This window comes from Jaculus jaculus, chromosome 11 (assembly GCF_020740685.1).
Source record: "Jaculus jaculus isolate mJacJac1 chromosome 11, mJacJac1.mat.Y.cur, whole genome shotgun sequence".
NCBI classification, from domain to species: Eukaryota; Metazoa; Chordata; class Mammalia; order Rodentia; family Dipodidae; genus Jaculus; species Jaculus jaculus.
In genome coordinates this window covers 91,295,704-91,439,882 of record NC_059112.1, presented here as the reverse complement: position 1 = coordinate 91,439,882, position 144,179 = coordinate 91,295,704, and the positions used below count along the sequence as shown (strand labels likewise).

Sequence of the window (144,179 nt, the reverse complement as noted above, 5' to 3'; positions counted from 1 at the left end):
ATTGACTTATGAGAACTATTTATATTTAAAAAATATAAACTATTGTTTTGTACTTATGGTTGGACTTCAGTATTATGAATCTTTAAAACTTACATTGTGTATTAGTTACTTTTCTAGTTGTTGTGACAAAAATGCCTGACTTTGCAACTGGAGGGAGAAAGAGTTTATTTTGGCTCAGAGGGGGTATAGTCCATCTGGATAGGGAAGGCTTTATGGTAGGAGCATGAGGCAGGTAGTTACATATTAACTGTAATCAAGAGGCATAGAATAGGGCTGGAGAGATGGCTTAGCGGTTAAGTGCTTGCCTGTGAAGCCTAAGGACCCCAGTTCGAGGCTCGACTCCCCAGGACCCACGTTAGCCAGATGCACAAGGGGGCGCACACATCTGGAGTTCGTTTGCAGAGGCTGAAGGCCCTGGCACGCCCATTCTCTCTCTGTCTATCTCTCTTCTCGATCTCTTTCTGTCTGTATGCTTGCAAATAAAGTAAAATATTAAAAAAAGCATAGAATAGATAGGAAGTGATGCAGGGCTATAAACCTTCAACCCACACCCCTAAGGGGTCCACCACCTTCCTAAACAGCACCATCAGCTGAGGCCAAGTGTTAAACACATGGGCCTGTGGGGAATATCACATTCAGGCCACAACAACTACTTTTAAATTTTTATAGTGAGAAATAATTACATTGTTTTTTAATACTTCTATAATGTTACCTTCAACTATTTCATTTCTACAGAATAGTAAATTTACTGTTTAAAATTAATTGTAACTTTTTGTAGTTTAATTTTCTTTCTTTTTTTTTTTTAACATTTTACACAAGTCATCTGAAATTTGTTTTTGAATTTAGGAGAGAGTTGGCTGTTTTTGTTTTAATGTTGATGGTTCTTTCTTTTCATCTGGCTTTATGTGGTGAAGTGGTTTGATTCAGGTGTTCCCTATAAACTTAGGTATTTGGAATGCTAATTTGCCCAGCTTATGGCAATTGGAAATTAAAGCCTCCTGGATGGGGTGTATTGTTGGGTGTGGGGTTATGGGTGCTATAGCCAGTTTCCCCATGCCAGTGTCTGGCACATTCACCTGTTGCTGTTGTCCACCTTATGTTGGTCAGGGGGTGATGTCCACCCTCTGCTCATGCCATTGTTTTCCCTGTCATCATGGAGCTTCCCCCTCAAGCTTGTAAGCCAAAATAAGCCCCTTTTCCTGAAAGCTGCTCTTGCTTGAGTGTTTTCAGCCAGAAATGTGAACCTGACTGTAACACGTGGGTGCTGGGGAATTGAACCAGGCCAGCAGGCGTTGCAAGCAGGTGCCTTTAACTACTGAACCATCTCCCTAGACCTGATGTTGACTTTTGTTTTCTACAGAGCAGTCCACTTGAGCTGCATAAACCTCATTGATTTAGGACACTTCCTTTTTTATATTTGAGAGAGAGAGAGAGAAAGACATAGAGGGAGAAAGAGCATGCTAGAATGCACCACATTATGCATCTGGCTTACGTGGGCCCTAGGGAATCAAACCAGGGTCTTTTGGCTTTACAAGCAAGCGCCTTACCTGCTAAGCCATCTCTCCCAGCCCTTAGGACACCTCTTATTTCCTGACCATCTGGTATTTTTTGTCCTAAGATTATTGATTATGTGCTTGTGTAATATAAATCTTAGTTAGCTTGTGACTATTTGGGCAATAACAATAATAGTTACCATTAAATTCAGAGCCTCCTTTGGTTTATCTTTTCTAGAAACATTCTCTTTTTTTTTTTTTTTTTTGGTTTTTCAAGGTAGGGTCTCTGGTCCAGGCTGACCTGGAATTAACTCTGTAGTCTCAGGGTGGCCTCGAACTCATGGTGATCCTCCTACCTCTGCCTCCTGAGTGCTGGGATTAAAGGCATGCGCCACCACGCCCGGCCTAGAAACATTCTCATGGGCATACTCAGATGTGTGCTTTGCTAACAATCTCTTAGACACTTCTCAGTCCAATCAAGTTCATTATCAAGGTTATCCATTACAGTGTGATAGTTAAATAAGAGAATGACTCCATAGTACTTTAGAGCATCAGGTTGCTTCAACAGGATATTATTAGACACAATATGTCAATGCCATTATGCAGGAGTTTATTGAACATACATCTGTGTTAGTAAAGACTGTTAGAGCATGTAGCATCAATATATGGATTAGAGACTGGGGAGATGGATTCGCAGTTAAGGTGCTTGCCTGCACAAAGGTGAGGCAAGCACAAGGTAGCAAATGCCCACTATGTGGAGCAAGTGTCTGGAGTTCAGTTGCAGTGGCTGAGGCTCCGGTGCCCCAATTCTCCCTTTCTCTCTCTGTCTAAAAGAAAAAAAAATGTATTTATTAGAGGAATTTCTGTTCATGTATATTATAAAGACATAAAATGTAAATTAGCTATAATATATTGTTGTGGTGTGATTCAGGTGTCCCCCATAAACTTAGCTGTCCTGAATGTTAGATCCCCAACTGGTGGTGATTTGGGAATTAAAGCCTCCTGGAGGCAGTGTATTATTGGGGACAGGCTTATGGGTGTTATAAATCAGCTTTCTCTTGCCAGTGTTTGGCACACTCTCCTGTTGCTGTTGTCCATCTGATGTTGGCCAGGAGATGATGCCCACCCTCTGCTCATGCCATCATTTTCCCCTGCCATCAAAGAGCTTCCCTTTGGGACTATAAGCCAAAATAAGCCTTTTTCCTCCCACAAGCTGCTCTTGGTGGGGTGTTTTCTGCCAGCAATGCGGCCCTGACTGCAACATACATGTAACATAATTATCATATGATGTAAAGATACAGGGCTGAAGAGATGGCTTAGTGGTTGAGGTGCTTGCCTGGAAAGCCAAAGTACCCAGGTTTCATGCTCCAAGACCCATATAAGTCAAATGCACAAGGTGGCACATGCATCTGGAGTTCAGTTGTAGTGGCTGGAGGCCCTGGTGCAAAACCCATTCTCTTTTTCTCTGCCTCTCTCTCTCTCAAATAAATAAATAAAAAGAAATATTAAAAAAGTTAGAAAATGTATATTAGATATATATTACATAATGTGTAATATATAGTATTACAATACACATTACAAATAATAATAAAAGAGAAAGTAGCCTCTTGAGATAGCATTGCAGGCATTGAGCACCATACCCAGCAATTATTAACCTTTTAAGAAAAATAAAATCATGCTGGGTGTGGTGGTGCACACCTTTAACCTCAGCACTTGGGAGGCAGAGGTAGAAGGATCACCAAGAGTTTGAGGCCACCCTGATGCTATATAGTAAGTTCCAGGTCAGCCTGAGCTAGTGTGAGACTCTACCTCAGAAAACCAAAAAAAAAAAAAAAAAAAAAAAAAGAATAGGATAACAATTCATCTTTAATTTTCAATCACTTTTCAGGACTTTGTGAAGAGACCATCTGCAAGCGTCTGTAATATACTAGCATGTTCCCCTTCACTCCTGGTCTAACTCCAGAAACTCTGAAGATGGCTCCTGACAGTACTATCTACGTACACACTTCGCTTTACACATGGATTGTAATGGCCAGTGCATTTGAGCCTCCCTGTCAAGCCTCTGCAATGGTGAACTCACACACTTCCCTCAGATAAACTGACACGCCTTTCATCATGGGCTGACCAATTTTTAATGCCAGCACATAATAAGTATTTCATTTATTTTACTGCTTTTACAATAGAAACACAAATGCATACCAGTTGTCTCACACCTGTTTAAGTGTGAGTGCCCATCCTGGAATATAGAAGCTAGATATCAAGTTCAAGCTGTTTTTTTTTTTAAATACTTATAAACAAATATAAGTTGTTTTTATAACAAATAACCATCATGAGGTAAAGCGTCAAAAGAATAGAGGCCAGGGCTAGAGAGATGGCTTAGAGGTTAAGTGCTTGCCTGTGAAGCCTAAGGACCCTAGTTCAAGGCTCGATTCCCCAGGACCCACGTTAGCCAGATGCACAAGGAGGTGCACACCTCTGGAGCTCGTTTGCAGTGGCTGGAGGTCCTGGCGCACCCATTCTCTCTCTCTCTTCCTCTTTCTCTCTCTGTCTGTCAAACAAGTAAAAACAAACAAAAAAAATTTTAAAAAAAGAATAGAGGCCAAACCTTACGTAATGAATGGTATTAGTAGATAAGCTGCCGCACATGTCGTGGGTCTTGGGATTCTAGGCACAGTGTTGGCTGCAAACTTTAAGTCACAGTCACAAGCGTGTAGTAAAAGTAGTTGGAGATAAAGTGCAAACTGAGGAACTAAGAAGTTAAAACCATGAGCACTTCTTGTTTGGGGGTGAAGCTAGGAATTTATGATGTAATCAAAGCATAGCAGATCTTATCTGAAGTCTTCTGAGTTGTCAACAGAGAAAAGAAAAGCTAGTTTTAGAATAAGGTCAACTATGGATTGGGGATGAAGTTCAGTTGGTACAGTGCTTGCCTAACATGCACAAGGCCCTGAGTTCCATTCCCAGCAGGGTATAAATCTAGCATAGAGGTGTGTGCCTGCAATTCTAGCACTTGGGAGGTAGAGACAGAGAGTGAAAAGTATAATAAGGTTATCCTTGACTATATTACAATTTTGAAGATTGAGATGGTGTTTCAAAAACTACAACCACAAATCCCAGCACTTGGGAAGCAGAGGTAGGAGGATCGCCATGAGTTCAAGGCTACCCTGAGACTGCATAGTGAATGTCTGGTCAACCTGGGCTAGAGTGAGACCCTACCTTAAAAAAAACTACAACCACAAAAAAAATTAAAATGAGGACAACTACAGTTTCATTTGGCTACCTTCAATAAGTTGTATTGTGTAGCCAAAATTTAACTTTATTTTTTTAAAATTTTTATTTATTTATTTATTTGAGAGCGACAGACACAGAGAGAAAGACAGACAGAGGGAGAGAGAGAATGGGCGTGCCAGGGCTTCCAGCCTCTGCAAACGAACTCCAGACGCGTGCGCCCCCTTGTGCATCTGGCTAACGTGGGACCTGGGGAACCGAGCCTCGAGCCGGGGTCCTTAGGCTTCACAGGCAAGCGCTTAACCGCTAAGCCATCTCTCCAGTCCCAAAATTTAACTTTCTAAATTCTAAACCCTCTACAACCCTTTATTTGTATTTTCCCTGGTTTATTTTTTATTGTTTTAAAATTATCATGCAAAGTAATGGGTTTAATTATGGCATAGTCATACATATGTGTCATTATACTTTAACTGTATTTTTAAATAACTGCAGTCAAACTTTAGCAAGAGTTTCTGTCATGTGTTAACTATGCAAACATTTCTGGAAGTCTTTAACAGAGGGCGCCCCTGAGGTGTAGAAAATGACTGCATGCAGACCCTCTCTGCGTTTTTGTTTTACATTCTATGCTGCTTTTATCTTGTCTTTCTCTTATGTACGGTGATTTCTTCTTAATATACCGCGGCCTGCTTTGAGGGCATACCTTGACAGTCCCGATTTACTGGTTTTGATCCTGGATTAAGATCTCCTTTTGCAGCAGAGCTTGTGGACCTGACTGCTGGATGTTATGACCTACATCTCAATCCCTTTGCATCCTCATTCTGGTTTTGGGATTAGTGACACGTGACCTACGGTGGAGGCCTGGCATCCAGTGTTCTCATCCTGATTTCATGCCAGTAGGTTCCTTTAAACTTGTCAGGTGTCCACGCTGACTTCTCCGTCTGAACTCCAGCAGGGTAACTATCTTCCTATTTTTTCCAGTTTCCCATATCCCCACCCCCTCAGAATATGAGACCTGAAAAACCTGTAATACATTCCAACCTGAAGGAAAGAATACCACACTGTGGTACAAATGATCTCTTACAAAGTTTTTGTAGTTCTTTCATTCTAAAGCTAAATGGCTCTCTATTACCTATTTTTAACTTCTAGCAATCCAGAGTGATCCCCTAAGTTTGTGACTGAAGTAAAGTAAGAGGTAAATGAATGAAATATTAAATGAATATAATGTGTTCATGTTTTATGTCACAATGACTTTGAGGTTATTTGTATATTTATAAAAATTAGAGTTGCCAGTGTTCACTTGATATTCAAAGCACATTTGTAATTGTTTTTGTTTGTAGTTTGGGAATTATTATTTATTTATTACTTTATTTTTTCGAGGTAGGGTTTCAATCTAGCCCAAGCTGACCTGGAATTCACTCTGTAGTCTCAGGGTGGCCTTGAACTCACAGCGATCCTCCCACCTCTGCCTCCCAAGTGCTGGGATTAAAGGCGTGCGCCACCACGCCCGGCTTTTTGTTATAGTTGTTGTTTTGGCAGTTTTGGAATTATTTTATGACGTTTTTCTTTGAGATGTTAACAGAAATGTCTTAATGACAGAATGAAGTCCAGTAATGCAACTCCTTTCTGTATAATCGGTAGTTTAGATTTTCCAAGGCATTCTGTCGGTAACTTCATTCAGCTTTCAGAACAATAGCAACAAGTAAATGCAGCAGGGATAGTTACTTTACAGATGAGAAGACTGAGCTACTTCAAGAAGAACTAAGGTTCCAGCCAGGTTACAGGGTCACCTAACGACTGGTGGAACTGAGCGAGGGTGAGCTAGCCAAGTGCTGGGTGCAGGTCAGCATGCCATCTTTGGATTCGAGAATATTTCCTTAAAACTACTGATCATGCTGGAGAAATGGCTATGATGTCAAAGATGCTTGCTTACAAAGCCTTCTGGCCCAGTTTCCATTTTCCAGTACACATATAAACCCAGAGGCACAAAATGATGCATGCATCTGGAATTCCTTTGCAGTAATAAGAGGCCCTGGCGTGCCCATATTCTTTCTCCTCTCTATCTCTTTGCTTGTGGATAAATCAAAATATAAGGTTTAGGAATTGCTATGGAAGAGAGGGCAGGAAGATCATAAGAGACATAGGGCGGGTAGAAATACTTTGAGGCAAGCCGCCCCCAGAAACTAGCAGAGGTTGTAATTACCACACAGAGAACACCAGGGACTCTACTGAGGAGGGCCCTCAGGGAAATGGGGGCTGGAAGTGAGGAGAAACAAGACGATCACCTGTATAAATACATATATAAATACATACATAATAAAAAAATTTTAAAGAAGAAGAAAGAAATGATCTTTGGGGGGGGGGACCATTGATTGACTTCACTAGTTGAAATGAGAGACTGCCCAGGATCAGGCAGATGTGTGTGTTGGCGGGGAGTTCTCATTCTAAGCCACTTTGTTTTTCCTCTCCTTAAAAAAAGCTTAGATAGATGCCAGGCATGGTGGTACATGCTTTTAATCCCAGCATTTGGGAGGCAGAGTAGGAGGATCCTTGTGAGTTCAAGGCCACCATGAGACTACGTAGTGAATTCCATCCAGGTCAGCCTTGGCTAGAGTGAGACCTTATCTTGAAACACCAAAAAATAAAATAAAAAAGATGTGTGTGTGTGTGTGTGTGTGTGTGTGTGTGTGTGTGTGAGAGAGAGAGAGAGAGAGAGAGAGAGAGAGAGAATGGGCATGCCAGGGCCTCTAGCCACTGTAAAAGAACTCCAGTCACATGTGCCACCTTGTACATCTGGCTTTACATGGGTACTGGGGAATCAAACCTAGGTTCTTTTGCTTTGTAGACAATCACCTTAACTACTAAGCTATCTCTCCAGCCCATTCTGTGTGTGTGTGTGTGTGTGTGTAATTTATTTGAAAGGGAAAGAGGGGAGGGGGAAAGAGAATGAGAATGGTCTCACCAAGATCTCTTAGCCACTGCAAGTGAGCTCCAGATGCATGCGCCACCTTGTGAATCTGGCTTGCATAGGTACTGGGGAATCAAACCTGGGTCCTTAGGCTTCACAGGCAAGCACATTAACCACGAAGCCATCTCTCCAGTCCTTTACTCTTCTTTTATTGTCCAGGAAATAGACCCTGGAGCACTCCTGCCCAAGTGGTGGTAATAGCAGTTTTTGTTTACATAGGATTAAGAAGGGACAGAGAGAGAGAGAGATAGAAAGAGAGAGCCATCTCCTCATTATACAGGTTGCAAGGCTGCCCAGGATTTAGTGTAGAATTTTGTTCCCTACTGGTGTGGACAAAGCCCATGGAACAGAAGAGGAATTCTACCTTGCCTCTTTGAATTTTGGTCTTTAGTATGATAGAGCACACACAAGCACATGCAACACTTCATGATAACCAGGCCTTTGTCTCCAAGAGCTAATTTCCTTTTTTTAAAAATTTTATTTAGCATAGGACATACCCTAGACACTTAGAAAAGGACATACTACAATATTAAGAATTCTATAATTAATGTTGGCCAGATTTAAATTTAAATCCTTTACTTTTCAGGGTCTAATTAAAGTCAGACATTATTGTGAGTGGAATGAGACATTTTCCTGACCAGCCGTATATTAATGGTTTAATGTGTAAGGATTTCATGTTAAAAGTTTAAAACATATTTGGAATAATGCATTTCTCTTTGAAGTCAGGAAGAGTGAAAAGTTATCTTGCCTTCACATGCAAGGAAATCACCTTTGATAAAAAGTGGCTTTATTAGGACGTATTATTTTTATCTTTTTACAATTCTCAGTAGCTCTAAAATAGACTTCAGGGTTGTAAATATAATTATCGACACTATGCTAAGATAATAGCTGTATGTTAGTGGATTTTGGTTCTAAATAATTAATTCACTTTAGATAACTTTTTGCTGTTGAACTATTTAGGCAATATCTGCAGAGGGGTTAGCTATGAAACTGTGGGAATGGCATAATTGTGTACATAAATATTCATTTCAGAATTTCCTTGAACTGTGAAAGGTAGTTTACTATGTGTCCTAGAAAGTAAGCTATCAGAAAACAATCACCTGTGATGTTCACAGTGTGTTCCAGGGAAAAAAAAATACTGTCCACTTTCAGATAGCCAGTTTTCCTCAGAAACATAAACTGTGTGTCAATACTAATACCTTAAATGTCTATAGCAATTCACTAAAGGGTGTTTATATCTGTTCTTTCATGTATCCTAATATCATGGCATTTATGTCATATTTCAAACGCACAAATCAATATGAATTGGAAATAGGATTATAAAACTTTAAACATATAATCTATGAAAATTATAAAAACAAAATCTCAAAGTCCTGGTTAATAAAGGAATATTCTTCCAATTTCACAAAGACCAAAAAAATTTAGCTGGATTCTTTAAAATCAAACTAATATTGAATGAAATCGCCAGGCATAAATAAAATAGTTCCAAATGATATAAGACAAACTTTAAATTTTTATATAGAAATAAGCATTTTCATGCTTATGCAGGGTTATATGATCTTCCCTAACCTTAGAAACAAAGAATCAATTTCCTTCAGCTTTCTGTCTGTTCTGAGCAAACAGAAATCAAAATCTCAGCAGAGGAGGCAAGGAAATAAAACAAGGCCCCACAGAGGGCCGGAGGACCAAAGGTAATGGCCTTTGAACCTGGTCATTATCACGTCACCCATGTCTGTCCCCTTCCTGAAACTGGAGAGATGGCCTGTTGATTGTCAAGAGAGAAATGGTCAAGAACGGAAGACATGCACCCTCAGAAACGTGTGCTTGGAAAACCCCTGGCCACCGTCCACCTTGCTGAGGTTGCCTCCCCTCAAGGCTGAGGCTGCATGGCCCTAAACTGGCTGTCTTGGGCAGCACAGGGGTTCAGTTTCCCTCCAACGTGAGCTGTACTAAAGCAGTTCTCCAAAATCCCACGTAAATTATTCAGGAGAGCCCAAGGGAAGGGAAATTCTGTTGAAAAACTTCTCCCAGCAGAGACCTCAAGGACATCTAAAGAGGGCCACCAAACTACCTGGCCGCTCCCTCCCTGCTCCAAAAGAGGAAAATGGAAGATTTACAAAGCAGGCAACATACATATGTACATATACTATTTTTTTTTTTTTACTCCACCACTTTGTCTTATTTGCATGAGCACAAACTGCTTTCAACTTAATGCCAGAGGAAAAGGCAGCATTCCCTGTGATGCCTCCGCTGCTGCAAGGCACGCTTATTTGTTTGATAATGGATTTTAGTTCATTGTCGTGTGCTCCATCTTCATCAGCGGGAGCACTTCAGGGTGAAGAAACAGGCTTTTACCACACTGGAACAAAAGCCGTGTAAGGGGGAAAAAAATCCTGAGCAGATGGAATATTATTTGCATTTGCACAAATAGTGCTTTTGAGCACGATTCATATTACTCTATTGTGAGCTAAAGTAAGCCAGATGTGGCGGCTGCGTGTGAGAGACGCCGACTAGGCTTTTTGTTAGTCAGACTCTGAGGTCCCAACCTTGTGATATCTTTGTACTTGTATATCCATTAGTTTTATTTCAGTTGCTTATTGGGAAGGAAAGGAGAAAAATAGCACTATGTATTTAAGAGGACCATGGATAGAGGGCCAAATTAACTATTTTTTATTTTCATGAATAAGGATCAAATAGGTTCCAGGAATCTAAACATCCCTCTACAGATATAAATGCTGATATAAAATTAAAACGCTGAATGTAAGTGTGAAGGGATTTGTTTCTTCACGATTCACACTAAATAATCTTTGACATACAACTTTTTCTTAAGTACGTTTTATGTAAAAAAAGATCAACATACGATTTGACACTTAGGCCTCTGACAGTTATTTTATCACGAGTCCAACTTGCTCATTCTACAAATCAGGAAATTGAGGTTCTGGATGTGAAGCAACTTGTGGATTTGTGTAAGCAGGGTTCGAGCCTTGTCTCATGACCTTGAACCCAACTATCTCTTCATAGGCCAGCATTTTCTAGAATGTCTTATGTAGGCTCCAAGTCAAGACAGGCTTGATAATTATGCATAATCTCTGTGGTTTCCCTTCCAAGGCCAGAAATGATAAACCACACTTCCCTAAATTACTTGAACCCAAACCTCCTCTTTCCACAATGTACAACAAGGGTACCCCACCCTCTATAAATAATAAGACAATGAAGTAAATGAAGGGAAAAAAATAAAAGTCATTTCAAATTATGGCAAAGATCAGTTAACAACAAGAAGTGATATTTTTCAAAGAATGCCTAAAACTCTCTTATTGGTTAATGTTGTTTTATGTCACTTCTGAAAGCCTTTTCTTTCCAGGTTCTAGAGCACGTTTATACAGTGCGCCTATCTTGCATGCTGACGAGGAGATAGTGCCATTCTTTCATCTATGATCGTGGTGGAATCATGACTGGTCTTCATTTGTGCTAACCCAGGGATACCGGGTAAAGCAAATCTCCCCTCCATCTTTCTTGTACTGGGTATAGAATCCAAGGCCTCACACAGGCTAGGCAAGTGCTCTTACCACTAACCTAGATTCACAGCCAAAGCCATGAGCCATCTTGATTAATACTCGAGACTTCTCATCCACTTGTCCATTCAAATCATTCCATACTATGGCTAAGCCCCTGTTATATATGAGACTCTGTGGTAAACATTGAATTTATAAATGTAAATAAGATATAGTAATCTTCTTAAGGAATTTGTAATATAGTTTGACAGACATGAAAAGTCAACCAATCAAAACATAAATGAACAAGTAAATGTAGCAAGAAAAAACAATGGCAATGGGAAAATATATTACACTACATTCTGCATCATGTCTTGTCTTAGCATACTTTGTGACATATTACAAATGACTGTCTATAGTAAGGTTCCATCAGGACAGATAGGATAGACCTGGAAAGTCTATTGCCAGGGACAAAGGGCAGAGGAGAAAAGGAAAACACTGAAGACACTGGGGCTCACCAAAAAGTTCTGGGGTTCTGGCATAACTGTTTCCACTTGCTGGGGGATTGTGTGAAAAAGAAAGCAGAAGCAAGCAAACTAGGAGAGAAAGCTCTTGAGGGTCATGTCAAGGAGTTTCCACTGAACTCTGAAGGCTGGTGTTGCATTGTTTGACTTTTCCCTTCCAAGGGGAGAGGCGGAACATGAGGAACACATACAAGGTAAAAAGCTGAGGATAGTCCAGGAGACAGGCTGTGATGAGCTGAGCTAGCATGGCAGCAGCAACCGTGTCAAGAAATGGACAGACATAGAGCTGGGAGACAACTGAGAAGGTAACGTGCTTTCCTTGCATACATGAAGACCTGTGTTTGATTCCCAGTATGCATGTAAAATCCTAGGCATGGTGGCACATGCTTGAAGTGCCAGGACTGAGGAAGTGGATACAGGAGGATCCCTGGAGCTTTCTGGCCATCCATTCTATGCTACTTGGCAAGCTCCAGACCCATGAGGGACCCTGCCTCACAAACTAAGGACGGTGTATGACACCCAATGTCATCCTCTGTTCTCTATATGTGTGTACTCACCTATACAAGAACACGCACACACACACACACACACACAGAGAGAGAGAGAGAGAGAGAGAGAGAGAGATTGAGAGAGAGAGACAGATTCAAGGACTATGGGTAAAGGTTTACAAGTTGTATGTGGACCAAGAAGAGAAAGACCGTGACACACATGACTGGGGAGTTGGGAAGTCACTAAACTACTTCCTGGCTTTAGTTCAGGGTATTTTTCCAACACTCAGCCATTAAAGGAGAAAAGGCACCTTTATTGAGATATGAAATGATAAAGGATGACAGGAATTCAGGTAAATGGTTATTTTTCAAAAAACATGAGCTTGAAAGAGAAAGTCTCTTTGTTTTATTGAAAAATAAGAATATTCATGGGGCTAGAAAGATGGCTCAGCTGTTAAGGCACTTGCCTATAAAGCCTAGTGACCTGGGTCCAAATCCCCAGTACCCATGTAAGTCAGATGCACAAAGTGACTCGTGTATCTAGAGTCCATTTACAGTAGCTAGAGGCCCTTGTGTGTCCACACACTCTTTCTCTCTGTCTCTCTCTCTCTCTGTGTCTCTCTCTCTGTATCTCTCTGCTTGCAAATAAATGAAAGTGTTTTAAAAAAGAATACTTTTTTAGAGAACTAAGTTGCAAGAATTTTTTTTTCAAGCCTTATATTTGACCAGCCAGGCCAAATGAACCAACGGGTGCAATGAGGGCATGTCTGTTATGGGGGAAACCAACTACCCTATAATTTGACTGGAGACCTGCCCCATGGACATACATTTCTGATACTGAAAACTTACAACAGGGGTAGTCATGAGCCCTAGGGGTGTAACATCTGCAGCTGTCAGGCTAAATGTATATACTATATTCACCAAACTGCCCAGTAAACACTTCTCTTAATGTTCATTCCCATATATTAATGCTACTTTCACTTTTGGTTAGAGAACTTTCTCTTTTCAGATAGCAGTGACCTTAGGATGACTCAGAAGGCACCACGATGCTGAGGAGAAGTGACAAAGGAATGTTCATCCCTGAAATATCTCTATTATACCTTCCAAGGCTCAGGGTCTATTGCAGAAGAGGTGATAGAAAGAATGTAAGAGCCAAAGGAAGGGTAGGACTTCTTACAATGTGCTCCTCCAGACACAAAATGGCCTGGATATCCATGACCTCACTGTTCCTGACACTACCTACACAAGACCATCATAATAGGAGGAAAAGATCATGACATCAAAATAAAAGAGAGACTGATTGAGAGGGGGAGCAGATATGATGGAGAGTGGAGTTTCAAAGGGGAAAGTGGGGGCAGGGAGAGAATTACCATGGGATATTGTTTACTATTATGGAAGTTGTCAATAAAAAAGAATATTTGGGGCTGGAGACATGGGTTAGTGGTCAAGCACTTGCCTATGAAGCCTAAGGACCCAGGTTCGAGGCTCGATTCCCCAGGACCCACGTTAGCCAGATGTACAAGGGGGCACATGTGTCTGGAGTTCCTTTGCAGTGGCTGGAGGCCCTAGCACGCCCATTCTCCCTCTTTCTCTATCTGCCTCTTTCTCTCTCTGTCGTCACTCTCAAATAAATAAATTAATTTAAAAAAAGAATAGTTGTATCTTACTAACTTTTGATTATAAAGCTTTATAATTTAGCATATGTGAATAATTTGAAAAAGAGGAAAAAATCTTTCATCTGTCTTAGAAGTAGGTACCCTCAATATTTTATTACACAGTTATTTCTAACTGTTCAAATTCTTATTACTTGAATTCAGGACATGAACTGTGTTTGGATAGCATGGGATATTTGTGTTAGTGTTCTAAAGTACATATCCACTTCATGGCATTGACTATAAATTGTGTACATAATTGTGCTTTGATTTTCAATTTCAATTTATGATTTATTTATGCATTCACTTATGAGAAAAGGCAGATGGAGAAAGAATGATTGTACCAGGGCCTTTAGCCACTGTAAATAAACTCCAGACGCATGTACCACCTTGTGTATCTGGTTTATGTGGGTCCTGGAGAATTGAACCTGGGCCCTTAGGCTTTGTAGGCAAGAGCCTTAACCACTAAGCAATCTCTCCAGCCCTGATTTTCAATTTAATACCAGGTTTCTTATGTCTTCGGACACTTTTCCTATGTCTTAATGTAAAATTTAAAGCCATGATTGTACTGACTGGACAACTACCCATGGAACTACAATGTGTTAAACTACTGTCCTACAGAAGAGCATCTAGGCTGTGTTTGCCTCTTCACATAATAATCACTCCACGGTGTACATGCACTACTGGATTCTGATTCTCATCCATGTGGGTCTGTGCTCCACCTTCTTGGAGACAGGGTCTCCTGCCAGTGCAAATGAACTGCCAGACTGTAAAAAGATGTCACACTAGCTGTCCCTTGATTCTCCTGGTCCACCTCCCATGGTCATGAGATTATTGGGATCACAGACGCATGCACCACTTTGCATCTGTCTGTATCTCTATGAGTGGCTTGGGAATTGAACCTGATGGACATGGCAATTGCTTGGTTACGAGTCCACTTCAACCTACGAGACTTCTTGAAAGCAGGTCTTTGTTGTTCCTCTTTGTCTCGCTATTCTCTAACAAAGGACCTGGTACCTGGCAGGATCCCAGCAAATGTGTCCTGACTTACTAACCCATGAATGGTTTTGAAGTCAAACATTCTGAGATGTTCCATGGGTGAAGTGCTTAGGTGAAAGCATGAGAGACCTGAGTTCAGATGCCCAGAACCTTCCTAAGAGCCAAGCAAAGTGGTGTGTACCCAGGGCTGGGGAGACAGATGGGGGCATCCCTGAAGTTTGCTTCCCAGGTAGTATAGCCAAATCGATGAGCTTCACATTCAGGGAGAGACTCTGTCTCAAAAAATAAGGTGGAGGAGCTGGGGAGATGGTTCAGCAGTAAAAGATGCTTGCTTGAAGAGCCTGCTGGCACACAGCTGATGCAGGTAATCAACTGCTCATGGATTGGACACGAGCCCCACTCAGTCAGGGAGAACTCATATCTGGCCCTGAGAGCCAAGCCACATCCCCTAGGATAGGAAACCAATAGGCTCCAGAGAGAACCTCCACTGCTCTGTAAGAAGAGTGTGCATGCACATCAATAACTCTCTCTAATGCCTATGCTAGGCTTATCTCCTTTAATTCAAATGACTCACACTTTTGGTTGGAGAATCTTTTCTATCCTACAGATGGTGGGGTACACTGGGAAGAACAGGAATACATCAAAAATAGCTATCTACTATGACACAGGGCACCTCCACCTCATCTGCCCAGACCCAGAAGTCATTGCAGAAGAAGCAGTGACACGAATACTCCTGTCAGGGCTAGCCTGAAAACCAGCCCCAGGGAGATGGTGGTTAATCAAAACTCATCAAAACAGAGATTCAGAGGCTACAGAGAATGCAACACTGAATCAGATCTCTTGCCCACCAAGGCTCAGGGAACATAACAGAAGAGGGGGCAGAAGGATTGTAAGAGCCTCAGGGTGGCTTAGTGTGAAATAGCCTGAGGCACCATGTCCCTATCCCCCAACTGCAGAGACTGACTGATGTCACTTGGTCCCTACAATCAATACCAACAACCCTACTGAAAAGACCTCAGCAGAAATTGGAGCAGGGAAGAAGAGATATGCGTAACCTTCTTATTAAAAATAAATAAGAGGAGAAAACAACTGGCAAGAGAAAGTAATGGGAAGGGATTAGGATCAAAATATCTTATATACATGTATAAAACTTGTTAATAAAAGTTTTTAAAAGAATCAAATAAGACAAAAGAAAATAACAGAGACGTTCCAACCAGATGTCTGGCAGAGACACTGTGATCCTGTGACATGGTGTTCCATAGATGCACAGGTGTGAGATAGTCAAAGAGAAAAGTTTCACCTGAACCGGGGGATTAGTGTAGGCAAAACTCTACTCTTCTATGCCAGTATTTCAGAGGTGATCCATCTTCTACTATCTTCTGCACGAGCTGACGGTGAGCACTCACAGTCACTCTAGAGGCTGTGAGCACTGGGGCAGACCCACAGCTCTCATGTCTGCATGTTCGCCGTGACCTTCCCATGGCTCTGTAGGAGTGCATTCTCAACACTCCACTGGCTGTTCCACTTGGAGATTCAACAAGCACTTCACAGGAAAGAGGAGCTGTTCTGTTCCAGCCAAGCTTTCCTCCCATACTTACGTAACCTGATTTCAGAATGTTTGTGTGTGTATGTGTTCTTACAGTTCTCTCCACTTTTAAAATAATGTGAGGGCTGCAGAGATAGCTTATTGGCTAAGGTGCTTGCCTGTGGAGCCTAAGAACTCATGTTTGAATCTCCATATCCCATGTAAGCCAGACACACAGTGACACAAGCCCAAGTCGCACAGGCAAACAAGGGGCTGTACTTGCCTGGAGTTTGTTTGCAGTGGCTGAAGGTCCTGTTGTACCCATTCTCTCTCTCTCTCTCTCTCTGCCTCTTTCTACTTTTCCATATATATAATGTGAAAACTGTCATGAAGTACTGCTTCTCCTAGTTACGTATTTCTAAGGTCCTAGTCCATCAAAGTCCACCTTGGTGAACCAATAGGTTTATTGGGCTTCCTTATACTGCATGGACGGTGGGTTAGTTATAGGAGCTCGGAGACCCCAAAGCAGCGTCAAAGGGTCTCATCCCAGCATGGGTAGAAGAAGTACCTCTAGAGCTGCTCAGATGGAGCGCCCAGTTCCTTCTTCATCTTCCACCCTTGAGATCCTTTGTTTCCTCTGAGGTCATGACACCTCCTACATCATTGTATACAGCCCGAACTAGGGTCAGCTGGGATTTCAGGCGAGTGGCTAATGACCTCGACCTCCTGTCTGAGGGAACGTGGGCAGGCAGACATACCTGCTTCTGATAAAGCTGGCAGCAGCTGTTTGTCTGGGGGACAGCCTCACACAACAGTTATCTTCCTTGGTTGCTAGGCCTCTTATTTCATTTGTTGTTATTATTTTTTTATGAGACAAGGTCTTTTACTGACTCTGGAACTCACCTATTCAGCTAGACAAGCTTGCCAGCTTGCTCTAGGGATCCTCCTGTCTCTTTTTGCCCTGTGCTGGGCGTATGGGCCCATACCACTGTGCCCAGAATTTATGTGTGTGCTGGAGATCCGAATTCAGGTCCTCATGCTCACATAGCAAGCCCTTGCCTAGTAAGCCATCTCCCCAAAGACTCTTTTTTGTTGTTGTTGTTGGAAACCCTTAGTCTACATTCTCGCAGTATTCCGTTTGACAGAATCCACTTCTGAGCATCAAGAAAGAGCTCAGATTGGTCCTTCTTGCTTCAGGTCTCTACCTATGAACCAATCACTGTGCCCCAGGAAATGCACCATTGACACTGACCAAGGCTTACGGTTGTAGAGGACTCTGGCTGACCTTAAAAACCTACACCTTGTGCAGAGAACATGGTAAAAAACAAAACAAAACAAAACAAAAAAAAACATGTTTATGAAGCTGGGGGTGGTGGCACATACCTTTAATCCCAGCACTTAGGAGGCAGAGGTAGGAGGATCACCATGAGTTCGAAGCCACCCTGAGGTTACAAAGTGAATTCCAGGTCAGCCTGAACTAGAGGGAGACCCTACCTCAGAAAACCAAAACAACAACAAGAACCATCTTTATAAGGTCAAAAATGCAAGTGTATCTGACCCCAGTCAACCCTCTGTCCTTGCCTTCTCCATGTAACCCAGACTTTCCTTTCCTCAATACGTACTGGTCTCCCTGCCCCTTCTTGCCTATAGTCAAATTCTTTCTTTCACTTAGAATACCCACTGGGCGATCTGTCTTTCTCCACTGCACTGGAGCTTGTTGGTTTGGCCTACCCAGAGCCCTTCTCCCTTTGAGAACCCACAGTTCTCACGCAGGTGCTCTGTTCTAGAAACCAGTCACAGAGCTGTTCCTACTCTAGCCTCATGACCCAGGCATGCTTCCTCTACATGCGCATCGCCACAACGATTTGTCCCAAGGTGAGCGAGTAACCCAAGCTGGACCAGCTGGATTCATTCCTTAGATAGAAAGTATACAGGACACTGTGTGTGTCAACTTGGAATGACTTTAGCCCCAAACGGTCAGTGTCCATGTTGTCCAGTATGCAGAGAAAGTCTGCATGCAGTAGTAGGCAATGAGGCATCAGGGAAACAGAGTCAGAGCTCTAATGCAGGAGAGCCAAGAGCTAACATTCTGGCCCATGTTCTAACCGCGCAAACTGACAGTCTCTTTGTTTTGCTGTGTTGTGCTTCTCTTAAATTACTCTGTATTGAACAGCTTCCAGCTCCAGCTTAAATAGTTCTTCCCTTAAGAAGCCTTTCACGACTGTGTCCTTGTAGATCTTGTTCACCGTGTTGCTTGCTGTCTGCTTTGTAAAAGGTATACATAGGGGCTGGAGAGGTGACTCAGTGATTAAGGTGCTTGCCTGAAAGGCCTAATGACCCAGGCCAAATTCCTCATATCCACGTAAAACCAGATGTACAAAGTGGCCCATGCATCTGGAGTTAAATTTGCATTGGCTGGATGCCCTGGCACACACATTCTCTTTCTCTCTCTGCTTGCAAATAAATAAATAAAACTAAAATAATTTAGCCAACCTGTGTATTTCTATATCTTTTGTAAAATTTATTTTTGTTTATTTTTATTTTTTTATTTGAGAGAGGTAGAGAGAGAATGGGTGTGCCAGGTCTTCCAGCCACTGCAAATGAACTCCAGATGCTTGCAGCCCCTTGTGCATCTGGCTGATGTAGGTCCTGGGGAATCAAGCTTTGAACCGGGGTCCTTAGGCTTCATAGGCAAGCGCTCAACTGCTAAGCCATCTCTCCACCCTCACCATATCTTTTTTAAAAAGATAGAGATTTACCCATTTGCTAGGTTCTGTCATGCAGTAGCTTTAGCTATTTGGACCATATTTCCAGTGGTGTCAGACTGGGCGCCTGACCCCTTCCCTTCTTTGCTCAGAGACTTGGAAATAGAAAAGTTCTGAAAATGTTTATTGAATTGAATTGCCAGAGGTCATTAAGAGCTCTCTTCCGCTTGTGCCATGCATTTCCCTCTCCATCCTAGAATCTGCATGATACCTGATTCATAAATGATTTAAAATGTTTTGCTTAAAATGTGATTTTTAGGAAAAAAATGTGAAAAAGCAGAGAAGACAATCTATATTTGAAGCAGAAAGAAAGCTTACATTTTCACATAATGAACTCAAGCCATTTCTGTATCTTACCTCTAAATAGCAGGTACAAATTGGTTTATTTGCATTTTCTTGGTTAATTACACATTTTGGAATGATCTTTCCATGTGGAAGTCATTGATAACAGGATCTAATTCCAGAGACCAAAGTGCCATTAGTTTCATTGAATTGAAGTATTTTCCGAGGTTGGAGTCAAAGCCTGGGAATTAGAAATTGCAGGTCCTAATTACATCTTGGTCACAGATTGGTTGTTTACTTTGGAAGCATACAACCTCCAAAAAAAAAAAACAAAAAAAAATATCCATGTGCCTGCAAAATGAAGATGAGAATATTACATTCCTCAACATCAGTCTTTCATGTAACTAATGAAATATTACCTAGAAATGCCTTTGGAATCTTAGGAAGCTGTTGGTTGAGGAACAATTTTAACCTGAACTTAAGGGTAACTGGGCTATATCTTTATGAGCCTCTTTCAGTATAGTAGTTACTGTCTGCTCTAGACTGGTGGTCCAGAGGTGTGCAAAGTCCAGTCATTTGTCAAAAAGTCACATGGGTGCAGAGAGAAGGAAGTCAATCTGAATGATCTACTTTGCTCCACCAGGATGCTAGCCAAGCTCATTATATACTTTAAAAAAATTTTATATATATATATATATATATATATATATATATATATATATATATGAGATATGTAATATATGTATAGCAGGTTCTATACTATTACCCCTCTCCCAACTGGGGGCCTCCTCAGTAGGGTCATGTTACGCACTGTAGGGCATGCCAGTCCCTATGGGGTAGCAGGAAACCGTGTCATGGGGTATTCCCACCTAATCTGTGGCTCTTACAATCTTTTGGTACCTTCTTCTGAAATGGTCCCTGAGCTGTGGTAGGCCTACTAGCAATCTGATTTAGTGTTGAGTTCTTTGCAGTCTCTGGATTTCTATAAATCCAGAGCTTACTTACTTTTAAAACTTTTAAATTTATTTGACTATGAGAGAGAAAGAGGCAGAGAGAGAGAGGGAAAGAATGGGCACGCCAGGGCCTCCAGCCACTACAAACAAACTCTAGACACATGTGCCACGTTGTGCATCTGGCTTACGTGGGTCCTGGGGAATTGAACTGAGGTCCTTTGGCTTTGCAGGGAAATGCCTTAACCGCTAAGCCATCTCTCCAGCCCCCAGAGTTTACTTCCTTTTAATCCTTAAATATGTGGGGCTGGGAAGACCCCTCAGAGGTTAAAGGCACTTGCTTGCAAAGCTTGCTGGCTGAGATTCTATTCCCCAGCCACCCATGTAAAGTTGAATGCAAAAAGAAGCTCAAGTGTCTGGTGCTCTGTTTGTAGTGGCAAGAGGCCCTGGAGCATCCATGTGTGGGTGCACGCGCACACACAATACCACACACACGCAAACAAAGAAAGAAAGAAAAAGTTAAAACCAAATCCTTACAAGTTGTATAAGCTTGAGAGCATATCTTACCCATGCTGAGACAGAGCTGCCTCGGGTACTGTAAGCACTGATTTTCAACTCCATTCCACTAGCAGCTGCATCTATAGGCCCCTGCACGTGTATATGCACTTACCGACTTCTCTCTGGAATGTGAGACAACCAAGCTTGATAGAGGTTCCCATGAGAAGACAAAGGCAGCCCCATGGAGGTAAGTGGGTATGAGTGTGGGAATCCTTGGTTCTCTTTGCCTGGAACACCTAAAGTCACTTTCCAGTGGCAGGTATTTCTAAATTGGATTAAAAACACATATGTTAGAGTCACTAACATGTTCTCCTGACTCCTTCTTGAGCAAGTTGGAGCCAAAACAGTTAACAGAGGCAAGAAGGCAGCCCTCTGGGTGGACACATGAACCTGCTGAAGTCAGAATCCTTTGACAACAAGCCAAAAGCCTCACCATGGAGGAGGCTGCACCCCATTCAAAACCAGATAAGGTAGGAGAATACCTCGATGTTTCACTTGGCCAGCTCATAATGGGCCACTCGAAGTCTGTCAAGCTCCTGTCTGTATTATCTGATTGTCCCCACATGCTCCTGTCATTCCCCCACCCCCATTGTGTCAGAAGGGCATTACTTGCTGGAGAGTGGCTCTGGGAGGATTATAGTGAAGAGCAGTGAGGCTTGACTAATGGGGGAGCGGGGAGAGCTCGGGCAACACGGGTCGACACAGGCTCTGCTACGCCTCACACGGTCAAACCCAGTGGCAAAGCCAGCTCAGATTTGCGCGTGATAACTTTATTGGCATAAGACAGCAAGAGTTTTCCAGAGCTGATTTCTTTTGAACTCAGAAGAAATAGTATTAGCAGGAGGTAAATATCATTCTCTTAACTTCATTTATCAAAAAGAGATGTGGGGTGTGTGTGTGTGTGTGTGTGTGTGTGTGTGTGTGTGTATGAATGTGGGAGCATGCACATGTATGTGTTTAAACATGATAGTACCTCCACTATCACAAACAGATTTGGGGAAGCTTTTTTTTTTTTTTTTTTTTTTTTGGAAGTAGCTGTAGGGGTATTTATTCCATTGATATTTCTCTTGCCCAGATGACACAAAATTTAATCTGATAATCTTTTCATGTGGAAATTGGAGATAGCCAAACAGTACAGCATGGGTGCCTGATGAGGGCAGGATCCGTGAGGGTCCACATCATGAGCTGAAGCTACTTCTAGATGCGATACGGTCTACTGAATAGTTTTTTTTTTAATTTTTAAATTTTAACTTACTCACTTGCGCATGTGCATGAGTGTGTGTGTGTGGGTGGGTATGCCAGGGTCTTCCCTGCTTTTCTCATCTTGCCCTTCTAAAGATTTGAGTTTCTCAGGTGAGAATACCTCTTGGTAACTTTTATAGAGAACATTGAATGCAGTTGGGTTTTTTGTTTTGTTTTGTTTTTACTTTTTTTTTTTAAATACAGTGTCTCACTATGTAGCTCAGGCTAGCCTTGAACTCAAAATCCGCCTGCTCAGCCCCTTCAGTTCTAAGACTACAGATGTGAGCCACCACGCTTAGCCTTGCGTGTGTTTTCAAAATGAACACTGGAAGGCCTGAGGATGAAGGGCGCTTGGTAGAGGGCTGGCCTAGCGTGCATGAAGCCCCGGGTTCAATCCCCAGCATCTCATAAACGGCATGCTGCTGCACACCTGCCATTCCAGTACTGGTGGGGAAGTGGAGGCAGGAGGATGAAGTGTTCAAAGTCATCCCTGGCTGCATACTTTCAAACAAGCTCTGTCTCAAAGAGAGACAGAGAGGGGGAGAGAGAGAGAGGGACCATGGAGGAATAACAAGCAGTAGTAATAAAATATCTACCAATTACTAAGTGCTAGATACTCAGATGTAGTATTTGACATATGTTATTTCTACTAACTATCTCAAAAACTCTACATACTAATGAAAAAATAAAGCCAACAAGGTAAAAACTCACATACTTAGGGTACGTGGTGGATTTGGACATATCATAATGAGAGATTGAGGGTGAGGCTTTCCAAATTCATGTTAAAAGTTGTTTACTAGATCACACACAATCTGCATTAAAGCAAACCAAGTAGCCCTCCTTGCTGGCTTGATATCAACAAAGGATGGACCAGGGAAGTTGTATTTCATAGAAATTTATTGCAAGCATTGGCTTGGTATAGTGGCACACACCTTTAATCCCAACATTGGTAGGCAGAGGTAGGAGGAAAGCCATGAGTTCGAGGCCACTCTGAGACTACATAGTGAATTTTGCTCCCACATCCTTCCAGTTATTTTCTATGCCTCCATATGAATCTCTATCAAGAAATTAAAGTTAGGTATATACCATAACATTACATATCTTACTATCTATCAATGTATGGTTTTAATGTGCATAGAATGTTGTTATTAACACTTCCCTTACAGGAAAATGTTGTTTAGTTAAAGAAAACCATATGGCTTTTCTAGCCCATCCTAATAGATGTTTTTATGTATTTTTGACTCTATGAATACAGGTATAATAATAAATTTTATGTGCCTACCCATGCTTGTTTCTCTCAAATTAATCCCTAAAATTAAGGCTATTAGATAGTTCGGCAACTAAGGAGACAAAATCTTCAGCCACAACCCAGCTTCTTATGTTGTGAGATTTGGGTAAGCTATTTAGCTTCTAAATGACTTCTATAAAATGAAAATATTAGTACCCACTTCAGTACTGTCAGAAATGGCTAAAAGAGATTTAGAACAGTGCCTGGCACTTAGTAAAAATGCCACAGATGGTTGTAAATGAAAAAAAAAAAAAGAAATACTAGAGCAATGGATGTTTATATTACCAAACTCTCTAATACATATCATTACGTTAGCTTCCAGAAAGAGTCTCACAGCTACATAACGCTTGCTGGGCCTGTGGCCGAGTGGCTAAGAGTATATGGGAAATCAGATCCATTGGTCCCAAACATGTGGCTATTTTGGTGGTGGGGGAGTGAATATAACTTAACCATGATAAACATTAGTTATTGTTTCGTTAAGTGGGGGGTTATAGTAAATATCTACTCTATAGAGTTGCTGTGAAGCCAAAAAAAGATGACAGAAATAGTGGTTAACATAGTGTTTTGCATGGATCCAGGGGTTGCTAGATTTGACTGGTTCTTGTAGTTCTTTCATTTTAAAGAAAATAAAGACGAGGCTTGGAAAATATTACATCCACCATTGAAGCATTAACACAACAGGTGAAAATGACACAAAAAACATGGAAAAAGAAATATCTTGGGCTGGAGAGATGGGTTAGCAGTTAAGCGCTTGCCTGTGAAGCCTAAGGACCCTGGTTTGAGGCTCCATTTCCCAGGACCCACGTTAGCCAGATGCAAGGGGGTGCACGCATCTGGTGTTCGTTTACAGTGGCTGGAGGCCCTAGTGCACCCATTCTCTCTCTCTCTCTCAATCTCTCTTCCTCTTTCTCTGTCTGTTGCTCTCAAATAAATAAATAAAAATAAAAACAAAAAAAATTAAAAAAAGAAATATCTGGTTCTATTATATATTAAAAAAAAATCCAACCAGCCAACATGGGCATCTTAAGGAGAAATGGCCAGCACACCTTCCTATGTCTAAGCTGAGCACACCTTGACACTCCTGGGGCCGGTGGAGTTGACAGTTAGGCTTGTCAAGCTTGCTATTTTAGCCTGGAAGAAAGGGCACTGTGTCTTGTGGGGAAGAAGCAAGAAAATACAATCTTACAAGTAAAAGGAAAATAGTTGTCTACTTGAGAAGAAAAATCAGCTAATCCAGTACCAGGTGCGGAGTAAATGACTCAGCTTAAATCAGGCAGCAAAAGGTGTATTAGCCATTTGAGAGTCAAACAACCCTAGAAGTGGACATAACTCTATAGGCAACACCCGGGATGCTTGAGAAGATAGATCGAAAATGGATAGTGGCCTGATCTTTGGGAACCACTTCATAGATGGAACCAGCCTTCTATGGAGGCCGGGCAAGATGTTCTAATCTGAGACGGTCTTAGGCAGTACTGAGCTCATCAGGACAGACCTACATCACTGACCAAATAACATATGAGCATCTGGCATTTCAGTCTTAAGAATTTTTTTTAAATCCCTATAATTATTTCCTCTGAGTATAGAACAGTAAGAAGTGAATTTCAAACTGAAGTATGAAATATTTAAGACAGAATCACTGAAAAAAAAAATATTTGCAGTGTGCATTGTAAAAGACTACAAATGGTTATCGAAGAAAGTGATGCAAGTTCTTCAGAAGTATTTAAAATAGGACTTTTTTGGAGGAGGATTTTGGTTTCAAATTATTTGAGGAGGTCATAACTTAAGATAGAATAGACTGGGTGAACTCTGAAGGTTCCTTTCTATGATTTGATGACTTTAAAAAAAAAATAAAAAAAGAAAACAACTTGATCCAATGAAGACTTGCCCTGGCTTCTTTTCTCTTGCTGCTACTCAAGGAAGAGCTGTTGCCTTGACAACAAGGGACATTCTTTGGTACCTCATATGCTAATAGGAAAATGGCCAATTTTCTTGTTCATAAAAGAAAACTGTTGGTTAATTTCTCTCCCTTTTTCTCCTGTCCTTCCTAGACACTCTGCAAAGAACCTTAGTGAGCTGCAGAAAATAACAGAGAGCAGTTTGTATCCTCAGAAATCCTCACTGAAACTCATTTACAAAGGAGCTGGGAGTAAGATAATGTGTGAATGAAGAAAAGCAACGCATAGCATAAAATTCTTAACCTGTGGCAGGATATGGCAGAAGCATGGAACAGATTCCAGGAGACAGGTACCAAGTCACTTGCACCCATACCTACTATGGGGTGAGAGCGGAAGACAGTTGCTTCGACCACTGCTTCCAGCCGGGTGTGCTGAATAAACCACTGCTGAATAAACCGTTGCCACGACATTCACGTGTAGCTTTGAGCGGCGCTGATGAGAATCCCACTGCAGACAGATCAGGAGAATAAGTACATCTCACCCAAGTCGGAGTCAACAGTTACCTTCCCTAGGGCAAAAGCAGTGGACCAACCCCCACTGCCTCTACTTGGCTACCTGAGATATAGCCAAACACAGGCTCAAGACAGACAGACAGCTGACAATGAGTGCTTTGAGTAAATATACCCATATGCTATGTGGAGAGCTATAGCTTACAGAATAAAAAAAGCCACCTCTCTGCAGTCTCTTAAAGCCCTAAGTATTGCCCCAGCCAAGGGCCAGATAGGCTTTTGCATGTGTACTTGCCAAGTTGCAACCTCACACCAACCTCTTTCTTTCTTTCATCATACAGATGGCATGTATGGTATCATGACAAGCCACATTCTCTTGTGTCTTGGACCTGTTTTCCCATATAGTACCTATAAGGTATGGTTTGTTTGCAGGTTCCATTCATCTTCATTATCTCCAAGAATTTAGTTTTGCTTATTATTGTTGTTAATAACATGCTTTCTTTTAAATATAAAAGATGAGGAGATTGCTCAGTGGTTAGAGGCACTTGCTTACCAAGTCTACTGGCGTGGGTTTGATTCCCCAGTGCCCATGTAATGCCAAACCTCAAAAGTGGTGCATGTATCTGGTGTTCATTTGCAGTAGCAAGTGACCCTGGGGCACACACCCCCGCCTCCACACCATCAAATAAATAAAATACGTAAAAATAAACAAGTATACAAATAATTTGTGCTCTTTGTAAAGAAAATGTAGAAAAGAGCAAAGAAAGAAATAAAGACTGTTTTTTTGATATTACTGTCATCACCATCATTTTTGCTGTGCACTGAACCCATGGCCTTGCCCATGTGAGGCAAGTGCTCTACCAATGACTTAAACATCTAGCAATCCTGTATTTTATTTTATTTTATTTTTTTTGAGGTAGGGTCTCAGTCTAGCCCAGGCTGACCTGGAATTCACTATGGAGTCTCAGGGTGGCCTCGAACTCACAGAGATCCTCCTACCTCTGCCTCCTGAGTGCTGGGATTAAAGGCGTGCGCCACCACACCCGGCTCTAAAAGCAGCTTTATGTCCATGGCTTTGTTTTTGTATTTATTTTTATTTTTAGAGAGACAGAGAGAGAATGGGCACGCCAGGGCGGTCAGTGGCTGCAGACTCCTGACACATGCACCCTCTTGTGCACATGTGTGACATTGCGTGCTTGCATCATTGTGTGTCTGACTTATGTGTGGGACCTGGAGATTTGAACATGGGTTCTTAGGCTTCACAGGCAAGTGCCTTAACCGGTAAGCCGTCTCTCTGGCCCAATCCTGTATTATTTTGAAGAGAAATACTGAAAGCAAATAAAGTCGTTGTTGGCATTTCTTTTGCTGTAATTATGAGGATAGCACAGGACACAGGGCACACTATCTGCTTCCTGCCCCTGTCTTTCTCTGTTTTCTGTGCGAAGTTCTATACCTCCTGCCCTGCAGAATAAGCACACCGATGAGAAATACAAATGTGCATGTCTCTGTTGGTGTTTGTATATACTCAGATGCCTGAAACAAAGTGGTTGTCAAGCTCATGACCATCTTCACAGTGAGTCACATCTTGGGAAAGGTATCTTCAAGTGGTTTTGAACACTTGGCTATTTGTGGCAAGGTATGGCTGAGAGAAATTTTGGGGCTTTCCCAAAGAATGGTAAAACCATCCTCTTGACTTCTCCCACTTCTTAATAGTCACAAAATCTTACCTTCTGCCTCTTTTATCTTCCTCCATTTCATATTCTTGTTATTGACGTCTTTTCCATTCTTCTTCCCCATTTGAAATTTGTGACCTCGTACTAACTTTTCTTGTCTTATCACATCTCATTCCAAGACAAATGCCACCCCTCAAAAGCCACCCCATGCCCAGCAACGTTGAGCTGTTTATAATTTCTCAGAACTGTCCTTCTTTGGCACTTTCACTGGGAACCCTGGTGCTCCTATGTTTCAGGTTTCAGGTAAGACTTTTTACTTCCTGGATGGCTCCTCAGCCCCTGCTCCCTTTCCACCTGTTGAAGTGGACCTGGTCTTCTTGGTGAGTCCGCATAGCCTTGCTGCACTGTGGGCACTTGCTATGCATTCACTTATTTAATTAGAGTTCTGGAAGGCAGAAGTTCCCTTTCAGTAACTGCTGGTCCTGGGGATCACTGAGCTCTCTCACTTCCCCTAGCATGGTGATTTTCAAATATGGGGCTGGGCCAGATGCATCACCATCAAAAGGAGAGTGTGTTAATGAGCAGATTCCTGGACTCCAGCTTCAGAGTCTCATGCAGTGAGAGTGAGGTGAGGCCCTAGGAGTAACATTCTCTTTTCACAGGCTCATTGCTGTAACCGCTGAAGTGTTTGGGCATGCTCTTCCTTTGAGATGCTCCTGAAGTCTCTATAACCATGGATGGGATGAAATGTTGAAACCAGGTCAGAGTTACAGGGTTGGGTGCAGCCATGGCCTCCTCCCACGGCACCAGTACCTGGAGGAAGTTCATAGATGCACTGACTACAGACAGCATGCCGTGCATTTGGTTACCAATGGCTGATGACTGTTAATGCAACAAAAGAATGAGTGTCTCGGGCTGGGGAGATGGCTTAGCGGTTAAGCGCTTGCCTGTGAAGCCTAAGGACCCCGGTTCGAGGCTTGGTTCCCCAGAACCCACGTCAGCCAGATGCACAAGGGGGCGCACGCGTCTGGAGTTCGTTTGCAGAGGCTGGGAGCCCTGGCGCGCCCATTCTCTCTCTCTCCCTCTATCTGTCTTTCTCTCTGTGTCTGTCACTCTCAAATAAATAAATTGAAAATTAAAAAAAAAAAAAAAAGAATGAGTGTCTCAGCATAGCTGTGCTGGTGAGACAGAGCAAAATAAGCTAGCCCCTCTCTTTGATGCCGCTTGCTGTGTAAGAGGGGATCTAGTGTCATGAGAGGAAACAATATATTAGCGAAGCATTTTTAGGGTGGAGAGGCTGATGTGGTGAGTACCCAGGCAGAGGGAGCAGATGTTTCAAGATTTAAAGTGAAAGAGATTTTGAGGAATAAGGAACAAATGAGGCTGAGCTCGAATATCCAGTACAAGCCGGGTGTGGTGGCGCACGCCTTTAATCCCAGCACTCGGGAGGCAGAGGTAGGAAGATCACCGTGAGTTTGAGGCCAGTCTGAGACTACATAGTGAATTCCAGGTCAGTCCGGGCTAGAGTGAGACCCTACCTTGAAAAAACAAAGCAAAAACAAACAAACAAGCAACAACAATGAAAAAGAATATGCAGTATAAGATGAAGGGGAATAAAAGAAAACGCAGGGAGTCGACAGGGCTCAGGTCATGAGGGCCTTGTAAACCAAGTGAGGGGTCATGGAGAGATGCGAAGGTTATTTGAGAGCTATAGAAATCACTTTGGGCGAGATGTGAGGATGGAAGCAGAAAGATCCACTCTGGAAGTTGGCAGACTGGTCAAGGAGCAGCTTCTGTGGTAAGCCCTTCAAAGGAAAGAATGGCCATGTTGTCATTGTCACTGAAGGAACTCTGCATATGCCGGAGAGCTCAATACATAAGAGTACCTAAGCATGGTGTTGTACATCTTTAATCCCAGCAGAGGTGACATGACCTTAGTGACATGGAGGCCAGCGTGGCATCACAGAATGAGTTCCAGGTCACCCTTAGAGTGAGACCCTGATTCAAGCAAGCAAGCAAACATACAAACACAAAGCAACACAAAAAAGTAAGAATAAAGAAGAACTTATTATAACAAGGCAAGGTAACATGCATGGTCTCTGTTTCTCTTTGTTGAGCTGTCATTCCCTGGACTGAGACCGTGTGGTTTTTCCCTAACATGTAACAGGAAAGTTAATGAAGCTATGGGAGCAGGAAGGTGCCAACGGCAAAAGTCACTTGACCAGTTACTTCTCATTTTCCTGTGTTGTAGCAGGATCTACTCCTTAAAGGATGTAGCTAGTGAATCAGACCATTTCATGAAGTTTTTGGTGAGAAGATTGTGAATATCTATCTTATGTGCAGCCCTCATCAGTAACCACAGGTCTCACGCCTCCTTAGGAACAACAAAACAAATGGAGTATTTCCAGAGGAAGTGAATGGACCTTATGAAAGCACATGACAGATAACTAAATTAACACAGTGGCGAACATTGTCTAATTTTTATATAAGTAGTTGATGATACCTTTTTTCTTGCTTTACAATACTTTCCAAACATTTTAAACACCGGGACAAACAGCATATAACAAATCTGCCAAAGGAGGCAAAAATAGGTAACTTTGGATTCAAGTTGTTTGTCCTGTAGCTGTGTTTAAAATCAATAAGTAACATAAGTTAATTATGGGTTGCTGGGTGATATGAACTAACTGTGATCTCTGAATATAGTTCCTACTTTCTTAAAGCTTTGGGACTTTGGTGCTCATAAGGAAACAATATATTTGCTTAGCTTAATAACCAACTCAATAACACCCTTCATGTTTATATATTTGATATATGTCTTAAAAATGCATATTATTTCCTCAAAACATTGCTTTACATGTTGATTTATCTGTGACAATCTTAAATTTAAACTTTCAGTGTTAATTATTGTCATTATTATGGCTTTATGACAACAGCAACGAGCCGTGTTTAGAGGAATAAGGATTATCATTTTGCATCTGGATGTTTTGAACAGACTGACAGAATTCTGTGTATCAGATTGTTAGGATGGCATTTGGTCTACAATTATTTCTGGGGTGGGGAGTTTTCTCAAGCACATCTCTAACGTTGCACCCAGAGATTTGGTTCAAATGTTGAGAATAATGGCCTTTATAAAAATACTAGATCTGGATCAGAGCTTTGGATCCCAATGAACAAAAGACAAAAATTTTTTTAAAAAAAAGATAAAAGAAATAAAAAAAAAAAAGTAAAAAGGCACTCTTGGTGCTTTACATACACAGACATGTAGCACCATCTACTGGATTAGAGTAAAGGAGTAAAATCAGTAAAATATGTGTTTCCACCAGCAAATGTGTGAACCTCTGAAAATCAGAGTTTCTTAAAGTATTGGCTTGCCTAATTACTTTGACTTTCTGGGTTGTTTTACTGACAGATGTGAAAACTTTAATATAAAAGGCCTTTGGTTTTAGGAAATAGAGAAGATTGCTAGCTGTTTAAAGCCACTCATCTATAGCAACTGAACACACACACATACACACACACACACACACACACACACACACTCTGTTAATTACACCATAACACATGAATATGCATCCTGTTGTTCTCCCTTCTATTATAGTGGTTTCCATTGATGAAATGAGTATCATGACTGTGTATTTTACAATAAAGGATACTAGACAGATTGCAGCTGGGGCTGGCGACACAGTTCAGTGGGAGAGCACTTGTCTTCCAGGTACAAAGCCCCAGAACTGAAGCCCAGCACCAGAAAAAAAAAAAAAAAAAAAAGTCTATAATTAAAGAGGTCATTCCACCAATGTTCTTCAGCATTAGAAAATATTTTCTTTACATATAGTTATAGTCTTTTCTTATTTAGGAGAAATACATTTGTTAGGACAATGCATTCCTTATTTGAGCAACTATTAACCAAGCGATTAACAGGAAGCCAGATTCAGTGATTAAAAAAAAAAAAAAAAAAAAAAACCACCAAAAATGGCCTCAGAAATGTTGCATATTCTTTGGCTGTGAAGTGTGTACGTCGGTGGAAGTACAACTAACAGCCAGGGGCAATCTTCTAATCCTGAAGTTATATAAATGCTCTGAGCCTAGTTACATACAAGCGTGTTAAGAATTGATTATATAGGGCTGGAGAGATGGCTTAGTTGGTTAAGTGCTTCCCTTGAGAGCCTACGGATCCAGGTTCAAGGCTCGATTCCCCTGGATCCACATTAGCCAGATGCACAAGGGGGCACATGCATCTGGAGTTCATTTGCAGTGGCTGGAGGCCCTGGTGCACTCATTCTCTCTTTCTATCTGCCTCTTTTTCTCTCTGTCTGTCGCTCTCAAATAAATAAAAACAAAACAAAAAAGAATTGATTATATAAAAAAGGTCTGAGTAGAGAATGTATCATATTTCTGTGTAGCAAAACAACACAGTAAAAGTCTCAGTTCTTAAATTCTTCTGAATATTTAATGAAATTCAGTGAAAATTTATATGGCCCCCTCATTTTGAAAACAAATCAAAACCATACAAAGGTTGACAACTTGTTTCTACAACTTTAAATTTCCTTTAGAGATATTTCTGAGCATAGACTGAAATGTAGGAATGCCAGTGACCAATGGTGCATTTGACTGTACCATGCTAAAAGCCTATGCTGCTCAAAACAGAATGGTACAAAGGCTATATGCCTGATTTCTATGCCTCAGATATAGCTGATGCTGCTACAGGGGAACCAAATTTAAATTTTTTTTTTTTGTTTATTTTTACTTATTTGAGAGCAACAGAGAGAGAGAGAGAGAAAGAAAGAGGCAGATAGAGAGAGAGAGAGAGAATGGGCATGCCAGGGCCTCCAGCCACTGCAAACCGAACTCCAGATGCGTGTGCCCCCTTGTGCATCTGGCTAACGTGGGTCCTGGAGAATGGAGCCTTGAACCAGGGTCCTCAGGCTTCACCGGCAAGCGCTTAACCACTAAGCCATCTCTCCAGCCCAGGAACCAAATTTTAAAAGCTTGGACAAAATGACTTTAAGTTCTTATGCCATTCTTTAACCAAATTTATTTCAGTAAGCAAATGTGCTCTGTATGTACATACATCCAGGTTGATATTAATAACCTATGCAGAAGCCAAAGCCAATTGGAATCACTGGAGCTAAAAAGGGCAATAAAAAGGGCCTGTGCTCCCAGATCATGAGGCCATACATATATGACTCGGATGAGAGGTAGCTTAATTCAAAAGATTTCTTTATACTGGGAACAATTGTGAATCTCTTCTAACTTGTGCCAGGACATCTTTAAATAAATCCAGATTTGTACAGCTTTTAATGGCACCCAATGGCTCTATGGTACCAAGCTTTGCCCCTGGCTACCCCCAGGACAAATTTAAAAAGGTACACTCCGGAAGGCTATTATACAAAATACGGCATCAAAATTGAATGTTGTGTATAGGTTTCTGGTAACTCTGCTAATATCTCCACTGTTTTACAAGCCAAATGGAAACAGATTCAGACTATGTCAGAGACTACTATGCCATTCAAAGAACAGTTCTGGAAGAAAATCTCAGCCGGCTCATGCTCAGATGGTCCTGACAAGTCAACTCCATCTACCTGGGTTCCTTCAAATGCTCCCCAAGGACTAGAAGTCCACAAGAAGGACAACCCTGAAGGCAACCAGATTTCTGTGTGCTCACTTCTCATTAACTCCTTACTTTCATTCTTTCTCCCCAACATTTTCTTCTAAGACTGTCTTCCTACACGCCATCAAAACACTTCCAGGGTCCTTTAGAGTAGCTCTCTCTGGGAGAGACTCTCTCACTGACACATTCACGTCCCATTCAGCAGGAAATAGTTCACGATCTGACACCATGACCCCTTGTCCTCTAACAGCTAGTGTCTTCTCATGTGAGGGGAGATGGGGGAGGTAGAGTTAGAGTGACTGGACCCCTGCAGATAAAAAGAGCAGGAAAGTTTTTCTTATCTCTTGCCTAGTTCCAAAACAGTGTTTTTCCACAAACAGTCAGGACCCCTCCTAGGAGGGAGGTCTTTTGTAAGATTTAAATATTATGGTTGGTCAAGTTTAGCCCCTGAACTCCTAATCTTTTCCTAAGACAGCCCACCACCCTAAGCTTATAAATACCTTTGCAAGGAGAAGGCAGGCTCTCACTCTCTCTGATCACTTGGGAACTTAACAGCTGTGGGTGAGTTTTTCCCTTTGCTGGGCCTAGGCTGGCTTGGCCCAGGCCCAGCCAGGAGGGGCTCCCCTAGCCCTTACTCTGTGCAAGGTTCTTTATCCCCTCCAGCTCTCCACATGGCAGTTGCACCTTGAACTTTATTTTCTTTTGTCTTTCCATGCTTTTTTTTTTTTCCAGATCCTTATTTGGCCACATGGACTCCTGAGCTGCACATGGCCCACATGGGCTTTTGGGCTCCACGTGGTGTACTTCTCTTCTCCCCACTTTGTTTCCCCTCACCCCTCAGCCTTCCCCTGTCTGCACTCCTTTGTAAAATCTGAATAAAATGTGGTATTCAAAAAATAATAAAAAAAAAACCAGTATGGTACATTTGCAGTGATAAGTAAATGGATGAATTATCAGACATTAAGAAACATATCTGTACATGTATAAGAATTTAATATGTAAATGGATGCATTTCAAACAAAGGAGATAGATTACTTACTAAAATAGTCTACTGCTATCTGTTTTGGAAATGAGTCATGAATCTACTTCCTCTCAGACATGAACATAAATTTCATATGAGTTAAGAATTTTAGTATAGAATGCATGATTGAAGCAAGATGTGGTGGTGCCAGTACAGGCTGAAGTACAAGGATGTTGTTAGTTCAAGGCCAGCCTGGGGCTACAGAGTGCATTTCAGGTCAACTGGGTCAAGAATAAGACCTTCCCTTGAACAAAACTAAACCAAACAACCAAACAAAAACAGAATACATGATTTTAAAGTATAAGAGCTGGCACGCCTTTAATCTCAGCACTCAGGAGGCAGAGGCAGGAGGATCCCCATGAATTCGAGGCCACCCTGAGAATACAGAGTGAATTTCAGGTCAGCCTGGGCTACAGTGAGACCCTACTTCAAAAATAAATAAGTAAATAACTAAATAAAGGTGCTAAAAGAAATCCTTGGAATCTATTTTTATAGTTGCCTGGGAAAGGCCTTCCTCTGTGTGACACAAAATATCAAAGTTATCCAAGAAAAGAATGACATATCTAACTACATATGAATTTAAAACTTTTCTTTCAATCCCACATATATTCTCAACAGATTATATTGAACATAATCATGTTCTAGTCATTATTCTAGTGTTTGAACCCAGGAAAACAACATATATGTGATTCCTATTACCATGCATCCTAAGTCTGGAAGCAAAGATAGAAAATGAATAAACAAATATAAACATAAAGATCAATTGTGTTGAGATGTTTGAATGTGATGACTAAATGTAAAAAGGTTTACATGAGAGAAAAATAACAAGAAAAATGACAATGGATTGAATGGGCAGGAAAGGCCGCTCAGGTTTATATATAAACTGAAGAATATTGGAGTTGTAACAAATAACACAGAAGCAGTCATTAGGAAAAGAAAATGTCCAGGCATAAAAGCAGCCCAACGTGTCTGAACACCCTCCTTTCCTCCCTTCCTTCCTTCTTTGGACTCCTTCTTTTTGGTCAAATAATGTTAAATAGTCAGGGTGATTGAAACCCAGTGACTAGGGAAGACAGAAAGAGATAGAGTGGAAAAACTTGGCACAAGTCATATCACAGTGGGCGGTGCAGGCAGTCAATGATATAACCCTGGAACTGGGAATCCAATGAAGCATTTTCACCTGGAAGATATCTTGTGCAAGTTTTCAAAAGGAAAACCCATACATGATATAACTACTTGGAAAAAATTCTGACATGTTTTTACAAACCTGAAATACACCTGCCTTAGAATCAGCAATTGCTTTTTTGATGTTCATCCAAGATAAATAAAAAGATTACATCTATCAAAATGCTTGTGTTGGGAGTACAAGTTAATTATTCTGAAACTATTTCAAGTATATACTGGGGCTGAACAAGTAAAAAATAAATGAACAAGTAAAAAATAAATGATGGGTGGGAGGAGCAAGTTTTTCATTATTAAGAGGAAAGTTTCAAGTTAGAAGGGAATGTAAGAAGGAGCTCTGTGGTACTGGGTCAAAGAATGATGTCATTATGTGTTAATGTTTATCTTATACAGATAGACACAAAACAAGATGTACAACATTTAGCTCTTTCTGGTGCAAATGCCCAGAATCTCTGAGACTCTCTAGTAGCAAACATACCCAGAGCTCAGATCTTCATTTGTAAATACCACTCACTAGGGTAAAGAATGAAGCTTCTAGGGCTGGAGAGATAGCACAATGATTAAAGGCACTTGCTTGCAAAGCCTAATGGCCATGGGTTCGATTCCCCAAGACCCATGTAAAAAGTCACATGCACAAAAGTGGCACACGCACCAAGAGTTCATTTCTAGTGGCATGAGGCCCTGGCATGCCCATACTCTCTCTTTTCTCTCAAATTAATACATGCTTTTTTTTTTGTTTTTTTTTTAAAGAATGGACGACTTGGGCTGGTGACATGGTTTAGTGGCTAAGGCACTTGACTGCAAAGCCAAATGACCCAGTTTTGATACCTCAGGGCCCATGTAAGCCAGATGCATAAGATGGTGCATGCGTCCTGGCATGCCATTCTCTCTCTGCCTCTTTCTCATAAATAAATAATAAATAAATACATAAAATTATTTAAATAAAGAATGGACGATTCTTGGGTTGTGCCAGGATGAACTCAGGATTAAGCTAGGAGTCTTACAATGCCAGAAAAATCAGATTTCCAAAAATATGAATGGTCAGAGGTCTATCAGAGACATGGCCAATGAATCAAGTGACAAAATAGATAGCATAGTTTGGAATAATAACCCAAAGTATAAAATATACATGGGTCCATAGTGAACGCAACCCAAGGAATAGATTATAGAAGTGAAAATTGTAACCTTACAGTGAAAAGACCTGGCTTACATAACCTTTAAAATGGAGGGTCAAGGGCTGGAGAGATGGCTTAGTGGTTAAGCTCTTGCCTGTTAAGCCTAAGGACCCTGGTTCAAGGCTCGATTCCCCAGGACCCACTTTAGCCAGATGCACAAGGGGGCGCACACATCTGGAGTTTGTTTGCAGTGACTGGAGGCCCTGGTGCGCCCATTCTCTCCCCCCCCCCCGCCCTCTCTCTCTCTCTCTCTCTCTCTATCTCTCAGAGCTGGGCATAGTGGTGCATACCTTTAACCATAGCACTTGGGAGGCAGAGGTAGGAGAATTGCTGTGAGTTCGAGACCACACTAAGACTACATAGTGAATTACAGGTCAGCCTGGTCTAGAGTGAAACCCTACCTTGAAAAACAAAAAACAAACAAACAAAAAATTGAGGGTAAAATCACTAGTGGTGTTGGGGAAAGTCCCTTTCATCATGTGAGAAGAAGGGTACATCACCTTGTGGTTTTCTTTCCAAAAACTTAACACTCTAGGCTAACGATAAGGCAAACACCAGACAAAACCAAGCTGGATATTTTACACAGTACCTGATCGGGACTCAGGACTGTCAAGGTAAATAAAAACTAAGAATTTAAAAACAAACAAACAAACAAACAAACAAAAACCTGAGGACTTGTGCTAGGTCAGGGATACTAAAGAGACATGACAACAAAAGGTTGGCTTGGTTCCAGGAACAGAAAAAAGAACATTTAGGAAAGCACTGCAAAATCTGGAGTTTTATTTATAGTACCAGTGTTCCTTTTCTGTTTGTTTTTTGAACAAATGTGCCATGGTCATGTGAAATGGGGACGGGAGGACTAAAGGTAGGCAAGGGATATATAAGGACTCTTCTTTGCAATTTCTATATAGATCCAAGATGACTTCCAACAAAAAGCATAGAATCACAATATGAATGTTCTGTGAAAAAGAGCACTCTACATAAAAATGTGCACACTTATGCCAGCGTGGGTCTGACCAGATGAGAGAAATCACATAGAATTTAATAGGGAAAGTTGATTAAAAATTAACTGCTAGGTGTATTGGTGCGTGCTTGTAAATCCCAGAATTTGAGAGGCTGAGGCAAAAGTAGTGTGAGTTTAAAGGCCAGACCACACCACATAGCGAGACCTTGTTTTTTTTTTTTTTTAATAATTTTAATTGTTGTCTAAGCAGGCACTGAGTGGTGTGCAAAGATGTCACAGGAGCGTCAGAGAGAGAGACCTGGAGCAGTTTTCCCGCCTTTGCTGTATAACCCACCTACCTGGGGTTCCCACCACCTTTATTCGGAAAATGTCTTATTTATGACTTCCACTGGGTTCTGTCTCTCTAAAAACCATCATCAAAGCGCTTCCACGTGAGATCATGATTATTTGGGGTAAACTGAATCCGTGTCTCTGGCCTTGGTCCTTTATTATCTGAGTCTGAATACACTCTTACTCCCTTTGGAGGTGAGGGCGGTGTTGTTCATGGACCCTGCGCTCCTCCATCCATCAGTTCACCTCGGCGGCCCTTCGCCGGGCACCCTGCGACCGGATCGTGCACCCCGCGACCGGATCGTGCACCCCGGTACCCTGCTCCTCCAGCCCGCCGGAGCCTGCAAATGTGCGCGCTCGGGAAGCGCTGCACGCGTTCTCGACCTCCCGCCAGCCTGCACGGCTAACCGGGACAGTTTAGATTTGCACCTCCCACAACTCCAAGGACTTTCCTCCGCCGAAAGCAGGGAATTCTCCAGGAAGTCCCGCCCCTTGCCCCAGGCGGGAGGGCTTCCTGTTTGGTAACTAAGGACGCCGGCTGTTGCTAGGGCCCGGAAGGGCTGGCGGCGCGGCTCTCCGCGTAGCCATGAGCAGCGAGTTTCTGGCTGAGCTGCGCTGGGAGGATGGGTTCGCCATCCCCGTGGCCAACCAGGAGAACAAGACGCTGGAGGAGCGGGTGAGGACGCGTCAGGGCCGGGGAGCAGCGGTGGGGAGGATCAGGGACGGAGGACCGAGTGACCACTTGAGGATTCTTGAGGACCGGCCCAGGACGCATCTGGACTGGGCTCGCCAACCTCACCCCTTCCGTCTGCTGCTGCCTGACCTGTCCAGTACTTACACTGGGCAGTTGGTTGCCCCCGTCACAGTCCTGCCCCCGTTGCACGGGCGAGCGCATCTTGCCTGGCTGGCCCGTTGGGACATTCTCGCGGGCTTGCTGCTGGCGAAGGAGACGGTTGCTGCATGGCACTTTCCAGCACGGTGGCAGCTATCCAGCTCGGAGGAGGCTTCCAATGCCAGCTTGGGTTCTCAGCGTCTAGCAACGGGTGTCACGAATCGCCCAGATTTTTTTTTTTATTTTGTTTATTTATTTGAGAGAGACAGACAGAGAGAGAAAGAAAGAGAGAGAGAATGGGCGCGCCAGGGCCTCCAGCCACTGCAAATGAACTCCAGATGCGTGCGCCCCCTTGTGCATCTGGCTAACGTGGGTCCTGGGGAATCGAGCCTCGAACCGGGGTCCTTAGGCTTCACAGACAAGCGCTTAACCGCTAAGCCATCCCTCCAGCCCTCGGCCAGATTTTTGTCAGTGGAAAGTTCTCAGGATTTGGTGATAGGTTGTGTGGAAGAGAGGTCCAACAAGGGCAGGCGATGCTTAATGCAAATTGACAAAACAGAAAAATTTCTTCCCCATGAAGAAAGGAAAATCCCATTGACCGTCTTTTGACAAGAATGGGAACACTTCAAAGTATTCTGACCTTTTTACTCACCGCTAATTTAGAATTTTTTTCTTTCTTAAGGTTAGGGAACATTAGGGAAGGTACAAGGAATACAAAATACAGTGCCGGTTCAGATCCTACCTGTCAACCCTGAGTCTGTCTCTTCTTCAAAACAGATGAGTTAAAAAAAGAAAAAGTCACTTTCGGCTGGAGAGATGGCTTAGCGGTTAAGGCGTTTTCTTGCAAAGCCAAAGGACCCGGGTTCGATTCTCCAGGACCCACAAGGGGGCGCATGCATCTGGAGTTCGTTTGCAGTGGCTGGAGGCTCTGCTGCACTCATTCTCTCGCTCTGTCAAAAATAAATACATAAATAATCACTTTCATTATTTTTATAGGCACTAAGGACATAATGTAGGCAAAATCTTCAGTTGTCTCACAGGCTGTATGTTACTTATCTTGGCTGTTTAAAAAAAAATTACAAAGAGAACCCAAATTGCTTCTCCTAAATAAACTCTGACCTTATAAACTCTTACAAACAATATATTTAAATAGAATAAAAATAATGGTGCTTATGATTTTATATTACCCAGGCTTATTTTATTGTATGTAGCCTCATGCCTTTGTCTTGTCATTAGTCTTAATTTCCCTTAATTTAACTTGTTTTAGTGGCTCTCACTTTTCTTGAGTTTTTCATTTTGATTCTTTTGTTTTTTTTTTCTATGATAGGCTGCTTGCTATCCTTCAGTGGTGATTTCAGGAGGGGTGGTTTGGTACGAGCTTTTAGTTATCTGCATCCTAGCTCACTACACACTCCTTACATTGTCTGCTTAACTTTATATACCTGAAGGCAGATGCTTGTGATATCCTCTCATATCCCCTATCTCCTTTGACCTCCTTTTAGAGTCCTGTGAGTTCCCATATAGATTGAATTCCCCACAGGTCTACTCCCAGATGTTAATTTGTTTATTCATCCACTGGGCTGAGACTCTGTTTCCTCCTTTTCTTGCATTATTTTCTTATTTTGATGGAATACTTACTTGTGCCTCGTTGCTATCATTTGAATATGAAGTGTCACAGTGACGGTGACGTGACTAACACACTGGAAAGAAGGAATGTAAACACCGGACCTTTGAATCACAGAAAATATCTGCTTACCTCCACATTTGCTAATAGTTTGGCTAGGTGGAGCATTCATTGTAGATTGAAAATAACATTTACCCTAGAAATTGGAAAACATTTCTGTATTATCATCTGGCAGTGGTGCTGGTGAGGTAGGCTCTCACTGTAGCCCAGGCTGACCTGGAATTCACTATGGAGTCTCAGGGTGGCCTTGGACTCATGTGATCCTCCTACCTCTGCCTCCCAAGTGCTGGGACTAAAGGTGTGTACCACCACGCCCAGCCAAACTATGTTCTTGACATGTCAAAGTAGCAATTAAAAAATTATAAATCCTGGGGTGGGAATATGGCTCAATGGTTAAGGGCATTTGCTTGAAAAGCCTTCTAGCCACGATTCAGTTCTCAGCATGCCATGTAAAGCCAGATGCTCAAAGTGGCACACACACCTCGAGTTCCTTTGCAGAGGTAAGAAGACCCTGGTGTGCCTATACTTGCTGTGATTCACTCTCTTTCCCTCACAAATACAATATTTAAAAAAATTATATGTCCTAATTCTAAATGTGATGGAATTTGGAGGGAACATCTTTGGGATGTGTTGCAGTCAGGTTCACATTGCTGGCAGAAATCACCTGACCAAGAACAGCTTGTGGGAAAAAAGGTTTATTTTTGCTTACAGATTTGAGGGGAAGCTCCATGATGGCAGGGAAAATGATGGCATGAGCAGAGGGTGCACATCACCTCCTGGCCAATATCAGGTGAACAACAGGAAAAGGAGAGTGTGCCAAAACTGGCTATAATACCTATAAGCCTGCCTCCAACAATACACTGCCTCCTGGAGGCATTAATTTCCATCAGCTAGGAACATAGCATTCAGAACACCTAAGTTTATGGAGGACACCTGAATCAAACCACCACAGGAGGTAATTAAGTTATGAAAGTAGAGACCTCATAAGTGAGATTAGCTCCCTTCAAAGAAGAGAAAAGGGCTGGAGAGATGGATTGGCAGTTAAGGCATTTGCCTGAAGCGTAAAGACCCAGGTTTGATTCCCCAGCGCCCACGTAAGCCAGATACACAAGGTGGTGCATGCGTCTGGAGTTTGTTTACATTGGCTAGAGGCCCTGGCATGCCCATTCTCTCTCTCTCTCTCTCTGCCTCTTTCTCTATCTAGCTCTCATTCAAATAAATAAAATAAAAATATAAACAGAAAAGCCAAATACTGTTTCTCTGTGCCATGCCAGGATACAGAAAGAAGGCATTTCTCTGCAAAACAGAAAGAGGGCCTTCATTGGGAGCCCAACTGACAGGTGCCTTGATCTTGACTTCCTGGCCTTTTGTAAGGGACAAATTTCTGTTGTTTAAAGCATCCAGTCTATGGTCACATCATTTCAAACTGACTGTGGCACAAAGTAAATGGATATTTGCTTTGCTTTTGGATTTAGGTCCTTAAATATGGCAAAACTTCCTAGGACATTAACGAATTGTGGCATTTATAATTTATAGTTATCAAAGCTGCAGAAGGAAAAAGCAAACCTGCAAGACCAGCTTCGTGACTATGAGGATCGCATCACTTCTATGACTTCTCACTTCAAAAATGTCAATCAGGAATTTTCGTTTATACAGGTATGGAAACATTGAAATAGGTGTTGATTATATTATGTGTAGGTGTGGAGCATTTGTACTTGTGATTTTTATTTAGAGATGGTAAAATATGAAACTTCATAACAGTATTGTGAACATAACCCTGACTCTGAAAATGGATAGAAAACCAGCTTTGAGAAACTAACTACTATATGGCTTATTCATAATATCTTTAATAATGATTAACCCTTCTCCCACTCCTTCCTCTCTTCCATCCCCTCCCCTGAATATTTTTTATTTTCAGATAAGGAACAAGTTACAACATTTTAAGTCTTACTGTGTATATAACCTTGTCTTTCTTTGGTTTTCCTTAATATAAATATCTGAAACCGTTGACGGTATTTCTGTAAGCAGTTCACTGGCCAACTTCCTTATGGGCAGAAAACAGCATGCACTATAGAATAACCACAGTTTAGGATTTGTAGATTTAGAACTGGTGAAATTAATAAGCATTTGGAGAATTTTTTTTTCTTTTTGCTTATTAGGTTATTGTAAATACTTTATAATATTAAAACTTACAAAAGCATTCTTATTTTGTGTACTTTCCCACAGTCTCTTTACAAAGCAAGGGAGAATGAGATTGAAAGTGAACAGCATTTTAAGGCCATTGCTGAAAGAGAACTGGGGCGAGTGAAGGATGAAATCCATCGGCTAGAAAATGAGATGTCATTAATACAGGAGAGGAAAAACGACAAAGAGGTGGGTGTGCCATCACTCACCAAACCAACATTGACTTTTAAAAACAAATCTGTATGTGAAAGTCTTTTATTAGTTTCCTGGCATTTACTTATATTGTCTCTTGGGCAATGAAAGGATATCACGCCATGGTTTGACGGAAACAATGATTAAATATTACATTTCCCTCCATTATTCACTTAGCAGCTACTTAATAAGATGCGCTATGGGAACGCCAGGCTGGTTGCAACAGCTCAAGCACCAGTAGCTCTGAAATAGCCGCATTGCTGGGTCTGAACTTCATTTAAAATCTTTGCCTGTCATAGTAATTTGTCAACTTTGGTACCCGGAGAGATATTAAACTAATTTAATGCCTACTTCCCCTTTTTCTCTTGAGTTTTCATTTAATTTGAGGGTTTTCTGAATTCTGATTCTTCTCTTTACCTATGTGTCAACATATGGAAATATGTATGTACTGTCACATACATTTTATTATTTTATAATGTAATGTCCATATATGTAATCTAATTACATTTTTTAGTTTCTATTTGTATATCTTCTGTTTCAGTCATTAAGTGGCTTCATTTGCAGAAATATCTCGATTGCTTATACTTTATGTACTTCAATTAGAAGTGCTTCCAGAATATCAGTGTAAGAGATCTTGTTAGGGACAGAAAATGTGATTGGCAATAGGGCTGGAGGGAGGGAACTTGTCATGAGTTTTAGTTTGCACAACAAGCACATTACTTTAACTAAGAGTATACACACTCACACACACACACACACACACACACACACACACACACATCTAGGATGATGGTGGCAGAGTTTCTAATGAGACTGCTGTGGGACCACTCCAAAGCCTTATTGCAAGAACTTTAGCTCAGTAACTATTTCTGTCTTTCTATGATCATCTCTTGTCTATTTTTGACTAAAGAATTAAATTACAAGTGTGATAATTACATAATTAAGTATAGTAAAACATGAACATCTGGAAGGCAAGGACACGAGTTCTCCATTTTTTTTTAAAGCAAATAATGTTACGTTTTATTTGTGTAATAAATAATGTTTTGTAATCTCCTGCTTTCTCATGCTCCTTGGAAATTAGAATGGCATATTTAAAGCGACTCAAAAGCTGGATGGTTTGAAATGCCAAATGAACTGGGACCAGCAGGCACTGGAGGCCTGGTTAGAAGAGTCAGCTCACAAAGACAGTGATAACCTCACTCTTCAAAAGTACGCCCAGCAGGATGATAACAAAATCAGGGTGAGCAATTGGACAACACTGGTCTTCCTCTGAGTCAGCATTTTAGACACGAAGCCCCAATGAATGACTCAGAAGCGCAGTTCTTCAAGTGTTTTGGGCTAAAGTCTCCTGTGAGAACCTACTGAAGTCAAGTAACCCTTTTGTGGAAAGTTGTCTATACCCAGGGACCCATGAAACTGTTGCTGCATCTGCTTACAGATCCTCTGAAGTCCTTTAACCAACTAAGGACCCAGGGCTGAGAATATCATGATTTAGAAAAAGTTGTATACTAGCACTAATAATTTAGCAATTTTGTTTAAAATACAGTTTGAATATCTCATATGTCTTGCTGATTTGGGTATTATTTTAAGTATTTTTAAATAGAAGATTATTATTTAATCTTTTTTTCTCATTTACTTTAGAAAATATCACAAGATGTCCTAGAAGTCTATTTCTTATTTATTTATTTATTCAAGGTAGGGTCTCATGCTAGTCCAAGCTGACCTGGAATTCACTTTGTACCCCCGGCTGGCCTCACACTCATTGTGATCGTCCTACTTCATCATCCTTGAGTGCTAGAATTAATGGCGTGCACTACCCTGTCCAACATAAATATGTATTTTATACCGTTTTATTTATTTATTTATTAGAGATGGATGGAGGGAGAGAGAGAATGGGCATACCAGGGACTGTAGCCACTGCAAATGAACTGGCTAACGTGGGACCTGGAGAATCAAACCTGGGTCCTTAGGCTTCGCAGGCAAGTGCTACGCCATCTCTCCAGCCCAAAAATGTATTGCAAAGAAGGTATATCCAAACATTAGATAATCCCGTGAGGTTAGAAGATAAAAGCAAAATACAGATATGTGATAGTTGTCTGGTGAGCAAATAAATGCTTACACATGGCAGACTTTCCTTAATGTTAGATATGCTATGCGCCAGCTTTTAAGTTGAGTTGAAATGGTAATTGCAAATATTTTTCATGTAACCCCATCCCAGGCCCTGTCTCTGCAATTAGAAAGGCTGACTTTGGAACGTAATGAGAAAAGGAAGGTTCTCGACAGTGAACTTACGGAGACTCTGAGTGCCCAGGTTGGTGTAAAGGAGGGCTGCATTTGTTCCTGTTGGAGGCGGTGCTTGCCTTCATCCACATGAACAGGAATGCTTTCTGATTGACAGCTAGAACTGGATAAGGCAGCACAGGATTTTCGTAAGATTCATCACGAAAGACAAGAGCTCATTACGCAGTGGGAGAGCACCATTGAACAGATGCAGAAAAGGGATCGTGACATTGACAGCTGTGCCTTGGTAAAGTGGCTTGGCCCTTGTGGTATTAGCTGTGTTTGTGTCTCATGTTACTTCATTTGTGTGTGTGTGGCTGGGTGTGTGTACACATGCATATAAAATCCAGAGGGCAACTGCAGGTGTTGTTTCTCAAGCATCATCTTACCTTTTGTGAGATAGGGCTTTTCACTGGCTGGGAGCTCATCAATTAGGCTTAGGCTAGACTGGCTGGTCAGTAAGGCCCAGGGATCTGCCTGTCTCCACCTGCCAGCAGTGGATCACAAATGTGTGCCACCACACCTGGCAGAACATGGGTTCTGGTAATTGAACTCAGGTCCTCATGCTGGCAAGACAGAACAATCTCGCCAGCCCTAAGTCCTTATTGCAAATGTACATCAACTGTTATTTGAAAGTCACATCAACACAGGGGAAACAGCAAGAGTAGGCTAGGTATGAACACCCACTTGGGCTGGACTAATAAGCACAAAGCCCTTCCCAAGTGATGCACCTCCTCCAGCGAGGCTCCACCTCTCAAAGGCTCCACCAGCTGGGATGTAAGTATGGGGGTTAGTCATGAACACTTGAGGATATAAGGTCATTTTACCTTCAAACTACCACAAATCCTGTTTTGGGAAATTTAAAAGAAATGGAAATTAGGATCATTTTTTTCTTCTACTTCATCAAAGCTACAAAAAATATCTGATTGGGTGTGGTAGTGAACACCTTTAATCCCAGCACGCAGGAGGCAGAGGTAGGAGGATTGTCATGAGGTCAAGATTAGCCTGAGACGACATAGTGAATTCAAGGTCGTGAGACCCTACCTCAAAGAAAACCAATCCTCCCCCCAAAAATCTATCTCTAGCTTTAAAATCTTCATTCTACATTCCATAAAAGTTGACTTTTTTTTTTTTTCCAAAGTAGGCTCTCACTCTAACCCAGGCTGACCTGGAATTCACTATGTCGTCTCAGGGTAGCCTTGAACTCATAGCGATTCTCCTACTTCTGCCTCCCAAGTGTTGGGATTAAAGGCATGCACTACCACGCCAGGCAAAAGTTGACTTTTTAAAACATGTTATTGAGTTTCTTCCAAATTTGGCTCTGAACCCTATTGTCCAGTCTTTCTCTTATCTGTACCTCATTTCTTAATATATCCCCTTCCCATACCTACCCTCCACACCATTTCAACTACATTAAAATATTTATGTATGCACCTCATTTCATTCTTATAGGCCCAACTGAAATTATACCTGCTAGATAATATATTCCAGTGACTCCTCTTGGGTAGAAGTAGAATTTATGCTCTTTATTCCTATAGTGCTGTGTCCATGTGCCTGTGATACCAGCAAGAAACCTGAGTGATGACCTCCTTATTGAAGCTAATAACTAGAACGTATAGCTTTGTTTGTTTCATCCAGGGTCTTTGACTGTATAAGCCCAGGCTGGGCTCAAACTTGTAGTGATCCTGATTCAGCCACCTGAATGCTGAGATTACAAACATGTGCTGCTCTGCCTAGATAAAATGTTATTTTTGAAAGATTTAAAATGCTGATCTATGAAATATTCAGAAAATGTCATTGAAACCCAAGTTACCATGGAGAGATGCCTCAGTGGTTAAAGGTGTTTTCTTGCAAAGCTTGGCAGCTGGGTTCAATTCCCCAGTACCCACATAAAGCCAGATGTACAAAATGATCCATATATCTGGAGTTTGTTTGCAGTGGCAAGAGGTAATGGTATGCCCATATTCTCTCTGTCACTCTCAAGTATATAGATAAAAATTTATTTATTTGGGAGACAGAGAAAGAGAGAGTGAGAGGCAGATAGAGAGAATGGGTGCCCCAGTGCCTCCAGCTACTATAGATGAATTCCAGATGTGTATGCCACCTGTGTATCTGGCTTATGTGGGTCCTACAGAATTGAACCTCAGTCCTTAGGTTGCAAGGCAAGTAAGCACCTTAACTGCTGAGCCATCTTTCCATCCCAATTAAAATAGTTTTGTTTTGTTTTGTTTTTTGGTTTTTCGAGGTAGGGTTTCACTCTAGCCCAGGCTGACCTGGAATTCACTATGTAGTCTTAGGGTGGCCTTGAACTCATGGCGATCCTCTTACCTCTGCCTCCCAAGTGCTGGGATTAAAGGTGTGCGCCACCACGCCCGGCTTCCAATTAAAATAGTTTTGAAAGTAAAAGAAATCTTAAGAAATAAGTATTGAACCTGAACAGAAAAACAAAAACTAAACCACTTTTAGTTTTAGTTTGCTCATAGTGAATACTTAGATGAACACATGTGGCATCTATTTCATCCTAGGCATTAGCAAGGATAAAGCAGGAAACAAGAGAAAAAGAGAATTTGGTTAAAGAAAAGATCAAGTTCCTGGAAAGTGAGATTGGGAACAACGTCGAGTTTGAGAAAAGAATAGCTGCTGCTGACCGTAACGTGCTGAAGTGTAGAATGGAGTATCAGCGTCAGGACGCTAACAGGAGTCAGATGAAGGATGAGGTAAGCCCACTGGAGGGACTGGTCAGTGTGCTTGTGACCTCTCCCTGGGACAAGAGCATGGTGCCTTCCCTTTGATGGGGGACGTGCCTTCCAGTTCTTTTATGGAACTTTTGACCTATTCCCACTGCATGGTACCAGGGAATGCCGTTCCTACTTAGGTCCTGTGCAGGGGCTTGGCTGGCATTGTGCACTGCGAGACTCCTGCCATATGCAAGCGGTCTGTCAGGAGCCTGAGGCCAGTGCTCTCGGGTGATCTAGATGACAATCAGTCACCACGACAGGTCGCGGCTGAGTGCTGTGTGGTGCTGAAATGTCTTTCTAGAGCCAAAGGTTCTGCTGCAGCGACCTGCTTGGGCTCAGCTTTCACGCTGCTGAGGTAGGACTTCAGCGCGGTGGTGGGAATGTGGCGCACAGCCTTGCAGCGCATCGGGAGGCAAAACTGTCCTTTCCTCGTTTGCAGCCACGCATACGTATCAACTAGGAGACTGCAGGCTGAGAACAAGCAGTCTTCTTCATTCACTGTGAATGGACCTTCGTATTTCTGTTATTTATTTATTTATTTATTTGAGAGCGACAGACACAGAGAGAAAGACAGATAGAGGGAGAGAGAGAGAGAACGGGCGCGCCAGGGCTTCCAGCCTCTGCAAACGAACTCCAGATGCGTGCGCCCCCTTGTGCATCTGGCTAACGTGGGACCTGGGGAACCGAGCCTCGAACCGGGGTCCTTAGGCTTCACAGGCAAGCGCTTAACCACTAAGCCATCACTCCAGCCCCATATTTCTGTTTTATAATTACCATCATTTAGGTAGAAAATCAAATATTGTGGTCCATTTTATTGTATACTATGGTGTGTACATGCATGTGGAGGCCAGAGGTCAATGTTGGGTGTCATTCCTTAATGCTCTGTACTTTATTTTTTAATTTTTATTTACTTATTTGAGAGGGGGAGAGAGAGAGGAAGAGAGAGGGAGGGAGGTTGAAAATGGGTGCATCAGGGCCTCTAGCCACTGCAGAGAAACTCCAGACACATGTGCCACCATGTGCATCTGGCTTACATGGGTTCTGGGGAATTGAACCTGGGTCCCTAGACTTTGCAAGTAAGTGCCTTAACCACTAAGTCATCTCTCTAGCCCTTCATTTCTTTTTTATAAAATATTTTTATTTATTTATTTATTTGACAGAGAAAGAGAGAATGGGCACACCAGGGCCTCTAGCCACTGCAAATGAACTCCAGAAATGTGTGCCCCCCTTGTGCATCTGGCTTACGTGGGTCCTGGGGAATCAAACCCAGGTCCTTTGGCTTTGCAGGCAAACTCCCTAACTGCTAAGCCATCCCTCCAGCCCCCTTCATTTCTTTTTATGCAGAGAAATACTTCATTGTATGGATATTCTTCATTATCCAACAGTTGAGGGATATTTGAGTTTCCATTTTTAAAAAGCTATTTTGAATAATATTTTGAGAACATTTACTTAAAAGTTTTTCTGTAGAAAAGAATTATTAATTTTATATACTAGGATATTGAGGCCAGTAGGAGTAATATATCTCTCTAGGGTATCTACCCAAAGGACTCCGTGTCAATATACCTCAGTCATCCATGCTTAGTTCCACACTATTCACAGCCAGAAAATAGAACCATGTACAAGCTGATATAATTTTCAGACAAATGGATGGAACTGGTGATCATTATGTTGAGTGAAGTAAGCCAGACTCATAAAAATTCTATGTTTTTTCTCATATTATAGAACCTAGATTTAAGTGTGTGTTTGTGTGTCTAGGTCATGAAAGTAGAAAGAGGAAAAGATCTTAAGGGAGGAATGGGGCGGGAGGAAAAGCGGGCAATAGAATTCATGCGACAGAAAAGCAGTAGGGGACATATTTGATGGGGAGGAAGATGACCAGCAAGAGGGGGGAGCAGGGGAAGGGGAGTGGGGGAGAGGATGGGGTATGGGATCAGTAAGAGCAGAGTGTTATGACATACGTACTAAAACGTAATGCTGAAACCCATCACTTTATATGCTAACTTCAATTAAGTTTAAAATCTTTTCAGATAGATGATTGTTAGCTCGTAGAACTTAACTGGTTTCTCTATTTTGATTTTATATAGTGAAAATTAACTGAGCCTTTGTGATGGAAAGCCAGGACATATTTTTTTTATTATTATTTATTTGAGAGAGAGAGAGAGAGAGAAAGACACAGAGAGAGAATGGGTGCTCCCGGACCTTCAGCTGCTGCAAGTGAACTCCAGACGCATGCGCCCCCTTATGCTTGCATTACTGTGCGTCTGGCCTGTGTGGGAACCTGGAGATTTGAACATGAGTTCCTAGGCTTCACAGGCAAGGACCTTAACTGCTAAGCTATCTCTCCAGCCCAAGCTAGAACAGTTTTTAAACTTAACATCTCCTAGCTTGGCATGGAGCTCAGTGGTACAGTGCTTGCCTGGCACACACAGCTTATGAGAGAAAGAGAGAGAGAGAGAGAGAGAGAGAGGGAGAGGGAGAGGGAGATATGGAAAGGGAGATATGGAGAGGGAGATATGGAGAGGGAGAGGGAGAGAGAGATGTAATCTTGTGTTTGTACAAAGATTCTTCATAGCCGGGCGTGGTGGCGCACGCCTTTAATCCCAGCACTCGGGAGGCAGAGGTAGGAGAATCGCCGTGAGTTCAAGGCCACCCTGAGACTACAGAGTGAATTTCAGGTCAGCCTGGACCAGAGTGAGACCCTACCTCGAAAAACCAAAAAAAAAAAAAAAAAAAAAAAAAAAAAAAAGATTCTTCATGAAGGAGAACAATTCATGTCTTAGACTTCCTGTGTTGCCAGTTTAGATTCTGAGTGGTAAAGTGTGTGTCATTAGGCGGGTGACATGTTTGAATCTCTTGAGGTTTTCCAAATGCAACTGAGCTTCGTATAATTTTCATGAGCACTTTACACATATGCATTGGTTTATCTTGATTCTTGTGATGTGTTTTGACTGGGCAATGTATAATGGACATTTATGCATTACCTTCAACATATGTAGATATTTATAATTTGCTCATTTTATAAAACAAAGTTATTTAAAATTTGTTATGAGAATCAATAAGAAAATCCGTAAGCATCTGTTAATTGCAAAGTTACCATTATTTTGGGTTTAATGTAGATTAGAACTTAAAGTAAACAGAACCGAACTTCTCAAAATGAAATTGTTAGGATATAAAGTAAATATATAATAATTTTGTCCATTAACTCACAAACAGCTGGATTTTTTAAAAGCCAACGTCAGTAGAACTTCTAGTGATTTAGAAGCCCTGAGGAAAAATATTTCAAAAATAAAGAAGACCATTCATGACGAATCAGCAAAGTAAGAAAAAAGCGATTTAAATATATTTTCATACATTCTTTAGTATCTTTAGAAAAATCTTCAATAGTTTAAGATTATTTTTGTTAAGCAAATACAAACTTATAGCTACTATAGTCTTCTTTTTGGTTGGTGCTGGGTATCAAACTCAGAGCTGGCCCACGCAGGCAAGCACTCTGCCTGAACACCTCGCCCAGTCTGGCTGCTACATCATGAAGCTGGACATTTCCCTGCTCATTCATCTGGCAATAAAAAGGGTGATAGAAAAAGAAGCCTTCAGTTTATGTCCAGAAATTTTAGTCTAAGATAGTATTTATTTGCATTCAGTACTTTTTTTGGTGTATTTATATTTTCTGTGCTTCCCTATAAACACTTTTCAGGTTACAAAAAGTTAAAACTCACAATCAGGTGGTAAGCAAAAACTTACAGCATCTGACGGAGAAAACCTTGTCTATTGAAGAGAAAGCTACAAGTTTGGAAGACATGCTGAAGGAGGAGGAGAAAAGTGTGAAGGTAAGGTTTGCTGATGTCATAGCAGATGTCTTCAGCATGATCTAGACTTGGGCTCAGGGGTTAGACACTCTTGTAAGAAAGTCTGTTCCACTTTGGGCACTGATCTTTGCTACCTTCATTAACATAAAGCCTTTCACGGTGTCCTGCAGCTCATTCCTGCCCCGTGACTGCTATGCCTGTGTCCCCACTGACCGTGTGTTTGTTGCTATATTGCCTACAGATCTTAAAAGGTGTCAGGGTTGGTTTCCAGATGATGATCATTCTGCTAGGCTTGTTTGTGTGCAGTCAGCCTCCCTGGTTGGTACTCTGCCATTCTCAGTGAGTCACCCATTATCTCCTCACCCACTTACAGTTGGCACCATTATTTTTGGCAAGTGCACTCTGACATATCTCATCACATTTGTTGTACTGGCATCTTCTACCCTTCTCTGGTGTGTTGGTAGCATTAGAGTCAACTCTTAATCGTCAGATCTTCAAAGGGACCTGTCACTTCTTGCTTTTTTACTCTATTTTGGGGCAGTGGAGGAGGGGGAAGGCATCACTACAAGCTTTCTGAACACTCGAGGCTTGTATAAAATATGGTTTTGCTCATATTTAGATGGGGTTTTTAACCTTAGAGTACTGTGAAATTCCTGAGCACACAGCTGCACTTTTTTTTAAAATTTATTTATTTATTTATTTAAGAGCAACAGACACAGAGAGAAAGACAGACAGAGGGAGAGAGAGAGAATGGGCGCGCCAGGGCTTCCAGCCACTGCAAACGAACTCCAGACGCGTGCGCCCCCTTGTGCATCTGGCTAACGTGGGACCTGGGGAACCGAGCCTCGAACAGGGGTCCATAGGCTTCATAGGCAAGCGCTTAACCGCTAAGCCATCTCTCCAGCCCACAGCTGCACTTTTATTTGAGTGCTATTTGCATTGAGTCTAAGTCACACATATTTATTTATTTATTTATTTATGGGAGAGAAAAAGAGAGAGAGAGAATGGGTACACCAGGGCCTCCAGCCACTGCAAATAAACTCCAGACACATGTGCCACCTTGTGCATGTGCCTTTATATGGATACTGGGGAATCAAACCTGGGTCCTTAGGCTTTGCAGACAAGCACTTAACTGCTATGCCGTCTCTTCAACCCAAACCATACATTTTTTATAAAGTTGTTTTCCTTTAAGAGCATTATTTTCTGTGGCATAAACATGGACAGTATCAAAACCGATTAAAAGCCCTTTAAGGCTGAAATATTTCATGTGAAATTAGACCTTTTGATCACAGAGAATAATATAACTCTTGACGAGTTTGAAGAAATTAATTGAATTATAAAGTAAAATTGTTCGCGGTAGGCATGTTGCTGATAGCTTGTCTGGGCTGAGCTTGCTGTACTGCTTTTTATCTGGACACAGTTCAACCCTGACTGTCCTGAAGATGCGCCGAGCTGCTCACCACCCAGCCCTGACTTGAAAACTCTGCCAAGCTTTCTTTGAGGTTTTGAGCCTAATGGAAATTATACAAAAATAATATTGAGGGGCCTGGGAGATGGCTCAGTGGTTAAAATCACTTGCTTGCAAAGCCTGCCATCCACTACTCATGTAAAAGCCAAATGCACAAGGTGGCACATGCATCTGGAGTTTGTTTGCAGTGGCCAGAGGCCCTGGTGTGCCCATTCACTCTCCCACTGTTTCTACTTACAAATAAATAAATAAACATACTTTAAAAAATAAGACATCAGCTGGTCGTGGTGGCACACGCCTTGAATCCCAGCACTCGGGAGGCAGACGTAGGAGGATCGCCATGAGTCCGAGGCCACCCTGAGACCACATAGTGAATTCCAGGTCAGCCTGGGCCAGAGTGAGACCCTACCTCAAAAAAACAAAGAACAAACAAACAAAAAGACATCAGTCATTTCTTGCTTTATGAAGATTTATGAATGTCACCATAGGTGTCTTGGGCTTTGCATTGAAGTTCATGGCTGTCAAAGGGGAGCATGTTTGCCTGGCTGCGAGAGCGCAGAGTGCTGAGAATAAGTAGAAGTGGAGTGTGGGTGCTGACTGAGACATCTGTAGCACCCTCCGAGGCTCAGGAAGCAGGGCAGAGGGGTGGGTGGCAAGAACATAAGAGCCACAGGAGGGAGGAGCACTTTGGGATACTGTCTTCCAGACACGAAGTGACTGTTACATGCTTATAGCCTCCTGGCAGCTGTTGCTGTTTCCACAAGAGCGCCACAAACACGAACTCATCAACATTTCTACCTGGATGATAGAAGAGGGTAGAAAAACTAAGTCATCAAGCTAGAAGAGAGTCTTGTTGGGAAGAAGGAGGATGGGCAAGTTAGGGGACAAAAGAAGGCGTTGGAATGGGATTATGATAAAATCACATTATCTTCGTACATGAACTTGTCAATACAATGACACTTTTCAGTAGGTCTGTGCTTGGTAGCTCAAAAAGAAACCTAGAACAAAGTATGCTGGTTACGAAGCCTTGAGGCCAAGACAGGCCCATTTCAGAAGGGCATCTGGACAGATGTGGGAAAGAAACCAAGTGGAGCAAAGAAGAAATGACAGATAAAGACAGCAGTTTGCTCAGCTGTCTCCTACCAGCTCACAAGGGCCAATAGTTAAATCTTCAGGAATTTTAAGTTCCTGCTAAGTACAGCCACTATTAAAACTGAAATTGTACGTAGATATACAACTCAGTCAGTTGTATTAAAATCAAAAGTAATAAATAGCATTATCACTTCATGTTTCTTTATTATATTTTTGGATTATACTCTTAAGATTAAAATCGCATCTCTTACATTTGTATGTTGGAAATACCATGTAATGGTTTGCTCCTAGGCATCACTTGTAAGCTCTGCTTTACTGGAATCATGTAGCTTGAGGTTGAAGGATGAGAGATTTTTGGAAATTGTTGAAATTGCAGGAAGGGCTTCAGATTCTTAAGGGCTAAAATGTTGGTGGGAGGGTCAGTCTCAAGTTTGTTTTGGGGCTCCTAAAATATAGTGTTCATGTAAATACAGATTTTAAAGTATTATAATTTTATCAACAATCTCTTATCAGGAAGCAGAAGCTCAGTTGAGCATAGTCAAGGACGTCCTATTCAAGAAAGTCCAGCAGTTACAGTCTGAAGTAATCAAGGAAAAATCTCTGGGAGCAGAGGTTGAAGGAACCCGGTCCTCTCTGAAGCACCTCAACCATCGCTTACACAAGCTGGACTTCGAGACCTTGAAGCAGCAAGAGATTATGTACAGTCAGGTAAGCTCTCCACGCTGAGTCACTGTACTTGTGGCGGGGGGCATACCCCAGGACCCTGTAGGAACAGAGTTCTAAATGTCCTTCACAAGGATGCAGATGCCGGAGGGTGGGTATTAAGTTAGGTGAGTCCAGGGGGCCCTGCAAAGCTATTTCCCCCTCAATCTCAAGTAAACAGGTAGAGGAAGGATAATTGTAATGAGGAAGGACCTGGGGCTATTGGACCAGAGTAAAATAGAGGAATGGGACCTCTATCTCTGTACATGTGGGCATAGCCCATCCTTACTTCCCGGGCTTATTAATGACTTCTCTATTTGGCCACACATGTGCCTCATGGCCATGGTTATTTCTTATCATCCTCCCCTCTACATCTTAATTTCCTCTCTAAAACTTTCTTAATTTCTCAAAATTACAGATGCTAAAATATTTAAAAATAGTTCATTTTACATTTACCATACTTGGACTGTTCATGGCTGTTTCTGACTATTTGGTTATATCCACATGTTGCCAGTCCATGGATTTATTTATGAGGGCTGCCCAGTGGGGGTGTGGTAAGCATCCCACCTGGATTATGGGTGTGTTCTGGAGGATATGGGCATGGAGGTCTTGCACCCTGCCTGTTGAGGAGTATGCTCTTACTTCTCTTAGGCTACAATGGGTTTGGGTCCTAAATGGTTAGACCAAGTGACTTTAAATATCAGCACACAGGCTAAAGTTGGGAAAGTATTCACTGTGTTTTTGAATTTATAGGAAGTCTTGCAACTGTTTGAACCCCCTCACTAACTTGTAAAACTATTAACAGGATTTTTGCATTCAACAAATAGAACGGAGAATGTCACGGTTAAAGGGAGAAATTAATTCGGAAGAGAAGCAAACCCTAGAAGCCAAAATTGTCGAACTGAAGAAGTCACTGGAAGAGAAAAAATCTACACTTAGCGTTTTGGAAACACAGATCAAGAAGCTTCATGTAACACAGCAAACATTTTTAAACAAAATCTTTTCCCTATCCTATCTATTACTTTTTCTGCTTTAAGTCAGCACGCTCCTAAAGCAACTCCAGCCAGGATGATTGCCAAGCCACCCTCATATGTTGCAGATGTTCATATTCCTACTGCCAGAATGTAATGTTTCTACTGCTTAAGGTCACTGTATGCTCACTGGTATTATATGCCTTCACTGCTTCATTTCACTTAATTCTTGTAAATGTCGTGTGGGGACGATATTTATTACCTGTTTTTCAGATTAAGTAATTTGCTCAGGGTTCCATATTAGTGTTTGCTTTATTTGAGTTCGAAATATTCTTAAAGCTGGGCATGGTGGCGCACGCCTTTAATCCCAGCACTCTGGAGGCAGAGGTAGGAGGATTGCCGTGAGTTCAAGGCCACCCTGAGATGACAGAGTTAATTCCAGGTCAGCCTGGACCAGAGTGAGACCCGACCTCGAAAAACCATATATATATACTTAAAGAGCACACTACCTAAAACGTTGATTACCTCTAATTTTTTGCTACAATAAATAACTGTCTTTATTTTTGAAGTGGAAGGGGAAAGGAGCTACTCTTGACAAGTCCCCTTTTGTTATTCACATAGTTTCTTATATAACATTTTGAATGACTTTAGTCACTAAGATGAGAACATTGTTAATTGTTAGAGATTTTATTATGTTTATTGTAATGTGAAACTTACGCTGCTGGTTAAGTAATGAGAACCGTTGACAAGAAAGGCTAGCAACGAGTGCCCCCTAGTGGTTGAAAGCAGAATTGCCCTCAATTCCTTGAGGGCCACACAAGACGAAAAAGAGCTGTTACCATTTTTTAAATTTAGTTTTATTAAGACAAACTTTGGATCGGAGTAGTTTGTAGATTAATGGGATATTTTAAACAGCTGCCCTGGTTTTATGGAACGGTGTACTGGCTTTCCAACCAGATGAAACTTTAAAAAAAATTATTTAGAGTGACAGAGAAAGAGGGAGTGGGGGGGGGAGAGAGAGAGAGAGAGAGAGAGAGAGAGAGAGAGAGAGAGAGAGAGAGAGAGAGAGAGAATGGGTGCGCCAGGGCTTCCAGCCACTGAAAACGAACTCCAGACGCGTGCGCCCCCTTGTGCATCTGACTAACGTGGGTCCTGGGGAATCAAGCCTTGAACCGGGGTCCTTAGGCTTCACAGGAGAATGCTTAGCCGCTAAGCCATCTCTCCAGCCCCAGATGACACTTTTGAGTGTCACGCTTATACTACTTGCTGCGATTTTAACTATCCTTAGCCCCGGTTTATCTCTATTTTAGGGCAGTTGGGAAAATTGAGAGTAACTTCTGTCTCAGCAGACATTGAGTGGTGGTGTTGTGACGACATTAGTACTAGAATCTGAGCTTATGAACCCACAGAACAGCAGAGGAGGATTTTGTAGCTGAGGCTCCTTATCCTGGCCGGAACTGTGTCTGGGCCCTGTTACCCATGAAGCTGGCTAAGGAGAAGTTCACAGAAATGCAAGTGAATGCCCAGGAATTAACGAGGATGTGCTTTTCTGTGTGATGGCGTGACATTACACAGTCATTTCCTGTGTCCTTCCCATGCCACTCCAATTCTTACCTGGCAGAAGAAAAACAACCTCAGATTGACAGGAAAATTAAATTTTAATGATATTTTTCTGCATATAATTTTATTAAATAACCCCTCCCATGCCATTTTTTTTCCCCTATTCTTATGGTTTGTCTGCAATGATAGGTCCTGATGCTTTGGAGAAGTATAAATAATGAGAAAAGCAAAGATCGAGGGGAGAAGGGTGGGTGAAGGGGAAGGAAAGGAAGAAGAGAGGGGAGGAGAATGAGATATCCATGTGCTAGAAGGTTTGATTTAGGATCCGCAGAGGGGACTGGCATCACAAACATGAGTTCAGAGTGGGGAGAAGAACGTGAACTTACGACACTGGAAATCTGTCATCTGAGGTGTCAGACGTAGTTACACACTGGGCAGAATAGGACCTTATCCAGCAGTTCCCTCCAGTAGCTGCGTTACATGGCACTTCTGGGCTGGCCCTTTCCTACAGACACTCACGGTCTGCTTCCAATCTCACAGTAACCCACGGCTGGGCCGGGGGAGGGAGGCGTGTACAACTGTTCTTATTTCCATGAGAAAGGGCAGAGATTTACATGGTTCATATGTCATCAAGGCTATCGGACCCCCAAACCTGCAGTGCCAACCAGACCTTGTTCTCTCCACAGTGGCAATGAGAGTCTCAAAGTGGCCTCAAGAACAGGGGCAGCATGCCACCATGAACTGAAATGAATGGTGAGCACTTCAATGTGCAGGTGGAGTTAGAACCACACAGGTGTCTCTAGCATTATTGATCTCACACTGAACTCAAACATCAGTAAAAAGTGAAAATGTTTCTCGGTGAATGCCTGTGGATATTAGAGCCCCAGCCTTCTCAGAGAATTTGAGACACCTAGTTGTTATATTGAAAAGTATATAATGTAGTGCAAGATACATTTATTGTAGTATGCCGTTCATTTAGTTATTTTAAAATATATTTTTTTTACAGAATGATCTTTACTTCATTAAGAAGTCAAACACTAAAAGCAATGATGAAAAACAGTCTCTCCTGAACAAAATGAATGAGCTCAACCTTTTCACTGAGAGATCAGAGAAAGAGCTTAATAAGGCTAAAAGTTCGAAACAGGTGCAATAAAGTTCTATGAAGCTTTATAATATGTGATATATATATGTATATATATTCATATTATATTATATATATTATATATGTATATATACATATATATGCGTGTGTGTAGCTTTACAAGCATGTTTTCATGGCAATTGTAGATGAAATTTAAAATATAGCAGATAAGAAGAAAATAAGTTATTATGCTCACTTATTTCAAGATAGAATGTTAAGGTCTAATATCTCCTAATTATTTTTTAAGGAAAATTATATCCATATTTTGTGATTACAAATGTTTCTTAAGACAGTAACTGTTTTTAAAGTAATTCCTACAGACTTTTTACAAGCATCTCTCTTTATTTAGCATCTTAATTGACCATTGTAAGGTTTAGGGATGTCTGTTTCTAGCCTAGATATTACTCTTGTGTAAAGTGAATATATCTCCTGTACAGTTCAATTAGTTGTTTGGAGTAATTCCTACTTGCATAATCATGCTAAAAAAATGGTATTTTTAGTTTTTTTTTTTTTTTTTTTTTTTTTTTTTTTTTTTTAGGTAGGGTTTCACTCCAGTCCAGGCTGACCTGGAATTCACTATGTAATCTCAGGGTGGCCTCGAACTCACAGTGATCCTCCTTCCTCTTCCTCCTGAGTGCTGGGATTAAAGGCATGTGCTGCCACCTAGCTTATTTTAAGTATCTTAAAACTATTTTTAAGCCCATGGGGCTGGAGAGATGGTTTAGAGGTTAAGTGCTTGCCTATGAAGCCTACAGACCCCGGTTCGAGGCTCGATTCCCCAGGACCCACGTTAGCCAGATGCACAAGAGGGCACACACACATCTGGCGTTCGTTTGCAGTGGCTGGAGGCCCTGGCATGCCCATTCTCTCTCTTTCTCTCTGCCTCTTCTCTCTCTGTCTGTCACTCTCAAATAAATAAATAAAAATAAACCACAAAAAACTATTTTTAAGCCCAAATCCCCTGTGGGTGGTTAAATTAATAATCTGCTCCAGCAGTGTGTTGTATTCCATTCTATTTACTATCCTGTGACTGAATGATGTAATTGATAAAGTCGTTTCCAATCGAACCTGGGTCCTTAGGCTTTGCAGACAAGCAAGCACCTTAACTGCCAAGCTATCTTTCTAGCCCCTTTTCTGCTTCCTTTTAAAAAAATATTTTACTTATTTATTGGAGAGAGAGAGAGATTGGAAGAGGCAGATAGAGAGAAAGAATGGGCACACCAGGGCCTTTAGCCACTGCATATGAACTCCAGATGCGTGCGCCCCCTTGTGCATCTGGCTTACGTGGGTCCTGGGGATTCGGAACTGAGGCCCTTAGGCTTCGAGGCAAACGCCTTAACCACTAAGCCATTTCCCCAGTCCCCCTTTTCTTTAAAGAAAAACTAGAATCATGTTTCTGGGCCATTTATATTTAATCCACTTGTAATGTCTTAGTCAGCAGTCAAAGTAGAAAAAGGTATCATTTCAAATTTGACTTCTGTGCCAATGAAAAAGAAAACTACCTTGGTAAAATCCTTTCCATCTATGACAATTGTACGGTTCCAGGACTTGATGATCGAGGACAACCTTCTGAAGCTTGAGGTTAAGCGCATGCGAGAACTGCTCCACAGCAAGGCCGAGGAGGTCCTGTCCCTGGAGAAGAGGAAGCAGCAGCTGTGCTGTGCCATTGCGGAGCGCAACGAGGAGATCGAGGTGCACAGGACCATGCTGGCCTCGCAGATCCGCTACGTGGACCAGGAGCGGCAAAGTGTCAGGTGCGGCCAGGAGACCGCCTGCTCCCTGCGTCCTCCCCGTCCCTCCTCCCTGACTTGGTCTGGGCTTTGAATCTCAGTACCAGACGCAGGCTCCATTGTACCACAGGTCGAGGCTCCTGCCTCTCCTGTTCTGTTGGCTCACTGGGCACCCTTTAGATTGTGCCAGTCAGGTTAAGATGAGTTATCTACTTGGAACGAATTCTTCTCCATGATTTCCAGAAAGGGTCCAGTAATGCATTTTTCCCACACCCAATAGCTGTAATTATTCAAGCAATATTCCTGTAGTGGTTTTGTGTATCTTATGCTATTACTCCTGGCCATGTGTTATTTATTTATTTTTATGTTACTGCTAATGTTATCTGTCTCCTTTTAAAGCATTTCAGTTTTGTTTGCTTCTGGTATGTAAATACTGCACAGTGGATCTCTCTGCATTCAGTATTCAATGCCCTCACGGAAGTTCTGATCTAATGGTTCGTCTGTAGAGTCTGGTTTTCTAGGTATTTCATTCACATCCTGTCTGAGCAGTCTTGAAACCTTCCTTAGTGTTCTTTTACTGTACTGGCTTGGACCTCCAGTTAACGCTGGGTATCGGTGATTACAGAGACTTTGTCTTATGCCTCATCTAAAGGGAAAGCTTTCATCATTTTACCATTAAATATAAGGGTTGCTGTAGTCTAAGTTAAATTATTTTGCTTATTTATTTGTTTGTGGTACAAATGATTGAACCGTGGGCTTCACGTGTGCAAGACAAGCTGAAATACATCCTCAGCCCTGTTTAGAAACACTCCTTGCCATATGCAAGGATCTCCTTCTGTTTTATTCTCTGCTAAAACTTCATTCAAATTGTCTAATTGGGAATGAGTGCTGATTTTCATGATGTATGTTCTACATTCATTGATATCACTTAGCTCCTTCAATCTGTTAATGTAAGTAATTATAATTAGCTTTTGAAAGTTTAAGCAACTTTACATGCCTGGAGTAAGTCCAGCATATCTTTTGTTCACGTCTAGATTTTGTTTGATAATATTTTATGCAGTTGTTTTACCTGTTTTGTGAACAAATGACCCATGTCTCTTTGCTCTTAATGCCCTTATTAGTTAAGGTCATATATATCTTCATACAGTGATTTGTGTATTTCTAAGTTTTCTCTAGACTGGATAAGTCTGCAAAAATATCTTCCTTGGATTTTCAAAGACCTCATTGGTAAAGCCATGGGGGGCCTGGAATTTTCTAAATGTGAGGATTTTTGACCCTTGGTTAATTTACTTATTGTGATATAACAATGTATATTTGTGGTTCTATTTGCTTCTGTTTTGGTAAGCTATATTTTTCCCTGAAAAAAAATTTTTTTATCCAAAATTTCAATTTATTACTATAAGGTTATCTGTAATATGCTGTTATTTGACAGCTGTACTGTTTGTAGTGATGATCTCTTTTCATTCTGCATCTGGGTTATTTGTGCCTTCTCTTTTTGGGATTGGGTCAGTCTTACCAGAAGCTAATCGGTTTGTCAATATTGGAAGACAAGGCCCTGGTTGATCTTTCCCTAGCCACACATCCATTCACTATTTCATAATTTCCACTCTCTTCCTTCTGTGGTTTCTTTTTTTTTTTTAACTTTTTTTGTTCATTTTATTTATTTATTTGAGAGAGACAGAGAGAGAGAGATAGACAGAGAGGGAATGGGCACGCAGGGGCTTCCAGCCACTGCAAACGAACTCCAGATGTGTGCGCCCCCTTGTGCATTTGGCTAACGTGGATCCTGGGGAATCGAGCCTCGAACCAGGGTCCTTAGGCTTCACAGGCAAGCGCTTAACCACTAAGCCATCTCTCTAGCCTCCTTCTGTGGTTTCTTGAAAGGTTACTTGGGATAGGCGTGTTTACTAATTTTCATCTTTGAAGGCTAAAATTTTTCTATTTTAGCAGCCCACAGTTTGATGTTGTCACGTGGCCTTTTTCTTTGTCTTTTCTGCCTTGCATTATTTTAATTGAACGTCTGTTCTAAAGAAACAGCTTCCTGAGGCCACGCAGGCACAATGTGCGCTTGAGCCGCATTGCCACGACCAAGAAGCTCACACACCATGGCCTCCAGGCTCCTCGCGTCCACGCGGATTTCTCCCTTCAGTCCTGTTGCACGTCCTTCCCAAACAACTGCTGTTCTGATTTTTATGCTTAAAATTCAGATCCAGGTTTCAAAAGCCTTATGTAAATGGAAACCATTAGCCAGAAAATCCTTTTCCTGGCTTCATTCGTTCATCATAATTATTTTTAGACACATCTATGTTGTAGATGTCAACAATTCATTCTTTGTCATCCGATGTTAGAAGACTTTTCTATAAGGATTAGGCACTTAACATTGCAGTAGTCTGTACACTATATGGTCTTTGTTTCAGTAACTGTCACTGTAGAGTGAAAGCAGCCTTTGAAAATACATAAATGAGGCTGGAGGGATGGCTTAGCGGTTAAGCGCTCGCCTGTGAAGCCTAAGGACCCCGGTTTGAGGCTTGATTCCCCAGGACCCACGATAGCCAGATGCACAAGGGGGCACACGCGTCTGGAGTTTGTTTGCAGTGGCTGGAAGCACTGGCACGCCCATTCTCTGTCTCTCTCTCTCTTTCTCTCTCTGTCACTCTCAAATAAATAAAAATAAAATAAACAAAAACTTTTAAAAAAATACATAAATGGAGGTGCATTACTGTATTCTGGTAAAGCCATCTGGACACTGAAGTTTCATTTTCATGTAATTTTTATGTTCCATGAAATATAATTCTTTTTTTTCCCCCAAATATTAAAAATTTAGGTCATTGTTTGCTTTTAGATGTACAGAAATAGATGGTAGGAGGTATGGTTTGATGACCCGGGCTTTTCATTGCTGAATAGTAATATTCTACTCTATGTTTACTTCAGTATATTTTATATGTACACTTGATAAATGGATATTCAAGTTATTTCCAGTTTTCAGTTATTGTAAGGAAAGATATTTTGAACATTCAGGTTTTTGTCATAGCATGTGGCTAAATGCTTGGGAGAAGAATTGTTGGATCATACAGGTAGGTACATATTTAACTTCAAGAATCATTGAGATTGCCCTGTATCCACTCTTTGCTTTCCTGCTTTTAATTGGCTTAGTAAATTTTATCCCCTTCCCCCTTTCCTCTTCATTTATATGAAAGATATAGCTGTTGCAGTCAGGGTCACACTGCTGGCAGAAATCACCCAACTAAGAGCAGCTTGTGGGGAAAGAAAGGTTTATTTGGCTTACAGACTCAAGGGGAACCTCCACGATGGCAAGGAAAAACGATGACATGAGCAGAGGGTGGACATACCCTATGGCCAACATCAGGTGGACAATAGCAACAGGAGAGTGTGCCAAACACTGGCATGGGGAAACTGGCTACAACACCCATAAGCCTGCCCCAACAATACACTCCCTCCAGGATGCTTTAATTTCCAATTACCATCAGCTGGGGAGACTAGCATTCAGAATACTTAAGTTTATGGGGGACACCTGAATCAAACCACCACACACACTATAATTTTGTTCTTTTAAATCAAAAGAAAAATATTTTATACTTCTTTTTCCTCTGTTTTCTCTCCTCATCTTTCATGTATTGAAATCACTAGTTACATTCTTCTAGATTACAGTGGTTTTAGGGAAGTATGGTTCAAGGTTAATTCATTTTCCTTTGCAGAGAACCAGTTTTTGTTGCTTGTTTTCTCGTGGTAGCTCTGTGGTAGGACAATTTCAAATTCTTGATGATTCATAATGATTTTTCATGTGATTGAGTATTTGCTCATTTTTTGCTGTTTCCTGCCTAGCATTGGTCAACTCTCCCAATTATTTCATCCTTGTCTTTCTTTGGATCATAGGGATGCTTTCTGATTATTTTTTTTCTTGCACTGCTCTCTGTTCTCCCCATTTGTTGGTCATTGTTAGTAGATGATGGTGTCCTGGAAGGTGGCCTCTGGGGTTCTTAATTTTTTTTAAATAAATTTTATTCCTTTTTTGACTTTTTGAGGCAGGGTCTCACTCTAGTCCAGGCTGACCTGGAACCACTTATGTAGTCTAAGGCTATCCTTAAACTCACAGCATTCCTCCTACCTCAGTTTCCCAAGTGCTGGTATTAAAGGTGTGTGCCACCATGTCCAGCTGTAGGTGTTTTTTTTTTTTTTTTTAATTAACGTGTTTCTCATTTTCTACTTCTTTTATTCCATATACTCACACACATGCAAATAAATAATGTAAGGCTTTAAAAAAATAAGGAAAATTCTAATTTGTGATACTGAATATATTTTACCACCAGTGTTCTTTTTTATTCAATATTTTGTTTTTATTCTCTCCACTGTCTGTCATGCATATACATGCTTGTGCACATTGTGCCAGGTCTCATTTATTCTTATTAAATTGCTTTATTTTTTTAAGTTGAAACTTTGTATGTATACATTAAATGTTGGCGCCATCATTTCCCTCCTCCCTGGCCCCACTCCACTGAGGGCCCCCCTTTAGTGGGATTGCTGGTATTCACCATGGAGTTGTGGGGTATGAGTTGTGGGAGCAGCAGTCTGTTATTGTGGGGGGAGCAATGCCTCTGGATATTCCCTCCCACCCTGTGGCTCTTAGATTTTTTTCCACCTGCCTTTCACAAAATTCCCTGAGCCTTGGTGGGTGTGCTTTAAGTCTCCATTAGTGTTGAGCTGTCACAGCTCCTGGATTCTGCTTTGGTGCATTTTGAGTGTCCTCAGTGTCTCCATCACCCTGCGCAGGTTGTCAGGCTCGCCATGGATGCAGCGCTCTTGCTCATCTCGCCAGCTCCTTGTGTTTTCACCTGGGCCCTGGCTGCTGTGCTGGGGGCGGTTCATCGGCTCACAGGGAGTCAGCTGTCTGTCCTTGTCCTGTTGATAGACTTGGTTGTCCTCAGTTCTCGCTGCTTTCTGCAAAACAGAAGCAGATTCTGCAACAGACAGTGAGATCATGATAGGTTAAGGGTATAAATGTCGTTAATTTGGAGAGATTTTGATGGGGGTAGCCTCACTTTTGGCCAAAGACTAGTGGAAGCTTCTCACTGCAGTCCATAATCTTGGTATCCATGGGATTCTAACTTGGTTCCCAGTTCTACCTATGATTTCCTTTCCACTGAGTGGCTACCTACCTAGGATGGGCGCCACTATCGCACAGGTGTGTCCATTTTGTCAGGATGGTTGCATGAATGTAGCAGGATCCCGTGCTTGCTCACAACGTTGTTGGCCATTTCCACCCAGCATCTCATGTTGTGGTTTTCAGCACTATATGGGCTAACCACAGGGGAGCTGCTTCCTTCCAGATTCAGCCAGATCTCTCAATGCTGTGTCAACAACATGTGTTGTATTCAGTAATAGGGTCTTACCTTTCCCTTCAGGTGAATAATCAAGTGCTTTCACAGAGGTCTGTCTTGTCTGTCTTATAGATCTTGGATTAACAGCTTAATGTGGGTTATAACCCATTTCTAGTACTGGGATTCACCAGCAAGGGCCAAATATTTTAGGTTAGGCTTTATCTTACCCTCTTCAGGGCCCATAATGTCAGATAATCCCTCTATGCTCCTGTCTAGGGTTATATCTTTTAGACTGCTATCCAGGAGGAAGATTTCTATGGTGCTAATTCATTTGGGATTTAGTTTTGTGTATATCTCTCCCCCTCCCATCCCTGTCCCCCTCAAACCCTCCCATTCTTCTTATCTGGCCCCTGAGTTGTTTGTTGAGTATGACAGCAATTCAAGCTGCTCCAGTTTAGGAATCACAGACGAGGGGGAGCATGTGGCATTTGCCTTTACCACCAGTGTTCATGGGGTAGGAAAATGGAATTAAAATTTTTTTTTTTTACTATTGATTTATGAGACAGTGGAGAGAGAGGGAGAGAAAGACAGGGAGAGAATGGGCATGTCAGGGCCTCTATGCAAATGAACTCCAGGTGCATGCCACCTTGTGCACCTGGCTTCATGTGGGTACTGGGGAACTGAACCTGGATCCTTAGACTTTGCAGGCGAGTTCCTTAACTGCTGAGCCACCTCTCCTGCCCTGGGGATGTGGGGGTTGCTTTTATGAGGCCACAGCAAGCATTAAGTTACCTTCCATATTGCCATGCATATTACATTGCCAGTATGATTTTAAAAATAATCCCTAAAAAATAGCTCATGAAATATAAAGTTACTGAAGAAAAATTTAGTCGACATTTAAGAATCTTGAGTCTGAACATTGGGGGCGAATCCTGTATTACTTTCTCATATTTTGCGTGCCCATAAATACTAACTCGTTGTCTGTGCTTTGGCAGCAGTCAGAAGCTAGAGGTGTTTCCCTTTGGAAGTTAGGCATGTTTGCTCATTTCCCATTTGCGAATATCTGTGACACAGTGAACTGTACTTCTGGAGTCCCACCTGAGCCCCTCTTGCTCTCAATGGGATGTAATCCTTTGTGTCTGTCACAGACTCTCATGTCATCCGCTAGCATCTAGGAAACAGTGGCAAGATAACTTACTAGTATTCAAGTTAGGCAAACTCTGAGACTTTCATGTGGAGTCATTAAATTACAACATGAGAACGCTTTTAACCTGCTTCAGTAGATTAGTAGCATAAATCCCAATGTCCTCAAAAAAACACTTTGTTGTCTTAATTTTTTCTTTTCATTAGTGCTGATTTTCATGAACGGCTAAGTAAGATTGATAAATTGAAGAGCAGATATGAAATCCTCACTGTTGTTATGCTGCCCCCTGAGGGAGAAGAAGAGAAAACACAGGCCTACTATGTAATAAAGGTAATTTTACAATCCATACTGTTGTTATGCTGCTCCTGAGGGAGAAGAGTTAAGAAAGCACAGGCCTACTATGTAATAAAGATAATCTTATGGACTTACAGCTATGATGAAGGGTGAAGTAGCCTTTGTTAACTCATTTTGTTATTCTGTTATCCACTATTTTTTGGTCCCTATGATAAATACCCGAGAGAAACAGTTTACAAGGAGAAAAGATTTTTTTTGCTGTTCCAGAGGTTTGGCCCATAGTCATCTGGCTGCATGGTTTCTGGGCTGCAGTGAGGTGGAGGAGCACAGTGAAAGGGTACGATGGAGCGAAGCTGCCCACCACATTGCCACCAGGAAGCAGACAGTGATATAGGACGTGGGGCAGGGACAAGATAAATACCTTGTAGTACTAAAGAAGCTTTTCAGAAGTAATTAACACCTAGTTTAATACCAGATAGTAAGTGTACGGAAGAGATGAGCTATAGAGAGATATTGTGAGCTAGCCATGGTACCCCCTCAAAGGAATTTCCTTCCCCTCCCGCAGCGACTCACTTCCTCCAGCCGCGACTCACTTCCTCCAGCCACGTCCCATCTCCTAGTTTCTACCACTTCCTTAAAAGAACACTACTATCTGGGGACCAAGCATTCAGTACACGAACCTGTGGAGAACATTTTGTATTTTTTAAAATTTTATTTATTTATTTAAGAGTGACAGAGAGAGAAAGAGGCGGGGGGGGGGGGAGAGGGAGAGAGAGGAAGGAGAGTGGGCACACTAGTGCTTCCAGCCACTGCAAATGAACTCCAGACGTGTCTGCCCCCTTGTGCATCTGGCTAATGTGAGTCCTGGGGTATTGAGCCTTGAACCAGGGTCCTTAGGCTTCACAGGCAAGCACTTAACCGCTAAGCAATCTCTCCAGCCCACATTTTTTTTTTTTTTTTTTTTTTTTTGGTTTTCTAAAGTAGGGTCTCACTCTAGCTCAAGCTGACCTGGAATTCACTATGTATTCTCAGGGTGGCTTCAAACTCTTGGCGATCTTCCTACTTCTGCCTCCCGAGTGCTGGGATTAAAGGTGTGCACCACCACACCCGGCTACATTTTGTATTTTTAAACCATAACTTTCTGCCCCAAATTGTCATGTTCATCTCACAATGAAAAATGAAAACAGCCACAAGTCCCCAAGTCTTAATCTTCCAGCATTACTCAAAAGTCCAAGTCCAAAATCTCTTCTGAGACTCTAGGCCATATTTTACCTGTGAATCTGAAAAATCAGAAACAGGTTCCATTCTCCCAAGATGATAAAGCACAGGGTAATGGTTCCATCCCAAAGGCAGGCATAGGTGGATAGAAAGCACTGATCAGTCCAAAGCAAGACAGAAAGCCAGTAAGGCAGACATTCACTCCTGTATCTGAGGCTCATGGTGACATGCGTGGTCCTAAGGATCTGGGCTTCTCCACCATGGCCTTATTGCTTGCAGTCCCTTTGGCTTCACTTTTTGCTTGTAGTTTTCCTTAGCCTGTTTCAATGCCTGGCATCTCACTTCCTGGGATCTGCATTGTATCTTTGGCTTCATGCTTCCAGCTTCACACATCATCCTCTCTGGGACCATGTGCAGGAATATATACAGGCTGGTCTCCAAGGCCTTCCTTTGCAATCTGGGAGGAGTCATTCATGACCCCATGACTTTTGCATATGACATGCCTGTACAACCATCATCTGGAGGATAGCAATGTCTGTTGCAGTTCAGTGTCTGGGCCCTCGTAGGCCACAGCTGTTATGGCATGTGAATGGGTGGCTGAACATTTTCCCAGGTGACCCTGTGACAGCAGGGAACTACGGAGCTCCTTGTTTCAAGTAAACTCTTTCAAGTGACTTTTACTCCTTTACATCACTGCAAATTCGAGATGAGTTGCCTTCAAAGCTGCTTTCCTGTCCTCCTGCACAAAGTACCTGCCTCTTTCCAGTGTGACAATCTCTGCAACGACCACACGGGCCTTGCCACAGCTTTGCATGCTCCTTGTCTGGCCACACTTCCAATTTTTTCAAACCACCGTTCTTTAAAGAATTGTGTGTGTTCCTGTGTATGAATGTGGGTGCATATATGCCACAGCATGCCTGCAGAGGTCAGGGGCTACCCCTGAGCTTGGTCCTCTCCTTCCACCTTGTTTTTGAGGGAGGCTCTTGTTTGTTTCTCTGCTCACAAGTCTGGAGGGCCCACCAGCTCCGGGATCCTCCTTGCTTCCCTCCCTCCTCACTGAAGGCATCCCCAGTTTCACACTGGTTCTGCCAATCTGGATTTGGGCTGTCTGGCTTGCACAGCAAGAGCTTTACTCACTGAGATATCCCTCCAAGCTCTTTGCTGGGCCATATACCTGGCTACAACAGACAGCAATAAATACCCAATGCTGCACAGCCTTGAAATTTCCTTTGCCAAATCAATCTTTCACCTTCGAATTCAGCCTCCCAGTCTTGGGGCATGGACAAAATGCCAACAAGTAACTTGCCAAAATGTCTATAATTCACTCCCTACAGGATCCTCATGACTACCTGAAACCTCAAGAGCCTGGCTTTTACTGTCCACGTTACTCTCTGAATTCCGTTGTTATAGGATTCTGAGGCGGGGTGGGGAAAGGGGTGAAAGGGGGCAGGGAGTTTCTTTCCCTGGCCTGTAAATTCCAAGTTTTAGATCCTCATCCATTCCAACAAAGAATTCAGCAAATGGATCCTGAAAAGGTTAAATTATAAGGTTTGGGAACATTAGTATCCAGGGAAAGGCTGGAACATGAAAAGGATTTCTAGGGAAACTGGAAATTGGCCAGAGCTTAAAGGAACACACACACCCATATACCCACGTGGGAAGTGGAGCAAAAGGATGGAAGCCTTTTGCCTTCTCATTAGGGGAATAAGAAAGAAAGAAAAAGGTAGAAGGTCAGTTAGTAAAGGTCCCCTAGCAAGTTTCTAGTATTTTCATATTCTGAACTTATTGTTGGATAAATCCATTGATGAGTTCAGACCTCAGAACCCAATCACTTCTTAAAAGCCTGACCTCTAAACACTGCTGCACTAGGGACCAAGTTTTCCACACGCGAATCTCTGAGGGGCATCTCAGATGCAAATCATATCAGGGCCCCCTTCCTCACGTGGAAAATGGCGATGTTATTTATTTTTTGCTTTCTGGCATCTCACCCTGACACCTGCCTTCATCTTCAGTGCTGATCCTACCTGTCCTCTGCACACGTCTGTTTTCGCAGGTGTATTGCATTAAGGCCTACTCTACTAACCTCAAGTTGACTAAAGTTTTCATTTGCAAATAAGATCATGTTCTGAGGTAACTAGGTGTTACGACTTCAACTGTAGCTCCTGTTTGGTCCTGTAGTAGCCTTTGGCCTATGCCTGGTGCACACATGGTTTTATTTTTTAACTTATTTCAACTTCAGTATGTTTCTTAAAAGGAAAAGTGAAAACATAACACAGAGCTGGCATCTCTTTGTATCTTACCCTGAAATCTTTTTTTTTTTTTAAATTATTTATTTATTTATTTGAGAGCGACAGACACAGAAAGACAGATAGAGGGAGAGAGAGAGAATGGGCGAGCCAGGGCTTCCAGCCTCTGCAAACGAACTCCAGACGCGTGCGCCCCCTTGTGCATCTGGCTAACGTGGGACCTGGGGAACCGAGCCTCGAACCGGGGTCCTTAGGCTTCACAGGCAAGTGCTTAACCGCTAAGCCATCTCTCCAGCCCTTACCCTGAAATCTTTATAAGCCATCAGCCAGTTTTGTTCTTACCATAATCGACACTATCCAGTCAGAAAATAGTATGTCCATATTGTGGATATGCCTTTGTCACTTTTTACTTCTAAGACATGAAATGATCAGCTGTGGTCAGTGTGCTATGGCTATAGATGTTAGTTCAAAATAGGAAATGAGAAATTATCCTGACTCTTTCAGACCAAAACCCTCTTGAATCCATGGCTTCAGGGAGGTTTGGCTTCAAACCTTCCTGACTTACCTCAATTCTTACCTCAGTAAAGCTGATAGATACTTAACTTTTCGGTGGCTTTTTTCCCTAGGAGAGTTTTACAGAAGCATTGGTTATACCTCCACTACCATTCTGCATCCCAGGTTCTGTATTTCAATGGCCTAAGAATTTGTTCTTTTGTTCCACATGAAGCCCAAGGAAGTCTCATCTGATACTATCTGTAGACCCTAAAGTTAAATGGTGTGGTTGGGCATTAACTATTTGCTGATTCAGTTTCAAAGACACATATTCCTCCATGATTAATAATGTCAGCTCTGTTCTGTACTTTATAGGCTGCTCAAGAAAAAGAAGAACTTCAAAGGGAAGGTGATAGTTTGGATGCTAAGATCAACAAAGCTGAGAAAGAAATCTACGCTCTAGAAAACACCCTGCAAGTTCTGAAGAGCTGTAACAAAAATTACAAGCAATCTTTCCAAAAAGTGACTCCATCTAGTAAGCCACAGTCATTCAGGTGTACATAGTGAAGCCCTCAGCTAGTCCCAAGGAACACTATGGGGCAGAAGCCAAAAATGGACATTTGCTTGAGCCAGAAAAGCCAATGATACTCCTCACCTCCTTTTGTAATTGGTGTGCTAAAGTATTATTTCCATTATGAGTTATATTGTATGTGGCATATCACTTTGTTAGGAACTTGTAAATCTGAAAACACATTGCAGTATATTGCAAAGGCTACTACATGTCTATACTGCAGATTTAAGGCATTTAACCTTTCATAACTGCCTATATATATATAAAGAATTTAAGATTGCTTTTTAATAGTATATTGAAAATTCAAACTAATCTTATTTTAGGTGATGAGTATGGGCTAAAAATTCAACTAGAAGAACAAAAAAGGGTTGCTGATGAAAAGTACAGATACAAACAAAGACAAATCAGAGAACTTCAAGAAGACTTGCAGGTGAATGCCATAGGCTTAAAATTATACTCACACATACAAACAGAGAGAGGCAGACAAGAATGGTCATGCCAGGGCCTCTAGCCACTGCAAACAAACTCCAGGTACATGCACCACTTTGTGTATCTGGCTTTACATGGGAATCAAATGTAAATGGCTTTGCAGGCAAGCACATTAACCACTGAGCCATCTCTCCAGCCCTGCCATGGGCATCACTACTTAATCCTGCACACAGAATTTAACTGTTTAGAAGTCTCTTTAGGAAAGCAGACCATAAGAGGTCAGCATCTCATTTAAAACAGAGAAAAAAATAAGTGCTGAGCAAAGATTTGTTATTTGGTCAACAAATTTGTTATTTGATCCAGCACAGCAATCAAGTGACAATCTACCCACCAGTCACCCATTTGTGCTCTTCCCAATGCCTTAAAGACTGCATTATGATTACATCTTAAAACAAGTTTAAAAAAGAGAAATAATCCTGTGTAAAGTAGCTGCTAAGCAAATCACTGAAAGACAAAAATATGTGCTTATTTGTAAGCTGGCTCCAAATGAAACCCTTAATAATTTTTTTTACACAAGCTTAACATAATATGAACAGTGAATCTTTAAAAATTATGATATCAAGTCATTATATTAAATTTTCCCATGTGCTATAAAAATAGCTCCCAGTGGAATTATATACAAAACCAGACCATTATGCTCATTATACACCAACAAAGTACACACACACACACACACACACACACACACATACACGTAAGAAAATCAGCTGGGTGTGGGGGCGCACAGCTTTAATCCCAGCACTCGGGAGGCAGAGGTAGGAGGATTGCTGTGAGTTCGAGGCCACCCTGAGACGACAGAGTGAATTCCAGGTCAGCCTGGGCTAGAGTGAGACCCTACCTCGAAAAACCAAAAAGAAGTAAATAAGTGAACACTTTACAGGTGGTAAGTCAGTTTTTTATTCTAACCAATGAATATGTTGAAACTTTATTTTCTACAGAGCATGGAAAATACTTTGGAAGTTATAAAACATTTATCAACTAATGCCAAAGAAAAATTATCAGAGAAGCAAGCTTATTTAATTCAACTACGTAAAGAAACTGAGGAGCAGAAGCCAAAATTAGAGAGAGTAACTAAGCAGGTATTGTTATCATCTTAAAACTGACTTGTAATAGTCACCTCTCTGGAAGTTTCAGATGATAAAGTCCTCTTATTATTAAAAAGTTTTGGAAAATACATTTATAGAATATTTAACTGTTATTTACCAACAGTGTGCAAAACTCACAAAAGAAATTCGTCTTTTGAAACACACAAAAGATGAAACATTCGAAGAACAAGACATTAAGTTTCGTGAAGTCAAACAGTTCCACAAGGACATTGATGACATGCTAACTAAAGTCATGGAGAATGCTGACATCCGCGTTATTCTTCAGACACACTTCCAGCAGGTGATACAGAATCGGTGCAAACGTGCATGTACACGCACATGCACAGTTCTGATGCTGGGGGTGGAGCCAAGGCTGTGTGTGTGCTAGGCCAGCACTCTGCCCCTGGGTGACACTCCTAGTCCTAACACTGCTAAGCACTTCATGGGAAAACAAATTATGACACTCATCATGAAGTAAAATCTAAGTAGTTTTAGTAGCAGGACTAATGACTGCTGTTCACGTATCTTTCCAGAATGGGCTGGACCTACCTACCGGGAGTGGCAGAGGCAGCCGCCAGAGCTCGAGGTCATCACAGTCCTCACTGTCATCAGTAAGGTCAGCGGAAAGTTAACAGAGGCTCTCTAACTCTCAGCTTCTCACCCACACGAATCCAGCCGCATCCCTGCAGCAGCTGGGCCAGCCAGTGCGTCTGGCCGGAACCGCACTGTTGATTTTACACACCGCTACATGCACAGCCAGCAGCAGGACCAGACTCCTGGCCGTTGCTCTTTCTGTTTTGGCGCATGGGTTGTAACTAGCACCTATTTTAGTGGAATAAAGCTGGTAGAACATAGGGGTTTATAGCTAATGTTCACAGGTGGGTGGACTCAAGTTTTGGGAATTTTTTAAGGCTTTTATAAAAGGGCAAGTTACATGCACATATATCATGGAGCATGATTTTTGTGATTTAATCTGCTTTCACAAATTTTGTACAACCAGGATTTATGATGCTTTTGCTATAAAGGAAATTTGTTTTCCCTTCTGCAGTTTAATGTTACCCAGAATTCCATCATTGGGGATGCTTTGTCTACATTCTTGTGTTTTGTTGACAAACTAAGGATGTTGCTGACTTAGAGTCTTCTACAGTCAGCAGCTACTTGTTCAACTTATTAGTCCATGTGGCTGTTTCAGGAAGGTCCTAAAAGTATATAAAATTCAAGTATATAAAATTCTGCTTCTATATAAAATACATGAAGTAGTTAGGTTTCCAGACTTCTCTGTATTTATAAAATGTATTATTTCAGAATTGCATGCCTATTTTCCAAGTGACCTATTTTTTCCTGTCAACACACCTCTTTCCTCTTCAGCTTCAGTAGCATAAAACTATTACTTAGTTCCTTTTGCCAGCACTTTCCCCTCCTCTTGCTGGCATCTTACATTTACTGCGTATGCATCCAACACTAATATACCATCAATGTTCATACTTTAATGAGGTCTTTATCAATTCAACATATTTTGCATTAATGCTTTTTTTTTTTTCTAGGTCGGCTAGGAGCACCAGCACAAACGCTTCTCAGACTTCGGTGAAAGTGGTAGAGTTCAACTTCCCCGAGAGCCCCAGTAAGCAGTGACTCTAGGCCACTGGTAAAACCAGTGCTAGCAGTACTTCTAGTAACAGCAAAGACAGAAAGAGCAGCAAATAAACATTTTACTCGCTTGAACAGATTTTAAATGTAGAAACAAAACTTTCGTTAGTTTCCCCCTCCTCCATAGAATGATGACATAGAGATGCCTACTTAAATAGTACAGGATGTACAAAAGACAAAAGTTTTACATAGTGGATGTAAAAGCTGTTTGAAGAAAATAAAAAAGTTTCCAACTATTTTGTTCATAGAGAAGGAAAATTGTAGACAGCATACTCTTAACCAGGACAGCTATACAAGCAGGGGAAAGCTGCTTTTCACTAACATTTTGATGTCTGTAGTATTAAAAAAAAAGTCTGCTTCACTGTCTCATGAAGCCACACCACTTTCAGTAAGACCTTCAGGACTACACTTCTACAGACTCACTGCATATCACAATGAAAATTTCACTTACTGTGTATCACAAAATTGTTTATTTAAAGAAACTTGTTTCTCAGACCTTTTTTTTTTTGGGGGGGGGGGGGATGGAAGAGGTTGTCTGTTAAAGTTATTTCCTTGGTATAATTTGTAACCAAAAGACAACATCATACCTACCTCCAAAGAAAACTAGTAAAAAAAAATGATTTATATGTGTGGGGGTATGTATGCAAATAAAAGTACAGAATCAAACACACTGAATTTATAATAGAGGTAGACGTTAATATACTACTTAGTGTCCAACTTTTTGATGAGTGTGTGAAATACTATGAGATTTCAAATAAATATATTAGAATTCGTGTGACTGAGCATCTCTTTTAAGCCATGGGAAATCCACTATAAATGTACCAATCTCAAAACCAGCACCCACAGTTCTTTCTGCAAAGCAGTAGCAGCAGTAAACCTGTTTCTCCTGATTATCTTTTGTTTTCTTTTAGACATAGAAAAGGCACAGTAGTAAAGCCCACTAGTTCAAATGGGTGAGAAAGCTAGGTCAATTTTGAGTAAAACACTGCTTGAATGCATGAGATATTTAGCATCTAAAACTAAGGAATCCAAGTCACTCTGTTCCCCAGTGTTCTGATTCTCAGCCATGGTTGGTTTATATATTGCTTGTAATTTGAAGCATGAAACTCTGTTATATGCAGGTAGTTTTGTTTCTCACTAAGGCAGTTACTTCTCTACTGTCCAGAGACAGCCACAGCAAACTATCTCACAGGCTTATTGAAGTAACTGAGTATAAGCAAAATGCACTGGATTTAATACATGGTAACTGAATTTTAAGTAGTGATTTCTAGTGTACTGAGTCACTACACAGAACCTAGCATATTGTGGAACAGTTAGGCATACAAGTTTATATTTAACCACTAAATAACAGTTATAACTTTGTGCAATAATGCTAAATGTTAAGACAAAGGATCAAGTCCTCTATTTCCAAAGTTGGAGTTAACAACTCCAGAAGTAAATTCATGGAAGACACAGCCAGCCTGAGTACGTATAAACTATACATACTGATACTAAGTAAAATTGCTCAAGGTACCACAAAGGCACCGTGATAATTAAAACTCCTTATTTTGCTGGCATGGGTTTCCTAAACACACTTAGAAACTGAATTGTGTACTCTGTTAAAATTAGTATGTATTAGGAAAGAGGTTCTGGGAAAGATGGAATTTCTAAACTCAGGCATAGATAAAACAAGGCCCTATATTAACTTATGCTATGCAAAAAGACTATCTTCACTTTTTTTCTTTTTGGTTTTTCAAGGTAGGGTCTCACTCTAGCCCAAGCTGACCTGGTAGTCTCAGGCTAGCCTCAAACTCACAGCAATACCCCTATTCAACCTCCCAAGTGCTGGGATTAAAGGCTGTTTTCATTTAAAAAAAATTTTTTTTGTTCATTTTTATTTATGAGTGACAGAGATAGAAAGAGAATGGGTGCACCAGGGCCTCCAGCCACTGCAAAACTCCGGACGCGTGCGCCCCCTCGTGCATCTGGCTAAAGTGGGTCCTGGGGAATCGAGCCTAGAGTTTTCACTTTTAAAATCTTATTATGTACAGCTATGTACAGACAATACTGGAGCTATTAACAAAGAACTGGCTCTTTTAAGATTTCTTTCTCGGTACAAAGACTAATGCTTGAGTAGCCCACTTTTACTGCCATTAACTATTCTTACCTAGGGTTTCTTTGCCCTGTTCTCTCTCTCTCTCTCTGACACACACACAAAGTCCCCATTTTCATTAGTCTTTCATTGACTTAGTTCATATCAGTAATAAAGCTTTGGTATTTTATTGGCAGCAAAAAGTACATACAAAATAGAACAAGGAAAGAGTGTTTTCCATTTGTTCCATTCTTAGGTTTTTATGGCTAGAAAGCCATCTACCTACCTATCCACCTATATCCGTCCTGTTTCAGCACGAATGACAGATTGAAAGCCCACTACTGCGGGGAGTGGTGGTGCACTCCTTTAATCTTAGCACTCCGGAGGCAGAGGTCCACATGGGGGGGGGGGTGCAAACCAAAAGCCTTCCTATACCCATAATGCAAGCAGTAAACAGAAGTAATAATGGAGAATGAGCAAAGTAAGCTCTTGATCAGCTTCACAGTCCTATTCCCAAGGTGTTTTGTTAAGCTGGGCAAAAAACTATGCTCAAAGACCACATACATCAGGCATAAGAGGTAAATCAAGTCATAATTTATCATTTAAAAATGGTGCAAAAAATTTAATACTTAAAACATATAAAACAATACACAAGAAACATTCAAGTGTCGTTCTCAAAAGCTAAAGGCTTTTAACAAGAGGAAAATCATGTTTAATTCCAAGTGTTCAATACACAAATTTAAAGTTTTCTCTCCAACAGCTATATAAGGCCTGAGATTCTCACAAACCACAATAAAATGAAGGAACAGTGCTCTCAGAGAAATATCTTTAGGTGAAGAAGTTGAAATTGTTAAAGAAAGAAATATGGTATTCATAAACATACTCATAAAAAGCCTAAAATATTGCTATGCTAAAGGGGATGCAGAACTGAAATAAAACTGGAAGAAAGTTTCTTGTAGTCTACAAATTTTAGGAACAAATTATGACTACTCCCAAACTGTAATTAAAGGTTTAGTGTAATGTGCAATTTCCCTTAACAGATCAATTTTTTGGTTTATTTCCCTTTTCTTTCTCAAATTCGGCTATCTGATTAAATATGTTGAGTAAGTTTTGAGGTAAATTCTTTTTAACTCTGCCTTCTGACTGCTCTTTGCTATTCAATCTGTCTTCGGGAACGTCTGCTTTGCTATCCTCCCCAGAATTGTCCTCTCTTTCACAGTCTCCTTGGTTTGGATTTAAATGGTACTTTTGCTCATATCTACTGAAATCACGTGCTCCAGAGTAAGTGTTTTTGTGTTTTTCAAGTGACTTCCAGGAGTAGTCTGAACTTGTTGGTGAAGTGGAATGCCTTGCAGAACCTGGCTCCCACCTTCTGTAGTGATCTTTTTTTCCCTCTGTGTCCCTTTCAACTCTCTTATAACCATGTATTTTTACTTTGTCCTCTGAACTCCTACCAAAGGATTCTGAGGAATTTCTTCTACTGGAAAGATGTCTGTCTGATTTAGATGGTTTTTCAGTTTTGCTACTACTTGCCTGGGTTTTAGAGCTATTGTAACAATCCCTTAGATCTTCAGACCTACCTCCAAAACCATCCAGTACTGCAACTGAAGATGAAGAGAGAGGGCATCTATCTTTCTCTGTTACCTGTGTGTCCTGACACTGTAGCCTATCTTGCTTTTCCAGAAGTTTTTCCACTTCTTGTTTTTGGTTAAGGAAAGATGCCGATGTATTAGTTGGAACTGGGTAGCATTCATCCTTCCTATTTTGATCTATGTGACTCGAGGATGCCCTAGACCAGTGCTTTTTGGAACTGCGGGAAGACTCTGAGCGGTTCCTCTTACTTTTCTTATGCCGTTTGTGACCAGAAGAGGAGGACGAGGAAGAAGAAACAGACTCATCACCAGAAGAAACACTTGAAGAGGATGATGATTTTCTTCTTTTCTTCTTTAGCCTTAAAAGAAAAAATGGAGACAGTTCATCAGTTATCGTAAATAAAATAGTTAGTAAATTATCCATAAAGATTTTAATCCCCCCCCTTTTTTTGTTTTCGAGGTAAGGTTTCACTCTAGCCCAGGCTGACCTGGAATTCACTAGTCTCAGAGTGGCCTCAGACTCATGGTAATCCTTCTACTTCTGCCTCCCAAGTGCTGGGATTAAAGGCATGTGCCACCACGCCTGCCTTCCTATTTTGTTTTGCCTTAAGATTTCCTACAACCTATAGCTCAAATGACACAACAGTAATCTCATTTACCACAACCTCACATTTCACCAACAATAAGCATGACTTTTAAGAGAAATATGTAGTGACAGCTGTCACTGAAAGCAAACAAATAGTTTCTGAAAGACACAGTGACATAGCTAAGCCTTCCTTGTTTTTAACTCATTCAAACTTAAATGAGAAAACTTAGGTTTTATATCTGGTTTCCTCCAGTTTGTTTTTTCTACTTAGCATTACTGACAGGTTAGGCTAAGCAATTCTTTACTAAAGGTAGGGGTTGGCTGTCCTGCACACTGTCACATCAACTAGATGCTAGTACCATGTAGGTCATCACTTAATGACAAGATCATCTCTAAGCACTGCTGAGTGTTTCCTGGCGAACAAAAGCATTAATAGTTGAGGTCCACTACCGTGGCTCTGAAACCATTCTCCCTAACAGATAGTTAACATAACTTACTCTACTTTTAATTCTAAGGTTCAGCCTCCTTTCCCCCCCCCTTTTAGATCTCTAGTCTTTGATTCTATTTGGCATAATTTCTTTTACCAAAAAAGAAAAAAGAAAGGAAACACAAATCTATTACTTGGAATACTTTTCTTTATTTTTTTGTACTTACTTTACCTCCATATGGCACTTGGGTTCAACTCAGTAGTTAAATGTTATAATTTACCTTCTCTCCTCTTTTAAGAGCTTACGCAACTTTTCTGCACTTGTTTCTATTTTCTTTGTTTTCTGCTTTTCTTCCTTTTCAGCTTGTTTTTCTCTTAATTCCAAAGATTTCTTTTAGAACCCAGATATCAGAAAAAACCACACGTTAAAAATAGCAGAAAATACAAAGCCCAGTCAGTATTTAAAAGACCACCCCCAAGCCGAAACCCAATTTAGTATAAACAAATCACCACATGTAAGTTTTTTTTAACATAAAAAATTAATTTCACAGACGTTGGGTATTCACCATTGGAATGGTCAGAACCATATTAAGGACCATATTGCAGTTGGTATCCAAAAAAAAGGGGGAAGTCATTGCAGAGGAGCCAATGACCCAGAGTGTAAACAAGAGTGTAAACCACACAAAAATTCATTGGTAAGAGTTAAAAATTTTAAATAATTAAAAATAAGGTTAAAATAAAGGCATTTCCATAAAAGTGGATGGGGGAGGGGGAGGTCACCATGTTCAAATACAAACCATTTTAAAAATAGCACAGCCCAGTGGATGCATGATTACATAAGAACCATTTTCCAGTTTGCGGATGGGGATGAACAGCGCCAGATGTCACAGACATAGCAGCAACGGTCCAAGTCAGAAGAAAATGCATGAGAAAACATCATCATCAGTATTACAGGAAAGAACAGATGAAGCATGTCTCAAAAAGATTTTCTTAAGAATTTCATAACTGATTATAACAGCAATGCTCATAATCTTATAACTACCAGGTAAGCTCCCTGCAAATTCCCAAAATCAAGTCTCAAAATCACACTCCAAATTTAAGCAATCGGAACTTTTTTACAGGGCTATTTTTACTTCCAAGAACAAACAAAGAAGAGCTACTAAGAAGCAATGTTTAACCTAATTAGGAATAACTTTTCCTAATTCTTCACTTAGGTAATTTTAGTGTTTCTAGAGGAAATTCCATTTTGGCATTAATTTACACAGCACTCAATTTCTAGGAGGAAATAAAGAATCACCTGCATGTACTTATGAAGCTTCTGCAAAGCCTCCTCTGCCTCTTTGAAGGTCTCATCCAAAGCCAGAGCTTTCTTATAGTAACTTTCAGCATTTAAAAACTTTTCTTCTTCTTCTAACCTAAATTTGAAAGATTTGGCATTAAAAAAAAAAAAAACAGAAACATAGAAGGTTTAGATGACACAACTTATTAGGGAAAATATGGTTAGCATATTATTTTCTAATACCTAAATCATGTGCTGCTTATAATTTACTCAGACCACTTAAATGACAACTTACTAATGGTTAATGTCAATGAGACATTTTTATAGAACACATAAGATGATATGGAAAAATTTAGTATGATCTTCATTTTTATATGGGCCATTTTATTTTATTTTATTTTATTTTTTAAATTTTTTTTTTTTTTTTTTATTTGAGAGCGACAGACACAGAGAGAAAGACAGGTAGAGGGAGAGAGAGAGAATGGGCGCGCCAGGGCTTCCAGCCTCTGCAAACGAACTCCAGACACGTGCGCCCTCTTGTGCATCTGGCTAACGTGGGACCTGGGGAGCCGAGCCTCGAACCGGGGTCCTTAGGCTTCACAGGCAAGCGCTTAACCGCTACGCCATCTCTCCAGCCCGGGCCATTTTATTTTTAATAGCTTATAAAAACTTTTATTTTGATGGAAAGTTCTTTGCAAATAACAACATACAGAGACATCCAGCTGTCAACAAAATAACAAACATATTAAATTACAAGAATATGCTGTGAAAATCAAATTTACAAAGTTTGAGTAGGGGCTGGAGAGATGCCTTAGCAGTTAAGGTGCTTGCCTGTGAAGCCTAAGGACCCATGTTCGACTCTCCAGATCCCACATAAGCCAGACACACAAAGGTGAGGCAAGTTCAAGGGTGCATATGCCCACTAGGTGGTACAAGTATTTGGAGTTCGATTGCAGTTGCTGAGGCCCTAGCGCACCAATTCTCTCTCCCACTGTCTCTCTCGCTCTAAAATAAAATAAATAAATAAGCAGGGTATGGTGGTACATGCATTTAATCCCAGTACTCAGGAAGCAAACGTAGGAGAAGCATTGTTGAGCTCAAGGCCACTACTGCAGTCAGGTTCACATTGCTGGTAGAAATCACCTAACCAAGAACAGCTTATGGAAAAAAGAGGTTTATTTTGGCTTACAGGCTTGACAGGGGAAGCTCCATGATGACAGGAAAAATGACATGAGCAGAGGGTGTGGACATCATCCCCTGACCAACATAAGGTGGACAACAGGAACAGGTGAGTATACCAAACACTGGCAAAGGGACACTGGCTATAACATAAGCCTGCCCCCAACAATACACTGCCTCCAGGAGGCTTTAATTCCCAAATCTCCATCAGCTTCGGGAACCTAGCATTCCCAATACCTAAGTTTATGGGGGGCACCTGAGTCAAACCACCTGAGACTATATAGTGAACTTTAGGGTCAGCCTGGACTAGAGTGAGACACTACCTTGAAATGCCAAAAATAAATAAATAAAACAAAAAAGAAAGTTAGAGTAGGTATGGAACACACCTAAAATCCCAGCATATGACAGGCAAAGACAGGAGAAGGTAAGTGCACATTTGAGGATAGCCTGCTCTAGACAGCAAGTTCCAGGTAAGCCAGGGTTACATAGAAAGCTTTGATACAGAGTAGTAAAAGGACTTTGCAAAATGGTTCTTTAGAAGGGAAAAGTAATTACTGTAAAAGAAACAATGGAATTACTTTTTTGTCAGCAGACTGGATGTGCGGAGTAAGGAACAAATCAGAGATGATCATTACATGTAGTTTAGGTTGCTGGCTGGTATTAGTATTCATTTAACTAAAAGACACCAATACATTATAGTAAGACCTCATCTCAGTAGGTACCAGCTATCTACCTTGTAATAAAGTAGACCACATCTCTGGCCACTAATCATAAGTTCCTATGAGTTAAAAACAAGCAGTACAAAATCTCACTAATGTGGAATTTGTGAGCATTTTAATTGAAATGATCATCCAAGGAAGAATGACTAGGCAAATCCATGACACAAAAAATTATTTTTTCAAAGGTAGCAAATGTTATTAATTATGAGCTCATTTTTAAAAACATATTTTAATTTATTTATTTGAAAGAGAGAAACAGAGAATGGGCATGCCAGGGCCTCCAGCCACTGCAAGCAGATTCTGAATACGTGTGTCATCTTGTGCATCTGGCTTACATGGGTACTGGGGGATCAAACCTCAGGCTTTGCACACAAGTGCTTTAACTGCTAAGACATCTTTCCAGCCCCATCAATTGATTTTTAATAAAGTAAACTATTGTAAAATTACTTAAAACTTTACATTTTCTCAAAATACTCGAAATCAGACTGGTCTTTTAGTCATTAGTTATGCTAAAAACTACTATTCCAAGTATTATGTTAGCACATCAGTAAGTACACTTTTGTTTTATGACTTACTATAGTATTTTAATTTGTGGGTTTTACTGGATGAAGCAGCAATAACAAGTTGAATGTACTAGTAAAATTGTACTCACAGTTAGATATCACTCAATTCATTTTTCACAATATATACTAGAGTATGACGAAATGAATTTAAAATCAAATCCCTTGTTATTAGAACAAAACTTTTTAGACTATGTCATGGAAAAGAATATTTACCTATTCTTTTGTACTTTTGTATTATATTTCTATGTAATGAAAACAGATATTCAGAGCAGGGAAGTTGAGATAACTAAATATCTTTAGTCATTAAAAACACAAAAATCTCTGTAAATAGGAACAGACTGAATTTAAGAAACACTGCTGCTGGACATGGTGGTACACACCTTTAATCCGAGCACTTGGGAGGCAGAGGTAGAGGACTGCTATGAGTTCAAGGCCACTCTGGGACTACATAGTGAATTCCAGGTCAGCCTGGGCTAGAGTGAGACCATACCCTGAAAAACCAAAAAAGAGAAAAGAAATACTGCTATCTAGACTTAAAATGACTGAGTTTGCTACCTCTTTTATAAAGTCCAGGGTGCAACAGTAGTTGGTTATATAGTAGACTTTTAAGCAAAACCCAATACTTACTGTCCTCCTCTTTCTACAAGTGTCTGGCAGAGGTATTTTCTTGCATTCCTATGGGTTGGGCAGTTTTCTAATGCAAGTTCAAAATCTTCTATTGCTTTGTTCAGACTTCCTTTTGTTGCATATCTGCAACATTAAATAAAATTGAGACATTTAATCCTGTGAACTAATACACTTTTTCACATTGACTGTATATGCTCCTTAATAACCACAGTTCACTTACAATGCTCCCCGAGCTACCAAAGCTTCCACGTTCTGTTTGTCTATTTCCAGGGCTTTATTGTATTCATTCATGGCGTCCACGTGACGTCCAACCTTGAAATAATCCACTCCAATCTTCACACTAAAAAGCATTCATAAAGCACCACAAATATTTCATAAAATATCTGAATGTCAGTGTGAAAATTTTTAATGCAAATGTCTAGAATTCTGGCAAATGTTTAGTTTTCAAAATATTTTCAATATACTTAAAAATCACTCATCTTCGGAAATTTTTATAACAAATATATAAGAAACCCAGTTATTAACACACTAAGTTTGAAAAAAAAATGAAAGTAATAGATACAAACTAAGTCTGTTAAGTTCACAAAGTAAGATCATTACATCTACAAAAAGTGTGAAAAAATTATAAACTGATTTAAAAAAAATATTAGAGGAGAGAATGAAATGAGAATGGGCATATCAGGGCTTCCTGCCACTGCAAACAAATTCCATGTTGCATGCACCACTTTGTGCATCTTGCTTTACATGGGCACCAGGGAATCAAACCCAGGCCATCAAAATCAAGGCTTTGTAAGCAAGCACCTTTAATGGATGAACCATCTCTCCAGCCCAAAATCTGGTTTTAATGATACAGGAATGTTTGGTTTACCCTACCCTTTTAGAGTAGATAATGCAACTGCTGAAACAAAACAATCTTTTAAAAAGAATATATTTGCATGTATATGTATGTAAGGGTCTCTTTCCAATGAAAATGAACACTAGATACATATGCCATTTTCTACACCCAGCTTTACATGGGTGCTGGGCAACTGAACCTGGGCCACAGTCTTTGCAAGCAGAGCATTTATCCACTGAGCATCTCCTCAGCTCCAAAACAATGTTCATACCATTTTAAAGCCCAAGATGCAGACTGTTTCTTTCTTAATGCAGAAGCAAAATCCTCTTCAGAGAAATTTTTGCTATCAAAGGAAACAAAAATCAAACAGTAAACACTTTTTAAAAAAAACTACTTTGGGACACGTATGTACTTAACAGTGAAATAGTGAATTTCAAGGAAAAAAATTTGTGTATGTACACAGCAAAATCCTTTGTCATACATGAATAATGTTAAATAGTATTTCTTAAGCATTAATTCTTATAGAACGCTTCTATATTCTACATGGTTCACATCTAACCCATTCATGGGAGAGTCCAGTCCAGAATATGGAATCACTATGTTCATTCATCCTTTGGTGTATTTCTGTTGCTATGGTCAAGTAGATTGCAGCTTCCAAGCACAGCACTGTTCCCCTCATCATCTAAGATAACATTGTAGATACCTTTGTAGGCCTCTCATTAAAGATGGTGGATTAGTTTCATCTATTCCTAGTTTTTCTAGGAGGAATTCGACTACTCCAGGATTAACAAATCCTAAGGAACTTTCCATGATGTTTTCATAGGACTCCAAAGAATTGCTGTTTAGTTCAACACTCCTCCTTTAGGGGGGGGAAAAAACAAACTCAGAAGCACAAAAATGTAAGAATGACTCCAATAATTAGCACATTTCATTTCTACTGAAGATACAGGCTATGAGGTATAAATACTAATACCATTTTTTGTATACCAAAAAGTGTGACAATATGATGATACAGTTCCTTCTACCAACCCCAAAGTAATTTAAAGTTTATAAAAATAAAAAGTACTTGCTATAATAAAAAGAAACCAAAGTTCTACTTTGTCAGAAGTTTGACAAAAAATTTTTTTAACCCAAGAAACTTATAAAAGATAAATACCTATAGTACAAAGGAAGCTCTTCAGAAGTAATTACACCTAGTTTAATGCCAGATAAGTGTGGTGGCAGAGAGGAGCTACACAGAGATACTGCAAGCTTCTCATGGTATCTGTCAATATCCTTGATTCCAGCTTTAAGAAAAACAGAGAACTAAGCTGATTAATAAGAAAATGAAAACATAAAAAAAATTTGAAACTTTCCAAGCACTACCTTCATTAACTACATTTTCAACATTAATTAAAAAAGGACTTTTAAATTAGTATGTTGTAACTGATCACCTCGAATTATATCACCAGTTTGGTAATATGATAATGGATCTCCGTGGTTACTGTGAGATGGCACATCTCTTAATGGACAAAGAGCCTGCAATGAGAAGCATTTGAAAACATCAGACATTTCACTCTGGTAAGAATACTGTCTCCTTATATCTTAGCTATTCAGTATGAACTGGTAATGTTTGACAAAAACATTTAGAAACAACTAACCTGGATGCCTAATTTTCTTTTTACAGAACTCATACTTAACATATAGAGTACAGGGCTGGAGAGATGGCTTGGCGGTTGCGCGCTTGCCAAGGACCCGGGGTTTGAGGCTCTATTCCCCAGGACCCACGTTAGCCAGATGCACAAGGGGGTGCATGCCTCTGGAGTTCGTTTGCAGTGGCTGGAGGCCCTGGCATGCCCATTCTCTCTCTCTCTCTCTTTCTTCCTCTTTCTGTCTCTGGCACTCTCAAATAAATAAAAATGAATAAAAATTTTAAAAAAAACAGAGTACAGTAGATACAGTACACATTCAATATATGCATACAGTTTAGTGTGCAATTATGCTATAACATTTTTATTTCAGCATTTGTTTGAAGGCTTCAAACTCCATATATATCAATACGTACGTATGTATAATCAGTTGTTGTAAACTAGTCACTCTGCTATGCTGTTTGTCTAGTTGTATTTGGAACCAGTTATCCAGCTTCCTTCTGTCCTCTACTCACCATTATTCCACTCTCTTTGAGATACTTTCTGACATCTATATGTGAATATGAATATGCAGTCTTTCTCTTTTTGGCTTATCAGTTAATATAAGGTCCTCCAGTCCCATCTATTTTGCCACAGGTGATTGAATTTCACTTTTGTGTGGTGGGGGAGAGGGTAGCTAGCTGAGTACTTCACCGTGTTTATAGAGCACGTTTTATTCATCCATTCACCTGGCAGTAGACATGGCATTTTAATATTTATTTACTTATTTGCAAGGAGAGAGGGTGTGAATGAGACAGAGATGAGAGAAAATGGGCATGCCAGGGCTTTCTGCAAACCAACTCCACGTGCGTGCACCACTGTGCATCTGGCTTTATGTAGGTATTGAGGACTCACACCTGGGTCACTAGGCTTTGCAGGCAAGCATGTTAACTGCTGAGCAATCTGTCGAGTCTGGACAAGGCATTTGAGCTATCTAGTTAAGAATGTTACAAGCGATTTGTGTTCAAACATTTGTTTCCTGATTCAGTTCAAAAAAAAATCTCAACCTTCCATTGGTTTTAGGAAGTGTAGTATAGATAAAAAATTTATATTTTGCACTTGTCAAAAATAAAACTAAAATTTGTCCAGCAAGTATAAGGATCCTAATGAAAATGAAATGTGAATTCTTCAAAGTTCTCCATTTCTTCCTTTTTATATCCCTGGAGAGGAAGCAAGTATCAACTATCAAGTGAAATATTCTAAATCCAGGATTATTCATCTTGGTTTGATAAGTATGTTATTATAGTGGACAAATCTCACAGGTTTAAATATATGTAAATATATATACATATATACACATACATGTATATGTACATATATATACACATGTATAGTTTTTTTAACTAAATTATGTTCAAGTATCTAATGCCAACTATTACGTAAAAAATATGTTCGACTAGTGTATGCTCAGAATGTCAACCAACCTCACTATGCTCACTGAACATGTAAAAAAAAAGAAACTGACCGCACATCTGAAGTCCACAAAACCCTAAAACAGAAATGGTGGAAGGAAGTGTTACTCTCTAATGATCTTCTAAATAAATAAATAAATAAATAACGCCACTACATTTTTTTTTAGCTTTTACTAATTTCCCAAAGCCATATCTGCAGGTAAATTTAAGCAGAAATGAAAGCAAGCACATAAGCAGTGCACGGATACCTTGTGAGCAACTTACTGTGATTTCTAGGTGGGATATGTCTCTCATAATGCCACTTCCTAGACAGATTAACACCATGAAAAAGCCAAATTCTCGAATGGAACTAATTCTTCCAATTACTATATCACCACGTTCAATATCGCGGAAAAACAGTTCTCTCCGGTCCATGCTGGGTATCTCCATGAATTGCTCTAAGGGTGGCACGACTGCATAATGACCTGAAAAAATTATTAAAATCACTACAACAGTTTTGACTTCTGTCTCTTCTTAATCACTGCTAAACCAAACGGCCAATCTTAAACAACACCACCACCACCCTGAGGACTAAACTCACTGTCATTGTCTTCATTCATTTCAGAAGAAGCGGGGACATCTGATTTCCAGGAGAGCGCAAAAAGCAGATCAGCTTTTTTGGAGATGAATTTTTGTATTTCAATGTTGTCAATTCGCTTCTCTTTCCTTAAAAAATAAAAAGAAGCAACAAAAACTTTGAGGAGAATTGGTTTTAACATCCAAAACTTGTTTGCGACTTGCATCGCCCAGATCCAGTTCTTGGATCAGGAGAAAAAAAGTTTTAGACGTTCCATCCCTCCCCCGCCCACCTGGAGTGGAGAGCGGGCACACTTCCAAAGTGGCGTCCAGGGCTTCAGCTCCGACAGCCCCACGGGCCCGGCTGCCGCCTCGTCCCCTTCCTTCCCCGCTCCGCTCCCCACCCCGGGCCCCGGCCCGCAGCCGCCTCAGTCACCTGCCCGGGACGTGCTGCTGCGGCGCGGGGCCCCGGGCAGGCTCGGCGGCCGTCCCCAGCAGACTCCGGAAGTGCGGGTTGTCCTGTTGTTCGTTCCGCAGCAGGGACAGCAGCGACGGCCCGTGGCAGTTCAGCGACTGCCGCAGCAGGTCCCGGTCCATGGCGACGAGGCCCGGGTCCCAAGCACACAGCCGAGCCCGTCACCCCGCACCCTGGTGCGCGAGGTTTGAGAGGACGCCAGCGCCAGACGTGGTTACCTCCCGGAAGTGCTTGCGGAGCCGCTGAGCTTTGGTCTCGCGAGACCGAGCGAGACTACGGGAGCCTGCAGGACCCGCGAAAGAAGCCTGACTTGCGTTGAGGGCGGACTGCGGTTGCTTTTAGAGGTTTATGTGACGTCGTTTGGGGGCGGGGGTTTTCGGAATAGCCCAAGTTTCTACTCCAGGTTTTTGATCTAGGGTCCTCCAGGGGTCCACACAATAAAGTACTTGCTGGATGTTCCCTCTGGCATAGGCGGTTTAAAAATTTTAGCTGTCCTGACTGATGAAGGGCAGAGAACTGACTTTAAATCCACCTTGCACACCCCACTTACGGTGGGTGATTTCAGAGTCATAGGCCAGAATAGCTGCAGCGTGTGCACGCGCACGTGCCCTTCTGCTCGGAGATCCTTATCAGAATTGTGATCAACAGCATCCGTCTCTTCTTCTGCTAGATGCCTGTTGTACACAGAGGCGTGACAGAAGGGACGAAGTAGCGTGTGCGCTCGAAGTCCCTCGCGTGGGCCGCAGAGATGGCTTAGCAAGATTAAGGCGCTTGCCTGCGAAGCCTAAAGACCCAGGTTCGGTCCTCCAGTACCCACGTAAAGCACGAGGCGGCACATGCGTCCAGAGTTCGTCCACAGCAGCTAGAGGCTCTGCCATGGCCACTCTCTCTATCTGCCCACCCCCATTTCTTTCTTTTTAAAATATTTTTATTTATTTATTTGAGAGGGACAGACAGAGAGAGAAAAAGGCAGATAGAGAGACAGAGAACGGGCGCGCCAGGGCCTCCAGCCCCTGCAAACGAACTCCAGACGCGTGCACCCCCTTGTGCATCTGGCTAACGTGGGACCTGGGGAATCGAGCCTCGAACCGGGGTCCTTAGGCTTCACAGGCAAGTTCTTAACCATTAAGCCATCTTTCCAGTCCCCAACCCGTTTCAAATAAATAAGTTTTAAAATATTTTTCTAAAAAAAAAAAAAAAAAAGCAATAGCAACGCTTTACATGCTAAAAGACAAGCTCATTCTTCACTACCTATGTACCACACACACTGCAGAGGATGAAGATTTTACAGTTAGTAACCTGCGAATTAGATTCATTTTCTGCTGGGACAAATGCTCCTCTAATTTTGAAAGGGGCCTGGCACTGTATATTTGACAGCATGGCAAGGGGCGATGAGAGGAAATGAACCGAGTGGCTTTGCAGAACAAGCCTCACAAGGGGAGTGATGTTATGGTGAGGACCCCCAGGGAAGACCACTTGGACACCAAGCAGTAGGAAGGAATCTTTATTGGCTGGGCAGGTGACTGTAACGAAAGTGTAAGAGAAAAGCAAGAAAGAACACGGGACCTGATCTCTACAGACAGACTATTTATTGAGAGGTTTGAGGGAGGGGCAGCAGCCTTCCCGCAGGATAAAGGCTGAAGCACTGAGTCAGGCTGGGGTTCAAACATGTAAGGAGGATCCTAAGGCAAACAGACTGAGTCAGCTGCAGGTCCAAGGGAAGCAGATAAGGCATCACAGTTATTTGCTCAGAACAGGCTCTTCAGCAGAATTGACTAGGGAGGACTGGATGTCTCCATTCTTTACAGCCTTCTCATCTTAAGGTGAGTTATTACCTCTTTACTTCCCTCTAGTTTTCAGGGAAGGCTATTAACCCTTCTGCCCAGATTCTGGAAGGTTACAAAAGATTGGGAAGGACTGGGGATGAGTGGGGCATTTAAGGGAGGTCTGCGTGGGCCAGAATTGGGGTGAAGGGCTCTCTTAGACTACTTCATTCTGTGCGGGGAGGGGGTTTAGATATTTCAGGATGTCCTGTGCAGTCCTGTTGAGGTTGGATTTCCAGGGGCTGATGTTCAGTGGCCCTGAAGAATTCTGTGACTTGCTGTGAAGTGAAGGCATGCGTTCTGTCTTGGAGGAATTCAGTGAGGCATCTGAGTTTGCAAGGACCAAAAGAAAGGGTGAATATTATCCTAATCAGGGAATAAAGTACATGTCAGAGACAGGATAGGTTTAACTTACAAGGGAGTAGAGCTGTGAGGTCTTTTTTTTAAACTTAAAATGATATCCTAACTAGTCACAGAGAGATGACAAATCACATGCAGAGAAATAATATTATTGGCCATTAAAAAGGTTAATACAGCCCAAAATATCATTGGTTCTGGATTGATATTTATTTCTCCACAATTGCTGCAGTCCAGCGTTGAAGTTCTACTCACGAGGTGTGTGTGTGGCAGTCAGGTTTGCATTGCTGGTAGAAATCACCCAACCAAGAGCAGTTTGTGGGGGGAAAAAGAGGTTTATTTTGGTTTACAGGCTTGAGGGGGAAGCTCCATGATTGCAGGGGGAAACAACAACTTGAGCAGGGGGTGGACATTAACCCCTGGCCAACATAAGGTGGACAATAGCAACAGGAGAGTGTGCCAAACACTGGCAAGGGGACACTGGCTCTAATACCCATAAACCTGCCTCCAACAATACTCTGCTTCCAGAGGGCATTAATTTCCAATTGCCATCAGTTGGGGAGGCTAGCATTCAGAACACCTAAGCTTATGGGGGACACCTGACTCAAACCACCACATTCTGCCCCTGGACCCCATAAACTGATAACCATACATAATATAAAATGCAATGCATTCATCCAATACCAAAAATCCCCCCGAAACCCATAATGACACAGAATAAACATTCACACTGCAAAAGTTGGCATTGGGTTTAGCAAAGACATATTCAACCAATACAAGATTCAAAATATGGCAAACATCAAGCTCTGTAGTTCCAAGACCAACAACTCTAGCCAGTGACAAGTCTCCAAGTCTGGTAATCCTAACCAGCAATAAGTTTCTGGAGTTCCAATTCCACCCCTCCAGCTAGGATACTTACAGTCTTGGAAAACTTCATCCAGGGCTGGCAGCTTTCCTTAGCAGCCATCTTGTGGTCCTAGCATCTCTATTGGATCTTCGTTGCAATTTCATGGTTCATCCTCATGGCCCCATGGGGTTTCCATGCAGGCATCCAGCAAACCTGCTTCACACTACCCATGGCCATTTCTAAAACACAAGACCGTGTTTCAAACTCAATGACCCTCTCTTTCCTGCATTTCTTATACTCCACAATACCAGGAAGGGTGCCAATTTGTTAATCCAGGGGGAATAGATCAGACTTTGAAGAACAGGACACTCCTTGAGCACTCAGTCCCCTTCAAAAGAATCTACATTCTCCTGTTGCCCCAGTGCAGGTCAGCTAGCCCAATCTCAAAGGTTGTAATCTCTCAATTGCAGCTGAATGGGCAGCAGTTCACCCAAAGATTTTTTTTCTGTGCCATATCCCTCTTCACACACCAGTTCACTTCTACACAAAGCAACCCTGCACAACTTCTTAGGACACAGGCATAACAGCAAGCTTCTCACACAAACTGATAGCCCAGTCCAAGTAAAGCTTTTTCTCACCCTCATAAACCAAATCTCACAGTCCATAGTTCTTACTGCATTCAGGTTGTTCAACTCTGATCAGAATAGTCCATCAAGCTGTACTTACAGCACTGCAAGGCAGTCCTTAGGCCAAGGTTTCAAATCCTTTCACATTCCTCTTGAAAATCAGCTCCAAAGGGTCAAAGCCACCCAGTCAGGTGTCTAGCAGCAACACCACTCTCGGTACCAACATTACTGTTGCAGTCAGGTTCTCATTGCTGGTAGAAATCACCCAACCAAGTGCAGCTTGTGGGGAAAAAAAGAGGTTTATTTTGGCTTTCAGGCTCAAGAGGGAAACTCCATGATGGCAGGGAAAACAATGGCATGATCAGAGAGAGGATGGACATCACCCCCTGGCCAACGTAAGGTGGACAATAGCAATAGGAGAGTGTGCTAAACACTGGCAATGGGGCACTGGCTATAATACTCATAAGCCTGCTCCCAACAATACTCTGCCTCCAGGAGGCATTAATTTCCAATTTCCATCAGCTGGGGAGACTAGCATTCAGAACACCTAAGTTTATGGGGGACATCTGAATCAAACCACCTTAGTGTGGCTTCTGAGAGCATCAGCTTTCAGTTTTCCATTTGATTTTGTACCTTGTGTGCATAGCAAGCTGTGTTTTCACATGGCTTTTATGAACAGGCAAGGAGGCAGCTGTTCATGCGAGTGATAATTATCTGAGCCATTAGGAAAGAAACTCCTAGATCACATAAAATCTGTTAGCCATTATGATCTGGTTAATATCTATGTATAAATTTTCTTGTATGTGACATGACATTTATGGGTGACATGAATGTTATATCTAAGGTTGAAAAATAATATCATGGGTGATAGGTAAGAAAACAGGGGTGCTGCCTGTAAGAAAGAAGGAATTGTTAACTTGGATGGGAAGTTAATTGGAATTTTTGGAAATACTAAGATTTGGCTTAGGTAAGGTAGAAAGTACAAAAGACTAGTATTGAAGAAATATTTGAAACATCTTAAACAATTTTAAATTTAAATATGGTACAGATTAAGAAATTAACTAATTTTGAAGCTTAATTATCAGGTTTAAAGGTTTCTGTAAGCTATTAATATGAAAGCTTATAGGTTTGACTTACTCAGTCCAGAGATCAAAAGGTCTGACTTGGCTTTAGAGGAACTAATGGAGGTACGTTAGGCTGAAAAAGTTTAGTTTGATTTATTTCACAGGCACAATAAATTTTATGTAATTAGGTCCAGTTTTTTTGGAATATGTTCATAGCAAACAAAAGTTTTACTTAATAGTAAAACATGTAAGAGTAAAACACTTCAGAAACCTATTGTTGTAAATAGGTGTTTATGCAACAAAATACAGGCTTTATCAGATGCAACACACACATGCTCAGCATTTGAATATAGCAGTTATCTTAATCAGAGATACTTTTACAATGCTTTTGATTATCAGCACATATTATATATTTTAAATCTTTGTTTAGGATCAGGAGGAATTTTTTTTAATGTTACCAGGGACAAAGGAAATTGGGTTTGTAGTCTAATGACCTCCAAGGCTAATGTCAATGGAGAGAGAGACCCCAAGTTTTGGGGAAATGGATGACGGGTTCAAGTCTGACTTTTTCAAGCTGAAATGGGATGGTGAAAGGGGGAGCCTCTATTCCTGTTGACCTTCAGGCCTTAAAGAACCATCAAAAGTGGCCCAGATAGATGAAATTAGTCTGTTATAGGGTCCTCTGAGGTGAACTGGTAGAACTGTAAAGTTCCAGAAGGACATTTATATCAATCTTGCAGGAAGAAACACAAGATGATTTTCTTTTTTTTTAAATTATTTATTTATTTATTTGAGAGCGACAGACACAGAGAGAAAGAAAGATAGAGGGAGAGAGAGAGAGAATGGGCGCGCCAGGGCTTCCAGCCTCTGCAAACGAACTCCAGACGCGTGCGCCCCCTTGTGCATCTGGCTAACGTGGGACCTGGGGAACCGAGCCTTGAACCGGGGTCCTTAGGCATCACAGGCAAGCGCTTAATCGCTAAGCCATCTCTCCAGCCCAAGATGATTTTCAATACAGGTGAGACGCTGTAAAACAAATTATGGTCTTAAAACAGTACAAAAACTACAGTTCCAGTACAAAAGACTATGCAGTATAGAACATTACCAATACAAAAGTCTATTACAATACAGGACATGACTTAGGGTTAGGTGCTCTTACATTTTCTAACCCCAATTTTTTTCAGTACATATTGCCTGTGCCATATGTGTGTGTGTGTATATATATATAAAATATATATTAAAATATCATATATATATACAGACAACTTATATACTTACAGAAAATAAACCATGATATTTCTCTCCCCTCCCCTAATTTCCCCTTCAAACTCTGCTCTCTGCTCTCCATCATATTCCCTCCCTCTCTCCATTAGTCTCTCTTTTAATTTGATGTTATCATTTTTTTTCTCCTATTATGAGGGTATTGTGTAGGTATTGCTAAGCACTGTGAGGTCATGGATATTAAGGCCTGGACAGTTGCATTGTAAGGAGTGGTACCCTTCCTTTGTCTCTTACATTCTTTCTGCCACCTCTTTCACAATGAACCCTCAGCCTTGGAGGGTGTGAGGTGTTTCAGTGCTGGACACTCCTCCATCCCTTCTTCTCAGCACTATGTTGCCTTTTGGGTCATCCCAGTGGTCATCGCCATCTGAAAAGAGAAGCTTCTCTAACCAGAAGTGAGAGTAGCATTAATATATAAATATGAATATTAAGTGTAGTACTTTCAGGACAGTTTGGTGAGAATAATATATACATTTATCCAGATAAGAGCAGACTTAATACCCCTAAAGCTCATGACCTCCCATGCCATAGGCTTTTGATTAGATTTCAGTTATCAGGCATGTATTCCCTCCCACAAAGTGGGCCTTCAGTCCAATTAGCAGTTGGTTTCCCCTAGAGCAGACATGTCACTATTGCACTTGTTTGGTCATTTGGCCTGTGTGGTCAAATTTGAGGCTTCCAGTGTCCACTGTTTTCAACAGTGATAACTTCTGTCTCACATAGGGATGCATAAAGCACAGTTTTTTCCAGCTTTCAGTTGGTGGTCTACAGGAAGAAGTTTTTCAGCTCAGCACCAGCTCAATTTCTCAGTGACTTTGCTGCTCATGCATGTGAAGTTTTCAGCAATAGGGTCTTACCATCGGTTTCTCAAGAGAAACCAAGGGTTTTGGCAATAGTCTGTAATGTTTTGGAGGCAACAGGACCTCCCTGGCAAACAACTCACTGGAAGGTATCCTATCCCTGGCACTGAAAATTTTCTAGTAACAAGGTATGGCTTCTGGATGTACCATTATTCAAAAAAATAGGTTTTCATATGGCTTATTCAGAATATCTTGAATTTGATTGACCCTCCCCCACACTTCTTTTACACAATCTCTTCTCTTGGCCCCTCTTAAGTCTTTTCCCTCCCTGTAATCTGTTCTTCTACTTACATTTATACAATACCATCCCCTTAAGTCCTGACCTCTCTTCCCTCCCTTATAGCTTTTTTCTAGCTTACTGGCCTCTGCTACTGATTTTTGGTTCCAGTTCCACACACAAGTCTATACATTTGTAGCTAGGATTCACATATGAGAGAGAACATGTGATGTTTGGCTTCCTGGGCCTGGGTTATTTCACTTAGTATATCCTTTCCATATCCATCCATTTCCCTGAAAATTTCATATTTCATTTTTCATTACTGCTGAATAGAACTCCATTGTGTAAATGTGCCACATTTTTATTATCCATTCATCTGTGGATGGACATCTAGGCTGGTTCCATTTCCTAGCTATTGTGAATAGAGCAGCAATAAACATGGTTGTGCAAGTATCTCTAAGGTAGTGAGAAGAGTCATTGGGATATATGCCTAGTATAGCTGGATCTTATGGCAAATCTATTTTTAGCTGTCTCAAGAACGTCCACACTGATTTCCACAATGGCTGTACCAGACTACATTCCCACCAACAGTGGAGAAGGGTTCCCCCTTTTATGCATCCTCACCAACATTTATTGTCATTTGTTTTCTTGGTGATAGCCATTCTAACAGGAGAGAGATGGAATCTCAAAGTAATTTTAATTTGCATTTCCCTGATGGCTAGGGATGTAGAACACTTTTTTAGATGTTAATATATCATCTGTATTTCTTCCAATGACAACTCTATTTAGTTTCATACCCTCCCCCTTTATTTTTCTGGTCCAGGCTGACCTGGAATTAACTCTGTCATCTCAGGGTGGCCTTGAATGCATGGCAATCTTCCTACCTCTGCCTCCTGAGTGCTGGGATTAAAGGCATGCACCACCACGCCTGGCTTGTGTAGCCCATTTTTAAATTGGATTGTTTAATTTCTTGTTTTTCTGTTTTTTTTTTTTTTTTGGTTCTTTGTATATTCTGGATAATAATCCTCTGTCAGATGTGTAGCTGGCAAAGATTTCCTCCCATTCTGTAGGTTGTCTCTTTGCTCTATTCACAGTGTCCTTTGCTGTATAAAAGCTTTGTAATTTCATGAGATCCCAGTGGTTGATTAGGTTTTATTTCCTGAGCAATTTGGGTTATATTCAGAAACTCATTGACTATGCCAATATGTTGAAGGGTTTCCCTTACCTTTTCCTCTAGAAATTTCAGAGTTTCAGATCTGATATTAAGGTCCCTTATCCACTTGGACTCAAGTCTAGTGCATGGAAAAAGACAAGGATCTATTTTCATCCTTCTACATATAGATATCCAGTTTTCCCAGCACCATTTGTTGAAGAGGATATCTTTTCTCCAGTGAATATTTTTTGCATTTTTGTCAAAAATCAGATGGCTGTAGCTGCCTGGATTAACATCTGGGTCCTCTATTCTGTTCTGTTGATCTACATGTCAATCTTTGTGACAAGACCATACTTTTTTTTTTTGTTATTATAGCTTTGTAATATAGGTATGGTGATACCACCAACCTTATTTTTGTTGCTCAAAATTGTTTTGGCCATTCATGTTTTTTTGTGCTTCCAAATGAATTTTAAGATATTTTTCTATTTCTGTGAAGAATGCCATTGAAATTTTTATGGGGTTTGCATTAAATGTGTACATTGCTTTTGGTAAGATTTACATTTTAACCATATTGATTCTTCTAATCCAAGAACATGGGATGTCTTTCCATTTCCTTGTGTCTTTTGCAATTTCTCGCTTGAGTAAGTTCTCATTGTAGAGATCCTTCATTTCCTTAGTTAAATTTATTCCAAGGTACTTTATTTATTTATTCATTTTTGAGGCAACTGTGAATGGGAGAAATTCCCTGATTTCATCCTCTGCATGTTTGTTGTTAGTATATAGGAAAGCTACTGATTTCTGTGTATTTATTTTGTATCCTGCTACATTGATAAAAGTGTTTATCAGTGTTAACAGTTTGCTGATAGAGTCTTTAGGGTCCTTTAATGTATAGAATCATATAACCTGCAAATAATGATATTTCATCTCTTCCTTTCCAATTTGTATCCCTTTTATGAGTGTCTCTTGCCTTATTTATATAGCTAAGACTTCTAGTAATATATATTGTTCATTTTTATTTATTTATTTCAGAGTGACAGAGAGAGAGAGAGGGGGGGGCGGGAGGGAGGGAAAAGGGGTGCGCCAGGGCCAGGGCCTCCAGCCCCTGCAAAGTATCTCCAGAGGTGTGCGCCCCCTTGTGCATCTGGCTAACATGGGTCCTGGGGAATTGAGCCTTGAACCAAGGTTTTTAGGCTTCACAGGCAAGCGCTTAACCACTAAGCCATCTCTCCAGCCCAAGTTCTTTCTTTTTGATTGAAAGACAGGCAATATCAACAAGACCTCATTCTGATCTGAGGTTAAGGATGAGTTGTGAATTAAGGAAGGCAGATACTAAATAAGACTCTAGGTATCTGCCAATATCTTTTTATGTGTGTCTCTCCCTCTCTCTTTTCAAAGTTAATATCATTTTTACAGAAGTCTTTATCTTCATAGCAAAAGTGAGTGGAAGATACAGAAATTAGCCTCCTTTATTATAAAAAAATCTCCCACCATAATAGTACATTTGTTACAACTAATGAGCCTACACTGATAATGCTCACAGCCCATAGAATTTACATTCCATGGATTTGTACAGACACATGTGACATACATTCACCATCCTAATATCATACAGAATAGTTTCTTGGCCCTAGAACATCTGTGATCTATTTATTCTTCCTTCCTTCCCTAGAAGCCTAGACAACCAGTAAGCTTCTTACTGTTTCCATAGTGTTTTCCTTTTCCAGCTTATCACAGAGTTGGGATAATAGAATATTGCTGCTTTTTCAAATTGACATCTTTTACTTACTAATATGTATTTTAAGATTCCCCCCTGTAGCTTAAAGACTCATTTATTATTTATTTATTTATTTTTGGTGGGGGAGGGTTGAGATAGGGTCTCACTGTAGCCCAGGCTGACCTGGAATTCACTGTGTAGCTCCAGACATGCCTCGAACTCACAGTGATCCTCCAACCTCTGTGTCCCATATGCTGGTATTAAAGATATGTGTGACACCATACCCAGCTCATTTCTTTTTCATGCTGAATGATATCTAGTTGCCCTGTGATCTATTCACCCACTGAGAGACAGCTTTGTTGTCTCCAACTTTTGACAATTATCAGTAGAATATCCATCAACATTTTGCATGTATAGGTGTGTTTGTATGTATACAGATGCATGTGTGAGTATATCATGCATGTGTAGTGGTCAGAGGTCAACACTGGGAGTCTTACTCTCTCTCCAGCTTATTCTTTGACGCAGAATCTCTTGATGAACCACGAACTCACCAGTTTGGCTAGACTGCAGAACCTGTCTTCAACTTCCCAGCACTTGAATTACAGGGACCATGCCCCGCATTTTGTGAGGGATGTGGGGACCTGAACTCTGATCCTTATACTCTGGTGCAAGTACTACCCATTTAGCTATCTCTCAGCCCTCCTTTTTCCTCAAAAAAAAAAATCTTTTTTGTTACTTAAGTTAATTTGAGTAAATTTATGGGGTAGAACAAGAGTGGCTTCAGTGTATGGCCTCATAAACTCAGACTTTCAACTTGAGTCTCCAGTGTGTGGAACCCTGCTGGGGAAAAGGCATGCCACTGGGGGCAGATGGTAAGTTGAGCCCTTAAGGTATGTAGAGAGCAGTTGGAGCTCTGGCTGTTGGTGGTGTCGATCTGCTTGGGTCCATGGAGGATGGAGGTGAGCCAGCTTCTGCGTTTGATGTTGTTCCTCTGGAATCTGTAAGCCTGAAACAAACACTTTCCTCCCACAAGCTGTTTCTGGTTGGCTATTTGTCTCAACAAGGTGAAACTGGCTGCAGCAGGCACTAAGAGTCTTTTGTTGTTTTGTTTTATTGATTTAAGATAGGGTCACTGTTGCAATCAGTTTCACATTGATGGCAGAAAACACCTGACCAAGAGCAGCTTGTGGGAGGAAAAGATTGTTTGTTTCTTTGTCTTATAGACTCAAGGGGAAGCTCCGTGATGGGAGGGAAAAACAATGGCATGAGCAGAAGGTGGCTGTCACTTCCTGGCCAACATCAGGTAGACAACAGCAGGACAGTGTGCCAAATGATGGTAAGGGGAAGCTGGTTAAAAAGCCCATAAGTCCACCCCCAACATTGCACTGCCTCCAGGAAGCTTCAGTTCCCAAGTTGCTACCAACTGGGGACCTAGCATTCTGAATACTTAAATTTATGGTGGACAGCTGAATCAAACCACCATAGTCTCTGTGTAGCCCAGGCTGGTCTTGAACTCAGAACCTTCTAGCTTTTGCTTCTTAAGAGCTAGGATTGCAGGTGTGCACCAGAGGGCTTATCTTGGCACTAAGTGCCTTGATTATCATCATCTAGTAGCCTCTGTCCTTTCTCCTCTGCCATTTCAAAAATGAAGGAACAAACAGGGTGTGGTAGTACATGCCTTTAATCCCAGTACTTGGGAGGCAGAGGTAGGAGGTTTGCCATGAGTTCAAAGCCACCCTAGGATTTGTGATTAGTGAATTCCAGGTCAGCCTGGGCTAGAGCAAAACCCTATTTCAGGAAAAAAAATGAAGAAGCAAATATGGACTGAGTTCAAACACTTATTTTAGAATCAACATTGTCTATCTGTATATGGGGTCTTTCTACCATTCCACGAAATTTAGAGGGATAGCTGAAACCATATACCCTCAGGAGGTAGTTCAAAAAATATGGTGCAGTGCTGCACACCTTTAATCCTAGCACTCACCAGGCAGAGGTAGGAGGGTCACCATGAGTTCAAGGCCACTAGGTAGTCTAGTGAATTCCATGTCAGCCTGACCTAAATGAGATCCTACCTCAAAACAACGAATACATATGTATATGTGTGTATAAAACATCTTATTTTGGGAATATTGTAATTTTATGAATTACTTTAACTAGTTTAGGGGATGTTCACATTTCTGGCATCTTTGGGTGTGGCTATGAGGCTTTTCAGATAAGACTACAGTTTAAATTGGTGGACCTTAGTGAAGTAGACTGGCTCTCCCCAGGGTAGGTCAGCATGATCTAATTCATTGAGGTCTGGAGTAGAAAACAAGACAGAGAAAGGAGGAATTTTTATATGCTTCTTTTACTGCCTTGCTGCTTGTGCTGGGACATACTTCATGTCCCATCAGACTAGAATTTACCCATCAACTGCTCATCTTGCATGTCTCTGCTCTTGGATTGAATCATTCACTGGTTTTCCTGGGTCTACAGTGTGCAGATAGCTCATGCTAGGACTCCTTACTCTTTTTAATCTGCCATAGTCATGTGAGCCATTTTGTCATCACACACACATACACACACACACACACACACACACACACACACGTGCACATATGTGTCTTGTTCTGCTTCTCTGAAAAACACCTACTAGTAGAAATCCTTATTATCATGTTGATATCCAAAGGTAGCTCTAAACACTTTTTTCCAGTAATGGGGCTATTTGGTTTTATTTATTTCCCAAGCATAGGGAACAAGAGATTTAGCTGATTGTTTTGCTGCCATATTAGATAGCTAGCCATGTCCTAATCAGCATTCCATTCAAAGCCACCCTAAGGCCAGAAAGACAGCTCAGTGGTTAAGCGTGCTTCCAGCACAAGCATGAGGGCCTGAACAGGTCTGAGACTGTCAGAGTTCAAGTCTCCAGATCCCACATAAAACAGCTGTGCATAGTCATGTTCACCTGTAACCCCATTCCCACGGGGGAGCAGAGACCCTAGAACCTTCAAAGCCCTACAAGCTCCAGAATCAGTTAAAGGAGAATCTGGCTCAAAAGACATGATCAGGTGGAAGAGCAATGGAGTGGAACACCCAAAATTCCTCTCTGGACACCACAAGGGACACCCCCCCCCACTGCAGGCAACTGTGTGCAGTGCTTCAAGGACATACACACATACACACACCACCCACAGCACACGTTCTACATACCACATTACGCACATATACACAAGAAAGAAAAAGCCACCCTGAAGTGACTAAAGGAAGAGTGAGAAACGTAAATGGAAACATAGCTAGCCAGACAAACACCCATTGACATTTCCACGGGTAGAGGTATACATCCAATTACAGTCTTAAAATTTTTTTTTAATCTTGTTTTTATTTGTTTATTAGAGACAGAGAAAGGGAGAATGGCCACACTAAGGCCTCTAATGCAAACAAACTCCAGACATATGCACCACCTTGTGCATCTGGCTTATGTGGGACCTGGAGAATTGAACCTGGGTCCTTTGGCTTTGCAGGCAAATGCCTTAGCTGCTAAGCCATCTTTTCAGCCCCTTTTTATGTTTTAAAGAATTTTATTTATTTATTTATGAAAGAGAGAGAGAGAGAGAGAGAGAGCATTCTAGGGCCTCAAGCCACTGCAAATGAACTCCAGACACATGCTCCCCCATGTGTATCTAGCTTGCATGGGTTCTGGGGAGTTGAACCTGGATTCTTAGGCTTTGCTGGCAAGCACCTTAACTGCTAAGGCTTTCTTTTTTTTTATTACACACAAAATTATTTGCGTGTGGGTGGTAGTAGTACTAGCGTGTGTGTGTTTGCGTGTGTGTATGGGCATACCAGGGTCTCTTGCCATTGCAAGATGTGCACATGTATGCATAATTGGCTTTACATAGGTGCTGACGTTTTGAACCGGGGTCAATAGGCTTTATAAACAAGTGACTGTAACAGCTGTGCCATTTCCCCAGTCCCCAGCTACAAGCTTTCCAATAAAGGTTGGTACATTTTCATTCATTCCAATAGTCTTCTAACCTCTCTTTTTCTTATTCCAGAATAACACATCTTTTCAAGAATGAAAACACTATCAGTCTAATCCACTCGAGGGTGCTGTAAGATCACTGTGGTTTCAAATTGTACGTTATTAAGGAAATGCCTTGCCAACTAAACAGAATTCAGGGATCCATGACCTATCATACAGAGTCGGTTTGAGATAACTGTGTCTTTGATACCGTCTGTTTTTTAATGACTAGTGTTTTAAATAAATTGTCCAGGATTGATTACCTTTGTACTTTTGAGGTTGTTTCTTTTTTCCCTAGAGGAAAGATTGCTGGGTTTTGTTCTAATCTAGGCTGGGTAGCTCTAGACAGATCCCGAGCAAACATTGCACAACTCTAAGGGCAGTAGGCAGAGAAGTGGCATTTATATCATGACCCATCTATGATATATGTGACACGCCTGGAGATGCGTGGTGTTCAACCACATGGGTGGCCTTCTGTTGTCCATTGTAACCCTTAGTGATAGACATGGTACAGAGATACGCAATGTTTGACTGTGTAGAGTGACCACCTGCAGTCCTAGAGACAGCCAACATTTCGCCCATGGCTGTGTTTGTTTACAGAAAGAACTAAGAGATCAAATGAAGTTATTTCAGCATAATTCCATCATGAGTTTTGGAAAACCTTGAAAGATGTATATGATATTGATTTAGAATAGATGAGTGTGCTTATCTTCAGATACTTGGTTTATTACTTCTCATGAATACACACACACACACACACACACACACACACACACACACGAGATGCATAGGTTCTGATGCTACTAGGTCAAAGAACATGTGAGAACCATAACCAACAGAAATGGAAAGTTAAATGATAATTACTATTCTTTATCAGGATGTTTTGGATTGCTTTGGTACTCATCTTAATTTCAAATTAGACATTTATTTAAGATGAGAGAAAATGATCATTTTTTTCATTAGTAAATAGCAATTTTTATATATTACTGGTGGTAGTGCCAAAGAGAATGTCAAGCATAAAAATGTGCTGGTTTGGGCTGGAGAGATGGCTTAGTGGTTAAGTGCTTGCCTGTGAAGCCTAAGGACCCCGGTTCAAGGCTCAATTCCCCAGGTCACACGTAAACCAGAGGCACAAGGTGGCACATGCATCTGGAATTTGTTTGTAGTGGCTGGAGGCACTGGTGTACTCATTCTCTCTCTCTCTCTGCTTCTTTTTCTCTGTGTCTGTTGCTGTCCAATAAATAAAATAAACAAATATTTTAAACATGTGCTAGTTTGGGGCAGGGGAGATGGCTAGTTGTTAAGACTGGTGGCTTGAGGGCCTGAGACTGCTTGAGTTTGAGTACCTAGCACCCACATAAACACCTGGGCACTGACCACACACAATTATAATCCCAGCCCTGAAGAGGGCAGAGACTGGAGAATCTGAGGATTGCTGACTGAAAACTGGTGAAAATGGCAGCTCTAGGTTGGATGAGAGACTATCTCAAGAAAATAGTTGAATGAGTGAAAAGAGAAGGTCAGCTGGCATTCTCTTCTGGCCTTTGCACATATGCACACAGAACATGTGCATCTGTATATACACACACATCACACACTAGATACTGTACACATATGTCAAAATGTGCTGGTTGGTTAATATATTTTCCCTAGTGGAATACATTGGAAATCCAGGTGTCAGGGAGAGAGGGCATGTGGTTGATTCAGGTGTCTTCCATAAACTTATATGTTCTGAATTCTAGGTCCTCAGTTGATGGCAACTTGGGAACTGGAGCCTCCTGGAGGTAGTGTATTTTTGGGAACAGGCTTATAAGTATTATAGCAAGCTTCCCCTTGCCAAGTTTTTGGCACACTCTCCTGTTGCTGTTGTTCATCTGATGTTGGCCAGGTGATATCCACCTTCTGCTCATGGCATCACGTGCTTCCCCTTGAGTCTGTAAGTCAAAATCAAGTCTTTCCCCCACAAGCTACTCTTGGTTGGTTTTCTGCCAGCAATGCAAAACTGACTGCAACAGTAAATTCATACCAAGAAATGGGGTCGTTGATACTCGAAACTTGACTACGTGGCTTTTGGTCTTTTGGGACAGATTTGAGGGAGGAATGTGGAAGGATTTGAAACCGTGGCCCAAGAGGCACCTTCCAGTATTGTAAGTACAGTTTGATGGACTGTTCTGGTCAGTGTTAAAAGACCTGAATGCAGTAAGAACTAAGGACTGTGAGGTTTGGCTTAAAAGGGGAAGAAACAACTTTGTCAGGACTGGGCTAGAAGCAGTTTGTGTGAGTGGTTTGCTGTTATGCCTGTGTCCTGAGAACTTGTGCAGAGTTGAATTGCATAGAAATGGACTGGTGTAAGCAGAGGGATATGGCACCGAAAGAAATGGAATATTTCAGCTGAAACTGCTGCCTATTCAGCTGCAATTATCTGAGAGATTACAACCACTGAGATTGGGCCAGCTGACCTGCATTGGCACATCAGAAGAATGTGGAATCTTTTGAAGGGGCCTCAATGCTGAAAGAATTTCCTGTTCTTCAAAATTGGCCTTCCCCACCTCCCCCGGATTAACAAGTTGGTACTGTGGAGGATAACAAATGCAGGAAATAGAGGATCACTTAATTTACATCACAGTTTTGTTTTCTGGAAATTACCATGGGCAATATAAAGCAAGCTTGTTGGATTACTTGCATGGAGGCCCAATGGAGCCATGTAGATGCACCGTGAGTTGTAGTGGAAGTCAGTGGAGATGCCAGGACTATGGGATGGCTGCCAAGGAGAGTGGCCAGAACAAGATGGAGTATACCTGGGCCTATAAGCAGCTGAGTTGGAGGGGCAGAATTGGAACTCCAGAGACATCACTGGTTAGAATTATTGGACTTGGAGACTTGTCACAGTTAGGGTTGTCAGACTTGAAGCTACAGAGTGTGGTATTTGCCCTGTTTGTTTTAAATCTTGTAAAGGTTCAATTTTTCCTTGTTATGCCCAAAGCCATCTTTTGCTGTGTGAATGTTTATTCTGTGCCATTATGGTTCTTTCTTTCTTTCTTTCTTTCTTTCTTTCTTTCTTTCTTTCTTTCTTTCTTTCTTTCTTTCTTTCTTTCTTTCTCTCTCCCTTCCTTCCTTCCTTCCTTCCTTCCTTCCTTCCTTCCTTTCTTTCTTTTTCTTTCTTCCTCCCTCTCTCCCTCCCTCCCTCCCTCCCTCCCACCTTTCTTTCTTCCTTCCTTCCTTCCTCCCTCCCTCCCTCCCTCCCTCCCTCCCTCCCTCCCTCCCTCCCTCCCTCCCTCTTTCTTTCTTTCTTTCTTTCTTTCTTTCTTTCTTTCTTTCTTTCTTTCTTTCTTTCTTTCTTTCTTTTTGTATTACCATTCAGGTAAAAGACTTTGGACTCTGGATCTGGGTGTGGTAGGGCACACCTTTAATTCCAGCACTCAGGAGGCAGAGGTAGGAGGATTGCCATGAGTTCAGGGCCACCCTGAGACTACATAGTGAATGCCAGGTCTGCCTGGGCTAGAGTGAGACCCTACCTCTAAACCTTCCACTCCCCCACCCCAAAAAAGACTTTGGACTCTGGGGATGTTTGACCAGCATTGGGATTGAAGAAATTATGGAGACTTTTAAAGTTGGTCTAAATGCATTGCATTTTAATATAATCTATGATTATAAATTTATGGGGGTCAGGGGTAGAATGTGATGGTTTGAATCTGATGTCCCCATAAACTAATGTGTTCTGAATGCTAGTTCCCCGGCTGGTGGCAATTTGGGAATTGGAGCCTCCTGGAGGAAGTGTATTGTGTATGGGGGGTGGGCTTATAAGTGGTATAGATAACTTCCCCTTGCCAGTGTTTGGCACACTCTCCCTCTGCTTTGTCTACCTGATGTTGGTTAGGAGGTGATGTCCACCCTCTGCTCATACCATAGTTTTTCCTGCCATTTTGGAGCTTCCCCTTGAGTCGGTAAGCCAAAATAAACCCTTTCCCTCTACAAACTGCTCTTGGTCAGGTGTTTTCTGCCAGCAGTGTGAAGCTGACTGTAACAGAGTGTTTGCTTCCTACTTTAGACATAGCATTTGATTGTCTGTAGATACAAGAGTGGCCCAATTGTCAAATGTATTGATCCATCTATTCAACAACTGTTTGTCTAGGGTTGGGCATTATTTCAGATGTCAGGGGCATACTAATAAAAAAAGTACACCAAGATCCCTGCCTTCTTTAAGGTTATATTCTGGAGGGAGACATGAATAATGAATAATAAACACAGAGTTACCTATGCAATATATTAAGTGTGACATCCTAACAAAAAATAAATCTAGGATAGGCATGTTGGCATTGCAGAGGGACAGGTGTAGTCGTTAGGGAAGGTCTCACTGGTGGAAGATAACATTGAAGCCAAGACACAGAGAAGATAGGGTATTAGTAATTCAATTTATGTGAGTGGAAAAGGCAGAGAAACTATCCAGACCAGATGTCTTGAGAAAGGAGAGCATTTGGTATGTACGAAGGATATGAGGAAGATTATATGGCAAGGACAGTGTGACCATGCAGGGTAGAACTTCGTAGATCATTGCATGAACTTGGCCTTTATTATCTGTTTGGGAGTCACTTCAAAGTTTTTAAGCAGGATGTTATAATTTTCATTATGGAAGGACCCTGTGGGCGAGAACTGACTACCTATTGTCCATAAGAGATGGGAGAAAGTTGCATAGGAGACTAAATATCTCCTTGTTTCTTAGGATATACAATTTTGCTTTATGTTTTATATACATCACTATGTAGAATAAGGGTATGAAATTTCAATGACTCCAAGAAGATTAAGAGTATAAAGAAACATTATGATGAGAGAAGCACTTATCACAGTGGAAAAAGCTTTAACTTGGGAGTCCTAGCTATACTTTGGGCACGTTGTCTGCTCTCCATGTCTGTCTTATCACCTACGAAACCATGGTGATGGACATGATGAGCACTGAGCTCTAGCCTTCAATATTCTCTGTTCTGGTTTTTTAATAACTGTCTTAGCCACGTAACTGCGTGTCTGTCTCTAAGCCATTGCACTTTTTTTTCCCTATGAAGTCAGTAGGAAACTATTCTCCTATTGTATTGCAGTGCTGGTAAGTGGGTTCCTACTGTGGCTAGTCTCTTTAAGTGAGTGAGAGTCTCTAGGTCCTTTTGTTGTACTTAGGAAAGGGACCAGACACACAAATTATAGGGAAAGGTTGGTCAGTTGCTGTAGGGAAGTCTCAGAGTGGCAGTTCCAAGAAGCATGCAGACTGCTTTCTGTGCACAGATACTCAGTTTCTCAAGTGCCACCAGGCAAGCACTTCAGGCACATACTGACTATGTTAACTAGGCATTGATACAGAAATCACACTGATCATAACATGTCAGTGCTGTATGGATAAGGCACTCATTGAGTATCAGTATCTCCCATACAAAGGCAACTTTAGTCAGAGATTTGCTAGTGAGCATAAAAAAAAAAACTGCAAAGACATAAATGTGTAAATAAAGAAAAAAAACCCACAAAATGCAAATGTAGTTTGTAAAGTGTTTATGAAGAACTCCATCGTAGATGTAACCTTAAGCACTAGTTTCCTTTATGTAGCTATTCCTGAAACCCATCTGAAGCTACATTAAAAAAATTTATTGTTATTTATTTATCAGACACAGAGGGACAGAGGGACAGAGGGACAGAGGGAGGGAGAGAGAGAGAGAGAGAGAATGAGAGAGAGAGAATGGGTGTGCCAGGGCCTCTAGCCACTATAAACAAACTCCAAATGTATGCGCCACAATGTGCATTTGGCTAACATGGGACCTAGAGAATTGAACCAGGGTCCTTAGGCCTTATAGGCAAACACCTTAACCACTAAGCCATCTCTCCAGCCCTGAGGCTACATTTTAACTTCTTTCCCAAATACTAGTAAAGAAACCCCAAAGCCATTGTTTGAGGAAAGGCTTTTTGGCTATGTTTTTTGTTTTTGTTATTTTTCTTTGCTTTTGGATTAGTCAGTGATCCAGAATTTGTTGTGTTCATTTTCACTGGCATCATGACAACTAACATGAATATTCATTCAATCAATATCTTCTGACTCCATATGCTTGTAGGTGCTAAGAATTTAGTTATGAGAAAATCATGGAGAAACCATCACAGAAAAACAGTAGCATAAATTATTACCAATGTTTTGCTCTTGTCCTGAAGAAGTTTTCTTAATTCTAAATCTATGAACTTAATATGAAAAATCAGTATTTTTATTCTAACAGCTCCACAGAATAACTGGTATCCCTTTGGCTATTTAAAAATTTAGGGAAGGGTTGGAGAGATGGCATAGCAGTTAAAGTGTTTGCCTGTAAAACCCAAGGGCCCATGTTTGACTTCCCAGATCCCACGTAAGCCAGACACACAAGGTAATGAATACACAAGGTTGCATATGTGCACAGCACAAGGTGGTACACACATATGGGATTCAATTACAGTGGTTGGAGGTCCTGGTGCATCAACTCTCTCTCTGTCTCTCTCTACACACACACACACACACACACACACACACACACACACACACACACACACAGTAGGTCTGTGGGGCTGGAGAGATGGTTTAGTGGTTAAGGCATTTGCCTGCAAAGACAAAGGACCCAGGTTCAACTCCCCAGGACCCACGTAAGCCAGATGCACAGTGTGGTGAATGTGTCTGGAGTTTGTTTGTAGTGGCTGGAGGCCCTGATGCACCCATTCTCTTTCTCTGCCGCTTTTTTTTCTCTCCCTCTCCCTCCCTTTCTTTCTTAAATAAATAAAAATTAAAATATTTTTAAAAAAACTTTCTCTCATGCAGTACAAAAACTTTTTAGAAAAAGGTAGATCTGTTGGGCTTGTCTCAAAAAAATTTAGGGAAGAATTCTATCAATATGGCAACATGAAATTTGTAGGAAAATGGATGGACATGGAAATAATTATGTTAAGTGAAAGAACCCAAACTCAAGAAGACAAAAACCACATGTTCTCTCTGCTATGTGGATCCTAGCTTGTAATATCTGTAAGTATCTATATAGAGGGGGAAATTGTGGGTAAAACCTATAAAGGAAGAATGGTACCCGAGAGTGAGTATAAAAGGATGAGTAGGAAGAGGCATAAGGGAGGGGTGAAAGGACACATGTGACATGTAAACACAGGGGGAGACTACTGTGGGGAGCGGGGGAGCTGGAGAGTGGGGGGTTGAGAAGAGGAGAGGGAGTGAAAATCTACTAAAACAAGCCATACCTAAAAATGCTAGAATGCATGATACCTAATCTCTGTATGATAACTAAAAAAAATTAAATTAAAGAAGTTCAGGGAAGAAAAAATTCACAAAAGTACTATCTTTGAATAAATGAAACATTTTTCAAACATTTACCATTGTTTCTCGCTTTTGGACAAATTAAGTCTAATTTCTTTCCTGAACTATAAGATAAAAATTGTTGCAGGACTCTTGGAGTTAATACTTAACAACTATCAGTGAAAACATTACATCATTTTCTAGAGAACTTGTTTCAAAATATTCTGTCTTCACATCATCCCTTTCCCCAGTGCTTTTGGAGCAAGAGAGTTGAACTGTGAAATTAGTGCTTTCATGGAAGACTCTACTGAAAATGATTAGTCAAAGTACATTTTAATGGGAAAGTGGATCAATAGTATATTGTTACTTATTTATTTGGAAGGAGGGAGATAGAGAAAGAGAGAACAGGCATACCAGGGCCTCTTGTGGTTACAAATGAACTCCAGATTCATGTGTCACTTTGTGCATCTGGCTTTACCTGGGTACTGGGGAATTGAACCCAGGTCATTAGGCTTTGTAGGCAAGTGCCTTATCCATTGAGCCATCTCTCCATCTGCCATACTCAGGCTGTCAGGCTTTGCAAGCAAACACCTTAACTGCTGAACCATCTCTACAGGCCTTACATCGCTGTTTGAATATTCTGGCCAAATCTATTATAATCATGTTTCTGTCTCTTTCTCTCTCTCTCTGGCGTGGTAGCAGCAGCAGTACCAGTGTGGGTTGTAATGTCTGTGTAGTGTTTTGTATGCACATGTATGCACCAGTATGTGGCCCACGAGTGCCTGTGAAGGCTAGAGAACTGAGTGGCCTTCCTCTATCGCTCACCTGCATGTTTCCTTGAGACAGAATCTCTTGCAGAACCCAGAGCTGCCATTTTTTTTTTTTTTTCTGTCACACTGGCTGACCAGTGATGCTCCAGTCTCTGCTCCCCACACGACTGTGGTTACAGGTATGTATGACCATGCCTCGCTGTTTACATGGCTGGGGAGTTGATCTTGGGAGGAGTTCATCTCTGAGGAGGTATCAGGCCCTCTTGCTTTCATGGTTTAAGTGCTCTATCCATTGAGCCATCTCCCTGGCCTGTGTTTGTCTTTTTTTTTTTTTTTTCAAACATTGATAACTGTATATGTAAGAATTTTAAGTACACTTGTCCATTTAGGCTTATACCCTTCCACTTTTCCTTGAACTCATAGTTCTTCATTTCAATTTCTCCCAAAATCCATACGAGACTCGTGTTTACCTGGAACTTGTGACACTTCTTCTCTTAGGCTAGACCTATCATATTGTATGTGTAGAAGGGAGAGCAAGCTCTCCCAAGCCTCCTTTCTTGTTTTAGTCCCCAAAGACCATGCAGTGACCCAACACCAACTCTGTAAGAAATGCTTCCATTTAATTGTCCTTCAGAAAATTGCCTTTCTGTTCCTCTTCAGGAAGTCATGCCTAGTTTTCATGACCATCTCTTCTTTCTCTCTTCTGGTGAGTTTTCACCTGTTCTGTTTTGTTAAGCATTCTTCTGGCCCTGGCCCTCTACATCACCTATGCAGATTATAGTCACTGCAGCTGTAATAAAGTTTGACCTAGTTTACACAGCTATGGAAATTGAGGATAAGGTATGACCATATGGCTTATGAATTAATAGATCTTTTCTTTTCTTGTCCAAAAGATTAGATGATGATCCTTTTGTCAGTCAGGCACTTAACATGGAAGTGTTGGCTTAGGGGGCTTTGGCATGTGCAGAGAGGTGGAACCCAGATAACAGCATGGCCTTGCTGAATGAAATAAGGATAAGCCAACTTGTTGAGGCTTCAAAAACTGGAGTTTGTGGGGTAGAGGACCCAAAAGGAGGACCAACAAGGGAACGAACTCCAGACATTTGCATAGGTGTCCCATTGAATATCTGACTAAAATACCTAAGAAGAGACCTCACAAGGCCAGGCAAGATCAGTCACCAGGGAAAGAACAACTGCTGATGGGCTGTCCACGCAACAGCTATCAGTTTCACAGGCTCATGAAAGGTCTCTCTGTGGAGTCCCTGCCTTCCTCACTAGCCAGCATGAAGTGAGCAGCCTTCTCAGCTGGCGAGATGTTTCGCTCACCTTGGTCCAAGGTAGTGGAGCTGGTGAACCATGGACTAAAACTGTGAGCCCAGTTAGATCTTTCTTCCTGCGGAATTGCTCCCCACAGTATCAGACTAGTATGAATGGAGATGGAAACAAGGAAAGAGATCTTTTGTGAGCGCAGAGCAGAGACGGGAAGCAGACTCCACGGGCATGCACAGACTTGAACAGTCTTGCAGCCAGGGTGAGGAGACCCTAAGGAAGACAGCAGAAGAGATTGTTGCCACATCTCAGTAGATGGTTAGTGCAGTGAGGAAGCATTGACTCCAAGGATACCAGTTCTCTAGAAGGAGACCAGTTAAGATCCCAAGTTGGCAGGTGGTCCATCTATATGTTGTGGTTGGATGTACTTAAGTCGCAGCTTGGTGATTACCAGGGAGGAAGAGAGAAGCAAAGAGTGTTCTTCTTAATACTGAACTTCCATTTTGGCACATCTGTTTGTTTCTTGCTAAACAGGCTGAAATAAAATGATTTCCTGCTCCCTAGTTGCTCTTCTAAGCATGGAACTTCGGATTCATTACTGGATAATTTTAGAGATGTGCTTATTTCTGGAGAGACAGAGAGAGAGAGAGAGAGAGAGAGGGAAAAAAAACTTGAAGTAAGCCTGCAAACCTACAAAAGGCTATGCATTTTGTGTAGGTAAGCAATTTGAAATTTAATATGTAGGTACATTATTGAGAGTAAAGCTAAAAAATTGCAATAGACAGCTAAAAAAATGAATGGTGTTCTCTCTCATTTTAGAGATGTGATGATTAAGGACTTGCCACCTCACTTTGTCTTATCAGCAAACACACAGCTGCAGTAAAAATCTCCATGTTCCCTGCCAATGGGCTCTCAGAGAACTGAGTCCTGTGTCTACCTGATTAAACCCCGCCCCCCACTGAACATCAGGATGATTTAAGAGACATGCACATCCCAGCCATGGCCCTCATAGTCCCTTGCAGTTTAGCTAAGAGTCACAATGGATTTAAGTTCAGATAATGTTCCTGTTTAAATGATCTGGACATAGACTTTGATGTCATCCAGATTTGATTTGAAATACTCTCTAGTTTTGAGTCACTACAAGTTTGTTGGTTTATATTTCCTAAAGTAATTCAGGCCTTTCTAGTTTTTTTTAAATAAATTATTTTTCTTTTATTTATTTATTTATTTACTTGTTTTAGTTTTTTAAATTTTATTTATTTATTTTTAATAAGAGAGAGAGAGAGAGAGAGAGAGAGAGAGAGAGAGAGAAAGAGAATGGGCATGCCAGGGCCTCTAGCTACTACAAATGAACTCCAGATGTCAGATGTATGTGCCCCCTTGTGCATCTGACTTACATGGGTCCTGGGGAATCAAACCTGAGTCCTTTAGCTTCACAGGCAAGCACCTTAACTGCTAAGCTATTTCTCCAGCCCCAGGCCTTTCTAGTTCTGTTTCTTCATCTGTTTATGTTGTTTCATTTTCCTATTAAAATATTTTGTGTCAGCATGCAAAATATAATGGGTTTAATTTTATTTTCATATATACACCTACCACTTAATTTCCTTGTGTTCAATTAACCTTCTTTGTCCCTGGTTTCCTTCCTTGCCCTCACATAGTTCCCCTTATTCTTTCACATTCTCTATCTGTCATCTGTCTGTCATCATCGTCAGTCTACATCTGGATTTTTACATGAGACAACATGTTCCTCCTCTATTACCCTTTCTTGTTCCCACCTCTCCACCACCTTTGTACTTTCTGTCCCTAAATAATCCCACTTTTACTTTGATGTAATATATCAGTATCTACATATCTAAACATTGCCTTATGGGGCTTTTTTTGTTTATTTTTCAGAGGTGTTTTCTCTGTGTAGCCCAGGCTAACCTCAACATTACTACTTAGACTAGGCTGGCTTTGAAGTTGTGGTAATCCTGCCTCAGCCTCCCAAATGTATGGATTACTCTTTTAGCACCAAGATGTGGAGATAGCTATGTGAGCTCTGGTGGGGTCTTGGCTTGCTGGGTTATTTTTTTTGTTTTTATTTTTTGTATTTACTGACTGTTTGTTTCTCTCTGCTTGGATCTGTCAAAGGGAACCAGTTTCTTCTGCCACTGATGGAACTTCCTCTGAATCTGTAAGGTGAAATCAACCTTTCCTCCCATAAACTGTGTTTGGTTGAATGTTTGTTCCAGCAATGTGAAGCTCACTGTGATAACTGTCTATGGGATTCTGACTTGGTTTCCAATACCAGATATGAGTTCCGTCCTACTGAATGGACCTCATGTCCAATCAAAGAACTGTTGGTTACCTGCAAGGGCTGTGTGCCACTATTGCACAGCATGTACTTCTTGTCTATCTGGTTAATTTTGCAGCAAGAGTGCATTTCAACTCTGAAATTTCCTTTTGAATTTTTGTCTTGATGATCTACTTATCTATTGATTGATAATGGGGTATTGAAGTCATCCATTATTATTATACTTGAGCCTATCTGGCCTTTTAGACCAAGCAGTATTTGTTTTGTGAAATTGAATGTACCAATATTAGGAGCATATATATTTTTTCAGTTTTCTAAACCATTATTTTTTCACAATTTTTATACATGTATATAATGCATTTTGATCATCCCCGCACTTTTGTCTTCCTCCTCACTCTCACTGAGCTGCTTCTTCCTAAGTAGTCCCACCTCTGCATTGATGTCTCTTTTTTTGTGTGTGTGTGTATATGACCCACTGCATTTAATGAAGGTTGCTTACATGAACAAGGGTAGAGGAATATTCACCAGGGTGTATGCAACTTACCACTGGCTACACCACTGAAGAAAATGTCTCCCCCTCTAGCAACCCTCAACTGCCAATGACTCCTCAGGGGCCTTACTCCCTCCTCCACCATCCGTGATGGAGTGTTGATGGGCTCAATACTGTGCAGGTCTTGTTCAGGTAAAGACAGATACCATGAGGTCATGAATGCAATGGGCCATGTCATATTTTTTTTAATTTTTTTAATGGGCGCTGTGGTAAAAATATCTGACAAAGGCAGTTAAAGGAAAAAAGCTTTTTGTAAAAAAACCAAAAAACGTTAAAATTTTTATTTATTTATTTATTTGAAAGAGAGAGAAGGGGGGAGAGGGAAAGGGAGAGAGAGAGAATGAGCACACCAGGGCTCCAGCCAATGCAATCAAACTCCAGATGCATGTGCCACCTAATGCATCTGGCTTATGTAGGTCCTGAGTAGTTCAATGTGGGTCCTTAGGTTTCACAGGCAGCACCTTAACCACTAAGCCATCTCTCCTGCCCCAGAAGAAAGATTTTATTTTGGCTCACAGTTTGAGGATGTGAGAATGCTTTTTCTTTTCCAGAAGCTTTCTAACACCTCTGGTATGCATAAAGCCAGCTGGCAGGGACGAAGATTCCAGCTCAGTTCCAGTTTAGTTTCTCTGTGTCCTACAACTGAAATGTGTGGTGTCTTTAGCAATAGCGTCTTACCATCTAGCTTTGCTGTATAATGGGAGGGAAAGATTTAAGCAGAGACAGGACAAGGGAATGAGTGAGAAAGAGGTGGTGGGAGAATGAATCAAAATTAAGAATATGTGAACAAACCATATGGAAACCTACGATTTGATAAGCAAATTAAAATACAATTTTTTAAAAAAGTGTGAAGCTCCCCTATGTGGGTGGTTAAAGCTGCTACCAGAAGCCATAGGTTATTCATTGTAAATTCCAGTGCTGGGGATGAGATGTCTCCCAATGAGTTGTTGGTAAGGGAGGCTACAGAGGTCCCTAAAACAATATAAGCTCTTGCCTTTGCTCTCTTGTTCTTATTTAGGGCTTGCTGGTTACCGAGTTGCAATAACTGATTATTTTTCTTATTTTCTGGAGAGTGAGCGTGTACTCACAGAAAGGTGGAACTCTATTTGTAGGCCTCCTTTAAGTACCTTCTGCAGTGCTGCCTTGATGGTCATGAAATGCCTTAGCTTATATTTGTCTAGAAATCGCCAGTTTGTGTCAAATTCTACATCTAAGAAAAAAGTTTCTGTGGGTCTTTTCATACTTCAGGAAGACAGCTACAAGCATGCTAATTTAAACATTTATCTGTTGCTATGACTTATGATGTCTTCAACTAGTTATGTAATTAGATTGCATATTTTAAATATAAAATTATTTTCAGGCCTTTATCGTTTAGACTTTTTATCTTATTTCAACCACTGATGAGCTTTTTTGGTGACACAGCATTAAAACAAATAATTACATTTGTGCATATCTAGTTGACTAACAAACAACAGAAATTAAATCATAATTCAAGAGTATTGAGTGTATTCAGTAGTTAATAGGGAGAAAAATATTATTTATTCTTTAATTTGAAAGCACTTTAACAGAGTAAGTTACTTTCTCTTCTCACCTAGATTTTCCTGACTCTTCATTTACATGAGACAGCAGATGAAGCCAGGAATAAAGATATTATGTCATATTGTTCCTACCATAATATTTACTGATGATGATAATGAAGCTATTTAAATTTGTCCCAACCTAAGAAAGAAAATCTTAAATAACAAGGCTGCTAGTTGTACCCTGCTATACTTTCTTCACAATCTCTTTCAGCAGCAAAAGTTTAAAAAATAAATGCCAGTCTGGTCTGGAGAGATAGCTTAGCTGTTAAGGCACTTGCTTGGAAGTCTAAGGACCCAGATTTGATTCCTCACAACTTACTCAGCTAGATGCACATGTATCTGGAGTTCCTTTTCAATGGGTAGAATCCCTGGCATGCTCATTCTCTCTCTCTCTCTAATAAATAAGTAAATAAATAAAAATAAAATATTTTAAAAAGTAAAAAAGTCAGTCTTTATAAAATTCTCATAGGTAAAATATTAAAGAAAATAGATGTCATAATAATTAGTGACTCAGTTTAGGTAAGTCCAAACATAGATTTAAGTGGCCTATTTTTATTTGCCAAAATAAAGAAAAAGCTCAGAATTAGTAAACAGTTATTTTTTTTTCTCCTCAGTCATAAATGAGTGAAAAAACACCAGATACCTTCAGAATGTGTTACTTTGTTGATTAAATATTTCAAAAAGGTATATTTGTGCTCAAGAGGAATGTAAGAGCAGTGTACCATGAACACAAGGCAGCATCAACAGCCTGTGCCTTCAGAGGGTGAAGATACTGGAGGACTGTTGGGTAAGGGCGGCTTGTGCACATTGCAGGACATGGGTAGGCTATTGGTTTTAATCCTGTCTGTCTCACATTCTAGGCCCTTGACCTTGACAAAACATCCACAGATAGGGTTCTCAAAGGGTGCTACACAATTGACCATCCCAGAGAATCGTGGAGTTCTGCCATACTCTCAACTTTTCTCTACATGTTGTTTTTCCATTTCTTTAGACAGAGTCTCTAGAATTGCCCTATTCATCTTCCTTTTGCATTGCTCAGAACTCAGAACTTCACGACCCGAAGAGTGAACCCTAACGCAAACTACAGACTTTACTTAATAAAGCATATCAATATTGGGTCATCAATTGTGAAAACAATACTACGTCTTTGCAAGACATTAATACTTGGGGGAAAAGAGGAGGAAGAAAGGAGGGTGGAAGAGAGGAGGAGACATATAGGAACTCTTTTCTTCTCAACTTTTTTGCAAATCTAAAACTTTTCTAGAGAATAGGCACACCAGGGCCTCCAGACAGTGCAGAAGAACTCCAGATACATGTGCCACTTTGTGCATCTGGCTTTTCATGGGTATTGGGTAATCAAACCAGAGTTGTTAGGCTTTGCAGGCAAGCACCTTAACTGCTGAGCCATCTCTCCAACCCCAAATTCTACTCTTTTACACTCCTTCTCACAGGGCATAAGGGGTCCTTCCCCACATTCTGACCAAAATCTGTTTATTTTCTTGGTGACAGCCATTTGAACTCATTTGAATTATTACTCTGTTGAGTGAGAATGTTGAACTTTTTGTTTCATATTATTTGTCCTTTGTACTTCATCCTTTGAGAATTGCTCATTGAATTCGTTTGCCTACTTGTTGACAGGATAACTTGTTTTTAGGGTCTTTCAGTTGTTTTGGGGGTTTTATACATTATGGAGATAAGTCCTTTAACAGATGAGCAGCTGGTAAGGAGTTTCTCCATTCTGCAGTCTGTTCTTCACCGTGGTGGTGTTTCCTTCTCTGTGCAGAAGCTAATGTCACAGCATTCCAGTCAAATCTTACTACCATTCCCTGGCCTATTGAAATCCCTTCCAGAAACTTCTTAACCATGCCCATGTTAAGGTCGGCATGTGAAATGTCCTCGACAAGCTCATGTATTTGAGCACTTGCTCTCCAGCTTGTGATGCTGCTTTGAGTTGCTGTGGACCATCTGGAGCCAGAGACAATGGTGGCGGAGGTGGCTCACTAGGAGTGGACTGTGAGAGTTGTAGCTTGGCCTCGCTTCCAGCCTGAGCTCTGTGCTTCCTGCTCAGTGCCGTGGGAGATGCTGTCTCTAAGCTCCAGCACCACCGGGCTACTCTTCCATGATGGTTAAACTCCTGGACCCATGACCCAAAATAATTGGTTCCTCTAAGTTGCTTCTGCCAGGTATTTTTTTTTTTTTTTTTTTTTTGTCACGGGGACAAGGAGAGTCACCAATACAGCCTTTATCTTGAGTGGTTTTCTCCTGGCAGTTTCAAAGTTTTAGATTTAAAATTTTTTTGTTCATTTTTCTTTCTTTATTTTAGAGTGACAGAGAGAGGGGGGGGGGAGAGAGAGAGAGAGAGAGAGAGAGAGAGAGAGAGAGAGAGAGAGAGAGAGAGAGAGAGAGAGAGAATGGGTGCGCCAGGACCTCCAGCCACTGCACACGAACGCCAGATGTGTGCGCCCCCTTGTGCATCTGGCGTATGTGGGTCCTGGGGAATGGAGCCTCCAACCAGGGTCCTTAGGCTTCAAAGGCAAGTGGTTCACTAAGCCATCTCTCCAGCCCTCAAAGTTTAAGATTTTATTTTATTTTATTTTATTTAATTTATTTATTTGAGAGCGACAGACCCAGAGAGAAAGACAGGTAGAGGGAGAGAGAGAGAATGGGCGCGCCAGGGCTTCCAGCCTCTGCAAACGAATTCCAGACGCATGCGCCCCCTTGTGCATCTGGCTAACGTGGGACCTGGGGAACCGAGCCTTAAACCGGGGTCCTTAGGCTTCACAGGCAAGTGCTTAACCGCTAAGCCATCTCTCCAGCCCAAGTTTAAGATTTTAGATTAAAGCCTTTGGTCATATGACGGTTCATCTTCATTGTCAGCTATTTAGAGTCATGTAGGAAACAAACCTCTGAGCATGTCTCTGAGGGTGTGTGTAAAGAGGTTTAACTGAATGTGGGTGAAACTATCCCATGGGCTGAGGATGGAAGCTTCTCAGATGAAATGCAAAATTATTTATTCATAGTATTTTGTTTTTATTGTTGTTAAGTATCACTTTATCTCATTAATAAGACTAATGCTAAGGTGCTGTTTTTAGGTAGTATAAGACAGAGATGTCATTTTAAAAAATATTTATTTGAGACACACACACACACGCACGCGCACACACACACACACACACACACAGAGTATGGGCACACTATGGCCTCTTGTCACTGTAAATGAACTCCTGATGCAGGTGCCACTTTGTGTATCTGGCTCTTATGTGGGTACTGGGGAATCAAGCCTGGGATAGCAGGCTTTGCAAGCAAGCACCTTTAACCACTGAGCAATATTTCTAGTCCAAGATGTCATTATTTTCAGGTAAGGAGTTAATGCAGAGTTAAGGACTTATTATGGACATAAAAGAGCAGAAGAGTGAAGAAATGTGTTCTTGTCACTCCTGCCACATTGACTGTGAGAGATTTTGCAGTCACAGTGTTTCAAAACCCTTTTTGTCGGATACATCTTGGGACTGTCAGAATGCTGTGTCAACACTATGGCTTTTGTGTAACTGACAATATTGTTAAGTAATGTTTTGTTGCTATGGATGTTAAGTTTTCCTCCTCTGCCCAATTTTTGATGGAAAAGTAGTTCCTGAAAAGAACCACTTTGTACATTCTTGTAATTGCCTTGATACTTTCCATATGATATTCTTTTGTCTGCAAGAAGATAATCCACATTTCAAAGATATGAGAGAGAATGCTGTAGAGAAACCCAGCATCATGGTCTTTGTGTGAATAGATTTTTCTTCGAGCAATTCAAATAAGATAAAGAAATGTACAATAAAATCACATTTTATTTTTTTTTGGACAGGCTGGTCAAAGATGAAAGTGCCAATAAAGTGTGGACTGCTCTGCTCCTTCCATTGACACACAGCACTTTCCGCAGCTTCTCCAGGCTCCACAGACACTTGCCAGGTATTTCCCTCAGTGCATCTCAAAATGAAAGCTTTTTTCTACTTTGCAGTTTGCTGTATTTAGCTTAGGGGTAAAATGATTGTGTAACTTGCCTAAGGACCTGAGTTCAATGCCCAGGACCACAAAATTCCCAATCATTCAGATGTTTTCTTTTGTCGGTAAAGGACTATGAGTGTAGGACTGAGCTTGTGCAGAGTGATACTGTAATTATGATTTGAGGGTATCCAGCCTTACGCCTTTCCCTTTTCATTCAGGCTTTCGCTATCCTTATGGTCTTGCATATTTTCCCGCCATGGTGGTTTGAATCCGGCGTCTCCCACGAGCTCACGTGTTTTGAATGTTTGTTCCCCAGCCGATGACAGCTTGGGAGGTAGAGCCTTGTGGGAGGATGTGTGTCCCCCCAGCTTGTCAGCAGTGTGAGCTTGGTTCACTCCACTGCTGCAAGTGCTGTGGCAGAGGGCAGGTCTAGCTTTAATCATGCCACACCAGTATGACACTTCCCCTCAAGCCAAAACCAAAACAAAACCAAACCCAAGGCTTTCCTCCCATCAGCTGCTTTGTCCCAGCGACAAGAAGGTAATTACAATAGCTGCTTTTCTAAAGGGGGAGATTCTTTATTCTAGTATCAGCAGTGTCTTATTTATATGACCAGTCAGTGCAATGCCCAGGTTGGTGTCAGATAAAGGAAGGAATGGGTAGGATCCAGGTTTGCTTGTTTATTCAATGTGTGTGTGTGTGTGTGTGTGTGTGTGTGTTCATGCATGTGGAGGTCAAAGGACAACTTTCAGGTCTGACCTTTCCTTCCCCCTCCTTTGTTCATTGCTGCAGCTGCCAGGCTAGCTGGCCTGCAAGCTTCTGGGAAATTCCCACGTCTCCACTTTCCATTTCTCTCTAGGTGAGCTCAGCATACAGAAGCCCATACGACTTCTAGCTTTTATGTGGGGTCTGGTGATCTGAACTTGGTGCTTCGGCTTCAGGCTTGTCCAGCAAGCACTTTACCCACTGGGCAATCTCCAGAGCCTCCAGGTTTTACTAGCTCAGGTTTTCATTGCTTTTGAGAAGAAGGGAAATGTTGAGAGTGATCAATACCTTCTCCCCATACTAATTTTGTGGTATTACGTAATATATCATCAACTCTTTTACCTACTTTTAGATAGCGGTTCTACAACATAAGTATATCACATTGTACAGCCATCATGACTGTCCATCATCTCTGCTGTCTGTCAATCATTCTCAACTGAAACCCTTGGACCACTAACTGAACACTAACTTCCTATTCCTTTCTCCCTGTGGTGCCTGGCCTCTCCTGTGTACCATCATTCTCCTTTCCATAGCTGTAAATTTGAATACCCTAGGTACCTCTCATAATCATATATTACTGATCCTTTTATAACTGGTTTGCTATACTCAGTAAAATGCCTCTGAGACTCATCAGTGTTGTGGCAGGTGTCAAAATTTCCTTCCTGAATATTTTTCGATTATGAACATGTATACAGCACCTTGTTTATTTGTTCATCACTGAGTTGTGGTTGGATTGCATTCACGTTTTCATTAGTGTCACAAACATGGATGTAAGGAGTAAGAAAACTCCTTTTCTAATTTAGAAATGAATAATGGCAGTTCATTTCTGTGCTTTATTAATGCACAAAGTTTCTCTAACCTCAGCCACAGTGAGTATAAAGCTACCTCTTGCATGCAGAGCACAAAAGTCCCCAGGTGGTAGGCCTGCTGCATCATTTATTCATTTTCTCTGACACAAATAACACAGTTGTTCAACAGGCAGTGAAGTTTGCAAGTAAAATAGTATCCCAGAATTTGAGAGCATGTTTGCCGACCACTGACCCGGAATCAATTCATGTACAGAAGCACGCATACATAATACAGAGCCATAGGAAAGTAAAATTACATCAGGAATCCCATGAAGCCTGAAGTAGACTTTTTTTCTAGCTCAGTTCTTTCTGCCTTTGCAAGAAAGAAAGGAAGAGGTTTTATTAGCAATGAAGAATGCAAAGGATATGTAGCGGTGGATGTGCTTTTAGAGAGAGAGAGAGAGAGTGGGGGGGGCGAGCGAGAGAGAGAGATCCAGAGTGTTTGCTGGATCACTGGGTAAGGCAGAAGCTTAGAGAAAATGTCACTCTAGGTTTCTCCTCTGTGGATTCTTCGTATGCTGGAGTCTGAGTCCACGCACAGCCTCCTCCAATAGTTCCTGCAAACAACTCTCTCCTTAGCCTGACAGGAACAAAGTACTCTCTTGGCCCTGCTGGAGTTTGTCCTCTGATTGTGGAGAAGTAAGAGATAAATTAGAGGAGCTTTAGTGAAAACAGGGGATGATATGAGCATGTGCATTTGGAAGACAACTCAGGCTGAAGTTGCACAGGGGCGGCCTTGATGTGGGGATTGGAAAAGAGGTCATGTGTAAATAGGAGAAAAGAAGCTTATCCAGGGAGAAATCTGACTTGCAGAAGTTAGGTCAAAGGCAGAGGGCAAAAGTTGGCAGGCTGTGTGTGAGTGTGTGTGTGTGTGTGTGTGTGTGTGTGTGTGTGTTTTGTGAAATAAAGTTCCCACAAAAGCACTGCATCTGCTGAACCTACTTCCAGCAAGGCTGAATGGACTGACAGAACTCCTGTGATCACAGAGAGATGGAATGTTGCAAGATCAGAGCCAAATTACCTTGGGCTACCTTTAGCCCCTTAGTAGTCATTTATTGCCTAACTCTGTCTGACCTAACATCCTGGTGGCTATCCATTGATCAGGTGTGACATAGTACAGTGAATGTACTACCAGACTCTCCAAGGGCTAAGAATGTCATCAGATAGCATCTGAAGCCCAAGGTGGAGACTTCCCTGCTTTGTCCTTACCTGCCTACCTGATGGTCAGCCAATGAACTTAAAAATTCCTTGATTTATGATTTTCTTAATAGTTTAAGAATTTTAATTTAATTAATTTATTTATGAAAGAGGGGTTGGGGAGGGAGAGAAAGCATGGGTATGCCAGGGCCTCTAACCATTGAAAAGGAATTCCAGATGCATGTGCCACCTTGTGTATCTGGCATACATGGGTACTGGAGAATCAAACCTGGGTCCTTAGGCTTCACAGGCAAACGTCTTAACCACTAAGCAATCTCTCCGGCCCAATTTATGATTTTCTTTCTTTCTTTCTTCCTTCCTTCCTTCCCTTCCCTTCCCCTTCCTTCCTTCCTTCCTTCCTTCCTTCCTTCCTTCCTTCCTTCCTTCCTTCCTTCCTTCCTTCTTTCTTTCTTTCTTTCTTTCTTTCTTTCTTTCTTTCTTTCTTTCTTTTTGAGGTAGGTTCTCACTCTAGCCCAGGCTGACCTGGAATTCACTATGGAGTCTCAGGGTGGCCTCGAACTCAGGGCGATCCTCCTACCCCTGCCTCCTGAGTGCTGCAATTAAAGGCATGCGCCACCATGCCCATCCCAATTTATGATTTTCTTCCATCCTCTAACTATAAAACTTTCATGAAATCATTAACACATTGGAACATGGAATTGGGATAACCTAACTCTGTGCTCCTGGGCCACAATTACTCATTTTTAGCTCTTAACTCCTTTGAGTTGAGAGCTGTGTCGTTCGCATTAATACTGTATATAATAATAGCAAGTTCTTTCTCAGAAAAAAAGAGGAAAAATAAGGAATAAAATCCTAACAGTTTTTATCAAAAAAAAAAAAAAATAGCCCCACACATTTTCTCTTGCAAACACTTTCACATAAAACTTCCCTGTGGGTTTTTTTTTGAGATAACTAGGCATCACAGCTTGATAAAATTCTCTTATAGGACTTGCTAGAGTGTCAGGAATAATCTAGTCACCTTTTTCAACTTTGCATAATGGGTCAACCTATGTAAGACTTGCAGGTTAAAATTTCCAGCACATATCAGAGTAAAAGGCTGGGGTGTAGTCTAACTGGGTCATTACATTCCTTGATAACTTTGCTCAAAAATTGACAAAGGGATTAAGAAGGATTCTCCACATCTGGTGAATTTATTGGTAGTTTTACAGTTTTTCTGTTATCTCTGAATCAGCAATTCTATAGAGCAGTTTGCATAATGTGCCAGTAAATAGTCACTAAAGAGCAATTAGAACAAATAACCATTGATCGCTCATTGAAGAGGGAGCTTGACATTCCCTAAAGTAATTAACATTCCCCTTTCCTCGTTTTGTTTAAGTTTTGTTTTTACCTAAATTACCTTAATGCTGCCCTTAGTGAAATGGTTTTAAAATGAGAGTTTCGGGAATCAGATCTTTCTTGATTTAGTGCTCAGAAACACTGAGGCTAATTGGTCCATCTCTGCATATGAAGCTGTTGAGTACAGATCAGCGACCCTGGATCCTGATGCATACCAGAGAAGCCTTGCATTGGGCTGGAAGAAAGCTCTTATTCTCACATTTTGCCTTAGAAATAGCTAAACAAGGTGCATATCTTCAAGTAGATCTGAAATGAGCTTAGGAGATGTGATCTGGAAGTACAGCCTTGTGGTAGAGAGCACTCAAGAATTAAAGAAAGAAAAAAAAGAAATGTCTATGTTGCTTGAGCCAAAAAGTGTCAGCCAAATTAGATATGCCACTGTCATCTACAAAGGGTATGTGTTAGTTAGGATTGGTGGTACAGACGCGTTCTACCTACTCAGGAGCCTGGTGCAGGTGGATCATGAAAGGCTGGGATGTAGCTCACTGCTAGATCACTTTCCCAGTATACTTTGAAACAGCAACAACAACCAAAGGGCATTGCTTCCAGCGCAATGGCTCTCAAAGCTTTTGGCTATTTCTCAGTGCCATCAGAACTTGGAGCTAACAGCAAAACATTCACATTAGTTCTTCCCCACCCGAAACCCCAGGAGCGGGTTTCATGAAGTGGTTTAACAATGAAGTAGGCATGATTCACATTAGAATGACATCTCACGCTAATTTATGTAAAGACCAGTGTAGAACTACAGACCCCAAACTACATCCATCACTATCAACGATGTAGTGATCAAACAAATATCACCAAGCTGGACTGCCAATGAAATCTCAATGAAACTTCTGTGTAAGTAAAAAGCCAGGTGATAAGCAGCCTTCATCAGAAACCATCCATTCAGCCATCCGGCACACCTCCTCCACACTGAGCACCCCCCACGTACCAGACATCGTATGAAGTGGGTTTACAGGAATGAAAAGATAGCTGCAATCTGGGCATCACGGGCTTTAAGCAAATCAATTGATTACATGAGTTTGCTATTTCTTCCCAGTTGAAACATTCTCTCTTGGAAGAGGCGGGAGGCGGCTTATATCTCAGGAAGCTCACAAAATTCTTATGAAAGTTTCCAGTACTTAAAAAAAAAAAAAGTTCCAAGACAAAGCTGTTCTCATGGTTACGTAATCAGTAAACAGTTGATGGGAGGGAAGAGGCTCTTCTTTGGAGTGGCCTGCAAGTCACTCAGGGCCCGTCAGTGATGCATCTTGTGAAGTCACTCATGCTGGGGTGGGCTTTTCAGTGATGAAAATGCCTTTGGGTCACCTATGTTCCTATAAGTCAGCCTCGCCCGTACGGCTTTTAGCAACACCAACAAACTGGTTGGTTCATTAAGCTAAACTTGGTAATTGCTTCTTTGATCTGTCATTGGTGTGTCCTGTCTGGGATGAATTAAAAAAGTTTTCTTAAAGCTCCCTAGGAAAAGTCACACAACACAATTGGATCTGAACAGAACAGGGGTTGACAGAACCCGAGATGAGTTGGGAGGAATCCTGTAATGAGCAGGGAACGAAAGCTGACCAGCTGTGAGGGTAGAGTATCTGTGGGGACAAGTCTTAAATGGCCGTCTTTCCCCATGTGGTGGGTATGGGATGGTGTGCCTCTTTGCTGTACTGGTGGTTGTGTGCCCCTCGCTATAGGTGAAAGGGCATTCAGATGAGGAGCATTTCTGGGGAGAATGCTAGGAATTCCCATGTTCCTTTCTTTCTCGCCACACAATAAAGAATCATAGAGTGAGAGTTATAGGAAGCAAGTAGAGTTTAGTCATGTAAAAGTTAAAGAAAGCAAAAGCTCCTTTGGGGGCAGGAAGGGGCCCCTGAGCTTGATCTCCCTCTGACCACCAGTTTATATCTAGGATCATGATCCCTTCCCCAGCCTATGTCATGTCTATTGCCATATGGTCTCACCTGTCTATAAATTCTTTTAAAAAATATTTATATTTATTTATTACATAGAGAGAGACAGAGGGGTGTGTGTGTGGGGGGGGGGGAGAATGGGCACACCAGGGCCTCTAGCCACTGCAAACAAACTCCAGATGCCTGTGCCACCTTGCGCATCTGGCTTATGTAGGATCTGGGGAATCGAACCTAGGTCCTTAGGCTTCAAAGGCAAGTGTCTTAACTGCGAAGCCATCTCTCCAGTCCTGTCCATACATTCTTAGTTACTAGTTCATGGTATGCCCTGCTTCTGTCCACAAGAATGAAAGTGGTCTTCTTGTTGGTCCTTCCACCTTCATCTCAGGCCACGGGCACAGAAACACTCCCTCAACTAGTGGCCTTGGCTCTGGAATATGAAGGAGAGGGAGAACCTTACAGAAACATTTGCTCATTAGTAGCCTTGGCTATGGGCTACTGGGTTGGGACAGCATCTTCTCTCTGGAGGCTTCTAAGACCTAGACAGGACAAGGTCACGGTGATCTCCCTACAGCTCAAATTCCTCTCCTTAACTGCCTATCAGCCTTTCTTCTTTCCCTCAGTGGCATGTCTCTGTTATGAATGAGCTCTGCAACCTGATTATAGGTATGCCTTCCAAATGACTGATGACTAGAGAATATATTGCAGTTGCTGGAGGTAGTAGAATGCAGATGATCATAAGGCTGCGGTGCCAATTGTGTGGCCTTTGTTGTGGTCAATAAAGCATCCAACTGAGGCTCAGCTATCTGCTCAGAAAGATCCTTGTGTAAAGGAGAAATTACAATGGGAAAAAGAACAGGGTGATGGCATCCTCTCCATTACTTCTGATTTGGCAGGAACAATGGAGAAAGGGGAAAATGAGATGGTGGAGTGGGTTTGCAATTTTCTTTTCTTTTCTTTATTTCTTTCTTTTTTTCTTCCTTCCTTCCTTCCTTCCTTTCTTTCTTTCTTTCTTTCTTTCTTTCTTTCTTTTTTTTTTTTTTTTACAGCTGGCAGGATTCAGGAGAAAGAGTAAATTAAATCTGTGATAAGAAGCCCTTCCTGGGATCCAAAATCTTTAAGCCTATAAGAATAATTGAACAATGGAGATAGAGAAAGGTAAAACTGATAGCAGATATTCCTCATGCCTGACCTATAATATATAAGAAGAGGAAAATCCATCACTCAGCATACAGATAGAAGTCTCGATAATGGCCCATTACAGAAACTATGAGAAACTGGGAATACTCTGTGTGATGGTTTGATTCTAGTGCCCCCATAAACTTATGTGTTCTGAATTCAAGTTTCCAGCTGGTGGCAATTTGGGAATTGAAGTCTGCTGGAGGCAGTGTATTGTTGGGGGCTGGCTTGTGGGTGTTATAGCCAACTCCTTCTTGCCAGCATTTGGTATACTCTCCTGCTGCTGTTGTCCAGCTGATGTTGGCCAGGAGGTGATTCCACCATTCTCTCATGCCATCATTTTCCCCTGTCATCATGGAACTTTCCCTCAAGTCTGTAAGCCAAAATACACCCTTTCCTCCCACAAGCTGCTCTTTGTTGGGTGTTTTCTGCCAGCAATGAGAAGTTGACTGCCTCTGAATTACATGAATTGGGAGAGACATTTTTCTTTTTGGTTTTTCAAGGTAGGGTTTAACTCTAGCCCAGGCTGACCTGGAATTCACTATGTAGTCTCAGGGTGGCCTCAAAGTCACGGAGATCCTCCTACCTCTGCCTCCCAAGTGCTGGGATTATATGTGTGGGCCACCTTTTCAACAGGAAATGAGAGAGGGCTGGAGAGATAGCTTAGCAGTTAAGTGCTTGCCTGTGAAGGCTAAGGACTCCGGTTCGAGGCTCGATTCCCCAGGACCCACGTTAGCCAGATGCACAAGGGGGTGCACGTGTCTGGAGTTTGTTTGCAGTGGCTGGAAGCCCTGGCATGCCCATTCTCTTTTTATCTATCTGCCTCTCTCTCTCTGTCACTCTCAAATAAATAAATAAAAATGAACCCAAAAATATTTTTAAAAAATAATAATAATAAAAAGAAATGAGAGAGCCTCTTACAAACTGGCTTGTGAGGATGAGGGACATAGGGGAAGGTCAGATGGGATCAGTCTTAGCCATGGAAGGAGAAAAACTGAGTAACATAACTACTTCTCTGTCCTTGAGAAAAAAGTTGTATAATCCAAGGCAATATGAAGGAATTCAGTCCCTGATGGACTGGCTCATATGAGCTATAGTATAGGAGATAGAAATTGGGTATGCAGTTTAGGGGTGACAGGACCCCAAAGTGAATAGATTTCTCTTGACTAAATGTAGAAATTGTTCTTAGGCCTGTAAGGGGAAATCTAGGTCATTACACATTACCACAGGGCAGAAACTACAGAGGAGTCTGGCCTTTTCTTATCTCTGCCCCTTTAGAGAGTCCTTCCACCCCCTTCTGAGAAGGCCCTTCTTAGAGAATTAAGATTTCTGGGAAGATTACCTTTTTCCAGAAATCATGACCACACACATGAGATTTCAGGATTACATTGACTAGATCGGCTTCCCATCCATGGGAGTCACATAAAAATTTTCAACCTGAGGGGCTGGAGAGATGGCTTAGTGGTTAAGTGGCTGCCTGTGAAGGCTAAGGACCCTGGTTCAAGGCTCAATTCCTCAGTACCCACATAAGCCAGATGCACAAGGTGGAGCATGCATCTGGAATTTGTTTGCAGTGGCTGGAGGCCCTGGTGCACCCATTTCCCCACCCCTCCTCTCTGCCTGTCATTGCCGAATAAAACAATAAAAATAAACAAAAATCGAAAAACCAAAAATTTTCAACCTGAGCTTCAAGGTGGGCTTCTCAACCCAGCTCTTGCCTCTGTGGACAGGAAGCTCTGCTTTGCTTCCTTCTCTTGCATTCAGGGCTTCTCAACACTCATCTTGCCTCCCTGGGAAAGAACTCTGTCTTCTTTCTTTCTGTTAACTTCTGGGTTTCTCAATATCTTTCTTCCTTTCCTTATGCTCCCTTTCTCTTAAAGCTCTCCCTCCTAAAGCTATAAACTATTATAGCTCTTCCTCCTAAAGCTCCAAGGTTTAATAAATCTTTCTGAACCTTCTCTTCTGGTCTGTGGACTTCATTTCTCAAATTCATAAGACAAGAATCCGGGGACAATTCAAAATTTCTGGTGCCTTGGTGAGAAACCCTCAAATTCCTGTATCAAAAGGAAACAAAAAGATATAAGTAAACTTGCTCAGGATATAAGTCTATGTAATTTCTACTCTGTCACAGTGTCTACAAGAACATACTTTTGAGTAGTATAAACTGCTGATCTGTGATGCCACAATTTATGTAACTTTATCAGCTGCATTTTTTTTTTTTTTTTTTTTGTGGGTGGGGAGGGAAGACTTGGAGTAGAATACAGCAGATGCCAGGAAGCAACAGGCTTGTGCTGTAGCCAGACATCAGCACCCACATAAACATCAGTTGCCTAAATGTTTTCCTCCATATATCTTGATATTTCTCAGAAGCACACCATCTGCTCATAGAATAGGTAACCAGAAAATGTCTGCAGCAGTTTTTCTTATCTCTCATCTTCTAATGAATTATTTTTGTTCTTATGCATCTTTAATCCAATTCTGAACGAGAGTACAAAATATCTACCAGCACATCACCCCAGAGGAAGGAAGTGTATGCAAGATAGATTAAATGTGTAAAGACGAGCTGGAAGTCAAGAGCTCAGACTTAGGCCCTGAAAGACCAGCAATGCACACTGTCTTATACGTGGGATCTAAAGACAGCTGACTCGAAGGCAGAGTAGTGAGTACTAGGGATGAGGAATGGTATATGTATGGAGGGTGGAAAAGGGGAGATGGATTTGTTCAGTACATACCATGCACATGCATGCAAATGCCATACCAAACTATTCATGTGTGCAATTTACATGGGTTAGTAATTTTTAAACACTTTTTAAAAATGTATTTGCAAGCAAATACAATGAGGAGGAGATAGACAGAGAGCAAATGGGCACGCCAGGGCCTCTAGCCACTGCAAACAAACTCCAGATGCATGCGCCCCCTTGTGCATCTGGCTTACATGGGTACTGAAGAATTGAACCTGGGTCCTTTGGCTTTGCTGCAAGCACCTTAACTGCTAAGCCATCTCTCCAGCCCCCAGTAATTTCTTTTTAAAAAGAGCTTAGGCTCTGGTTGTGACAGTATTTGAAGCATTTCAGCATTGTGACAATTAACCTGGTAAGGACTCAATTAATGCTAGCTATAGTAATTACCTCTCCTTTCCTACTTATAGCTCTTTTCCCCTTACTGTAAGTAGATAAATTATGAAGCCAGCTTAATTAACCTTTCATTTTGTTTATGTAACATGTATAATTTTAAAATCAAACTAATCTCTCCATCTGTTTATTCAAAAATATTTATTTGGCCTCAAATATTTTTCTAGTTGCTAGGAAGAAAAATTGTGAGTGAAAAGGTAAGGTCTCTGTATTGGAGACTTTAGATTGTAGTGTGAGAAACAGACTGGGTAAATAGCCAACACACACATAATTACACTGAAGGCAAGGTAAGGACAATGTGAATGATTAGTTGTGAGGTTTTTATTGAGAGAAAAGGATTTAATCTTGTAAATGACATTTGAATTGAAACTTGAAAGTTGAGTGGGATAACACCAAGGACAGAGAACTGGAAGGGAAAAAATAAAGATGCTAGAGGAAATACGCTTATTATCTCCTTTCTCTTCCTTTCTTCTTCAGCTTCGTAAAGCTCCCAACAATGCCGAGAGTAGTTCTCAACCTGTGTGCATGGTATGACACTTCCAGGTATAACATTTTTATGTGATTTGGGAAAGGGGTTTTGCTCCAAATTCTTTGAGGATCTTCAACTACGTGATCCCCCAGACTTGGCTGCCCCAGGCCCTCCCCCAAAACTCACCACAGTTTTTGCCACAATAGTCAATTAAATAATTCATGCCTGATAGGGGAAGTGAATATGATCAAAGTACATTTTATACATACACAAAATTATCAAAAAATATATGAAGGAATCCTCAGAGACCTGATTCCTCATTCAGTCAGGCTTTGGCTTACTAGTAAAGGAGAAATAGGAGAAAACATTTTTTATAGGCAGTTATCCAGAGCTAAGGCCCAGAAACAAGGAGATACCACCACCTTGCTGGTCCTGGCAGGACTAGAACCTGCATCTCATCCAGACTCATCCAAGATGGCTGCAAGCATCACTCCCTGGCAGCAACATCGTACTTCTTCCTCAGCTCAGCATACCTGGTTATCTGGCCCCTCCTGAATGAGCCTCTTTGTTCATTGACTAATCAGGTATCTTCCTTACATGCCTGCATCTGATGGCAGCACTCATCCTGGTTGGGCTACGTAGCAAGTTTCAGACCAAGAGGCTCCACAAGACCTTGTTTAAAAAAATATTTTTGCAGGCTGGAGAGATGGCTTAGCAGTTAAGGAACTTGCCTGTGAAGCCCAAGAACTCATGTTTGAATCTCTAGGCCCCATGTAACCAGATGCACAATGACACAAGCACGCAATGTCACACATGTACCATAACGGGGCTTATGTATCTGAAGTTCATTCACAGCAGATGAAGGCCCTAGCATGCCCATTCTCTCTCTCTCTCTCAAACAAAAAGTTAAAAAAAAATTTTTTTTTGCTTATTTATTTGACAGCAACAGACACACAGAGAGAAAGAAACAGATAGAGAGAATGGGCACGCCAGGGCCTCTAGCCACTGCAAACAAACTCCAGACGCGTGCGCCCCCTTGTGCATCTGGCTAACGTGGGTCCTGGGGAATCAAGCCTTGAACCAGGGTCCTTAGGCTTCATAGGCAAGCGCTTAACCACTAAGCCATCTCTCCAGCCCAAACAAAAAGTTTTGAGTGTTATGTTTTGATACCATACCAAGCCAATATAATCTTTATTTCATATCCGGGGAAAGGTAGGTAAAGGTAATAAAAATGAACTAACTCAGTCTGAAGAGTTATGCTAGTTACCTAATTTCACTATTTTTATGTTCTCAGTTTTTCATCTATGACCTTCAAAGCAAACAGAAAGAAGCTAACTTGTCCTTTGAAGAGTTACAGTATAATTCCTTGGTTCATCTCAATTATATTTTACTTCTGTGTGTTTATTTTAATGACAGAATCACAAATACTATATTCCATTCTTCTAAATAAAATTTAAGAGATGGAGCTAATCTCAGTAGAGATGATCAGAGGACACAACTTCTCAAATCTATTTCTAGAGAATTAATACACAGTCCTGGTTAACCAATAAAAATGATGATTGCTCTTAGTATTGTTTTGAAATTTGCGAGCTAACTCCTATGGTTGAATTCAGAAATCAGATAGATTAGAAATTTTTACTACTATTATTATTATGTGTACATGTGGATAGCAAATCATAGATATTACAGTGAGCTGTTTAGTAAAAAGGGAAGGATTATGTTGCAGTTAGCTTTGTATCGCTGGGACAAACACCTGACCAGAAGCAGTTTATGGGGAAGCAGTTTATGGGAAGAAAGATTTGGTTTAGGCTTACAGAATCCAAGGGAAGCACAATTAATGGTGGAAGAAACTGGCTCATGTCCATAGATCCAAACACAGAGAGAGAAAAACCAACATGAGCAATCACAAAGACCAGAGTCCGCTTGCTTTGAACACACCTTAGGGCTGGACTTAAGATCTATCCCTCTACCTCCCACCAGTGACATGCCTCTTCCCCAGCAGGCTGCTAGAGACTTAAGTTGCAAGCTTAATAAAAAATTCCCCAGGCTATGGGGGACATATATTCACATTGAAACTATCACATTTTTTCCATGGCCCCCATAGACTCACTATCATCTCACAGTGAAAAATGCATTCAGTCCAACCTTAACATTGTTTAAAAGTCCCAAGTCTCATCTGAGTCTTAAATGATTATCTCCTAACTGTTAGTCCTGTAAGATCAAAACAGAAATTAGCACTTCTAACACAGTGGCACAGAGTAAACATTTCCATTGTAAAAAGGCATAACAAGGAGAGATTGGATCAATGCAAATAATAATCAACAAATAGACATCAGACATCTGCAGTTCAAGTCCAACAAACAATCATAACCAGTGATGAAAGTTTCTGGATGCCAGTTTGTCCCTTTAGCTGGACTGACTGAGCAGCTCTCCTGACAACTGTTCCAATGTCCTGGTACATCTAAAACTTCCTTGTGTCTGCACTGCAAACCATGGTCCATCTTTACAACTCCATACGGTGGCCTTATTTGGCCTTATTTGGTCCTGTTTTCCATCCTGAATCTCAGCAGCAGCTTCTGGATCTGGTTTAGCTTCATGTAATGGCTTTGCTGGACCTCTGCACAGGGATCTGTCTTGCTTCACATACTTGGAACCATGACTACTTCATGATCTGCTTCCCTGCATTTTTCAAGCTTCTAAAACCAGTACCAGGTGTGTGGCATAGCCAAATTTGTACATCCAGCGGGGAAGTAAATCTTGACCTTGAAGAGCAGCATGTTCCTTTAGGATGCTTTCTTCAAATCACCTCCTTTTAAAAGTATTTGTATTCTTATTCATTTAGGCTTCCATGGGTAGATTTCACCCTTGGGCATTTTTTTTTTTCATTGTTCCAATGCAAAGCAGTTGGCCCACTGATGGTAATCTACTTAACAACTGCACCTTTAGTAAGTTGTAGGTGATTTTAAACTTGCTTGAATTTTTCCTGTGATAAACCATACATCTCTCATATTTTTCTGTTCTATGCCTTCCACTAAGCACACCAATGAGTAATTTTAAAATTCAACTTTGATCAGACTCTCTGGACATGGGCAGAAGATATAGCCAGCCTTTATGCCAGTAGCCCAGCTCTAACAAAGTTTTTACTTTTCCCTTTAAAAGTTCATGAGCCACATCTTCATTGTCAATTCTCTCTGCATTTATAATTTTCAAACTCTCACTAGAATATTCCATCAACCTATCCTTACAACAATTCAAGGAATCTCCAGTCCACAATACCAAATCCTTCCATAATCCTCCAGTACACAAATTCCACGAGATCAGAACCCACCTGGTCAGATTCATTGCAGCAATGGTCCCACTTCTCAGTCCAAATTTACTGTTGCAATTAGCTTTGCAGTACGGGGACAAATACCTGACCAGAAGAAACTTATGGGAGGAAAGAGTTTATTTCAGGCTCACAGAATCCAGGAGAAACAATGGCAGAAGAAGCTGGCTTACTTCCATATATGCATAGCAGAAAGACACCACCAAATAGCCAGCAAACACAACTAGAGCTCGAACTAGTCTGAACATACCTTAGGGCTGGGCTATAAAATCTGCTTCCAGTGACACCTTCTCAAGCAGGCTATTGGAGACTTACGTTGCAAGATTAACCAAAAATACCTCAGGCTTTGGGGGACATACGTTCACATTCAAACTACCACAGAATATTAAATTTATATTATTATATTGCCTTATATATATTCCATTCTATATATTTTATTATATAAATGTTTTATGTACATATATTATATTGCCTTTTAAATAATCAGAGAGCTATCATTTCCATGCATGTTTCTGTGATGAATAGATGCTTTTAGAACATGTGAATGAACAGTTGCAGAACACTGAGGAATAAGGCTAGAGCTGAGCTGGAAGTCTCTTCCCTTTTAATTAGCTATTATAGTGCTAAAAACTTGCCATGCCACCTGCTGGGGGAGAAAAAGTCTTCAGCAGTCTTAACCAGCAGTGGACCCTGTAAGCTACACAATTGGCCAGCTGGATTAAGATGTACCCACTAGTGAAATAATGGCATGTCTGTTATGGGGGTAACCATCTGCTTTCAGATTGGATTTGAGGCCAGCTTCATGGGAGAGAATTCATCTCTGGTACTGAAAACCTAGTCTAAAACTTATTGTTGGGAAGGTCACAAGCTCTAAGAGGGAAGCTACTATTATTGTTTGGCTAACTGAATGTATCATGCTTTCCAAATTTTTCAATATTTACATTTATGCCCATATATTAGCGCTTCTCTCACTTTTGGCTAAAGAAGTTTCTCTTTGCAGATGGTGGTGACTACTGGGAAGACTTAAAATGCATCAAAGTGCTGAAAAGAAGCGACAGTGGAGTGCTCTGTACTAAATGAGACATCTCTATCACATCCTCCAAGGCTCAGGGACCAATACAGAAGAGGTGGCAGAAAAAAAAGTAAAGGCACAAGGATGGGGAAGAGTGCTTTGGCATGCATCTTATAGATGCAAAGTGGTGATTGCATTTATGACCTCAGAGTGGCAACCCGCACGAGACCTACATAATATGAAGGTAAAAAATACATCAATATAGAAAAGGGACTGGGTAGAAAGAAGGGGTTCAGTGGATTGGAGATAATGGAGGGGGACAAAAGAGGGTAGTAGAGGGGGATTATGGTCATGGTACATTATGCATGTGTATGGAGGTTGTCAATGAAAAGTTTAAATAGGGCTGGAGAGATGGTTTAGCGGTTAAGCGCTTGCCTGTGAAGCCTAAGGACCCCGGTTCAAGGCTCGGTTCCCCAGGTCCCACGTTAGCCAGATGCACAAGGGGGTGCACGCGTCTGGAGTTCGTTTGCAGAGGCTGGAAGCCCTGGCACGCCCATTCTCTCTCTCTCCCTCTATCTGTCTTTCTCTCTGTGTCTGTCGCTCTCAAATAAATAAATAAGTAAATAAATAAAATTTTTAAAAAAAGTTTAAATAAACCCATAAAAAAATGAACATGTGAACCTCGGTGGTCTTTCCTGAAGAGCTGCTACGGATAAGTGCTTGCTTTTTAGCTTTTCTGTGTTAGACAGGCTTCATCTATTTGATTTTTCCACTGTTGAGAAGTCAGGCTCTTGGAAGCAGCAGACTTTCCTTTCCATACGCATGCCACCTCATTCCCACAGGTTTTAAAAATAAGCACGATCAGTAATGATTCCAAAGTTTCCATCTGAGTTAACAAATGTCAGGGCTTGCCAGCAACTAGCACTGCGATGATGCGTAGACAATACCTAGAGGGCAAAAGAGAGCTGTGTGCCAGTAGCCTTTGTCTCTTAAAAACAGAATTCTTGGGGACATCTAGAAAGTTTCCAAAATTGTGATGAGCAAAAGAAGCAGGGGGCAGCTTTCCATTTGTGCATCTCCATGTGGCATGGGATTTTAATATAGTAATTATTCTCAGTACTTAATCTTAATGATTTAACTCTTGTCCAGAAAGTATTTCATAGTTACATTTTGGCAGGAAAAATACAGAGCATCACAACAGAAGTTCAAAGCTTCCTGAAGTTCTACTTAGGTAAGTGAAATTTAGCCCATGAAGAAAGGAGATCATGAGATGTGAAGAAAAATGTGTGATCTTAAAGGGAAAATAAATCAGGGAAAATCCCATGCCATCTCTGGGCAGGAGGAAGTAAGAAAGCAATAGCACCAAGGTGGATGTCTGCTTCCACAGGGAAAGCAAAGGCTACTATGGGCAGTCTTCCCAAAGACAAATGGGTAGTGAAGTTAACCAGTCTATTGGGAATCTGACAGGATTGGCATGTGGATCTGCCCCACTGACCTCATGAGCATCATGACATCAGAAAATGATGGAGCGCAAGGGAATTAATTCACTTGGTTAATATTTATTGAACATTTCCCATTATAGCTGGCACCATCCAGGCACTGAAGAGAGTTAACAAGGGGCCATAATCTCTGACCTTATGAAAGTTATTACCAAATACATTATGAATGTGATTTTGAGTAATGACAAGTAATATGAAGAAAAAAGAAGATAAGGGGAAGGGAAAAGTGAAGGAAGGGTTGGGTTGTTTTAGTGGGGAAGTCTCAAAATCGCTCTGCGTTCTCAGAGACATATATTTTCAAACATGAATGATATGAAGGTGTCGACCACATAGATACCTTTGGGAAGAATCTTGTAGGCAAGGAGAAATGTCAGTAAATAGGGCCTGAGGTGGAGAAGAGCTCAGATTCAGAAGTGTGCACAAAGCTAGAGGACTTAAGAAGGGTGAGTAAAGTTGAGATGGGAGAGGTAGGTAAAGTGTCAGTCAGGACTCAAGATCTTGTTCTAACTATGACGGGAACAACCAGCTAGTCCTGAGTATATGAGGGTGTGTAGGATCAGTGATGGTTTCTGATTTATAAGTGATCACTCATCCTAGTATATGGAGATTATGCTAGGAGGGAAGTTGTAAATTATGGAGGCCATCAGAAGCTAAAGATGAAGATGAGGTCTCGGAACCCAATCCCAGGTAGGATGCTATAATTAGAAGTTATTCACTTGACCTTAACGCAATCAAATCAAGGTCTCTTGCTGTCATCACCTGCTGTACCACCCTGCCAGGGAGTCTGTCATGGGGTTAGCAGTACAGTGCATGCCTCTGCAGCCAGACTCCACTCAAACCTGGGTTTTCAGCTTAATGTATGTGTTTCATTAGGAAGTTGATTTTACCTCTCTGTGCTTCAGTTTCTTCATCTGGAAAGATGAAATTGATGGTGCATAGCCCAGTGAGTTTGAGTGCCAATCATTCCATGACTTCACAAGTAATGCTTACAGGAATTACATGAGGTTATTGTTCTATAAGTTATCTGTTATTATCATCTCACACAGTTTTCTGTCCACAAATCACTTTCACGTTTTAGGTCCTGTTAGTACCAGTAATCAGAGGGGACTGTGCAAAGTACTGAAGCTTTCATCTTATATTCAGGAAATATTCAGGAATCTGCTAGGTATTTACTTTCAACTTAAAAATATTTTTTTTTTAAAAATCTGGAATCTAAGCCATAGGTAAGTTAATTGTGTTGACCAAGATTACAGAAATACTTAGTGGTTGAGCTTGGATGTCTACTTGGGTCATTTTCACTGAATTTTGATATTTCTACCTTTAAATTGCTCAAGTTTTCTGTTTCCTATCAAGTTTCATATTCCCATCACTAGAAATGAAACTTAAAAGTTTTTTTTAACATTGTCATTAATAATGACTACCTTACATAATTTTACGTAACAGATATTGAGTCATATAGCTTTATAGGTGTATACACTTACTGGATATTGCATTGTTGCATTTTTCTTTTATTAGCAATGTCAAGTAAGACTCAGAAGTCCACTATGTAAGGCATTTCATTGAGTTTGGTAAGAGAGGTTTAGGTAGCAAGCTGAGAATAATATTTCATGAAATCTTGAACAACATAGGAGACTTAAATTACAGTAATTAATGAATGTGTTCACATTATTTATTTATTTATTTGAGAGCAACACACACACACACACACACACACACACACAGAGAGAGAGAGAGAGAGAGAGAGAGAGAGGCAGATAGATAGAGAATGGGTGAGCCTCCAGCCACTGCAAAAGAACTCCAGACGTGTGCGCCCCCTTTGTTCATCTGGGTCCTGGGGAGTCGAACCTCAAACCGGGGTCTGTAGGCTTCACAGGCAAGCACTTAACCGCTAAGCCATCTTTCCGGCCCCTATATCCATTTTAACAGTAGCTGAAGCTCTTCACCTGCTGCACAGTTTCTGGGTTGTAGAGGTTAGACGTCCCACCAATGCTTCTCAGCTGCACCTCGAGAAGGCTGCTGGTCCCCAGCAGTTAGTGGTGGTATTTGGGAATGTTATGAACTGTTGGTAGTGGAGCCTTGTTGGAGGAAGTGGGTCACTTGTGGTGGGCCTTGAGGCTCTGTAGTTTGGCTTCACTGCCTGCTCTCTCTCCTCTTGCACTTGACTACCTTTGCCATGTTACTAGTTGGCTTCCTGTTCCCGTGCCTTCCCCACTGTGGTGCGAATTGCAAATTGAAACAAGCCTTTCTTAGGCTGCTTCTTGTCAGGTATTTGGTCACAGTTACAAGTAAAGTCACAAATACAAGGCTTGTTGTATTTTTCACTTGTTTTCAGAAACGAGCAGAGAGCTACCAGTGCCACCTAAGGTACATCTGCACCATCCCTCCACAATCCTGTCGCCTCTTCAGTGACACTGACTCTGATATACTCACCCAGTCACTATGGCTTGTCTTAAAGAAACATGAAGTGATAGACTTAGCATATTGTCAGGACTAGAATCAGGACCTTTGATTTACAGGCTCCTGTCATTTTTTTTTTTTTTTTAAGGAATGCCCTCTAAGAATTTGAAGGAATATATATTAGTTTGTTTATTTAACATACTCATTATTTTAACACATACTGTCTTCAAGGCATGTGCTTGGGATGAGGTTAAAAATAGTGAACGAGGCCCATAAACCTTCTGGTGAGTTCTACATTACCTAAAGGACTTGAAAATAGTTCCAGATTTTCTTTGTGTATGTTCCTTATAGCACACATGCAACCTAGGTAGCAGAAATGGCCCTGAGATGCTGAAGCCACCTAAGATCAACATGTAATCTACTGTTGGGAATATTTCCTTTGGCTGTACAGAACTATTTTGAAAGAAGTGAACAAAATTCCCTGCCATGTACATTAAACTAATAGGTACACAATATGAGTTTATTATGTAAGTGAATTAACCATGAAATGATTGGGGCCAAGCCTGTAACCATCAGGGTCCAACTAGAACTGAGTGACTGTAATGCCTGGCTATCATCTGACCAAAAGGCACGTAAGGATGGCATCTTGAGCTTTCTACACAGTCCCCTATGCGAAGCTACCACAGAAGAGCCAGTAGGAAAATTTCCACACTGACTAAGGCAATGATTGTTTTCTTCCTGCTATCCTGGTAAAATTTATTATGACGTTAGCTGTTGGCAAGGGCTCCACATGAGATTGCAAATGTTGCTGTCAACAGAAAGAGTACTTTAGTATTTATGCTTTTGACCCTACATGAAATTTAGGTGAATAACTTCAAAATGATTCATATTTACTTTAACAGAGTATTGATTTTTGCATTGTCAAGCACTCCCTTCAATCATCAAACATTTTTAGGTGGTCCTTGTGATGTAAAGTAAGCAAAACAGGCTCACATGCAAATTCAGATTTCCATACATTCATGGACTGAGCAAAATATTCAAACTCTTTAGTATCTTTCTTCTGTAAAATGAGGACGGCAAAAACAACAGTACCTACCTCATAACCTTTGAGATCATGTGTACAAACTACACAGTGTAATGCCTGGTACGGAGTAAATGTTCAATAACTATTAGCTATTTATATAAAGTACTTTACACATAGTAGGCTCTTATAACTTACTATCAAATGAATGAAAAGTAAAATGTTAGAGCCATTGGTAAATATCAGGTATATGTTAAATAGGTTATAATTTTACTTAGCTTGTTTCCGCAGACCCAACCTCTCATACTTTTTCTTTGTCAAATACATAGCCTCTTTCTTAACTTTAGCTCTTTGGTGTCATATCATGGGAGTCCACAGGATATCTTGTTTTTCAGGTTGTGAAGCTATTCCACAGAAGGCGTGGGATGATTTCCTTTCCAGAGAGAAATGATAAACATTAGATATGGGAAGTAACAAAAACCCCAAGTTCTCATGAGTTTCTTTGTGTCTTGCCCTGAATCAAGGGGATTTTGTTGTACTTATTTGGAAACACTTGTGTTGGGGGACAGTGAGTGTGCATGCCAGTTATCCAGTGACAATGGCATGGCACTGTGTGGTATTGTCAAGAGAAATCACGTTCAGTGTGCATGATGGGGACAGATCAGCTCTGCACCAAGGAGGACGAGCCCCAGCGATGGCTCCTTTCTGTCTACCTCCCCGCAGTCAGGCGTGAGTGGGGTTTGGCTGCTGTCAGGCAATTTAAAGCAACCAAACAAAAGATCCTCCTAAGAAAGGATGGTGCAGATGGCTTGGGCATATGTGATTACTTCTTAACATAAGCCATTAGAAATTAGAAGGGACTTGGGGACTTCCAGCTGTGGGTGAGTTTTTCCTCGGCTGGGCTTGGGCTGAGTGGAGGGGAGACTCCCCCTAGCCTTTGGTCTAGGGGCTCCTTTCCCAGCTCCAGTTCCCCATATGGCAGGAACTCCTTTCATTTTCTTTCCTCTCTTTTCTTTCCATGATCTTGCCAGGCCCTCCACGTGGGATCTCTAGCCACGTGGGTACATTTCCTTGGCTTTGTACTTCCCTCAAGGAATATAATTTAATATATTTTTTTAAAGGAACACTAATGCAAAGTTGTTCTGACTCATATTTATTCCTGCGAGCTTTATATCTTTCTTGCATGGCCTTATACAAAAATCTTGATCCACGGCCAACTAGTTCTCAAAGATGCTGTTTCCCTTTCATTGCATAGATTCACATTCCTTCTGGGACTAGCTTATATTCAGCAGCCACCTTTTAAATCATATTTTCAATTTTTTAAAAAAGCCTTTGTTCTTAATTCTAATTTGGCTGAATATCCTTGGTTACTCATGGTTGTTTGGGCAGAGATCTCTGTTTTAATATATCCATACTGGTTCCTGTCAGGCTGTCCTTCTGGAATCAAGGAAAGATACTGGAGGATGTAGGAAGCTATAGGATGAGGCAGTGATGATTGTTGACTGCTTTGACCCATAAGACTGGAAATCCATAAGAAGTGGATTCCTGCCTCAGGGCAGAAGCATCTTAACAAGATCCATAGAGATCCACTATGCAGCCCAGAGCACCGCCTTCACAACATGTAGCAGTCACCAAAGCTGCCCTGGGAACAACTGCTGGTGGCTTGTCTTCCCTGTAGACAGATCTACCTACACGAGACAAACCAGTTCTTATCAGAACTGCTCATGTGCATCTATTTCCTTTGAGCACAGTGATTTTTCTAAAGTTAAAAACGTAAAAATACATGCAAACATGTGAACTGTACACTAACAGGCTTTAAAAAATTTAAATATGATGAAAAGTGATTGCTGAATATATGCTAATAGTACATAAATGAATGAACCCAGAAGGAATATGAATTTGGACAATAAAACAGAAATAGGCTTTCCAAAGGAAAGATTTTATGCAAGAGGGTAGAAATGCAAGTCTTATTTGGGAACCCACTGGTGAGAACTTAAAGACATTGGTCTCATACTTCCTAGTACAATTTCGGGCCTCACCCAGTAAGAGTAGACTGTTTGGGGAGCCATTGTTAAGAACTTAAAGCATAGATCCTTTTTAAAAGTTTTTTTTTTTTAATTTGTTTACTTGTAGAGGGCATATAGAGAGCAAGAGAGTGGGTGTGCCAGGGCCTCCAGCTGATGCAAATGAACTCCAGATGCATGCACCACTTTGTGCATATGGCTTACATGGGTCCTGGGGAATCAAACTGGGGTCCTTTGACTTTGCAGGCAAGTGCCTTAATCACTAAGCCATTTCTCCAGCCCAAAGTTTGGATCTGAGTCACACTGGTGTCTGGTGGCCTCAAACCGGTAGAGTCTCTGTCCATTCTCTGGCCAGGGGAATGGGTACAATGCATGAAGACAGGTGTCTCTTCATGGGATAGCTGAGGCTTTATTAGAGATATCTAGATAGAGAAGCTAGGTTCATATTTCTCTTAGTTGCCCTACAGATGGAAACAGTTATCTCCAAAGTTCCATGAGGGACCCTCCCCTGTGCCTGTCTGCTAAAACATTGAGAAAATTAGACCTCCCCAAAGCTCACAGAAGGAAACTAATTTTCTTTGTTAGAGAGATACTAGTCACAATATTCTCTAATACACACACACACACACACACACACACACACACACACACATATATACACATACATATGTGTGTGTATATATATATATATATATATATATATATATTTACACATATATATTATATAGACACACACATATATATATATATATATAATACATATGTATTTTAATATATATAAATATATAAAATGGCCTTCACAGGGTATTTTTTGATTTATTTTGATTTGTTTATTTTAAAGTGACAGGCAGACAAAGAAAGAGGCAGAGAGAGAGAGAGAGAACAGGCACGCCAGGGTCTCCAGCCACTGCAAACAAACTCCAGACACTGCACCCCCTTGTGCATCTAGCTAACATGGGTCCTGGGGAATCAAGCCTTGATTGGGGTCCTTAGGCTTCACAGGGAAGCACTTAACTGCTAAGCCATCTCTCCAGCTCCATCACAGGATATTTTTAATTATTACATAATTCTCCAACTTATCCTTTTTCTTATAGGAAAGAAAAAAGGGGGAATACATGAAGGAGCTAGGCGTGGTGGCACACGCCTTTAATCCCAGCACTAGGGATTAAAATAGTGAATTCCAGGTCAGCCTAGGCTAGAGAAAGACCCTACCTCAAAAAAACAAAACAAAACAAAAAAATAAATAAATAAAAAATAAAAAGTTCCTGAAGTGCAGCTCTTCTTTTACCTCTATGACCATCTGAACTGGCCACTGACTGCCAGCTGGATCTGATCGCCCTGTTACAGTGTTTGGCTCAGTAACTCCTAGCTCTCTAACCCTAGATAGAGGCTTCATAGACTAAAATAATACAAGCCTCAAGATGTCAAGGCTAAGGTCTCAACTAATGGTAATGTGTTTACTGTTTAAGGGTTATAAAAACTAGCTTTAAGATACTCGGCCAACTTAACTATGTTTACTTATTTGTTGAGGTTCTAACAATTGGGAAAACCCAGTCTTGAGGTAAATGCTAACTTATTAGTGTTTAGTTTCCCAAGATAAAGTTCTTATAGTTAATAAGAACATTGGGTGTTTTAAAAATAGCTCCTGTTTTGTTTATGCTGATTATATAATATGGT

At 41.2% G+C, this 144,179-nt stretch overlaps 2 protein-coding genes and 1 long non-coding RNA gene across 8 annotated transcripts; 2 read left to right on the top strand and 1 right to left on the bottom strand.

Moving 5' to 3' along the window:
• The first annotated feature begins 38,356 nt into the window (after window positions 1-38,356).
• Ccdc39 (coiled-coil domain containing 39) lies at window positions 38,357-75,206 on the top strand. 2 transcript variants are annotated; one of them, XM_004652314.3, is made up of 20 exons: window positions 38,357-38,483; window positions 41,860-41,979; window positions 42,550-42,696; window positions 43,781-43,939; window positions 44,918-45,010; window positions 45,098-45,226; window positions 47,505-47,696; window positions 50,931-51,034; window positions 51,412-51,544; window positions 54,597-54,791; window positions 55,591-55,755; window positions 58,323-58,460; window positions 60,003-60,211; window positions 66,874-66,997; window positions 71,293-71,452; window positions 71,812-71,918; window positions 72,916-73,056; window positions 73,187-73,363; window positions 73,596-73,678; window positions 74,607-75,206. In XM_004652314.3, the coding sequence occupies exons 1-20, from the start codon at window positions 38,394-38,396 to the stop codon at window positions 74,692-74,694; spliced, it is 2,754 nt and encodes a 917-aa protein (XP_004652371.2). In that variant the 5' UTR covers window positions 38,357-38,393; the 3' UTR covers window positions 74,695-75,206. The 2 variants fall into 2 exon arrangements, with proteins under 2 accessions (XP_004652371.2, XP_045017392.1); XM_045161457.1 differs by lacking the exon at window positions 58,323-58,460.
• Ttc14 (tetratricopeptide repeat domain 14) lies at window positions 72,894-88,900 on the bottom strand. Of its 4 annotated transcripts, XM_045161459.1 has the most exons (13): window positions 88,658-88,900; window positions 88,247-88,371; window positions 87,931-88,130; window positions 86,021-86,105; window positions 85,744-85,873; window positions 85,291-85,446; window positions 84,859-84,930; window positions 83,973-84,092; window positions 83,753-83,875; window positions 80,683-80,800; window positions 79,667-79,776; window positions 78,622-78,731; window positions 72,894-74,261 (listed from the first exon to the last, which is right to left on the bottom strand). In XM_045161459.1, the coding sequence occupies exons 1-13, from the start codon at window positions 88,816-88,818 to the stop codon at window positions 74,251-74,253; spliced, it is 1,521 nt and encodes a 506-aa protein (XP_045017394.1). In that variant the 5' UTR covers window positions 88,819-88,900; the 3' UTR covers window positions 72,894-74,250. The 4 variants fall into 4 exon arrangements, with proteins under 4 accessions (XP_045017394.1, XP_004652372.2, XP_045017393.1 ...); XM_004652315.2 differs by lacking the exon at window positions 72,894-74,261 and having other exon boundaries at window positions 76,953-78,731; XM_045161458.1 differs by lacking the exons at window positions 72,894-74,261; window positions 88,658-88,900 and adding an exon at window positions 88,515-88,599 and having other exon boundaries at window positions 76,953-78,731.
• Window positions 88,901-90,338: 1,438 nt separating this feature from the next.
• LOC123453344 lies at window positions 90,339-135,605 on the top strand. Of its 2 annotated transcripts, XR_006632743.1 has the most exons (4): window positions 90,339-90,519; window positions 114,099-114,146; window positions 120,242-120,345; window positions 135,550-135,605. It is a non-coding gene; the product is annotated as an uncharacterized LOC123453344 (long non-coding RNA). The 2 variants fall into 2 exon arrangements; XR_006632744.1 differs by lacking the exon at window positions 114,099-114,146.
• Window positions 135,606-144,179: the final 8,574 nt, after the last annotated feature.

What these genes read in the sequence shown, in the direction of transcription:
- Ttc14 (XM_004652315.2), bottom strand. Translation starts at nt 88,818, where the DNA reads ATGGACCGGGACCTGCTGCGGCAGTCGCTGAACTGCCACGGGCCGTCG. An exon ending in GAGCTTCCTTTGTACTATAG is followed by an intron (nt 85,447 to 85,743) that starts GTATTTATCTTT and finishes CCCCCCCTAAAG; the next exon opens with GAGGAGTGTTGAACTAAACA. An exon ending in TTAATGAGAGGCCTACAAAG is followed by an intron (nt 84,931 to 85,290) that starts GTATCTACAATG and finishes TTCCTTTGATAG; the next exon opens with CAAAAATTTCTCTGAAGAGG.
- Ccdc39 (XM_004652314.3), top strand. Translation starts at nt 38,394, where the DNA reads ATGAGCAGCGAGTTTCTGGCTGAGCTGCGCTGGGAGGATGGGTTCGCC. An exon ending in ACATTGACAGCTGTGCCTTG is followed by an intron (nt 45,227 to 47,504) that starts GTAAAGTGGCTT and finishes ATTTCATCCTAG; the next exon opens with GCATTAGCAAGGATAAAGCA. An exon ending in ATTCATGACGAATCAGCAAA is followed by an intron (nt 51,035 to 51,411) that starts GTAAGAAAAAAG and finishes AACACTTTTCAG; the next exon opens with GTTACAAAAAGTTAAAACTC.